Consider the following 113733-nt stretch of genomic DNA (forward strand, 5'->3'; position numbering starts at 1 on the left):
CTGCCATGCTCAAGAAAAATCTATCCTCCTCGTCCTGTTCGTTATGTCTCCTAAGGTAGGTTAGAAGCGCTCCACGCACCTCATCGGAATCCTTCTCGCGCTCAACCTGCTGCTGCGCTTGCGACACCAGGGTTTCGTGCAAGTCCTCGTTTGAAATGCTTGTCCGTCGCTTCTTCGGGGGAAGCATCCCTTCGAGCTCGTCGCTCCATGAATTGTGGCATTCGTTGGAGGGCGCTGGGACCGGGTAACGTGGCGCTTCCGAGATGGTGTCGAGGATAATGTGGTTGGATATCCCGTGGTTCACTAGCCCCTGGGTGGGAAGCCCGTGGTTAGGTAACCCATGGTTTGGTACACTGTGATTGGACAATCCACGATTGTTCATGTGAATTGAGTTAGCTGCAAGATTTAAAAAAGAAAAATCATGAGAATTCTGTGCTCAGCTCAAATCATGAATGCCAGTTTACACTGCCCAAGTATTTGCAGTATAAATAGAGTACTGAAGTGTGACGTCTTTAATTTTCCATTTTTGCATTTCAGCGTTTTTCATACCATATTTTGTTAGATCATGATGAAAAACCCCCACAACCCAAATTTGGTGGGAATCGGTCCATGGGGGCCTGAGATATGACCTTATGAATACATAATTAGCCCCACTGAAGCCAGTGTATTATTGGCCTAGTTCTAAAAGTTAGAAACCAAGCCAATAATACATTGACTTCAATGGGGGTAATATGACTTCATTTATTATTATTATTTTTTTATTTTTTTTTTTTTAGATAAGCAGTTTTCAGCAGCTTCCTTTTGCCTATGACTTCATTTCGGCTAATTATGACTTCATGGGGTCATATCTTGGAGCCCAATGGACCAATTCTCACCAAATTTGCGTAGTGGAGATATTTCATCATGTTGTACCAAAATATGCTATGAAAAATGCTGAAATACAATAAAAGTTATATATGACATCATCACTTTAGTACTCTACAGAAATATGTGCCAAATTATTCTATCAAAACTTATAATTGCCAAGAAATTGACAAAGTTAACACTGTATTCCAGGCAGCTCTCAGTCTTTTTCTATGGATTAATAAATACACTGTCCACATGTGTTAATGTTCCAGTGTAAATTATTTTCAATGTGATAATTTTTCTGCCAGGAATTCATGATTTCACAGAGTGAGATTTTGCAGGTGAACCAGGGGGCTGTTTCATAAAGCTGTTCGTAAGATAAGAACGACTTTAAGAACGACTGGTGAACCTTTCTTATGCGCGTAACCATCGCCAATGTATTTACAATTACCCACAAGAAAGGATCACCAGTCGTTCTTAAAGTCGCTCTTAACTTACGAACAGCTTTATGAAACACCCACCAGATCTAGATTTATACGGTGATAGTTAACCGGGGGGGGGGGGGGGCACTCAAATTATTTTTTGATGGCGTTGTGGCTCAAGAAACTCTGAAATAGGGGTCTAAGGAACTGAATAAAGGGTAAAGTACGGGGTCTTGGGAACTAAATATATACCGTTGGTGTGATCCAGGGTCTCCGGAACGGGATCGCGGCACTGTAGGTAGAGCGCTGTGCTGCATGCGCTCACCATGCATTGAGCGGCTACTAGTTACATGTATGTAGGGAGTTGCGAAGCCATGCGTGCATCTCTTTGCATGAGTTGCTCGCGCTTGACAATTTTAGCAAGGCTGGGGAACTGAGATGTCTCGTAACGGGGTCTTGCGAGCGGGGCTGGGTGGCTTCTGAATGGAACCTTCGCCATTCGGAGTATCTAGAAAAAAAATTAGGTCTGGAAAGGGGGTCATCAAAGCGGCACGTCCCCGTACCACCAATATATGCGATTGCCCCCCCCCCCCCCCCGTGGTAGTTAACCTTGATTTTAAACTCAAGGTTGATGATTATTCATTCATGAAACATAATATAGTGCTAAGCTATGAAATTCAATAACTTATTATTCTCAGATTCTGATGAAACTTTCAAGCCCGAATTCACAAAGGTGGTTTTGTAAACCCACGGTTTAGTCCATGGTTTATGCAGATTTCCTGTATAAATTATGCTTAATTTAGCGTGTATCGGGTGCGTGTTTAAAAAATGTCAAATGCTGATGCGTGCTTTTGTCGCAGTGCTCCAAATTGACGCCTGTTGCCGTGGTTACCACACTATTTTATTCATGAGTCCACTCATCAAAAAGTGGACTTGTGAATAAAAAAGCTTTACCATGGTAACAGGCGTCAATTTGGCGCACTGTGACAAAAGCGTGCATCAGCATTGGAATTTTTTATACACGCACCCGATACGCGCTAAATTAAGCACAATTTTATACAGGAAATCTACATAAACCATGGATTCAACCGTGGGTTTTAAAAACCACCTTTGTGAATTCGGGCCTAGGTGTTCACTCATCTATACAATTATTACTGGCCCAGAGTACTCTGACCCTTTAACTGAAAATGTTCCTATGGCATCATTGGGGTCTAGGAGCATGTGTCACTCTTTTGAAATAAAGAATGTCTCTTATTTTTTCTCCTTTTCAGAATTACGGCTCTAAATTAATGGCCCGACCCAAGGTATGAAAGTTACTCCACCAAGGCTATTACACTTAATAAAATCTTGGATTACTATTTATAAAATTATGGTACAAAAATATGAAAAGGTTTAAAAGAGAGTAAAGATAAGCACTACCTGCAATGTTATTGTTATCTGGCTTTGGCAATATAGGTTGCTCCGTCTTTACAACCTCTTCTCGTTTCATTGCATAAGGGTGTCTATTTAGCTTCTTCTTGGCCTAGAAACAGAAAAGATAGTGAAAAGAGGGAGAATATGAAGGAAAAGGAAACTTAGCACCCAGTTACTCCCCCCCCCCCATCTACCTGATGGCCTCCTGTCAACGACAAGGCTGTTTGCCGATGATTGTGTCATTTACACTTCTGGCACAAATTCTAATGACCAAAGATTGGAATGAGTTAAACATCGACACAACATTGATAACCTCATTGGACTCTTTCAAATCCAAACTCACTCAAAAACCTAGCAAGTGACCTGCTTACTTAGTGATCTCACACACATCAATAAAGTTGGCAGAGTACAGCAAGTCTGCATATGCCGACTTAACCCAAGACAAGACTCTTTTTTTTCTCTCGCAAAGACAGATTTTGTAGAGAGTTAATGGAATAAAATTCTTAGCTTATATACCAGGGTTCCCAGCTTTTCAAGAAAACAAAATTCCCTTTTCCCTTATTTTTCCCTGCTGAAGCTTTCCTGATAATCATTTCAACCCATTCCCACTTTCGCATGTTTTTTTAAGTTGTTGCAGTTCAGTATACAAACAATAATGTAAAATTAATTAGTACCACCATAACCAGTCATTCAATGGATGTTGTTTTGATTTGCAACAAAATAAACCAGAGTCTGACTACCATGCTTTTGACTTTTGGGCCGATAAAAATTCTCTGATCTTTCCCTCATTTGAGGCATTTTCCCCCTGATTTCAAGGATTTTTTCCATCAAATTCACTGATTTTTCCCTGACTGGAAAGAGTTAAATAATTTTCCTGGATTTTCCTGGGAACCCTGATGTTTGTACTGGGGCCCGTTGCAGAAAGAGTTGCAATCAATCACAACTCTAAAAATCATTCGCAACTTCATTTTCAACCAATCAACAGCGCGCATTTGGGACTTGCGATTGATTTTTTGACTTGCGTTTAAACCCAACCCTTTCTGCAACGGACCCCTGATGTACTTGAAAGAGGGGGGGGGGGGGCAGTGGGGGAAAGGCTATGCCCACCCTCACACATAGTATCAATCACACACATGTGAGAGAGGTAATAAAAAAAATATGTATCCCAGTTGTCAATTATTTCAGACAAGGGATATTTGTCTGCTTGCTAAAATCATTGCCTATTTTGTTCACTACACTGACTAAGATTCTGAAATCATGTCCACTCTGTAAATTATCCCTCCAAAGTATTGAAAAAAAGTTGATATTTCAAATTACCTTCTTCACTAATCACAGAGTCAGAAATCTTGTTCACTACATAAAATATCCCTCCATATTATTTTTTTAAAATTGATATTTCAAGTTACCTTGTGCCTTGAAGCAGGGGTAGGGAGAGCCTCAGGATCGAATCTGATGCGAAACCTTCGCGGTAATTGATCATATATTTCCTACAGTATAAGACATGCACAAAAAATAGGATAAAGATTTTAAAAAGACATGACATGATGTGGGGAAAAATATGTTTAACATCATAATTTTCCCTTTTTTATTGTCATTGTTGTATGTATTGTATATTTCACGCATTCGCGCACGCGCCCTGAACTTTTGAATAAGCTCTCATATTCAATAGCAAATTTTGTACAGGAGCCTATGGGATATTCGTTGGATTTCGGTCCTTTTTAGGGATACGCTCTGATACTGTACAAGCAATTGATGAAGACCAAAATGCGTGTTTTTACTAGATCGCTAGAACACTCTACATAGATGATAATTCCATTTATTTTGAAGATGGGGGCAACATGAAACATCTTTCAATGTACATAGACAAATGTACATAATGCTTGGCTTCATGGACTGTTATTAAGATTTATTTCCACTTGGTCTAATGCCAATTCGTCCAATTTCCAACTCGTCTAATTATCGCTTGGTCTACCATCAGTTTGTCCACTCTCCACATGGTCTAACTGCCATTTCGTCTAATAACAGGTTGGTCCAATAGCCATTTAGTTCATATACCATTTGGTCTAATTAGACTAAGTGTTATTTTGGAGAAATGAGGGAAAAATCAATGGGTATTACTTCAACTGGTTATGAGATGAAATGGCCATAGACGAACTGGTGATTAGACGAAGTGATTATTGGACCAAATGGTTGTTGGACGAAATTTTGATGGACGGAATGGTAAATGAAGGTTGACCAAGTGATGAGTGGAATGAAAGCAGATACGAACCAATAGCACCATCTCGAGTCCTCAACTTCTCATACCTGGCTTTTTTCCGGACCTGTAATGCCAGTGTGGTCTAGTAATATAGACCCATTTGAATGATAACATAACATACCTACTCGATACATTCTGTGTACCGCAATAATTATGTAACCAAGTAGCAAAACAATCACTTTTCCTCTCAAAACATTTTAGTTTCTCTATGCAAATGTAATTCTAGGTCAATTAATTCTTGGCAGATATCTGAAAACATATATACTTTAAGACTATGTATCTATAACACACAGTGAATGAGGGACCACAAACAGTTCACTCCCCCTTTAATAACTAACCTTCGAGACGGGATGATTGTGCTCAAGAATGGCCTTGGTGACCCTGAGGTAACGACCGTCAGCATCGGCTCTGAGAGTCATCATGAATGGGCATGACATTTGATTGGTGCTACACATAAACAATCATCATTATTAATATTAGAGATCATAATTTACAGTGAATTAAACGAGTGAAAATAGTGACAGAAAATTTCATTAAAAAAACATTTACTCAAAGACAGGTATTCAGTTGAAAATTTTATTTTAATTTTGTTATACGTGACTGCTGTGGAGGACTATTTAAAATTCAAGTCCACCCCAGAAGAATTCTTTCTTATTTTACACCAAATTTTGATAAAATTTTCAGTATAATGCTTGTTGGAACTTTCTCCTTTTCTTAAAATCAACTTTGTGTCGGGGAGGACTTGTCCTTTAAAGACTAGTTATCCGCCCCGCCCCCCTTGTGGCCACCTGTCTTGAAAGGTTGTGTACATGTACTGTTAAGGTGCCTCTCAGTTCTCTACACAGCCTTTAGAGACATTGCAAAACTTCTGTATGAAACCTATAGGAAATGATCTCGGTGGATAGTTGGAAAGTCTTGCATGAATAAATAGACGACTTACCTCTTGCGATTTTGAGCATCTCCACTTCTACCTCCATGGATACAGCAATACTACAGAAAACAAATAAACGTGTACAAACATTAATTTATTAACTCTATTGCACACTGCAGTCCATAAAAAGAAAGGCTGAAAAAAATTATACATTCTCCTTTTACTTTTAGTTGATTCTGCTCAAATTTAGCAATGATTTAGGTGAAATTCACCCCAAAAGAGAAATATCAGGCAATGAAAGTTCTTTCATTTTAATAGGATGTGAAAAAATACAGCGATGATAATGGAAATCTATTTTTCTTTAATTAAAAAAAAATAAAACCTCACAAATATTTGGGATTATGTGTCATTTTGGCAACTTGATAAGTCAAAAAGGCAAATGTAATTATCCATAAATATCTTACTTCTCATAACAAAACTTAATTTTAATTAAACAAATATTGATTAAAAATATGAATTGTTCCTTTTGACATGATCCAAATCAGACTTTCTCATGATATTGGACAAAAAGCATGACTTGGATTGTTAGCACTGCAACATGTAGATGCAAAAAAAAAGATATTCAAATCATTCAATTCAAATAACAACAACCAAAATATTTTCTACCAGCAACTTTCCTGAAAATAGTAACAATCTCTATGAAACAACAATTACATGTATTTTCTGCTCCAAGCTAAAGTTAAATTAGTTAAATATATCTCAGACTGAAATTAAGATGATTTGAACAGAAAATCAGACAAACAAAACATTGAAAGTTTCATCAAAATCTGACAAGGAATAACAAAGTTATAAATTCTACATTTGCATGTTTTTGGTGTTCAGTTCTACATTGTATGTGTATATTTCTTCATGAATATTCAATGAGTAAACTGATGATGTATTATCCCCACTTGTTCTTTTGTATTTTATGACATAAAATTGTGTTTATTCAAATTTTGTCCAATTAGATTGACAACTGATAATGCATTAGATATTTGTTGCTGCAACTTATTTCATTGTAAAGAAGGCCACACACAAAATGCATGAAAATATGGCATATTTATGATTTCTAGTAAAAAAAAATATAGGAAAATGGGGATGTGACATCATCAGCCAGACAGCCACCAAAATCTATGACAATGTGCATAGAATTCACAAAATATTGCTTAACTTTAAAATTCAATATTTAAGTTGTTAAAAATTTGTTATCAGATTTTGATTAAATTTTCAGCATTTTGCTTGGTGAATTTTACTCTATTTATTTAGATATAATTATTTTCAGAACAGAGCGCCCCTTTACAAATCAATGAACTTTCATGATTTATCGAAAATACATTTCATTTTTTTTACTTAAAATATTGTATTCTCTCTATATTTTATCTCTCTCTCTTTTTTACAATCCCTTTCCCACATATATTTTGCTCAAGGCACAAAGAGACAATAAAAACAAAAATGATGATGAAGATAAAAATAACAATATACAAATTTAGTAATAACAAAAACAATGCTAATAATGAATGTGATACAATAATAATAAATAGTTAATGAAATAATAATTATCATCAGTATAATTATTATCATGAATTATAAAAAATAATATAAAATTTTATGATGATACTTACTATTTATAGCAGTAGTATCATGAACAATAACCATGCATAACAATATAATGATTATTAAAGAAACCAATTACACTTGGGATCTACAGATGACAATAATTATCACCGATTTCAACAATTATGGAATTAGGGTAGGGAACGTCTATGATGATGAATGTAAAATCAATCAGCACATTAATGGATGATAAAATGACAAATAATGTACATCAAGGTCATCATGATCATCTAAATAAATTTTCAACACCATATGATATGATATGAGCCATGATTGATTAATGATGATCAACAATTAATACTAACTAACTTGTTAGTAAAATTCTTAATCTTATTGCTTACAATCAATGACTGAATGAGACACCTGAATATCATCTGCTTACAAGTCAATAAAGAGCAAAAACATGACTTTGATTCAATTCATAATTGACATGTCATTTGAAATTATTGCAATGCCCTAGTTGCATTGTATTGTGTATGTGTACATGTATGTACACATCAATGGCATTTACACCTGCTGCAGACTGCACTAGCATTGCGCTGCGGGGAAAACTTGTGTACGTGTACATTGTAGCTTGCATGTACAGTACATACATGTACACACACACACGTCACACTTACACACAGGCGACACCGCCACTGCACATAAATGTGTATGTGTACATGTTGTACGTACATGTATACATGTATGTTCTTGTTCTCAACATACATTAGAGATGGGGGCATCCATCCATCGTGCGATGCAGATAAACTCACCCGCAAGTCGCCGTAGACAAGACTCTCATTCACGACCTTGTTGGGAGCCCGACGAGTACATGTGATCTTTCTAGATTCCCTGATGTACAGCGGAGACCACGAACTTCTTACAAATCTTTTGAGCTTCTCTTCCAGGTCTTTATACGTCGTAAAACATTCCCCAATCCTGAAATTGACATCCATCTCGTTCAGATTTCGAGCTCGATCGCATTTCTAAGTTATGGAACGCTACGTGTGTATAATTGGTTTTATGAAAGGATCATAATTGTTTGAAAAATTCTGTTTCAACGATCCACGAGTATACAAATATATGTAAATAAATAAATGAATAAATATATGATAGCAAAACACACACACATACAAGAAAAGGAAATGAGAAAATATAAAGGAAAGAGAAGAAAAAAGTAACGAAGAATTTAATTAGGGATTAAAGGGGAAGTTCACCCTGAAGAAAACTTTGTAGTAAAAATAGCAGAAAAAATAGTAAAAAATATTGGTGAAGGTTTGAGGAAAATCCGTTAAAGAGTGAGAAAGTTATTAGAGTTCAAAATTTTGGATTTGTGACGTCATAAACGAGCAGCTGCCCCATGTGTTATGTAATATAAAATGTATGAATTTCAAATTTTGTATGGTTCCTTATGACTTAATTTTCTTTTCTTTTCATGATCGGGTGTGAAATGATTTGTCTATTGATATACAAAAGTTACAGTGAAAACCATTTTCAATTTTCTGAGAAAATGACATTTCATAGATTTTTTACCATTCGCTATGTAGGAATGCTGCTCGCATGTGACGTCACAAATCAAATAATTGAAATTCTAATAACTTTTTAATTATTTGATGAATTTTTCTCAAACCTTCGGCAATATTTTTTATTATTTTTTCTGATATTTTTACAATAAACTTTTTGTCAGGGTGAACTTCCCCTTTAAGCTTTGATCCTTAATTCTGGAGTGTTTCATCAACATTTTTGTCCGACAAGTTGTCAGATCTGACATCTTTCCTTGATTCTGAAGTTAGCTTAGAGGTCCTATGGGTGCGTTTATTCGACACTTTTTTACCCTAGAATCATGATTAGAATCATGATTCAAATCACGATTCTGCAGAATCACGATTGCGTTTAGTCGAAATTGGAAATAAACGTCTTTCAAATCACAAACATGAAACACGGAAAAAGGGGCGTTTGGAAAGACGTTTCTGTAGAATCACGAACGAAAAGGGTCGTATAAACGATATCGTGATTTGAATCATGATTCTATGACGTCATTGTGTCGTGCTTCTTCCGGGTTCGACTCAAAGGCGCGCGCTGTGTTTCGTGCAGGTTAATTTTCGTGTAGCAGATTGCCAGTGTACTAGTACTGGTATATGCCAATTGTCATGTGCATTTAGGAATTATCATTCTGTGTATTGTACCCCGGGGTTGTACTGTAGCGTCATTTGTATATTTCACTCAGGGTGACCAGATTTCACAAAATGAAATACGGGACAATTGACAAACGAAGATCACCAAAGAAGCCCACACAAAGTGTGGGCTTCTGAGAATCCATAGTATAATAAGACTTTTGAAAAAAATATAAAGAATTAGAAGGGAAGGTGAACGAAAGAATGAAGGAGAGAAAGAAAAGAGATGATTGGGAAGGAAAGAAAATAAAGGAAAACAGAAAAAATAACAGAAAGTTAGAATAAAAGGATGAAAGAAATAATAAAAGAGATAAAAAAGGTTTCCGTCATTCTTTGAAATGAATATAGAAAGAAAGAAAGGAAGGGAAGATTAATAAATGTCTCGCAAAATAAAGGAGACAATTAAAGGGGGAAAGGTGAGAAAAAGAAGGAGGAAAGAAAGAATGAAGGAAATAAACATGTTTCCTTCATTCTTTGAAAGAAAGAAACAAAAGAAAGAAAATAAAAATAAGGGAAAAGAATAAGAAGGGAAAAATGAAGAAAGGAATAAAGAATGGAAGGGAAGAATGAAGGGGAAGAGAACGAAAAAATAGAAAATAATGGAAGGAGAGAAAGAACGAAAAGAAACAGGAGACGAAGAGAGAAGGAAGCCAAGGTAATTATAAGGAAAGAAAGAATGAAGGAAATAAAAAAGTATATTGGATAAAGGAAAGAAAGAAAAATGAACAGAGAGAGAGAGAGAGAGAAAAGAAAATGTCGAGGAAAGAAAGATAGGAAATAAAGATAGATGGAACAAAAAAGGGCAAGCAGAAAGGATAGGGTATATATAAAATAAAGAAAAGGGAAAAGTTCAAACTTCAAGTAAACAAAAAATCTAATCATCTAATAAAAATCATAACTTTATTTGGTGTTTTTTTAAATGTATTTTTTAAATTTTAAACATAAAATGTTTTAGAAATGAATAAAATTTCAAAGTGAAACATATTGTCAAACTTAAAAATTAGATGAAACATCGCGGCATCGTGCACACCAAGACTCAAAACGAAAGCTGAAACAACTAGATCTATGAAAAGCCAATAACATTTTCCTCCGATTACATCTCCAAATCATTAAACTGAGAATCCATAGTAAAATTATAAGAATTTCCCGCCGATTTTGTGATTATTTTGGTGGAAAAACTGTTTATCATGTGAGGTGTTTGCACCATTGAGAATTTGCTTCGATCCTCCATGCCTAGCTAGTAGCCTGCCACACACAGGCAGGAGGCCAGTTCGTTTGCAATGTATTAGCAAGAAATCATCGCAGAACTTGCAAAAGTTTACAGTTATCGATTTAATTGTTGTCCCTGCTTCGTCAGCTGTTGGTTATTTAATGAAAATTCGTCACTTTTAAATGTATTAGCTACATTTTGTTCAATATTCTGAAATACGGGACAATCCCGGGAAATACGGGACGTCTGGTCACCCTGATTTCACTGTTTTCATCAATCATGTCTTCAAGTTCCAAAGGCACAAATTGGACTGACGACGAACTCAGGGCTCTGCTTGTGCTTTGGGCTCAGCCTGAAGCACAAGCATCCCTTACCGGGATTCACAGAAATATAAGACGATCTACGAGTCCCTTTCAGCGGCGCTTGCAAGGGAGGGATTTCAACGGAGATGTGGCACCGCCTGTCGAGACAAAATTAACAGAATTCGTGCCCAGTACTACGGCTACCGAACACCATTTTTGATGAACCGACAAGATTGAATACAAGTAAACAAAAAAAATACGAGGTACAATACACGGAATTCTGGAAGTAAAAGATTTATTTTTCGGAAGCCGAGTTGCACTTGCACAAACGATCGCGCGTTAGCTCCGGTGGCAGCAAAAATCTAGCAGCCGACGTGAAGTTAGAAACACGCGCGAAAATGTTGACCTATACTTCCTGGGTCAAACTGCGCACTGTGATGCGCACTGGATCGGCCCGAATTCAGGGAGAAACAGCGTTAGAAAGATGGTCGTATACACTATGAGATCCCGGCCAAAATCTCTCCATACTCTCTCGTTATTAACTCATCAATGTCACGAATGGCCTCCAATTCGACTAATTTTCTACTTGGCCAAAATCACTCGTTTTTATCTCGTCAGGGTGAAAGGGGGTAGTTGTAAAAAAGTTGGAAAAAGGATATATTTGAGATTTTTCATACATCGTTGAGCCAATGGCGAAGGTCAGAGAACTTCAATTCCTCTCAAATTTTGACAACGGTCGTAAACCATTGCTGAATCACTAGAAACCGTCTCGATTTAATGTCCCTTTTTACGAGCGGCCGAAGGGCGCTCACTCCCCAGATAGGTCATCAAATAGTCTGTATATTCATACATTGGATTGGATATGATAATGGCATCGACCAACATGGCCAGCATTTTCTATTCTGCAAGTAATATAGTTAATGAATTAACAATGAAATGAATCAATGTATCATATACTTTAATTCATTTTTCCACCAACACCATTGTTTATTGTTTTTTTATCTGACATTCCCACCAATTTGGTCTGGACAAACAACTGTACGTAGACTATGAAGTCTGGCCCCGATATAAATAGAAGGTCATTGGTCTGGGTGAAGTATAGAAATTAGCTAATCATGATTATTTCCCTATCTCATTTACATGATATCGACTAAACATGTAAAAAAATGAATAGAGTATGAAATTTCATGTTAAAACAAACTTTAAACGAAGGAAATTGATGCACGAGAAGTCGACTTTCTGCACATGGAACATAGCCTCATGTCAAGACTTTTGGTATCGGTTTATTATTTTGTTCTTTTGGTGGCAGCCCCATAATAAGGCTATTTCTGGTGCCTTCTGAGCTGTCTCCTCATTTCACAAATCATTTCGATTTCTTGTGTATCTCTCGCATGAAGAAATATTAAGCTTACCAACTAAAACTTTTAAAGCAATTTCCGCCAACATCTAAATAATTCTGGCACTATGGTGGTTGTAGCAGGGTTTTTTTTTTGCAATAAACCTCGCCTGAATTGAATTAAATCAGTGGCGTAATGACCCCCCCCCCAAAAAAAAATAAAATAATAATAATAAATGAGGGAGCTGTATAGCTTTTCGGGTATATTTATGAAAAAGATTTCAACATTTCAAAACAAATTTACGATATTGTGATAAATGTTGGCATAATACTCAAATAATAAATTTGACACTTCTCTATTTTTTCATTCTTAATCGTGATTTTAATTTCTTTTGGGGTGGGGGGTAAAGCGCCCCAAGTAGGGGGTGGGGCATCTGTGCGCCACTGAAATGATAAAGCTTTAAGTTGAGCTCCCCCACCAAACTTCGAGGAAAAGGGGCCCAACTGCATAAGGCTCTAAAATACCATAAACACGATTCCACCTATTATAATGATCATGGTACTGCATCCGTATTCATTGAAAATATTACGCAAGCTTTGTTTTCAAGAAAAAAAAATAATAAAAATGATTTTTAAATCATTAAATAATTGATTTACTTATTTATTCAATCATTTATCTATTTTCATGTACAATGAAAATGTTCAGGACAGGCCTAACGGAAGAGCTGTTTTGATTAAATGCAGAGACGCAGTCATGTGAAAATTACATTTATTTCTTGACGTTTGTTTAGAGAACCTCTATTCGTATGCTTATAGTATGCAAATATATTTCTTTCAGGAAGGATTTCCCTTAAATTAATACAATATTAGGTCTATAGGATATATATATATATATATATATATATATAGGTATATTCTCAAGCATCAATGCGCTCCGCTGGTCATGCATTCTATATTTGTACAGGTCTAGAATTCACTGTTAGAAAAAATAGAAGAAGTTCCTGCAGCAGAGTCTCGAGAACACCTGTAATCTTACCGAATTGCGTAATCTTACAGGAAATTGGTATTTGATGTATGGAATCTTACAAATTTCCTTGAATAAAACACCCTTTTCCCCCTTTTTAAACAGACCTGTTCTGTTAAATTGCAGAAAAATACTTGTTTTATGAATTTACAGAATGATTATTACGCAATTCGGTAAGATTACAGGTGTTCTCGAGACTCTGCTGCAGGAACTTCTTTTATTTTTTCTAACAGTGTTGGTATACATTAAATTGTCATCGCCATGAGAGTCATGTACAGACGCTGGCGCAAAAGCATATTGAAATTCCTCAGTTTATTTTTTCATTGGGTAACTCCCGCCAGCACTTATGGCAGTTACAGTATACGGGCGAAATTTTGAGTTATTGTATATCCTTGGTTTCGCCATGGACACATCCGTTGAGAATACACGCATGTATGTGAAAGAGGATAGAGAAAGGGAGAGATGCGTGATTGATTCAATCCATATGTTGGCATTTCATTGTAAGTTTGTGCTCCAACTCTTGGAGCTTGGAGTGTGGTAATATCTGTTAATAGCTCTATGGTAATATTGATAGAGAAAGTCATTAAACTTCTGTTTATTCTAGTGTAGATCTAAACACTTCGTTTTGTCCAATATAAAACAGATAGACAAATAATCAAAGTATAGACACACTGGCGTGAATGTAAGCGGTGGTGTCATACCCTGTCATCTTTGTGGAGGCGGATGATATTTTTTACAAAAAAAAGTCCTATCCCATACTGCAAGGCAATCAAGAGTGTATGATGAGATTACATTGATCAAATCAACCCGTTAATGACACATTACGTTTGGACAATATTTCCCATATAATTATCTTTGCAAAGTATCCAATATATATGGTGACTGCATCATTTTTGAATATAAGTTTAAAATCTGTCCTATAAATTTTTATTTTTATTTTAATCATCCTGCTATTTCCACGTATTTATATAAGCCTGTTGTGGCCTGTGGTGGATTATAATTATTTCATAAGGCATCCTAGATAATGACAACAACCAATTTGACCAGCAATAACTATTCTGAAATTAAATATGCAGTTTTTAAATTAGCAATTAAATGAAGCAAAGTGTAATAAATATAACACCAACGCCATTGTTTTTGTTTTGTTTAACTGACATTCCCTCCCGACTGGTCTGGACAAACAAGAGCGACTGAAATCTGGTCCAAATAGAAGGTCATTGGACTAGGTGAAGTACAGATGGCTAATCTATTTCCATTGCTCATTTACACGATTTCGAAAAAAAATATGCAAAAATGAATAAAATATGAAATTTTATGTTTAGATAAACTTTGAACAAGAAAATTGACAAGTAAGCTTTTCTCCACATTGAGCATAGCCTCATGCCAATACATTTGATATAGATTCATTATTTTGTTCTTTTGGTGGCAGCACCAATAAGGCTTCTCTGTATTCTATGCCTTCTCCTCGTTTATAGTATTAAGCAAACATATTCGTTTTTATTCATTTTTATCTATATTTTTAATTGCACACATTTTATCTCTCTTCTTTATCATTTACTATTGTGAATATAAATCATTTTTAATTCTCAATTCATTTTTCAATGGGTACTCCAATCTGAACAATATTTACATCTAAATGAATAGAGTATAATTCACAGAGCAAAATGCTGAAAATTTAATCAAAATTGGATTAGGAATAACGAAGTGATTGAATTTCAAGTTTTATCAATATTTTGTGAAAATAGCTATCTGCACGTTTAATATTCATTAGGTGGGCTGAAAAACAAAGATTGTTTTTTTATGGGGGATTTCAACATCAATTTAATGAATTGCATCAATAACAATATCTCGCAAGAGTTTCTCGAAACGTTTTTGACTAATTCTTTCTTACCACTAATCACTAAACCAACGAGAGTGACTAACACTTCTGCAACTATTATAGATAATATTTTTAGTAATGTAACTTTTCCTACCCCCCAAGCTGGTATAGTTCTTAGTGATATTTCTGATCACTTTTCAATTTTTGTGAAGCTGTCTAAAAATAAACTTTTTAAGAATGAATCATATAATACTTCCTATCGTAAAATAACCGATGATAACATTTCTCATTTAATTAATGATTTAGACAATACAGACTGGTCGACCATTTTTGACTCCACAGAGGTTGATGTAGCTTACGACATTTTTATTACCAAATTAACATCTTGTCTAGACACCAATGTCCCTCTTATCACCCACCGAAAGTCAAATTATAAAAAAATCCCAATACATCCGTGGATCACTAAATCTATTTTACGATCTATTAATCGTAAAAATAATCTTTATTATAAATATATTTCTAAACCTAACGAAAACTCTCGTTCTAAGTACACTTGTTATAAAAACACCCTTACCACATTATTACGTATTGCCAAAAGGGAATACTACACTTCCCAATTGAACATTTACAAAAATGATATGAAAAATACTTGGAAGATTATTAATAATGTACTGAACAAAAAGAAAAAAAGCTCTACAATCACAAAAATAAAGTCAAATAATACTATTACAGACGACGCTAATAAAATCACAGGAGAGTTTAATTCATATTTTTCAAATGTTGGCAACAACTTGGCTAAAAATATACCTCGAACTAACAAATCCTTTTCTGATTTCCTTGACGACCCTAACCCCAGTTCTATGTTTTTCAGCCCTACTAATTCTATGGAAATCATAAACATTGTTAGCAATCTACAGAATAAGAAAAGCCCGGGTATGACGGTATACCAAACTTTCTTCTAAAAAAAATCATTGCAGCCATCGCTGATCCATTGGTACATATTTTTAATATCTCTCTTACCACTGGACGGGTCCCCAATAAAATGAAAATCTCCAAAGTCATCCCACTGTTCAAAAAAGGTGATAGCCAACTCGTTTCTAACTATCGTCCAATATCCTTACTAACTTCACTATCTAAAATTCTAGAAAAACTGGTCCATACCAGAACTAGTGATTTCTTCAAATTACATAACATTTTTTCAAACTTCCAATTTGGATTTCGTAAAAATCACAGTACTAATTCCCATGCAATTTTGTCATTTATAAATAAAGTCACCACTTCCATCGATAATAGTTGTCATACTGTCGGTATCTTCCTGGACTTCTCCAAGGCCTTCGACACTATAAATCATGAAATTCTCCTCCATAAACTATGTCATTATGGAGTTAGAGGGAAGGCCTTGGAGTGGTTCAGGAGTTACCTCACTGATAGGACCCAATTTGTATCAGTAAATAATTGCAATTCGACTACTCTTCCAATTACTTGCGGTGTCCCCCAGGGTAGCCTACTAGGCCCACTTCTTTTTATTACTTACATCAATGATATTAAAAATACATCAAATTTACTTTCATTTATACTTTTTGCTGACGATTCCAATATTTTCTTTTCCCATGATGATATTAACCAACTCGTTAGAACCTTAAACTTTGAACTAACAAATGTTACAGATTGGATCAAGGCCAACAAACTTTCACTTAATCACCAGAAGACAAACTACATGCTTTTCAGTAATAAAGTCAATACTCTAACTGACAGGATTTTCTTTGATAATTTTGTTCTTAATAATGTTTCCACTACTAGATTCTTGGGTGTCCTTATTGACGACAAATTATCCTGGAAGCCTCATATCGATAGTATATGTAAAACAATTTCAAGAAACATTGGAATTATTAATAAACTTAAACATTTTCTCCCTTCCCGCACTTTGTTAACATTATATTACACACTTATTCTACCATATATTAATTATGGAATTATTGCATGGGGATGTGCAATACAAACACAAATAAATAGAATATTACTTCTCCAGAAAAAAGCTCTAAGAATAATTTTTCAAACACACTTTAGATCACATACTGATATCTTATTTTTTGAAAATAACATTCTTAAAGTAAATGACATATATCTTTTCGAACTTAGTCAATTTATGTTTAAATTAAGCAGGGACGATCTCCCCGCCATTTTCTTTAATATGTTCCGTAAAAATGCTTCCGTACACAGCTACCCAACAAGGCAACGTCTATGTTATCATCTTCCTTTAACAAGAACTTTATTTGCAAAAAACTCGTTTGTCTTCTCCGGGCCTGCCTATTGGAACTCTCTGCCTCAAGATTTCAAAGAATCCCCTAATGTAAATATTTTTAAACGCAAACTGAAAAAAATGTTAATTCTGAAATATTCGTCGCAAACAGGTCAAGCTGAATAACTAAGATAACTGATTTAATTATGCTCAACTTTTATGTATATGAGTTTATATTATATACATATAGTCATGTATATTATTTGTTTTACATTATTTTTTCTTCTTAAAACTGCAATTAGCCAAGTACCTGCTCCTGCTGCCTGCCATATTTCTTTTCTACTTAGTGTATTGCACTGCTCTGTCCCTTCTGCCCCCCCCCCCTCACCTCCCCCTCTCTTAAAATATTGTATAACGTAAATATTTCTTTACATGACCCATCAGTTACGTTTTTTCAAGTGCACAAAAATTGTATTTATTTTTAAACAAATTTATTATTACAAACCAATATTTATTTGTTGTAGTTTTATATTGAAACTAAGTTAGGGGCTTGCCGCCTGTACAAGCTTTGCTTTTTTCGGCAAGTCCCTCCGTTTTACTGTCAAATACAAATGTAATTTCAGACAAATTTATTTACTCAATTGTGTTCTTTAAATTTATGATTATTTATGTATACATATTATATTTCGTAGTATTTTCGACCTTGTTTTGTTATGTTCATTATATTATTACTATGTTCATTATACTATTGTGAAACGGAAATAAATAAATCAAATCAAATCAAATCAAATCAAATGATGTCACATCCCCATTGTCTTTTTTTAAATGTTATTACATTAAATCAATACGTGTAAATGATGTGTTTCCCTTTTAATGAAATCAGTTGAAGCAATGAATATCTGATGCACTTCATATGTTGTCAATGCATTTTTTTTCAGTTCTTGCTTGAAAAAGAATGTATAAAGCTAATTTTATATAATTAAATACAAAAGAACAAGTGGAGATATGACTTCATCTTGCTCACTGAATATTCATAAAGACATGCCTAGAACTGTTTCACCAAAATAATTCAAATCTTTAAAATGCCGAAACTATTCCTTATCCCATTCGGATCCAATGTATTGTTTGCCTGATTTTTATTTATCTCTTTAAATTATATTATTTTCAGCCCGGCTGGAGTACCCCTTTAATTGAATTGAATAAGTGGCATAATGAGCCATTTTTTGTAAGGGCTGGATATTATACTATAGTAAAGTATTTATTTTCCGTATATTAAAAAAATGCAAAACGGATGGATAGCCCATTTTCAGTTTAGTCTACATGACTATACTGTTCTTTCATGGGTCCATATATACAAAGAAAAAAGTAAACACATATGGAACATATACGGTAAATCAAACAGAATAACAAAAGTGACATGATATATGTTGTTATAAGAAAAGATCATAAAATTAAATAGTTTGGCAAGAATTGACACTAAATATTTTATAAAATTGAATGAATTAGGCTGATACCACGTTATTGAAAAGGCTTTCACAAGGAGCAAGGAATAATAAAATAGGTACAATGATTCAAAATGAATATGTAATTATTGGAAACTGTCATCATAACACACAATTCTGGTGCACGCATACAATTTTAAGAGGACAAACAATATAAGAGTGTAAAAATATTGAAAGGAATTCAGGATAAAACTACAGATTGCATTGAGACAACATCAATATAAATATATAAAAACATGTATATACACTAATTGGAATCATATGAGGGGTAAAAAATAAAAAGTGAAAAGGATCATGGCTTATTAGACAACATTTATGAAAAGTTGTCAGCGTGCAAGCAAAAATTCTGACATAAGTATTATGATAAATTTTGACATATTCAGAAAATGTATTTCACCTTTCTCTCTTTTCAATTTCTTTTTTTCTTGGTCGTGATTTTTTTAGTCAGGAGCAAGCGCCCCAAGGCCAAGTTCTCCATATGCACGCCACTGAGTTGAATAAAGTTTATGTTGACTCCCCGCCCCCCCCCCCCACCCGCCTTCATGGAAAAGGGACCAACGCTCAAAAACATCAAAATTATGAATCCTCCTGATATCATACTGCTCGCGCATATTCATTCATTCATTCATTCAATTGTATTTACTCTTATTTACAATGGCAATTTACAGGATTTATTAGGCAACAGGCCTAAAAAACGAGCTGCTTTAATTTATCAGACGCCAATCATGTGAAAATTACATTACTATGTTGACGTATGTTTCGAAAACACATATATATTGTATGTTGTTATAATATTAAAATTTACTTTTCCTTCGGGACGAATACAATTTATAGGGAAAAGGTATACTCACAAACATCCACGTGTTCTGCTGGTCATTCATGCTACTGGTGGACAATTCGTCGCCATGATATATATCACAATATTAATGTACAGAAGCCTGCGCGAAAGCATATTCCCTCAGAGTTTCCCAGTGAGATAGTTCCCGCCACCACTGACATCCACGTTACGCGCGAAAGTTATATCCGCGCATCCCGGGGTTATATCACTGGGTGAACCCAGCTGGGTTCACCGTATAAAATACACACATACATGTGTTTAGAGGATGGAGAGCCAGAGAGAGAGAAAGCATGATGGATTGTTCAATGAAAATATGAATCCATATATTGTCCACATTGTTGTAAGTTTGTGCCAGATGATCCAACCATCTTGGAGGATGGCAATATCCATATAGAGGAAAGTCATTCGTCTATAGATCTGGACGTCTTTATTTTGTCCAATATATGGTCCACGGTATGACCATAGACCAATAAATCATAATACAAATGTTCATTTCATCTACTTCAGACCTTGTAGTTTGAGCTAGGGGTTAAACCCTTGACCCATGGAGCTATTAGCCCCATTCTCAACCACTGCCAGGAGGACTGGACATGACTTGTGTCATGCAGAACATGGATATATAACTTCCACATCCAAGTAGGCAATATATGCAAGCATTGCCCGCCAGTAATAGTATTTTCATTAGAGATAATCAATACGCACCTTGTGAAGAGAAATGTACTTAAAAGAAAAAATATTAATTGATTAATGTTCAAATAATAACGCGTGAATTCATAATTTAATGCACTCAAAATGTTTTATTTTGCCTATTATTTTGCATTCTAAAAACGAAAAGTTCCTCTGCGGTCTTTCCGCTTTTGCAGTCAATCATGATATAATATTTTTTTTGTTTCTAATTCATTTTATCTCGATTTTTAAGTATACATATTTTTTTTTTATTGTGAATATCAATCATTTCAGATTCTCATTATTCATATGTTACTGTGTACATAATATTGTGCACAATTAAGTCTATGACCGCAATCATGTTTCTTATTATCATTAACGGCTCCGTATATGAACTGTATGATTTCATTAACTTTAATAATATAACTTTGATCATGAACCGAACCATCCTGACATTCACTGGCGTGGATGTTAGCGGTGTGTGTGGAAGCGAGTGACATATTCTTTTCTTCTTTTTTTTAATACTTCAAAACAGTTAAGTGTATATATATGATCAATGTCATTAATGAAACACTTATACGATAGGACAACAACATTTCCGACATATCTCTACAATTTTATTCATTTTATAGGGTAATTACATCATCTCTGCGTAGTTTTAAATATTGTTCAAACTCTGTCCTTTTCGCAATATTTTCCTTTTCATTTTAATCATCGTGATATTTCCAAGTTTTTTGTTTGAAGTTGTGGCCTGTAATGGCATAATCATTTCATAAGACATCCCTATACCCGATAACCATCGTCTAAATATCTCACCTCTAAAAAGTTAGGAAACTAGTTTTCATTTCAATTTTAGTTTTATTTTATTGTTCACATGGAAATTTGTTCTGCTCATTATATTAACATTTGTAATAATTACCTAATACTTAAATGATTCGACTTCAAAGAGCAATTTGTTTTTGTTTTTTATCCTTATTTGCCAACTGTGATGTAACAACTAATTTATATTTCGTTTTCCTATTCTTATTAGAGTTCAAGTCCACCTCAGAGCAATGTTGATTTGAATCAATAGAGAAAGATCAGACAAGCACAATGCTGAAAATGTTATCAAAATCGGATGTAAAATAAGAAAGTAATGACATTTCAAAGTTTCGCTTATTTTTAACAAAATAGTTATATGAACGAGCCAGTTACATCCAAATGAGAGAGTCGATGATGTCACTCACCCACTATTTATTTATTTTGTTTTATTGTTTCAATTATACAATATTTCACTTTTTACGAATTTGACGATTAGGACCTCCTTACCTGACGCACACAATGTTAAAATAATGGAACTCCACGTGTTCAGGTAGGAATAAAACTTCATTCACATGACAATGATGAGAAAATAAAAAATATTTCATATTTCATATAACAAAATACAAAAGAAATAGCGAGTGAGTGATGTCATCAGTTCTTTATTTGCTTACCGACCGAGATGTGCATATAGGCCTAACTGATTTGTAAAATGAAGCGAAACTTTAAAATGTCATAACTTTCTTATTACATCCGATTTTGATCAAATATTCAGTGTTATGTTTGTTGAATTTTTTCTCTTTTTATTCAAATCAAGTTTTTGTTGGGGTGGACTTGTCCTTTAAGTTTTCGTTCTTCTTGCACTTACTTTCTTCTGTAATAATATGCACATTACTTTCTAAGCAATCTTCAAGGCTCACTCACTACGCTCGCTTACATACCCCTTGAACGACGTTTTAGATACTATTCTGCCTTTAGCTGCTAAAGATCTAATTTCCATAGCAATAGCCATCTGGAAAAAAAAATCGAGAGAGGCCTTATCTGTTAACACGATATTAAATTCAGAAATGGTAGTATTATTGTTCACGGAGCCCCATATGCGTGTGATAAATACTGTAAACTACACATTACTTGAAATATGGTTTGGACAACATAATTCTGTCCTTTGATGTAGTAATAATTGAAAACTGTTTCACTCGCCTAGTTCCCACATTGATTTATATCATTTACGCCATCAAATAAATAAAGGCACAATCTATCTGGGTCGAGGGGGGGGGAGGAAACTTTCCATCTCCTGCGATCAAACGAAGTCGGGAAACTCTTTCATGAAATTTGTAGACGTGTTTCGTAAACAATAAAATCTTGCTAGAAGTCAGTGCTAACAATAATGGAACCCCGCCTTGACCCCCTGACCCATGGTCTGCACGCTTTATGGTAGGTCTAGTATTAATAGCTCTATGGTCTGAGGCATTTATACTTTCTGGCAGGAGACGATTTTTTTACATGCTATACATGCATGGAGGGAAGGAGAGGGGGTGCAAATGGAGCTTCAAAGCTTACCACTTAATATTATACATCTCTTTCGGAACATAGCCCCTTGATTGTTATACCAGTGAGAAGAAAACAAAATAAAAAGAAAGTTGCATAACATACGAGAGAGGCAAAATAATTTTTCTATTAAAAAAATACTCCCTGCTAACATAAATAATTGTTTATAGCCTAAATAATTCGTAAAAAATATTTTTAGCCAACACGCCAAATTTAGACTCTAAAATAGTATATTTTGCTTTAGAATTCAAGGATGAGACCCCCCCACTTCGGATCGTCGGGTGTGCCAAAAATGTGGCAGCCAAAAGGCATATGCAGCGTGCAACGATCTTTGGTCGATATCATGGTGCGTGTGCTTATCTGATTTATTTTTACATGAGTCATGGCAGGCATAACTTTAACATAGGGGCAATGATTTTCTTTTCTTCAGCTGATTTTGTTTTCTGTCATGTTGTCAATTACAGCTGAGATTCCGAAAAAAATATACGGTAATCAAATGTAGACCGTGAGTGTAACCCCGGGGAGTGTAACCCATCAGTATGTCAGTGATCTTATAAATTTGCAAGGAATCCTGTCCTCCTAGCGCCGAACAGTATTGGATTAAACGAAATAATTAGAAGTACAGCAATCACACCACATTGGTTTGCATAGCTTAATACAGTTAGCATTTAAAAACAATCAACAGGAACCATGATCGTAATATATAGCCTGTGTGAAACATTTTAAGCCAGAATACTATATTTCCTACGTTTTTCAGTTTCATTTTTCATCACAGCTATAAACGTTGTATCGATATTTTTTGTTGCTTCCCAAACTTTCTGTTGGCCAAGAATTATTCATTATCGTCACAGTTATTATCATTGTGTTGTTGAATAACTATCATTGTTTTCTCGTACAAGATATATTATTCCAGAGGTCTTTTTTTAATTTACTTAATCTACTGATGGGTTACTTTTCTGTACATTGTTAATCCATAGATCTGTAATTAAACTTTTATAAAGGTGCACCCCCGCACGGACCTCAACATTTCTTAACTACAAAATATGAAGACTGGATTCCCCTTAAGCCCGCGGTGCAAAACGATTAGCGATCCGAAAAGCAAATAAATTGTAATAACATTTGATGCAAATTTTATTAACATTACATCCAATAAAATCTTAGCGTTCAAAGTAGTGGTAATGAAATCGAAATTCTATCTTGTTCGAGCCTTTGTGTACGAGAACAAATTTATTTTGATAATGAAATTCATCCCTATAACCTCTAAATTATTGATTGTCCTACATAGTAAAAAAATATATACAATGCTGTTTACTATACGAACCTTACAGTAATTGTGTAAAATGATTAAACAAGGGTTAGTGTTTTACTCTTAAGCAACAAAGTTTAATTTTCAATATCTTATCTTCAATAAATTAAACAGGATTGTTTAAATGGTTAAACAAATACTGCAAGGTTCATATAGTAAACAGCGTTGCATAAAGTCTTAAAACATACCCTTGTTTACTTTTGATAAATTTTCAATTTGATAATGTTCTAATAGCGTCCCTTTTCCTTTTGCACAAGTTTTCCTACTACATGTATAAAGATTCTGGAAACACACATTTTAAATTACTAAATATCATATCGAGCCTCGAGGAAAACGAGGCTGTCGCTAAAATCAAATGATAAGCTATGTACATTAGTTTCATGTCAAAGCTTTGTGAGTGCAGTGAGTGCCATTTCGGGAAAAAAATGTGCCCTTAACCCTCCCCCTTTTCAACTTCGCTCCACCACCCCTGGAATTCTGTGAGCTCTTATTAAGCCATACGGGCCAAATATGACTTTCCTTGTCTGATGACAGTTCACCGTTGATTTCCTTCAATTTAAAGGTATACACATATGCAAAATGTTAGGAAAAATACTGTCCACACAAAAATTGATTTGAAATTTTTATCCAACTCTGGGTAGTTTTCAAACAAAGCACACATTATTGGTTTAAAACTACCCAGAATTTGATAAAGTTTTAACCAATTGTTGTGTGGACTGTATGTTGCCAAACAGTTTTGAGAGTGGGTTTTACAACACTTCTCAAACGCATGGTTTGACCGATGTAGATTACTGAAATTAAATTGTTAAATGCTGTAATTTGAATTAAATCATCTTGATCCATATCCCGTTATTGTATACCAATGCAGATTTTCTCTTGAATATGATCGACTGTATTTTGTTTAAATAATAATAATAACACATTGATATAAAGTCATTTTATATATACTATTTAATTTGTATTCAACTTTGATCCTGCCTCATTTAAACTATGGTATAACAGCATGGGGGAATTGTGCTGACTGCCTCCTGAACAGAATTTTACTTTTGCAGAAAAAGGCTATTCGTATTATTTGTCATGCTGATTTTCGTTCACACACTGACGAACTTTTCTATAAATATATTATTTTAAAGATTGGTGACTTGTATACAATCTCGGAAAACTCATGTATAGTTTAGATAAAAATGAACTTCCAAATATTTTTTATTCCATGTTTACTAAAAATGTCGATATTCATCATTATCCTACTAGGTCTGCCGGGCTCTTTCATCCACCAAGAGCTAGAACAATCCTCTTGAATAAAACATTTATTTTTACAGGTATCAAACTATGGAACTCCCTTATAGAATCATTACGTAACAAACCAACACATTTAAGTTTCGGTCGAGGGTTGAAGAAAATTTTTATCCTTCAGTATAAACCCCAGAACTCAAACATTTCTGTGTAAGCAGCTACCACCTCTTTTGTTCTTCTTCCCTTCTTATTTTCTTCCTTCTTATCTTTCTCCCTCTCCTCTCACATTTCTTTTTTCTCTCTCTCTTCCTGTCATCTTTATGTCTAGTTCTATTGCTTTTTTAATCTTTCTGTCCGTCTATGTTTTGTAGTGTGTTTTGTTATGTTTCTTTTCCTTTTTCTGCTGTCTTGTCCTGTTCTGTTTTGTTTGTGTGTGTGTGTGCCATTTTGTTTCTTTTCCTTTTTTTTGCTGTCTTGTCCTGTTCTGTTTTGTTTTTTGTTTGTGTGTGTGCCGTTTTTGTTTTTGTCTTTGTTTTGTTTTTAGTATTCGTCCTCTCTTGTCCAAGTGATTGTCTGTTCAAACACTCCTGAACTTAGGTTTTTTTATTTATACAGCAGGGGCACGATATAACATTTTTTTCTGTTAATTGTAACTTATTTAGTAAACATAAAAAGCTTTACCCCACTGGTATTCTTTTTCATTGTACAAACCTTTTTAATTTACGAATTGAATTTCATCGATCAAAGATATACTTTAACTATTTATTGCAGGGAACCCATACTAACAAGCCTTGCTTTCCAGTGGGTTCCCTTTTTTCATTTCTGTATATGATATTTTTGTGTTATGCTTTACATTGTAACTTTTGTTAAATTTGGAATGAAAAAGAATAAATGCAATCAATCAATCATTTTTCGGTGCTCTTCCCACCAATTATTACCACTGCAACTTGGCTGTTATAGAGCTGTGGGATAACTTTGTATTCTTGATATTAAACAGATCATACTGGTGGAATTTTTTTAAAAATATATCTTACCAACCACCAACAAATACAAATTTCACAAATACAAATTCAATTTAAAAGGCTTCGGTTCATAAATAACTCCATCTGTATGGTGATGTGTTGTTCTAATAGGGAATACACGACTATGTTTGTGTTCTCTTTAATCCGTTTCAATTATGCAAATTAACTTTTAATGGATGTCATGTAAATTGTATAATATCCAGTTATCTCTATAATTCATATAAACAATCTTCACTTGATTTTTCTGTAAAATGTGCAAAGAATTCTAAATCATGTCAAGCCTGGCAATTCCAGCCTGCTGCTTCTACGGCTACGCCTGACACATCCCGCCTTGAGTTCCGGGGGAATTACAGTCCGGGTCGGGCATCATTCCTGCTGGATATTTTGAAAGATTTTATGCCATACGTAATATTTATGTTTTCTCCTTGTTTTCGATAAGATCCGTATAATTGTCCCATTAACAATATAATCAAATGTCATTTCAACAGAGTTTTCGTTAAATTTGCTCCTCTGAAATTACATGCAACATGTTTGGGCCTATAAAATGAGGTCATTTTGAAAGCTGTAAAGAAAATCAACCTTTCTCCAGCTTCTTAATCAAAGCACTCGCTATTCGATAAAAAGAAATTTTACAAGGCTGATTTTTTTTATGCTGACTAATTAGACATATCAATAATTTATTTCATTATTTGCATGATTTTGTTTGCATTTGATGATTTTTAAACAAATATTTCTGTTTTGAAATTTTACGCCCTCTATGGTTGAACATTGATTCAGTATGAATATTATAGAATTATTGTAACAGTTTTCTTTCTTAAAATAGTTTAAAAGTAACATGATTTTATACCATAATACAATGATATTATAGTGCATTCCTTTCCCATCTTTTTAAGACTGGATTCAATGTATAAAAACTTCTGAAATATGGTCATTTTGTGATGTTTGAAGTCAAAAGGCCTACTTTTTTCCATTACATTATGCATGTACTGGTAAAAGGGCGAATGGGATGTTTTTCCTTGTCTGATTATACTTCACTGTTGCTTTCTTTAAATTTACAGGTTCACACATGTACTGTAGTATAAACTTCTCAAACACACCCATGCATCAAACCAAAGTTTGACAGACTTCCCAAATGAAATTGTAAAATGCTATCATTATTTTGAATAAAAGTTAATAATCTTGATCCATATCCCCGTTATGGCATCGACCAGATCTTCTTTTGAATAGGACTGTATTTTTTATAATAATAACTAAAAATACACTCTTAAACTGTTGGGTAACAAACTGTCCACACAACAATTATCTAAAAAATCAAATTCTGGGTAATTTTCAACCAGTACTGTAGTTTCACCCAAAGCACACATTATTGGTTTAAAACTACACAAAATTGAAATTTTTTTTTAACCAATTATCGTTGTGTGGACAGCATGTTGCCAAACATTTTAGGATTGTGCGAAACATTCTAAATATCATATATTGCCAACCACCAACAATGTTTGACAACTGTTCGCTATTCAGGAACACCTTTCACAAATACAAATTTAATTTAAAAGGCTTTGGTTCATTTAAAATAACTCCATCTGTATGACTGAATCTCTGATATATCGAGATCTTACATCAATACATTTATATAGTATATACATTATATAGACATCTGTTTTATTTCTTAGATAGCCCTTAGCCTACGCTTTGAGAACCACCTAAAATAAGGGTCACGGTGATGTGTTGTTCTGATAGGGAATTACACGACTATGTTTGTGTTCTCTTGAATCTGTTTCAATGAATATGCAAATTAACTTTTAATGGATGTCATGTAAATTGTATAATATCCAGTTATCTCTATAATTCATATAAACAATCTTCACTTGATTTTTCTGTAAAATGTGCAAAGAATTCTAAATCATGTCAAGCCTGGCAATTCCAGCCTGCTGCTTCTACGGCTACGCCTGACACATCCCGCCTTGAGTTCCGGGGGAATTACAGTCCGGGTCGGGCATCATTCCTGCTGGATATTTTGAAAGATTTTATGCCATACGTAATATTTATGTTTTCTCCTTGTTTTCGATAAGATCCGTATGATTGTCCCGTTTAACAATATAATCAAATGTTATTTCAACAGGGTTTTCGTTAAATTTGCTCCTCTGAAATTACATGCAACATATCCAGGCCTGTATGAAAATGAGGTTATTTGAAAGCTGTAAGAAAATTAACCTTTCTCCAGCTTCTATATCGAAGTATTCGCTATTCGATAAAAACAAATCGTGCAAGGTTGATTTGTTATTCTTATTGATTAGACAAATCAATAAATTATTTCATAATTTTGTATGATTTTATTTGCATTTACTGATTTTTAAACAAATATGTCTGTTTTGAAATTTTACACATTCTATGGTTAAACATTGATTCAGTATGAATAAAATTGAAAGTAATATGCCTTTATACCATAATGCAATGATATTATAGTGTATTCCTTTTCCATCTTTTTAAGACCGAATAAGAACTTCTGAAATATGGTCATTTTGTGATGTTTGAAGTCAAAGGCCTATACATTTTTCATTATAATTATGCATGTACTGGTAAAAGAGCGAATATGATGTTTTTCCTTGTCTAATTATACTTCACTAGTGCCTTCGTTCAATTTACAAGTTCACACATGTATATACACTTCTCAAACACGTAAAATGCATGCATTCAATCCAAAGTTTGACAGACTTCCCAAATGAAATTGTAAATTGCTATAATTTGAATAAAAGTTAATAATCTTGATCCATATCCCCATTATACAGCAGTATGAACCATATCTTCTTTTGAATAAGACTGTATTTTTTGTAATAATAACTAAAAATACGCTCGTAAAATGTTGGGTAACAAACTGTCCACACAATTGGCCAACAATAGTTTTCAACCGGTACTGTAGTTTTCACCCCAAAACTACACAATATTTAATACAGTTTTAACCAATTGTTGTGTTTCCAAACATTTTAGGAGTGTGGGAAACATTCTAGAATAACATGTCTTGCCAACCACCAACAATGTTTGCCGACTGTTTGCTATTCAGGCCCACCTTTCGCAAATTTGAATTCATTTAAAAGGCTTTCCGTTCAATTGAAATAACACCATCTGTATGACTGAATCTCTGAATTTATCGAGATCTGCACATCCATCTCCTGTCTGTTTTGAATATCACTGAAGTTTTTTAACCAAGTTATATAGAGGTTATTTCCAAGCCTCGCCTACACTCTAAATTACAGGGATTTAAAATAAGTCCACATGGACTGTAGTTAGGGACCAATCGAATTCCGGATTTAGAAGTCCAAAAATCGATTGGTCCCTAACTACAGTCCATCTGGACTTAATATTTTAAATCCCTGTAATTTAGAGTGTACATGGAAAAGTAAAAGTCCCGCATCTAGCTTGCAGCATGTATATGCCTTTCATAATCATGTTGAGCTCTTTTTTCTTCGTACTCGAGTTATATAAAGAATATCAAAACTAGAGCAGGTTAAAGTTTCAGAAAAAGTTCTAAAATTCAGAGCTTCAACGCCATTCGCGGGAAGGAGTATTTGCTCCCTTTGCACATTTTACAGACAGATCAAGTGAATATTATTTATATGAATCACTGAGATATAAACTGGATAGTATACAATTTGCATAACATCCATTAAAAGTTAATTTGCGTATTTGAAACGGATTAAAGAAAAAAATGAACACAGTCGTTCACCCAAAGCACACATTATTGGTTTAAAACTACACAAAATTGGAAAAAAAGTTTTAACCAGTTATTGTTGTGTGGACAGCATGTTGCCAAACATTTTAGGATTGTGGGAAACATTCTATATATCATATCTTGCCAACCACCAACAATGTTTGACAACTGTTTGCTATTCAGGCCCACCTTTCACAAATGTGAATTCATTTAAAAGGCTTTCGGTTCAATAATTAAAATAACTCCATCTGCATGATCTGTATATCACTGAATCTCTGAATTTATCGAGATCTTACATTTGAGAAACCCTATACGTTTGGAAGTGTGTCACGGTGATGTGTTGTTCTGATAGGGAATTACACGACTTTGATTGTTTCCTATTTTAATCCGTTTCAAATATGCAAATTAACTTTTAATGGATGTCATGCAAATTGCATAATATCCAGTTATCTCTGTAATTCATGTAGATAATCTTCACTTGATCTGTCTGTAAAATGTGCAATGGGAGCAAATACTCCTTCCCGCGAATGGCGTTGAAGCTCTGAATTTTAGAACTTTCTCTGAAACTCTAACCTTCTCTATAGTTTTGATATTTTTATATAACTCGAGTACGAAGAAAAAAAAAGAGCTCAACATAATAATGAACGGCATGATGCAAGCTAGATGCTGGACTTTTACTTTTCCATGCAGGCGAGGCATGGAAACCTCTGTAACTATAATTAAAACACTATTCAAAACAGACAGGAGATGGATGTGCAGCGATATAAAAAGTTTCATCACATATACATTTTCATGTAGCATGACACGAATTAAATGCCTCCGCCCCTGTGAGCAGATACTTTGCTCAAAAATTGCTTGCTGAAAAGCGGAAGAAATAGTATTTTGGAACTCGGGGAGTGACGGAAGTGTTAATCCGCTCCGAACAGAAGAGCCGAAATTTTGTGTATTTATGTGCAATGAAAAAAATACTTTTCATACCCTTACATCGTGTATACTTTACAATTTCTGGCAAGATAGGGGAAAACTGAGTAGAAAAAAGGTGTGGGAACTAATGGAAACCAAAATTTATATGGAGAGAGAGAAGAATATAGGTTTTATTCTTTGGACAGAAAGAAAAAAACACAAAGCCATATAGAGGACTGTGTATTAAACGTTTGTTCTATCATGTGCAAAGGGACCGTGTTCATTATTAGCTGCCATGGCATTTGAAGCTTCATATCCCAGAGCAACAAATAGACAAGGTTCTTATTCCCCGGTCTTATTCGCGTTTCACTGTTCATTTGAAATCATGATCATGTTCACAACTTTAACTATACATGGTGATCGGTCCAAACACACCCATCTTACGAGACGGTGGCACCTTAGTCTACATGCAGACCCACATCTGCACCTCAGCTGATTCAACGAGTCTGCACAGCAGACTAGGTCTACTGAGGCTGCAGAAGATGGATGAGGCTGCAGAAGATGGATGAAATGGCTCGCTTCGCTCGCCCTTTCAGGCTGGTTTGCTTCGCAAACCAGTAGCAGATCCCACCTCACGAGCCATTCAGAGTCTGCATAGCAGACTAGTGGCACCTTTGTTTTCCCTCTGAAGTACCCATAAAAAGGCTAAGGGTTAAGGTCGAGAATAGTTTACCTACATCATGGACCCTACCACGTAATAGGTCCATGATGTGACCATAGAGCAATACATTGGGAACAACTTAAAGGTCTAGTCCACCTAAAAAATAGTGTAATTTGAATCAAAGAAAAATCAGACAAGAATAATGCTGACAATTACATCAAAATCGGATGTAGAATGAGAAAGTGGGGACATTTTAAAGTTTCGTTTATTTTTCACAAAATATAGTTATAGGGCCTATGCACAATTTAGTCACATGCAAATGACAAAATCGATGATGTCCCTCACCCTCACTCACCACTTCTATTGTGTTTTATTGTTTGAAATCTACAATATTTCAATCTTTACAGATTTGACAATAGCTCTATGCTGTGACTAACAATTATTTACCATGTCATTACCGAGTCATAAAAGGTTTATTGTTTGAACATGTTTCTTAATAAGAATAAACAAATCAATCACTCATTTCATCATTTCGATAATTTTATTTCCATTTATTGAAAGACGTTCAAGTGCTAATTGATGCCTCTCCATAGCCATAAGACACAATATGAACAGGCGCGATTCTAGACGAAAGTGTTTTTTTTTTATTTGGTGAGGGGGGGGGGCGCTTAGTTGGGAAAATTTTGACGTTGGTTTACTCATTACACTGAAAATGGCCTATTGCTGCTAGCCTTATACTGACCAAGAAGCTGTACACCCCCTCCATTAAAATATTTGTAATATGCGAGGGAGCGTAGCGACCGACAGACGAAAAAAAAATCAAACTTTCAAAATGCTTGAGAACACCCTAATGGGTGTTAGGGCATTAAACAATAGGGGAGGGGGGGGGGCTGGGATTCATGGGACTGGTACGTTCAGGATTTTTTTTAAGAGCGATATTCTCATATTTTAGAGCCCTTAAATGCAAAAAAATGTATTATACAGAATAAAGCAAGATATTGGGTTTTAATGTCAATGACACCCTTTTATTACGAGGGAATGTGGTGACCAGGTAGAAACATTTTGAAGTGAAACCTTAATTGCATTTGGAGCACTTTATGAACATCCGAATACATCTGCAACATCGTTAAGTTACTTAATTGGATACTCAGCATGTATACAGGCTGCAAATGAATGCACCCCAATAATCACTGCCTTGTATACATAAGTCAACACGATCGAGTATTGTAGAAAATAGAATCAAATCATTCTACATGTTATGATGTTGCTTCTATCAGGAGGCCGCGCGATCTCGTGAGACCGCGACGTTTGTAGAACGAGCTGACAAAGGTGTGAACATATAGGTATATTACAGGCAAAAATAAGTATGTCCCACTGTTTTTTCGCATGTTCTTATAATAACAAACCATGGTTTTTCATTTGCTTTCCTCGGATGAATAAAAGTTTTGGCATTGAAGATAATAGCTCTTTATTTTCAATTAGTCTCAAGCCAATTGCCAACTCGTCTATCATAATTATGATTTACCATCAGCCTTTCCACTATCCACATGGTCTAATTGCCAATGTATCCCCTCACCATATTAACCAGTTGGTTAAAAAGCCTGTAGTATTTTCAAAATCTTATCGCTTTCCATTTCTCAAATTTGCCCATCATCTTCGAGAGGACATCACCCTTGGATACAGGTTACCTCCACTCCTTAGCAATAAACATGCCAACAAGTGGTGACTCTCAAACACCGCACACTCACCTGTGACTCATAAATTCTCTGAATTGGTACCCCTCTCTCTCTCTCTCTCTCTCTCTTTGTTTACATTCTCCATCTCATTTGGGATGAAAAGTATTCCATGTACATGTACTTTCTTTTCTGGCACACTTCTCAAGGTTTCCTACTTTCGTAAACACGTGTTTTGAGAACGTCGTCAAATTACTTTATACCCCAGGCTTTATATTATGTGGACTTCCATCATCTCACTTGGAGCAAATTTCATCCACTTCATCTCACATACCAGTTTAATCGTACTACCCTTTTTCTCCGTCATTTCACTCAGAGAAAAATCCCAAATACCGCTTGTGCTAGTCAAGTTATTTTTTGGTAATCTGTGTGATCTTGTGTATATTTTATACACGTATAAATACAAATACTGGGATCGTGCAATAATAATTGGACACATTGAAGAATAATTGTCTGTCGGATTTCTCTACACGACGCATAAAGTTGGTAAGTGGAGATTGGCTTCCATTTCCGCTTCAAGCCAATTTCCATATAGCACTTGGACTAAATAGTTATCGGCTTGGCCTTTAAAAGTCAAGGACACTTTCCCCTCAGTACACCGTTATTCAAAAGCAGAACTGAACCAAATAAATATCAAGATTGCTTTCGTGATTCCGACCATGTTCCAACCACATACATTAAAAATTGTGCCACGCCCATCCACACCCTTTCGATCGGTCACTCTGCCAGCAGCCACTGCCCTGCAAATATGGTCAGTCCAGCATTCAGTGACTACTAAGTACTGAAGCTAATGAAATATGGAGAATAATACCAACCACGTTCCGCCAAAAGAGGCAAAAACAGTGCAATGCCCTGCCAAAGGAAAACTTATCCGGCACGGTAAGTGGATCAGTTATCATATTTTATGTTTGGGTGTGCGTATGGGTGTATGTGCGCGGGTGGTATGCCTTTAAAAGAAAACTTGCAAATTAACTACAAATAACAAAGCAGGAACTAGGGACATGTACATAATGGTGTAAAAAGACATAAAATATTGGAGAAGTGGATGATTGTAACAGAGTAGTTCTCCCGGAGACGCTACACATAAATTGTTATATTCCTTTACTGGCATACCTTGGGTTGCGGCATTGAAGGGGGGGGGGGGGACCGGCAAAAATTCCAGGTATTTACTTTGACTGAACTTTTAGGGACAGTGCCATTGAACGGATATGTATCTCACTCATCAAATAATGCGAGCGTGATGCGCAATCTCAAGTTTTGATATTCAGACCTAAAAAGGGACATTACAGCAATTTTTGTAATCACGATACGTACCTGTGTAGCTAAACAAATAATGCAAGCGCGAAGCGCGACCTGACATTTTCGTGTATGACCCCAAACAGAGACATTTGAGGAATACAGTTTAGGAATCCATTAAGAATATATAGGCCTACTGTATATCTAACCATAGCCATCTTATGCGAGTGCCAAGACCAAAAAAGGAAAGAGATAAGGGTGAAGTATGATATTTTATTTTCTGAATATTATGTCAAAATCTATCACAAAATTTGATCTTTTTTGTTTGCTCGCTTTGCTCCATCGCAACTTTTTTTTAAAGATAATTTCTTTCCGATACGCCATATCTGACCCCCTCAAAAATTTTGCCTCATAAAAGGGGACGTTCACCCTGAAGAAAACTTTGTTGTAAAAATAGTAAAAAATATTGGTGAAGGTTTGAGGAAAATCCGTTAAAGAGTATAAGGAAGTTATTAGATTTCACAATTTTGGATTTGTGACGTCATAAACGAGCAGCTGCCCCATGTGTTATATAATATAAAATGTATGAATTTCAAATTTTGTATGGTTCATGATGACTTAATTTTGTTTTCTTTTCATGATCGGGTGTGAAATGATTTGTCTATTGATATACAAAAGTTACAGTGAAAACCATTTTCAATTTTCTGAGAAAATGGCATTTCATTGATTTTTTACCATTCGCTATGTAGGAATGCTGCTCGCATATGACGTCACAAATCAAATAATTGAAATTCTAATAACTTTTTAATTATTTGATGATTTTTTCTCAAACCTTCGGCAATATTTTTTATCATTTTTTCTGCTATTTTTACAATAAACTTTTTGTCAGGGTGAACTTCCCCTTTAAACCACTGCCCGTTCATACCATGATATGACTGGTAAATTTTTGCCCCCCCCCCCCCTCCACCAACGACGCCTGTTACGCCCCTGCACACAATGACCTAAATAGTTTGCAGGCACAGACCCTGATTGAAACTGATCAACAGGAGTGTCTCCACGCAAAGACTAGCAAATACAAAACTTTCGGTTTCACACAAGGCATATAGGCTGCAAGTCAGACCCTTTACTCGAGTAAGGGTTTGCACAGCAGACTATGTCTTAAAGGGCTTACACGTGATGAGATTTATCTTTACCTGGTTTTTTTTTTTGTAGAATCTGATCTAAAGTGGGCATGTTGAAGGTCGCACGCGCCCGATGATGTCGCTAATCACGGACCCTACTAGTATTTCAGGGGAATCCAACCCAAATACAAACGGTTTTGACTTTAAGAAAAAGAAAAATCAGACAAGTTGAAAGGGGAAAGTTGAATAGCGGACAAAGTGCTTCTCTAACTCCTTTACACCATTCTGTTTTATTTATTTTGCCCTTTCTACCACGACATTTTATGATCAACGCTGGATTCCCCTGTCCATATTCAGGGGGGGGGGATATAGTCCCTCCATACTTACAAATGTTGGTGTATATGTAATAAACACACTCACACAAATCACACACTCAAATGGACCCCGCCCCCACATACAAATTATTTGACCCTGGGATTTGACCTATATTCATCGTCAGTTCTACTCAAATCTCATCGCGTAATATTCGTAATATTAGTGCAACATAATGTTGAATTATTAATTTTTACCATGGATCCTATAGAACCATGATTTTACAAAAAGAAACCTCTGCAGATTATAAGTATGTTTAATTTTAGACATTCCCTAGACAGTCTCTTTTATTCAAACATCCTTTATCGATCGAATCTTGCCATATATACTCGGGTATAACCACCAAGAATTACCCTACTTAAAGGAATGGTCCGGGCTGAAAATATTTATATCTAACTAAATAAAGTGAAATTTTCAGTGCAATATGCTGAATATTTCATCAAAATCGGATAACAAATAACGAAGTTATTGAATTTTGAAGTTTATCAATATTTTGTGAAAACAGTTATATGCACATCGTCATGCATGGGGTGGCCGATGATGTCACATCCCCACTTTCCCTTTTCCTTGTGTTATTACATGAGATCATAAGTGTTTCATTTTTCCATGCATGTGTAAATGATGCATGTCTCTCATTTATGATAAAATAAGTTGCGGCAGTAAATAACTACATGTAATGAATTTAATCGGTTGTCCATCCAATTGTTTTAGTTCATGTTAGAATATTTTTGAATAAACCTGATTTCATATAATAAAATTCAAAAGAAGAAGTGGGGATATGACATCATCAGCTTACCGAATGTTATAAAGACATGCCTAGAACTGTTTCACTGGAATAATGCAAATCTTTAAAATTCAATAACTTCGTTATTGTTATCCGATTTTGATGAAATTTTCAGCATTTTGCTTTGTGAATTTTACTTTATTTTTCAAGATATAAATATCTCCAGTCTGGATCATCCCTTTAACAATTTATTTTGAGAAAAAGTGTCGCCTGCCTCCAAAGAACTCTTACAACATTTACGTAGGACCCGTTTATACTCACTACGCCCCAATGCTTCCTGTCAATAGAACTAGCTTGTAGCTTGATCGTGCCCCCTTGATTAGATGCCTCCATTATTGTTGTTTCCTTCTTCTGTTGTATCATTTTCTCTCTTTTATTGAAGCCCCACCCCATTTATCCATGGCCATCTGCTAAAAAATTTCGTCCGTTTTATATTTGCGTTCATTTTGAGTGTTATAAGCCTCTCGCTCCTTTGCTGTTGATCTCATTTTAAACGCATTCATTCAATATGTCATATATGCCTAATTTCAGAATTGTTTAGTTTATCTTATGAAAATGTCGATATGAGATTATTGTATTGAGTTTGCTTTGCTGTAACACGATGATTTGCATCTGTACGCTCATTAACTTTGTTGACTTTGTTTAAAATTGAAAATAAAACGAATAGGTGAAAACTGGGAGTAATAATTCTTTAGGGTGTTGTCTGAGCTAATGTTTCCTTTATTTTTTTATTCGCTGCGAATAATGATTGTTCAGCCACAGATGTGATGAATGCATGCAGTATGTACTTTACAAAGCAAAAATATACTTGGGTATACTTTGTATTTTTTTTTGCATCTATTTTTTCAATTTACAAGAACTGAAGAAAAATCAACTGTAACTTTTAACCCTTTTTTGCCATTACGCTTTCTACAGGGATCTGTGGAAAATAGCACAGAACAGTAATTGATTTAAAATGTGATAAAGTTATAATAACATTTACAAATTCATGAAATATTATTGAAGTCATGCTGTGATATGATACTATTCGAAGACAATTATGATGAAGATTTTTCCTAGTAAATTTCAGATATGAGAACAGCCACTATCTAACAGCACAATTTTCTTTCCTGTTCGACGGTGCCACAAAATTCTGGGCCTTTCAGATCCGTAGAAGTATAAAACAACACAAACGTGATACTGCCAAAGGATGCTGCAGAACACCGTCTATCAAAAGCTCTTTTCAATTTCAAACTTATTCTAATAATTTTTTATATCGGTTTTTATGTACAGTTCACTGCATAAGCCTGCACTTTTATTTTTAATTTCATGAAAGCCTGGGACTGAGATTAAGCGCACTAGTGGCCACGATCGAGAGGGAACGGTTACTCCCTGTAGGATCGTAAATCCCATCAGCGAAGTGATTCGCTTGGGCCATTCAGGGCCAAACGGCCATTAAATTCTAGGTGTGGCCTTCGAGAGGATCATAAAAACTAACTTTTCTCTCGAAAATTTTGAGATGAAAATCCGTTAAAAATAGTTCAAAAAGAGACACTTTTTCGGGAGAAGTGGCTCTCGTTTTATTGAGAGTAAAACGAGAGCAATTCCTGCTCGTGTTCATAGTGATAAACGCTGATTCTGTCGGATCGTGATTCATGTTGCTGTTTTGAATCATGATTCAAATCGTGATTCCAATCATGATTCTGGGTTGAGGTCGCATAAACGCAGCCTATAACTATATGGTAATTATCGGATGAAACAGGACTTGTCGGACAAAATCCCTTAATCATGAAACGATCCCCGGGGATTTCCCTCCCGGGTTCCTTCCTCACAAGAATAGTACAAATTCTCTCGTTCCCCCTCTCTCTCCCTTTGTCTTATTCTCGATCATCTATCTATCTATCTATATCTATTTATTTATCTATCTATCTATTTTATGATATTGTAATATGTTTGTTAACATTTTAACAGGGCTGTCTTGTAAAGCAGTTGTATATTGAAGAGACTGTACCCTGGGTAAATCTATCTAAGGGTATAATCCGGGCTGGGGTACCCACGAATGCTGCTGGAATGGATCGCTTTTTTTTGGAAGAAATCCCGAAACATGGGATATGGTTTTATGCTGGAAAATCCCGAAACATGGCCCCAAGTTTTTAGATACTGGCCTTAAATAAGGTTCTCCAATTTTGGGTGATTACCTTTTTTTGCTTGTCAAATTTTAACAGTCCTTAATAATGGTTACCTTTTTCGCCAAAAATGACCAGTAAGTATGGGTTTTGAACCTGATTATTCAGCCGCACACCATATAGCCGCGAGGACATGCCATACAAAACGGCGTTTAGAATGTCCTGAATCATCCGTTGAGGCTTTTTATTGTGAAAACCTTAATCCCATTTTTTGTGTGTTTCTCAGGCCGATTGAATGAGACCTCCATTTGGTGAGGTGTGAGGTGAAACTCTTTTTTCTATTCTTTTTTTTTTGGGGGGGGGGGGAGGGGGCGGGGATTTTTCAAATTTCTCAGGACCTATTTGACTTCCATTTTAAGCACGCCCTCACTAAAAAAGATCGTTCTCGTGCATTCTTTTTTTTGGGGGGGGGCGGGGACTTTTCAAATTTCTCAGGACCTATTTTGACTTCCATTATGCTCGAACTTTCCATATTTTGTTCAATTTTTCTCGAACTCATTTCTGATACCTTTTATTTTTCTGTTTTAATGAAAGCTGCTATAATTTATATTCCCAGGATGAATAGCCGGGATCCTCCCAGGGATCCTTTCCGACTCGAGGCCAATCATATATGCCTCAGCTGCTGATCTTCGCCTCAATTATCCCTGATTTTCACCCCCGCTAAAAAATACACATCTACACGTACACGTACACTGTAATAGAAAAACAGGCGAAACACAAAGCTTGCCATACTACTACAGTCAATTGTTCATCAACAACAAGTGCGTGTTAACGTTGGGTCATGTTGGGGCCAAATGAGATATACCTCTAGATTCTTTTACTTGTTGTGATTTCCCGGTGTGTGGTGAGGTGAGTTTCATTTTAAGAATCTGATTGATTAAAAGTGAGTTATCATGATAAAATAACTTGAGTCGTGGTCGTGGCCGTGACGAATGATTTTCTTGGTGTCGTTGCAGCAAAATGTGCATGCTTATTTGCTGTTGCATTTGCAACTGCTTGGCCGTTGTGTGTTCATGGTAGCTAAAAGCCGGGAAAACATTGCTATGTATAAAACATTCATAAAATACGCGGGAAGCTCTGTCAGCATCTACACTGTCCCACCTGTGGATATCCATGTCAGCTCTACTCACCTCCTATTACTAGGTCTAGGCTAGCTAAGCATCTACCAGCAGTGACACGACATACACTGGGCCTTTTTGCAAAATCAGCAGGAGGCAGTATACTATTACTGCGACCTTCTTCTCTCTATCCCGAACTGATGGTATTGTATATAGACTCTGTGTAATAAATGTGTTTGTTACATCAGTCCTGTCGCAGTGCATGCATGTGTCAGTGAGTCAGCTATTTTGTATTCTGTACTGGTACTACCTGTCTGTCTCTCAGTGTCAATGTTTTGACTCTGTAAATTGTACCTATTTTAAGTTAGACAGCATTTCTACTGTGCGGTTGCTGAACCCTACCTGTAACCTTGTGTGAATTCAGACTAGAGCCACTTGATACAGCACATTATAGCTGCTTATTTTTCGCTCTAAAAATCAGAGCAAAATCTGTATCCTTACTTTGCTCCATCCTCAACTTATTCAACTTCAAATCTGACGGGAACTGGCTCTTTGCTGTCTCAACCAAAGCCAAGTAGACTGCCACATATAACTTGTCAGCAGTTGGCCCTGCACAATTCTTTTCATCTACACTCTGGTATCTTCATTCGCTTAGTACTACGACGTAACAGCTCAAATACCCAAGCCGTGGGTAATACCTTCTAGTTTTTTTTATGTGTACAGCATACTACTACTGGTTCCGGGACAGCCCGACCACCGGACAGCCCGACCCTGGACAGCCCGACCCGCTGCCCTGGACAACTCGTCCCGGTCGAGTTGTCCAGGGTTGGCTCTGAATCGGACAACTCGACCACTTGAATTCTTCTTCAAAATTTCATTAAATAAAATTTCAAACTTTACTTCAAAAGTATTTTCCCGCATAATCCATGCTTCTTCAATATATTCTCGACAGAAAAATTGACATTTCAGTGCATTTTGAGCTATTTTGAAAGAAAATATAGCGAGTTCCCTTGCAACGAGAAAAATCCGATACCGCCGGCGAGCTGTGTTCATTTAACTTACAACTTGCAAATTTGAGTTGATTTTTCCGTCACTTTACATATTTTAATGGTGAGTGTGTGCTATTTTGTATTTTCATATTCCATTTTCACATTTCCTGTACTTATTTAAAGTTATTGCATTTCACAAAACTGATACTTAATGCAAACTTTTTGAGATAGTTCACCTGGAAAGGACACCGATACGGTGCTTCGCCGGCCGGCCAGCTGGGCGACCGGCTGTGCTGTGATTGTGACTGAGTGAGGCAGTCAGCTCAACTAGCTAGCTATGCGAGGTCAACTGTCTTATTTTAGTTAATTTCCCGTATCTTGACATATTGCTCATTTTCCAGTGGCGAGAGTGTGCTATTTTTGTATTTTTATGCTTCTTCCACTTATTAAAAAGGTTTTTTTTTTAATGTCACTAACTAAAAGGAAATAGATTTGAAAATGTCTCAGTAGCCGGCACATGTACATGTAACTAGTTATGAAGTTAACAATTTTTGTAGGAAAGTGTCATTGTTTATTTTTGTTCTTAAATAACTGTCAATTTTTTTATTGTTTTCGAAGTTTTGAAGGGCAGGGGGGGGGGTAAACAACTGACAATAGATTGGGTATTTAAAATTATCAAAATTGAATAGTTTATTGAAAAATGAAATGTATTCTGCCGAAATTGAAAAACTTAACTTTTTATCAAAATCAAAAAACTTGCTTTTTGTTATCGATTACTGTCGCAGCTTTTTTAAATGCAACTTCCATTGGTAACAGTGGGTCTTCTGGAGGATACAAGCACTTGGGCTGTACCAGGGATGAGAAGAGGTTTCATACTCGACTTGTAAGCGATGGCCTTTCCATTTCTTTCACGAGCAGAAATATTACCGAGTTCCAATGACTTGGGCATCAGAGCGACAGTCCACTGATCGATGAGGTAAATACAGCTTTATAGAATATAGATACAATAAATCAATTTTTGCACACTTCATGCAGGCATATCAAAGTGAAATTTATTTTTTTTTTGTATTTTCAAATTCTTTAAAAGAAAGAATGGACAATTGAATATAAATGAATTTACTATTTTTCTTTATACATTAATTGTTTGAATTGAACAAAGAAATTACTTATAGGTTTCGTAGAAGTTGTAACATTTCAAATTAATTTTTGGGTATGGTAATGCGAAATTTATGTGGATCCTTTATGTTATGTAAATCTTCCAGAAGATAACAGGTATGGTTCTAGTGTGTTTAGCAAATTAACTTAACTTTGATATATTAAACTTGTATTTGCTTCTAAATTGTTCAAGACAAGGTGACGATTGAAAATGGTCAAATTTCTTTTATTATCAAGAGGTGCAGACTGCAGATCTTCAAATATTTGAAATTACAATAATTTTGTCAATAATTCATTTCATACTTCATTTCATCTTTTCAGCTGTTTGACTTAGTTGAGACAACATGGATTGCAAACCGTACTTAGCTTGTTTTTATTTATAAAACAAAATTGTAAGGAAGTGCTGAAAGGACAAGTCCACTCTAACAAAAAGTTGATTTGAATAAAAAGAGAGAAATCCAACAAGCATAACACTGAAAATTTCATCAAAGTCGGATGTAAAATTAGAAAGTCTTGACATTTTAAAGTTTCGCTTAATTTCACAAAACAGTTATCTGCAAATCCTGGCTGGTATGCAAATGAGGAGACTATGACGTTATCCACTCACTATTTCTTTTGTATTTTATTGTATGAAATATTCTGATTTTCTCCTCATTGTCAAGTGATACAACGATTAATTCCTCCCTGAACATGTGGAATTATCATTGTTTAATGCTAATATGGTTCAGTCAAATTAGTCCTTATTGTCAAATCAGATCTATTTAAAAAAAATGAAATATTTATTATTCAAACAATAAAAAAAGGAGAAATAGTGAGTGATGGGCATCATCGACTTACTCACCTATTTGTGCATATCACTGTTTTACGAAAAATAAGCGAAAATTTAAAATGTCATAACTTTCTTATTTTAAATCCGATTTTGATGAAATTTGTAGCACTATACTAGTTTGATTTTCTCTATGTATTCAAGTTAGCAATTTTCTGGGGTGGACTTAATTAACCTTGAAAGAGCCCTCTACATATGTTAGGGTTAAGTTAGTTGTCATGGTAATCAAATATATATGCAATAAATTTTGAAATGTATATTCTTAAACCAAAAGGGGCAATTAATTATTACATGTTAATGTGTATGGTTACTATTGTAGTTTTAAGATTGTCTATATTGTTACATTCACACCCAAAGCAGAGGATATTGTTCTCAATCAGAGTTACAAATCAACAAATATAGTATGGGCACACATGAATATGTGAATATGCACAAATAGTATACAAATATAGCAGGCTTTAAGTTTAAGGAAGTATAGCAGGAATTATTTGTCTGAAGTTGGACTGGCAATTGCTTTTTATACTAAGAGGCAAAAGTATGACTGGGCACACATGAATTTGTGAATATATAAATAGTAAACAAATATACCAGGAATGGTGCACTATTTGATTTTCTTTATGTATGTTTTTTTTTTCAACAGCATAACAAGACCATGTTTTGTTATGCTATAGGGGAAGGCGGGGTAAGTTGAGCATAGGGGCAAGTTGAGCCACCAGCCCCAGGCCAATAATGAATGAGTCAGACACTGTGGTGGTGTCATGTATTGATGACCCATAGCATAACCCCTAACCCCACCACAATGTTTTCAACTTTGAAACAAAAAGTAGTTTTTTAGAGGGAAAAATATGAATTTCAGCCAAAAAATTAAAAAAGAGTGTGAAATAAATAAGTGCTTTATAAACACACATGTTAGTCCAGGTATAGATCTTCATTCTTGTCATAGTCTTTTATATGATGGATGCATAATAAATGTGTGGATACAAAATTATCGCACTTACTAGTTCGGACTGGGGTAAGTTGAGCCGAACAGCATGGGGCAAGTTGAGCCATGGTAATTCCTATGGTAATGTATCTTAAAAAACCATAAAAATTGATTGAAATGCCGGCTGAAAGGAGCAAATTTACATGACTGCTCTTTTCCTTTTAAAGGATGTTAGTATTTATAGAGAATTAGCAAGTGAAAAGACTAAACAAAAAATTGACATGCTGGTTCTCCCCTCATACACTTTGTACATAGTTTTTGTGGCTCAACTTACCCCAGAAGATGGCTCAAACTTACCCCATATATGGGGCAAGTTGAGCCATTTGACATTGTTTTTTTAAAAGGTCACGATGACTTTCAGTGTGGGGATAGAAAGTTATATATAGGTGGAAAATATTTCAGAAGAATTAAATTTAAAGGCAATGTACTTATTTCGACAAGATTATTAATCATATCAATTCTAACATGCAAAAAGCAAAAACTATCACAACTTACCCGCCTTCCCCTACTGTTTGTAAGATATAACAGAAAATTATGTGTTACTTAGTAATTTTAGTTGTGATCAAGTTTATCACATTGTTACATAGAAAATAAAGAGTCTACTAAAAAGTATTGTGAATATTGGGTTCTATTACTCCCATGTATTTTTTTCTGCTGAACATTTCACTGTTAAGTGCTGTGGTGATCAGGTGGACATTTTGGGAGAGATGAAGTTGAAATTGGAGGGATGGAGACGGTGAAGTGAAAAGGATGGTAATGAAAAGTGGGTTGGAGATGAGAAGAAGGATGGAGATGATGAGAGGAGGGATGGCGATGAGAGGGATAGAGATGATGAAAGGAGGCATGGAGATGAAAGGAAGGATGGAGATGAGAGGAAAAGATGATGAGAGGAGGGATTGAAATTATGAGGGAAAGGATGGAGGGGAGGACGATGAGAGATGAAGCTGAGAGGAGCAGAGATGAGGAGGCGATGGAGATGAGGGGATGTAGAGGAGGAATGGAACATCATCACCAGTTCACCACCAACATCATCGCCACCACGATCGTCACAATCATTGCCATCATCACCACCATCATCATCATCACCACCAAATCACTATGCTATTATCATCGCCATCATTATCATCACCATTATCTTAATTATCATCATCATCACCACAATCGTTATCGCTATATTCATCGCCATCATTATCACCACTTATCATCATCACCATAATCACTATCGCTATCATCATCACCATCTTCATATTATCATTCAACATCATCACCAACATCATCGTCTCTATCATCGCCACCATCAATATCACAATTATTGCCATCACCACCATCATCATCACACCAACATCATTATCATCCATCATCATCATAATCATCGCCATCACCACTATCATCGCCATCATTATTATCACCATAATCTTCATCACATCACCACCATCATCACAACATCATCCATTATTGTCATCGTATCACCAGTATAATCGCCATCATAATCATCATCATCATGATCACCAATATCATCATCACCACCATTGTCACCGTCATCACCAATGTTCATCATCACCATCGCCACCAACATCCTTTTCATCATCTCAGGAATATGATTGAGAACCTCTTGGAAATGATGCAATCCATTGACTCGATCTCATCAGTGCATGGAGTAGCTGGGTTTATTCAGCTTTGGGTGCACTGGGGGCCTTGAACTTTTGTAGGGGGCACCAAGATAAATATGTTGTGGGGATAGTCCTGCAGACCAAAGTTTAAGAAAATCATAATTTCATTCTCAAAAACACGATTAGGTTATCTCAAAAGGCCTAAAGTTGGACCGTCACTCTCTTCTCTCGCTTTTTCTGTTTTTTTTTTCTTTTTCCTTTCTCCCCCATTCCACTGTTTCATTCGCTCTGTCTTTCCACTTTTTCTCTTCTTCTTTCCCTCCCTTTTGCTCTTCTTCAGGTGTTTTTTTTTGGGGGGGGATTAAAGCCCCCCCCCCCCCAAAAAAAATCGCTCAAGCCCTACCAAGTTTTTTCGACCACAAAGAAAAATAATCGCTATATATATGTGGGCCATATTATGTATTAATGTACTATTTCATTCATGTCATCAATTTGCTCTCGAATCAACTAAGTTTTTACTATTCAAATTCTTCAAAGATTTTATCCCCGGTCACCACATTCCCTCATAACAATTTTAAGGGTGTCATTGATATTAAAACCTTATCCGCTGCCATGTTCTATCCATGTAGGAGTGCAAAATTGATGTTTGAACTAAGGGGGGGGGGGATTGATACTTGAACTAGGGGTGCCAAAATGATTACCAAGAAATTGACTGATAAGGCCGATGATGATTTATTAAATAATTTATTGAAAAAAATGAATGTTTGATCAAGCATCTTGCACATTGAGTGATTTATTGATAAATTTTTGACAGAAGGATTGATGGGTAAAACTTGATGCCCCAATTTTCGGAACTTATCATTAAAGGTCAAGTCCACCTCAGAAAGTTTTGATTAGAATCAATAGAGAAAAATCAGACAAGCACAATGCTGAAACTTCATTAAAATCGGATGTAGAATAAGAAAGTTATGACATTTCAAAGTTTCGCTTATTTTTAACAAAATAGTTATATGAACGAGCCAGTTACATCCAAATGAGAGAGTCGATGATGTCACCCACTCACTTCTTTTGTTTTTTATCGTTTGAATTATACAATATTTCCGTTTTTACAAATTTAATGATTAGGACCTCCTTGCCTGAAGCACAAATGTTAAAATAATGGAAGTTAAAATAATGGAATTCCACGTGTTCAAGGAGGAATGAAACTTCATTTCACATGAAATGTCGAGAAAATCAAAATATTCATATTTCATATAATAAAATACAAAAGAAATAAGTGAGTGAGTGATGTCATCAGTTCCCTCATTTGCATACCGAACAAGATATGCATATAACTGTTTTGTGAAATGAAGCGAAACTTTAAAATGTCATAACTTTCTTATTTTACATCCGATTTTGATGAAATTTTCAGTGTTATGCTTGTTGATTTTTTCTCTTTTTATTCAAGTCAAGTTTTTGTTGGGGTGGACTTGTCCTTTAAATTCCGAAAATTCTGCTCTGGACTTCATACGTACATGTAAGAGCAATCAGAAGGGGAGGGCGGGTGAGAGCGAGTTTTTTTTTTTTTTTTGGGGGGGCTAAATGTTCTGTTGAACCTTATTCCATCACTTTTCCCACTTCCAAGTTCCATCTCACCCTCTATTCTCCCGACTCCCATGAACACATTGCTGAGATCCACATAATAAAGTTTAAATGCTGCCCCCCAAAATGCAATGTGTGTTGAACTTCACTCATGCATTAAAGTTCAATTTATTAATTTATGAAATTTGCTTTAACAACCAAAACTGGCCACGATTGATCATTAATTTATCACAACACCCTTAACTTTGCAGGTTCTAACGGATTTGCCTATCAAAAACTGACTGAAATTGGAAGGCTATTTCCTGCCCAGCCTAATTTTCATACCCTTATGTTTAAGTGGGAAGTGCTCGCTCAACACATTTTGGTGTCATTTGAAAGTTGGCTTTATTATATATGTAGGTCCCCCCCCCCAAAGTGATATATTTTTTATTCGGCAGCCATGTCAAAAGTTGATAGATTTTGGGGAGCTACCATCAAGTAGATAAAACTAGTATTGTACCCAGGTCAGTCAGGGTCGTATCTAGGGGGCACATTCAGGGGGCGCAAATAAAGAAAGGAAAAAATAATGTAAAGGAATAAAAGTGCAGAAAAGGGATACCACTGAACTGAAGGAAATTAATACCCCGTCTTTTGTTATTCCCATGGTAGTGCCGTTTCCAACACATTTAAAAATGAATCTTGCATATCTTTATCCAAAGATGAATATTCGTGCCACTTTTTGATTAAAGGGGGGTGGTCCAGGCTGAAAGTATTTATAGCTTAATATATAGAGTAGAATTCACTGCACTGAGCAAAATGCCGTCAATTTCATCAAAATCGGACAACAGATAGCAAAGTTATTGAATTTTAAAGTTTAGTAATATTTTGTAAAAAATAGTCATCATGAATATTCATTAGGTGGGCTGATGATGTCACATCTCCACTTGTTCTTTGTATTTTATTATATGAAATTAGGTTTATTCAAAATTAAAAAAATGAGTTTGTGTAATAAAAATGTCAAAAATTTTACTCATTCACAATTAAAAAAAAATAACTTTGGCATGATGGGCCACATCTTACCCCTCAAAATCTTTCACTCATTGCGCCAATGATAATGATGAAGTTTGTGGTGATGATAATGTCATAATGACGATGACGGTAATGATATTGATGATGATGAAGTTGGTGGAGGCAATAATGTTTGTGATGATGATCCCCCTGCCCTTTATATCTTTCTTCTCCCGTTATCAACACGCCTCCTGACATCTCCACCCCCATTATCTCCATTCCCGTCTTCTCCAACCATTTTCGCATCTCCATCCCCATTTCATTTCAATCTCTCCTCTCATCTCCACCCCTTACTCCTGTCAACCCTTCCACATCATCTCCATTCACCTCATCATCTCTACTCGATCCTCTCACCATCTCCACCACTCCTCTCCATCCTCATCTCTAAACCTTATCTCAATCCCTCCCCGCATCATCCCCATCCATCCTTGCATCATCCCCATCCCTCCTCTCATCTCCATCCACTCATCATCCACACCCCTCTCAACTCCATCACTCCCCATCATGGCCATCCCTCCTTTCACCATCTTCACCCCCCCCCCCCCCCATCTTCATCTCTCCAATCATCTCCATCTGATTACCATGTGACACAACATTTGCTCCTGCGACAATTGCCCCAGGCTAGCCCCTTTCACAATTGGTTGCGTGACTACTTACGACCCTTCACCGTTGCAATTCTGTGCAACATATATTGTGACCAAGTGATCGCAAACAATCGCACGAGCAATTGTGAAAGCCCCTTAAGATAGAGGTTCAGGGAACTTCAGGGTTGCAATATGGTTTTAAGTTAGGTTTAGACCTTACTGGTTGAAGCTGTTCATAAGATTATGGTGTGGAATTTGCCAGAGCAAATGTCATGGAACCCGTCAACACAGCTCTCAATAAAAGGTAAATATTTAGCGAGAAAAGGGATACAAAATAGTGCAAGAACCAAATATTCAAAATACTTTTTTGGATTTAAGTGGGTTTTATTAAGTAACATTAAGGTAAACTTGATCAGATCTAAAATTACATAGTAACACATATTGAACTTCAGTGTATATAAAACATATTATATCCCACACAAAATAAATACTGGTTCATAATTTCAAATAGGATTACATTACCACAATTATGATAATACTATTATGATAATAAATATGACACAATTCCAACTGGGAACAATATTCTCTGCTTTTGGTGTTTATGTAAAGCTAAAAATAAGGACAATCTTAAAATTACATTAGTGCCAATATAAATTAACATTTATCCAACAATTGCACTTTCAGGAATATACAACCTGTTATACATTACTATATTTGGTTTCCATGGCAATTACATGATCCCTAACTTAGCTGGAGGGATTTTCAACCCTTCCTCATCTTTTATTTTGTCACACAAAAACTGGCCATACAGAGCTTGCAATTCAGGTGGTCTCAAAGAGCTGGAAAGATAGAAATAAAATAAAGTAATTTCAACTATTTGAAGCTCTGCACCTCTTTTGCTACTGAAACAAATCAAATCATTTCAACCTTCAGTTTAGAAGCAAATACTTTTAAATATATTAAAGTTAAATTAATTGCAACTAATTCAATATCATAAAGGGAAAGTTCACTCTGAAAAAAAGTTGGTCGTAAAAATAGCAGAAAAGTAATACCAAAAAAATATTGGTGAATGTATGAGGAAAATTTTCAAAACGTTATTTGAATTTTAAGTTTTAGATTTGTGGCGTCATAAATGAGCAGCTGCCCCATATGTTTTGTAATATAAAATTCATGAATTCAATTTTTTCAATGGTTCCTGATGACTTATTTTTGTTTTCTTTTCATGTTTGGGTGTGAAATGTTTTGTCTTTGAATATATACAAAAGGAATAGTAAAACCAGTTTCAATTTTCTTAGAAAATTACAATTTCTTGACTTTTTACCATTTATTATGCAGAAATGCTGCTCGCACATGACAACAAATCCAATAATTGAAATTCTAATAACTTTTCAATTCTTTGATGGATTTTCCTCAAACCTTTGTCAATATTTTTAATGATTTTTTCTGCTGTTTTTACAATTAACTTTTTGTCAGGGTGAACTTCCCCTTCAAGCTCACTTGAACAATACTTGGTATCATCTATATGTGTATGACATAAATGTTCCTCATGAATTAAGCATAACCCCTACATACCCAAAATTAATTTAGAATGTTAACCTTAACATGTAGTAGTTACATTTTTAAGAAGCAATTTTGAATTTTTATGAATACAATGCATATATATAAAAAAAAAGTTAAATTTTTGTTCAATTTAAACAATGTATAAAAGAAATAATAAGTAAATGTTCAATTCAATTGTTCTTTCTTTCATTTAAAGAATTTGAAAATACCAAGAAATAAAAATTGAAATTTGATATGCCTGCATGAAGTGCACAAATTTGATATTATCTAAGAAGCTGTACTTACCTCATCGATCAAGGGACTGCTGCTCTGATGCCCAAGTCATTGGAACTCGGTATCATTTCTGCTCGTGAAAGAAATGGAAAGGCCATCGCTTGTCGAGTATGAAACCTAGGCTCTTCTCATCCCGGGTGTAGGTGGTTGGGACCAGCCCAAGTGCTTGTATCCTCCAGAAGACCCGTTGTTTCCAGTGGAATTTGCATTTAAAAAAGCTGTGACAGATACTGACAGGTAAAAAAATAAGAGACATGTTTTTCGATAAGGAAAAGCAAGTTTTAAAATTTAGATTTTGATAAAAACAAGTTTTTCAATTTCGGTACGTTTTTTTCAATAAACTATTCCATATCGTAAACTTCATAACTTACAAATGTATTTCCTTAATTGGTTTAGATGTTGGTTGGAAGCACCACCCCCCCCCCCCCCGCGGCCTGAAGGGCGTGAAGGCTGGTTACTTTAATTGGGAAGCGCATTCTCAGACCACGCAGTCACTGTCCTACTGATAATCAGCTTAGTGATATTAAAAAAACTTTTTAATAAGTAGAAGTGTGAAAATACAAAAATAGCACACTCTCGCCATTGGAAAATGGGAAATATGTCAAGAGACGGAAAATTAACTAAAATAAGTTGCATGACTTCGCTCTAGTTGAGCCGACTGCCTCAGCTCACTCAGTCACAATCACAGCACAGCCGGTCGACCAGCCGGCCGGCGAGGCGAAGCACCGCATCGGTGTCCTTTCCAGGTGAACTATCTCAAAAAGTTTGCATTAATTATCAGTTTTGTGAAATGCAATAACTTTAAATAAGTACAGAAAATGTGAAAATGGAATATGAAAATACAAAATAGCACACACTCACCATCAAAATATGTAAAGTGACGGAAAAATCAACTCAAATTTGCAAGTTGTAAGTTGGATGAACACAGCTCGCCGGCGGTATCGGATTTTTCTCGTTGCAAGGGAACTCGCTATATTTTCTTTCAAAATAGCTCAAAATGCACTGAAATGTCAATTTTTCTGTCGAGAATATATTGAAGAAGCATGGATTATGCGGGAAAATACTTTTGAAGTAAAGTTTGAAATTTTATTTAATGAAATTTTGAAGAAGAATTCAAGTGGTCGAGTTGTCCGATTCAGAGCCAACCCTGGACAACTCGACCGGGTCGAGTTGTCCAGGGCAGCGGGTCGGGCTGTCCAGGGTCGGGCTGTCTGGTGGTCGGGCTGTCCGGACCCCCTACTACTCACACGTACTTGCTCCTGTCATATGTGTGTCTGTAACACTAACAGTGTAAAGCCGTACTGCATGCAAAGTGTCTCTGTCTGTGCCTATACCAGGCTCTCCATCCTGCCTTGCATGTTTCACCCTCCTTCCCCTGCTACATACCTGTATATGAGTACTCCCTCATCCTCACCTTACATTCTTGTAAGTTAGTTCATCCGCACTGTTTGTATTTATTTACTCCTCCATCTGTATGATTTATCTCCCTCCATCCTACATGATCCCTGCATGTTTGTATTATATTCATCCTACATGTACCATGCATGCTTAATCAGTGGCACTGTTTGAATATTATTTCTTCCTTCATCCTACACTGTGCATGCTACAGTATCTGTACTTTAAAGCGTGCAACCCTTGTATCTCCGTAATCTGTCTTCAATTGCTGTACTGCAAACTACTCATCAAACCAGCTTTCAATCGTGGGGCTCAAATTAAATTTAATTAGCAAAATTCTAACTCGCTGTATGTACATTGTATTATGGCACAGCTACATGCTCCATCCTCTGCTCAAAAGATCTCATCTGTAAAAAGCAGTTTTCAGGTCAGTGATATTATAACACTAGGGAATGGAGAAAAGCAAATAGTATCCCGCTTACCGCTAAGGATTTTCCACTCCTTCAAAGATGTTACCATGGACCTGATTAAATCTCGTAGCTCTCTTCTACTGAAAGAAACCATTCCAACTTGGTCTGTAAAGGGGGATCACTTGGTTGTCACCTTCTTTAATAAACTGAAATCAGGGAAAGCAGGTAAGCAGAAACGCCTTGCAATCCACCTGTTCAGCTCTTCCGGTGAAATTCACTACATTGGAAAACACCTCTCACTCCTTGCTACTAATATTCTACCTGCCATCAACTGTACGCTCAGACAGGAACACCCCAACTACTTTCTTTCCAATGAGCTAAGCGACCTCTTTGATGCAGTAATCGGAATTTCTGCTACACGATCAACAACTGCCCCCAAATCATCTGGAGAATCATGCCTATGTACTCCAGAGGACGTGTCTGCTACCTGCCCAGTTTGCAGCAAACACTCATGCATGGACACTATCCAATGCTCTTCATGCAACAACTGGATTCACTTTGCGTGTACTGCTATCTCCCAACAGGAGCTTGATTGTTATATAGATAATGATAAACAATTTCTGTGTAATCAGTGCACTCTCTCCCAGGACGACAATCCTCATGCACCTTCTCTCGATGATTCCTCCTTCCTCACCTGTACACAAAGCAGTACGATTCCTGTATCCCAGAGAGAAGAGGCTAACACACTTGATGATAGTACATGTATCTGTATCTGCCCTGTCTGTGCTACGTCTGCCTTATCCGATAGTCTGGAATGCCAGGTATGTGGTCTGTGGTATCATGAAAAGTGTCTACCTTCATCACTTGGCTCCTTGTTAGCATCAAGCAATGCTCCTCTACAATGCCCTTCCTGCAAGGAATTGAACAAAGGGCTGAGTGATTCCTCGCCATCCCACAATACTGCCGTTGACCTGACTACTCCATCTACTGGAAATGAACCCTCCTCAGGTCTGAACATGGACATGGAACCACCTGTAACAAACCACCCTTCAGACCTCCACGACCAGCATACACAGCAATCCGGACAACCCAACATCCCACATCCTCATGAAGATCCTCCCAAATCTGCACAGCCCTTAGCCTGCCCAAAGTGCCCCAAACTTGAAAAGCAGGTAAAGTCGCTGAAAGAAAAACTAGATTTGAAAACCAGGACATGTGAGGTGTCACTTGCTGAACATGAAAAAATTGTCTGCAAACTCCAAGATGCCCAAAGATATATCTCAAGACTCGAAGCACAACGATGCAGTGATAAATCAGCCCTAGATGAGAAACAAAAGAAGATTGCAGAAATGAAGGCAGATGACATCCTAAAAGAGCAAGAGCTTACAAACTTGTTGTCATCTAACGACCGCCTTATTGCTATCTGCCTGAACAATGGGATAATCATAGATAATCCGCACCCATCACCAGTCCAAAACAACAACAGCAGAGTCTCAGAAAAATCCTACTCTACAGATGCTTCTCACGCAAATAAAGGCCAACCAAAAAAGGGAAATTACCAACTCCCCCAGATGGCAAATCGATTTGAGGTACTCCAGGACCTAGCAGCCTCCCCTCGCATGCACTCGGCATATCAAGGCAAGAGACGCACCCCCAGTACTCACAAACCTAACTCTAGACCAAAGAGAGAGAGAGCCCAAATTCCAGAGATAGCCAGTCTCAATCTACCAGGCCTAAGGATAATAGCTTCCATGCCACAAACTCTGTGGAACCTCATCCAAGAAGAGACAAAAGTAGCCCTCCAAAAAAGATTAGTGATACTCGCCCTCGCCCTTCTAAGCAGCCTGGTCCGCAGCAATATTCAGCTGACCCAGCATCGCTGATCTCCTCCCCGAACAGTGCAAAGAACCCGACATCTCAGATGTACAGCCCAGGTCCACCTCCCCTCGATAAGCGTTACCCGAGGGAAACCAATCCTGCCAGGTTGAGAAATAGCTTCCTTTACTCTCGCCCTACTGATGACCCAACATCTGGTACCCCCAGAATATCTAGCCACCATAGTATGACTAATCCAGGCTATCACCAGTCAATCAGCTCTCCTCCAAGAGTTCAACGTCATTACCAACCTTCGATGTCTACGGGCTGTTCTGACCCTACCCTCTCAGGTGTACCTGAGAAGGCACACTCTCAGCAGCCAGCTCCGGTTTTTCGGCCGGGCAGAGCCTCAGCCCTAATGCACAGAACCCTTCTAGAAGCGGCTTACTACTCTCTAGGCACAGCTCTCCACTTTCTTGCTATCCCAAATGCACTTCAAGAACAGCCAGTCTCCCAGGCCCTCCTCACCTTCCATCAACAAGCCATCAGTTGCACCCAATCCAGCCTCAAGCTCCTTGCCAACGCAACTCCAGTCTCGCAACCCTCAGAATAGGGACTTTCAACTCAAGGGGGGTACACAGCAACAAAAACAGCCTTACATCTAAGGGCCTTCCCGAGGGCAAGACAGGATCCTGTGATCGCAGGAGAAATCAAGAGTCTCCACGAGCAAGTGATAGAGTGCACTCAGACAAGCATGAAATTACTGTGCCACACTCAAGTTCACTGCAACTAAATCACACAGCCCCTTCAAACAGACTGGACCAGGGGCCCACCTTTCACACCAGAAATGATTGCACTCCTCCCAGTCTTTTAAACCTGTACTCCCATTCAAAGAGAACAAACAGCAGCAGAACTCTCTCCCTCGGTACAATGAACGTAAGGGGGTTTAACACCATCGTTGTGTTCGTCAAAAAACAACTTCTCCACCTTGATATCCTGGCCATCCAAGAACATTGGCTCCTCGACCAAAACTGCGCTAAGTTGAACAGTGTATCTAATGAGCATCTTGTTTTGCAAAAGCCTGCTGAGAGAATCAATGGTCCACTTGATCTCCGCACCCAACGTGGGAAAGGTGGTCTAGCCATTTTTATCAGGAAATCTCTGGTCATGGACTGCTGGGAAATCAAGTGCCCGTCGCCTAGATTACTTGCTGCTCACCTCAAGGTTAAGGAATCCGCAGAAACCTTCACCATTGTGAGTTGCTACTTACCATGTGGAGTGTCCAACGCAGACCAAAATGATTACCACTCCTGCCTCTCTCACCTCTCATACCTTCTTGAGAGTACTAAGAACACTTCAGTCATCATTGTGGGAGACATCAACGTGGATGTAATTCACCCTAACACCAAGAAGACGCTGACTATCCTCCAGGAATTCCTGTCTCGAGAGAACCTCTGTTGTCTCACCTCTAGTCATTTTAGTCAAGACACCTACACTTTTCAATCCGACGATGGGAGACACAAGTCGTGCATTGATACTATCCTTGCCCCTTCCAGAGATAAACATCTTTTTAGCAACGTCTCAACCGCGAAAGATGATCCAACTAATACCTCTGACCATCTTCTGATCACTGCATTCCGCTCGTATGGAGTCAGCCACTCTGATGGTTGCACTTCACACTCCTATACTCCCTCTTCGATCCAACGTCTTAAAGTTAAATGGCAGGACGTGGACCAGGCTACTATCGAAGAACTGTACACAACCCCATTGGAGAAGATATCTTCGAATCTCTTCTGCAGTATTAGTAACATAGATCATATCCCTCTCCCAGAGGCTGAGAATCTACTGTCTTCACTTTCTGGTTTCATGGTCTCGTACTCTGCGAATCTACCACACACTTTCCCAAATGGGAAGAAGAAAGGGAAGGCAGAATGGAATGCTGAGGTTAGCCAGGCCTATAAGCTGGCTAAGGAGTCCCGGAAGACCTGGCTTTTGACTGAAACCACCAACAAGGTTCAAGCCAATGTTGACCACATCAATGCAAAGAAGTCCTTCAGAAAGCGTCTTAGACAATCCAGGGCGCAGTTGAGGAACAAGCTTCTCTCTGAAATTGAATCTGCCTCTGCGTCAAATAACAAGCTATTTTATCGCCTTGTCAAAATGAACCGGAGTTCGGACTCTTTGCACTGTGAAGTTGACCATCTCTCCTATGGTGACCACGTTTACAAGGGTGATGAAATGCTTCTCGGTTGGCAACATTATTTCACTGCCCTTTCCTCTGGTGGTTCGAATGCCTCCCACATAAACTCCGCTCAAGATCATTCGCCGGTAGTCTCCTTACCCAAGATGACTCCTCTGCTCCTGAGATAGGGCATAGCATTCAACTCACATCACAAGACCTGGATGAGGCTATCAAGCACCTGAAGTTGGGCAAGGCTGCTGGGGAGGACAATGTCTCCCCTGAACATCTGAAACATCTGGGTGACACAGCTCGCCGTCTTCTTCTTGCCCTGTTCAACACCTTCCTACATCAGGCCTACTGCCCAAAAATCTTTAAGCAAGGCCTTATTCTCCCTCTTCACAAGGGCAAAGGGAAGGATCCACATGACCCAAGGAATTACAGAGGCATTACTCTCACATCCGTCCTTTGCAAACTTCTAGAACACTGCCTTAAACCACACATGATCCGTCAGCTCTACATCAGTGACACCCCCGATGAACTCCAGTTTGGCTTCAGAAAGGGATTTTCATGTGCTCTCACATCTATGTCACTTGAGTTGATCATCGAACTAAACACTGTGCAAAAACTCCCAACATATCTTGCTCTCTTAGATGCTGAGAAGGCCTTCGATACCGTGTGGCATAGGGGGCTCTTTGAGAAGCTAAAGTCCTCTCATCTAGACACCAGTATTCAGGACATGTTGGAATCTATGTACCATGGGATTGAAAGCAAGGTCTTCTGGAAGGGTGCAGCCAGTAACCCAATCCCCATCACCCAAGGCGTACGTCAAGGGGGGGTTCTGTCTCCCCTACTCTACACAGCGTTTGTTGATGGACTGATCAAGGAGCTGCGAGACAAGAACCTCGGCAGCTCAATAGACGGCCGGTTCTCTGGCGTTGTTGTTCTTGCTGATGACGTCGCACTGATAGCCAACTCCCCAGATGAGCTTCAGCTGATGCTTGATGCCACATTCAGCTATGCGGAGTTCTGGCAATACAAAATCAATCCTTCCAAAAGTGCAGTGATTGTCTTCAACAATGCTAAGCATCCCACAAAATCTTCCTGGACAGTCAACGGAAGTACTGTTGATGCAAAAACCAGTCATCCTCACCTTGGAATTCCAAAATCCGGTTCTCGGTCTGATCCTACTGACGGCATCATCGGAACTGGCCTTCGTGCATTCTATTCCCTGTCTGGCTCTGGTGCATATACTGGCGGTCTCTCCCCCTTGCTGATTGCACACCTTTGGCGAACTTTCTGCATTCCTAGGATGTTGCATGGCGCTCCTATTATTAAACTCACTAAATCCATGCTACAGAAACTCGACAAAGCCCAATTGCATCTATTTAAGAGGGTTCTTGGAGTCCCAATAACAGCGGCGGACGAGATTGTATATCTTCTCACCAACCTCTTGCCTCTCTCCATCCAGATAGATCTCGATAGATTGCTCCTTTTCGGCCAACTCTCCAATCTGGACCACAACCGCTTCGAATACCGGACATTTCTGGCAGCTCTCGGAGCATGGACTCCAACTATCCAAGTCATCCAGGATACGTTGAGAAAGTATGACCTCCCTGATCTTCACAGTACTATCTTGAAACCACTTCCTTACTCCACCTTTAAGAAATTGATTAAGTACAAGATCTACACTGCCGTCAATGATCTCGTTGCCCAGGGCATCCGTGTGAAGTCAACTCTCAAGTTCTGGATTGATCACATACCACCCTCAGTTAATCTCCTTTATCCGAAGTCCTCACATTCTCCTGTAATCCGTTTCGCACTCATTGTGAGAGCCCAGCTACTCTCATCCACATATCTCACTCACTGTCGCCTCCACACATTGGGAAAGTCCTCCACTCGTACCTGCCCCCTTTGCGACTCATATGATGAGACAGTTGAACATTTTGTTGGATCTCGCTCCGCTCTTGACCACCTCCGCCAAGACTTCATACTCAGAGTAAAGGAGTGTCTCACTGACTTCCCACTTTATCTAGATGTGTATACTGCTGATGACCCACACCAATTCACCTGTGCTACCTTATTAACCCATCAACCTGGTCTCCCATCCGAAGTCAATAACTGTCTGCTCCTTAAATCTCTCTTTTTTCTACATAAAATGCATGGCTACCGTTCCAACCTGTTGCTGAACCTGTGATTTACCTGACTGGGAATTGTTCTATTTGAATCTTAGAATCTCCAGAACAGTGGAGGGATCACCTAAGAGAGAGAGGTGGTTGATGGTGCCGCGGTGCAGTGATTGTGAGTTCAGCATGTTCAGTGAGCTGAGGCGATAATTCTGTTCCCGCTCCTCCTGGCCTGCACTTGAGCAGTGCATGTGCCTGAAGATGAAATCGCCACGTGTGTGGTGGCCCGCCTTGTGCCCAGGTTGTGAATGTGGTGCATGGTCTGTTAATTTTATCACCCTTCGTCTTCATTTTGAATACGGTACCGTACTTTCCTATATTATAATCTAGATCTCTACCCACTCCTGCTCCTTCTATTTTCATATTCTTTCTTTATCAAATCAGCACCTCCTGGTTTTGTTCTTTTCATCCTTTCTTTTCTCCTCTCATGCCTTTGTCTCCTCTCACTTTTTCCTCTTCCTCAATTCCTGTCATGCCAGTTCACCAGTATGAAATATTTCTACCTCATTCCCTCCTTTTCTCCTTCCCCTCTTATCCTCTTCAGACTTCACCCTCTCTTCCCCTTACTACTAGCTCTTCTTCTTCCACTTCATCTTCTTTTTCTTCCCCTTCTCCCTCTTCCTCCTCTTTTTCTTCTTCTTTCATCATTTTCTTCCTCCTCCCCCTCTTTCTCCACCTTCTCCCCTTGGTCCTCTCCTTCCATTTCTTCCACTCTTTGTCAGTAGAGGCACACGGCCAATATTGGAGACTGTCTCCAATGTGGGAGATTATCTCCAATATCAGAGACTTTTGTGAAGAATTTGGGTATCCAATTTCAGAGACAGTCTCCAGTTTTGGAGACCAATTTCCTTTGTTTACATTTGCGGCAAAAGGATTACCTTGGCGGCAAATAAAAATGTGATAAGCAGATTCCTCATGAAAAATTACCCCTTTTCACCGTCTACTTTTGTTTTGATAAGGATTTTTGTTGTCAATCACACACAAAACAAATGGGCTTCTGACCTCAGTGAGACAAAATTTTGGGTGGAAAAAAATCATGCTTTTGTTGGTGTTGTTTCTTTTGTCCTTTTGCAAAGCAAGTCTCCAATGTGGGAGATTGTCTCCCCTATTGGAGAGAGTCTCCCATATTGGCCGTGCGCCTCTACTCTAGCCGACACCGATTTTGTCAGTTCATGTTCTATTTTATTTTTTGGTCTACCTCCTGCTCCCTTCCTCCCCTCCCTCCTCCTTCTTTATCTTCTTCTTTTCCACCCTTGATTGTCCTGTCATTTTTCTTCTTCCATCTGCAGATGCTCCTTTCCTTGATCCTCCAACTAGATATCCTCTTATTCTACTTTTGCTTCCTCAAAGCTATTGCTTCCAATTTTTTTCATCATTATTCCTCTCCATTTCACTTTTTTCCTCCCTTCCACTTGTTTTCTGCTTCTCTTTCTCCATCTCCTAATACTTTCCATTCCTTTCCTGCTTCTCTTCCGTGGTTTCTTCTTTCTTTTCTCTTTCCTTCTTCCTTTTCCTCAAAATCTGTGTCCTTTATTTGTTTTCGTTTTCTTCTGATACTTCATTTACAGATTTTCCTGCTCATTCTCCTTCCTTTTCTAGCAAGAACTATTAAGGAGAACGTAGAGCTCTTCATTAAAGAGAACGTAGCTTCATTAAGGAGACCAGGGGCGGAATTCTGAAAACGTTCTTATCTTAATTTTGTTCTTATCTACGTCACGTTCTCAAATTGGCATTCTGAAAACGTTCTTATCTTTTTCTTATCTTTGTTCTTATCTTGCTTTCCATGCAATGCTGAGCGCGTAAATTTATGATTCGCGCATATGATACAAAAAGCGCGCTAAAAGATAAGAACAAAATGAAGATAAGTGGTATTCTGAAAACGTTATCTTTTTTCTTTCTTATCTCTGTACGATATTTATGATATTGTAACAGGTCAGAAAATATATGTACAAGAGAGAGATATTTTCTATGTGTATTTTGATGTTTTCTATGTGTATCTGTATGTAAAACTGATCTGTTGAGAAGGTCCCTGAATGCATTGAAGCATCTGTATTGTCCCTGGAAGCATTGTATTGAATTCATCCCTTTCAATCTAAATACTTCTGAGGAGATCCCTTCAATGAAGTCCTCCTTGACCTTGGGTCAGCTTCCTTGATAGCTTGCTTGACACATGACCAAATGAGATGGAAAGAGACTGACCACCCTCTTGCTTTGGGGAGGTCAAGATTTGAGTTACACTTTTTGATCTATTTGAAGGTGGTTTGATTTGTCCTCACACTGTCAAAAAGCTGTATATGGGGTGAGTTTCTCATATGTTAATGATTGTTTTAAACATTTTTTGTGATGCATTTTTTTTGTGAGATTTATAAATAGAAAGTACTTGATTGCTGTGATATGTATATGCTATGAATGTAGCAAGAGGAATTTATAAGTGAATCCTCTCTGTTTTATGAATTGGATGAATAGGTATTTGGAATTATTTGATGGCATTTATGTACTATTTTGGTATATTGAATATGAATTGCACCTGTCGGGATTTATTTTTCTGATATTGTACTGTAAACAGAATGATTGTGAGTAAAATACACATAAGTATAAAATAATTTGTTTCATTGGTACAATTCAAGACTTTATCAAAGATGTTATGAATTAGGGCTGGGACTAAAACCCGGGTACCCGGGTCCCGCCCGGAAGCCTCGGGTACCCGGTAGAAAAATCAATACCCGATACCCGAAAATTGCTCACCAGTATAACGTACATTTGATTTGTATTGCGTAGTGTAAGACATGATTGTAAACTCATCACAAAAGTACACAAGTCTCATTTTGAATCTCACCAATTACCCTCGAAATATCTACTAGTTTTTCAAGTGATGATGTGACTGAGATCGTTCAATCGTCGCCATGTTTCTTTTGCAGCGCAGTGACGTCATCCAGCCACTGCGACGCAAGCCAATTTATGAATGAAAATATAGTAAGCATGCGCATTGCAAGCCTCAGCCCCACGCAGTATTCCGTCAAACAAGTCTGCAATACTCTTTCACCTCGTACCAAAATCGACCTAGAATTCCACTTTCCTTTATTTCATATGAATTATGAAAGGTATTCTCAGAGGATCTATTTTCTCACCGCTAGCGCACAGGTAAGCAAATTTTTATTACTTCTTGCTTTTCCGTCAAAATCTTACGAAGTAGCGTCGATGTTGCATCGTGTTTGTGAGTTTGTAGAATCTATCGCTACGTGAACAAAGTCAATTGATTTCCGGGTTTTGGAGCATACGAGGCACCAGCCAATCACGTTCTTGATACCATTTTCAGTTCATCATAAACCGAAAATGGTAACACGATCTGATTGGCTGGCGCATTTGACACTCCGAAACCCGGAAATCAATTGACTTTTTTCACGTAGCGATAGATTCTACAAACTCACGAACACGATGTAATATCGACGCTACTTCGTACGATTTTGACGGAAAAGCAAGAAGTAATAAAAATTTGCTTACCTGTGCGCTATCGGTGAGAAAATAGATCCTCTGAGAATACCTTTCATAATTCATATAAAATATAGAAAAGTGGAATTCTAGGTCGATTTTGGTACGAGGTGACAGAGTATTGCAGACTTGTTTCGATGGAATACTGCGTGGCACACGGGAGGCTTGCAATGCGCATGCTTACTATATTTTCATTCATAAATTGGCTTGCATCGCATTGGCTTGATGACGTCACCAATGGGGTTTTTCCACCAGTCATATTTCGAGCGACATGATTTTCGGGTACCCGCCCGAAAATTGCCACGGGTACCCGAAGAGAAAAAACCCGAAAGTCCCAGGCCTATTATGAATATTTGTATTTACAGTGGTCGAACCCTCGATTCGTTGACGATGCTATTGCTATGTAGGTGACTTTCAATCTGCACGTAGATTTGTCCTCCTTGAGAACTCAAGAGGGGTGAGTTAATGTTATATGATTAAAAAGACAATTTATAACAAAATATATAGTATTAATATTTTGTGGTAATTGATCGTGATAATTTTCTTGTTTATGTAATGTATAAAATCAGATACTCTCTCTCGTTTCAGTTCCTCCGCTGTTCGGAGATCGGTATCAAAACATGATACTGTGCATCATGTTTTGTATTATTGGACAATGTATGTTGAAGGATTATTAGGAATATAAGATGTTTCTAATTACGTTAATGCTATACAGTATTTCAATTGAACATGGTAAAAACTAGGTGACTAATGTAATGTATCATGCCAGTTTAGTTGAAGAATAATCATAACATTTAATTGGTTGACACCTTAGTAATCTTAAACACATTGAGGTTTGAATGGTTTAAGAATGCAATGACTCATTATTGTTTGTGCTGGTGATGTAAAAAAATGATATATATGTACTCATCATTTCTTTCTTGTTTTTTTTCTTTCAAGGGTTGATCTACCCTCAAAATAAATACCACATACACAACTTTTAAATGACTGTGTCATGCGTCATTTATACCTGCCGTCACAATAATATTTAAGATAGCTCGAGGGTTATCACATCTTATGAGGTCTGCCTTCTTTCTTGCTAAAAATCAATGGCCATTGGGAGTAACAAGTATTCTTCCCCCCTTTCTCTCATTCACCCTTTATTTTGCCTGTGTTCTGTCTTTCTTTATTTTATTTATTTATTTTCGCTTTTCTTCCTTTCTTTCTGTTTGTCTTTTTTTTCCTTTCTTTCATGCTTCATTTTGTTTTATTCTTTTGAATCTTTTAACTTCTTCCTTATTTTTCTTTTGCATTATTTTATCTATGCTTTCTTTTGCTTTTTTTTAAATTGAATTTATTTCCGTTAAAACAAATAACAATAGGGGAAGGCGGGGTAAGTTGTGACAGTTTTTGCTTTTTGCATGTTAGAATTTATATGATTAATAATCTTGTCGAAATAGGTACCTTGCCCTGAAATTTAATTCTTCTGAAATATTTTCCACCTACATATAGTTTTCTATCCCAACACTGAAAGTCATCGTGACCTTTGAAAAAAACGATGTCAAATGGCTCAACTTGCCCCATATATGGGGTAAGTTTGAGCCACCTTCTGGGGTAAGTTGAGCCACAAAAACTATGTACAAAATGAATGAGGGGAGAACCAGCATGTCAATCTTTTGTTTAAAGTCTTTTCACTTGCTAATTTTCTATAAATACTAACATCCTTTAAAAGGAAAAGAGCAGTCATGTAAATTTGCTCCTTTCAGCCAGCATTTCAATCGATTTTTATGGTTTGTTTGTTTTTTAAGATACATTACCATAGGAATTACCATGGCTCAACTTGCCCCATGCTGTTTGGCTCAACTTACCCCAGTCCGAACTTAGTGCAATAATTTTGTATCCACACATTCATTATGCATCCATCATATAAAAGACTATGACAAGAATGAAGATCCATACCTGGACTAATAATGTTGTTATCATGTCTTTATTATATTTAAAGACGTGTGTGTTTATAAAGCACTTATCTATTTCACACTCTTTTTTACTTTTTTGGCTGAAATTCATATTTTTCCCTCTAAAAAACTACTTTTTGTTTCAAAGTTGAAAACAATGTGGTGGGGTTAGGGGTTATGCTATGGGTCATCAATACATGACACCACACAATGTCTGACTCATTATTGGCCTGGGGCTGGTGGCTCAACTTGCCCCTATGCTCAACTTACCCCGCCTTCCCCTACATATAAAATGATACATGTGAATTAATAAATGAAAAACGGGAGGATGGGCCTACTCAGCAGCATCAATTATGTTGCTGCTGCCTGCTGATCTACTGAGGGGTCATTCCTTTTTTATTTTCCCTTTTCGATTTTTTCCTTTTTTCTTTACTAAGTTTTTGTTTTTTTCTTTCCCCATTTCTCTCTTTCTGTTTTTCTTTTCCCTTTTATCCTTCACTTTATTTATTTTTTGTAATCTTTTTATTTCTTCATTCTTTTTCTATCTTTCATTCATTCTTTCCTCTATATTTATTTTATTTATTCATTTTATATGATCTTTTTTCTTTCTTTCCTCCTTCCCTTAATTTTCTATTTTTTCCCCTCATTCTTTTTATTTCTGTTTTCTTTGATAATTTTTTCATTTTATTTTTGGGGTTCTTTTTCTTTCTTTTTTTCGCTCGTTCATTTGCTCTTTCATTCTTATTTCTGCTTTATGACACTAAATTTGCACCTTCTTTCGGCCTACTTCTAATTTATTTTTTTGCTCATTCTCATTTTTTGTTGTTCTTTATTTACTCTTCTATTAATTTCTAAAAATCTTTTTCTTTATTCTTTCCATTTTTCTTTCTTCGTTTTTTTCATTCATTCTTCATTTTCTTCCCATTTATTTTCCCCTTCTGTTTCTTTCCTTTGAATTTCATCCTTTCTTTTTATCTTTATTTCGTTTTCAATTTTGCTTCAACTTTCGTTTCATCTTTTATCTTCTCTCTCTTATCTCTTTCTTTCTCTCCCTCTCTTTATTTCCTTGTTTCATTGTCCCCTTTTCTCTCTTCCTTCACTTTTACATATATTTTTTTCCTTCCTTTTTTTTACTTTCTTTCATACGTTTGTTTTTTGTCTCACCTGCATAGCAGAGTGAGACTATAGGCGCCGCTTTTCCGACGGCGGCGGCGTCAACATCAAATCTTAACCTGAGGTTAAGTTTTTGAAATGACATAACTTAGAAAGTATATGGACCTAGTTCATGAAACTTGGTCATAAGGTTAATCAAGTATTACTGAACATCCTATTAGAGTTTCATGTCACATGACCAAGGTCAAAGGTCATTTAGGGTCAATGAACTTAGGCCATGTTGGGGAATCAACATCAAAATCTTAACCTGAGGTTAAGTTTTTGAAATGTCATCATAACTTAGAAAATATATGGACCTAGTTCATTAAACTTGGACATAAGGTTAATCAAGTATCACCAAACATCCTGCATGAATTTCACGTCACATGACCAAGGTCAAAGGTCATTTAGGGTCAATGAACTTTGGCCGATTTGGGGGTATCTGTTGAATTCCCATTATAACTTTCAAAAGTTTATGGATCTGATTCATGAAATTTGGACATAATAGTAATCAAGCATCACTGAACATTTTGTGCAAGTTTCAGGTTTCATGATTAAGGTCAAAGGTCATTTAGGGTCAATGAACTTTGGCCGAATCGGGGGTGTCTGGTGAATTACCATCATAACTTTGAAAGTTTATTGGTCTAGTTCATTAAACTTGAACATTAGTGTAATCATGTATCACTGAAAAAAAAAATCCTGTGTGCATTTTAGGTCACATGACCAGGGTCAAAGGTCAATGAACTTTGGCCATAATTTGGGTATCTGTTGAATTACAATCATAACTTTAAAAGTTTATGGATCTGATTCATGAAACTTGGACATAAGAGTAATCAAGTATCACTGAACATCCTGTGCAAGTTTCAGGTCACATGATCAAGGTCAAAGGTCATGTGAGATCAATGAACTTTGGCCGCATTGGGGGTATTTGTTGAATTACCATCCTATCTCTGTAAGTGTATTGGTCTAATTCATAAAACGTGGAAATAAGAGTAACCAAGTATCACTGAACATCTTGGGCGAGTTATAGTAGTTTTCAAAGTCAGCACTGCTGCTATGTTGAATCGCGTGATGCAGGTGAGACGGCAAGAGGCATTCCACTTGTCTAACTTTTTTTGTTCTTTATTCCTTCATTTTATCCTTTTTAATCTTTTTAATTTGGCCTTTTTGTTTTTTTTTCCTTAAGTTTCTTTCATTTTTCTTCTTTATTTTTCCTTCAATTTTTTATTCCTCTTTTTATCATTGATTATCATTCTATTTATTCCTCCTTTTTCTCTCTTGTATTCTTTCCTTTTTTTATTTCTTTTTATTTTTTAAATTTTCTTTTAAGTTCTTTTTGCTTGCTTTCTTTCATTTACCTTTTTTTCTTTCATTGTTTTCTGCTTTGATCCTTTTATTTTTTAAATTTCTGCTTCATTCTGACCCTTTTCTGTCTTCTTACCTACTTTTTTCCTGTTTTATTCTCATTCGTAAAATTCTGCTTTCTTTACCTTTTTTCTTTATTTTGTGCACGTGTCTCGAAATAATCAGTCATTGCATATAAAATGACTATTCGAGCAATGCGCCAGAAACCGTGTACGCGCAGCGCCCATGATATTCTCTTTACAAATTAGGAACGCTTTTGTTTAAACTAGGCTGGATTAAACTGCCAATATAAAGTGCATTGTGATTGGTAATATCTTAAAAATGGGCGTGTTGAAGATAAGAAGGAGGCAGTCCTTACAGAGATAAGAACGCGTTAAGAAGATTTTCAGAATACCGATTTGCAATGATTTTAGTGTCTTATCTCATTGAGATAAGAACAAAGATAAGAACGTTTTCAGAATACCACCCCAGGGCTTCAATTTATTTAAGAGCAGTCCTTTTGTTTGACATCAGCATCTCTTTCACAGGCCTTGGATATATATCTTTGTGTCCTTTTTAATTTTTTCCATTTATGCTGTAATATGGAAATGTGTTGTATGAAAAATGGTCTTGCACTTAATAGAATATTATATCCAGTCATAAGGTCAATAATCATTCAAAAATACTTAAAGTTATGAGGGAATCCAATTTTGGTAAATGAAATGGTGTGTGAAACGATGAAAAAAAAAGAAAACAGAATGCAGCAAGCTTGAAAGCAATCCTGCAAAAAATACAGCTCTATCATGTATAGCTTGTTGATTGGTTTGATTCATATTTGTGGTTAATATTGATCAATAAATGTTTAGAGGAAAAATGAAAAAAAATATGCACAGCTGTTTGAATTGAAACTGTCTAAAAAACAGAAATTTGATAGATTGTGATAATTTGCCCGTTTGTCATGGTCAAGTACATATAACTGAAAATTATGATTTTCTCCCCAAAATCTGTCACTTTAGGCATTAGCCTAATAATATAACATAGACAGATAACAGTAACAATCAATTTGTTTTCCCTCTGTTGTGGATCAGGCAGACTTGTTGTCATGGTCATAGGTGTGCAATAGCAATTACTTCATTTTCCCTGTTCCTCTCCATCCTCTATCATGGCATTATTTTCATTTTGGTAATTTTTAAAATTGAAATGATATCAAACTTGAATTAACATGTTTATCACATTTCGTTTGTAGCTCAGCCTCCAAATCAACTGTGATCAGAGCTAATGACAATGGATCCTGTACGAGAAAGAAACTGGCTGATCCCAACAGCTCTTCTCTGCAGCTACGGATTCTTGAAGGAAGTACGTCCCTCGGAACCCTTCCTGACCCCTTACCTTCGTGGAGACAAGAACCTCACTGAGCAGCAAGTGGACAATGAAGTGTACCCGGTCTGGACGTACACCTACATGGTCGCCCTGGTCTTCGTGTTTGTCCTCACTGACCTACTCCGCTACAAACCGGTCATCGTCTTTGAAGGCTTAGCCTACATCGGAACCTGGTCACTTCTTCTCTGGGCATATGGAGTGACGATGATGAAACTTATGCAGTTCATGTATGCTTTCGCGACATCAACAGAAGTGGCATACCTCGCGTACATCTTTGCAGCTGTATCATCAGACCATTACCAGCAGGTGTCCAGTTACACGCGATCCGCTCTCCTTGCGGGAAGGTTTGTGGCGGCTGTCATCGGACAACTATTGATTTCTTTTAAAGTTACTACATACAGGGGCCTCAATTACGTTAGTCTCGCTTTTGTCTCTTTGGGTTTTGTTATTAGTCTGTTCTTACCATCGGTTCATAAGAGTACTTATTTTCACAGAGACTTGCCAAAAGTTGCAAACTGTCCTACAGAAGGTCACGTTCCCGGTGAAAACCCGACACAAAGTTCCAGTGCACATGTAGATGAATCATGTCATGGAGTTGATGTTCAATCAAAAGCACATTCACGATCAGTGAAAGAGAGAACTGTTTCTTGCTATTCATCTACCAAGCGGTTTTGCCAGTACTTGTGGACAGACTTCAAGAACTGCTACAGCAATAGACAGCTCTTGGAATGGTCGCTTTGGTAATTTGACTACATTTTGCATTTTACTCTTGGAAGTATGAAAGAAGGGGGGATAGGATCAGCAGTTTATCCTTGTAGTATTTTACTCTTCCATCTCCAAAAAGGTTTTTTTTTCTTCAAATTTTGTGAATTTTGATCAATACAAAATCATATGAATTTCTTAGAACATTCATGTTAACTGCAGGCTACTCTGTCCGATTTTAGTACCCCGGTACCTTAATGTAGAATCCTTGGAACAATAAAATATCTGTTCAGTTTGAAGAAAAAAAAAAAAATATTTATACAAGATGAATAACACATGGATTTTGTAATCTGATCTACAGGGAATAATTTTCCTGGTATCGCATGACAATTTGCTCCGCATTTTACTGTTCAGAATTAAGTTTAGAGCTTTTAGAACTCCTAATGACAAAAATCAAATTTGGTTTACAGGCAAAATTATTCCCTGACAAAATATTCTGTATAATTTTTGTCTTGCAAACTGATCTGACTCTGGCAATTACATGTAAAGATGGTTCACTGATATTGACTTAATGTATTTTCCAATTTGTAACACTCACAGGTGGGCTTTTGCAACCTGTGGTAATCTTCAAATTGGCAACTACATCCAGAATCTGTGGGACATTATTTTTACAAAGTCTGGTAATCACAGCTCTGAAAATGTCTACAATGGAGCAGTGGAGGCATTGTCAACTCTCCTCGGTATGAAAACTTTATTTTCATTATTTGATTTCTACTTAATAAAAACACACAACATAACGTTTAAAGGACAAATCCACCACAACAAAAGGTTGATTTGAAGACAAAGAGAAGAATTCAACAAGCATAACACTGAAAATTTCATAAAAATCGGCTGTAAAATAAGAATTTATGACATTTCAAAGTTTGGCTAAATTTCATAAAACAGTTGTATGCACATCCTGGTCAGTATGCAAATGAGGGGACCGATGACATCACCCAGTCACAATTTCGTTTTTATTTTATTATATAAAATATGAAGTATTTGAATTTTCTCCTCTCTGTCATGCGGAAAATTTTTCATTCCTCCCTGATCATGTGGAATTCTATTGTTTTAACATTTTGTGGTTCAAACAAGATGGTCATAACTTTCAAATCTGTAAAAAATGAAATATTGTATAATTCAAACAATAAAAAACAAAAGAAATATTGAGTAAGGGACATCAACATTCTTAAACTGAGATGAATGTAGAACTGTTTTGTGAAAAAATAAGCGACACTTTAAAATGTCATAACTTTCTTATTTTCCATCTGATTTTGATGAAATTTTCAGCATTATTCTTGTTTGAATTTTTTCTATTTATGAAAATCAACTTTTTTCTGGGATGGACTTGACCTTTAAAAGAGTACAATACTACCCTTGAATAAAGAAAGCTTGTACATATATGAAAACCGAAAAATCTCAGAATAAGATCTGTGAATGTGTAAGAATAATTGTGCAAACAATAAAGAGAGTTATGAGGATTTGAATGTCGAAATCAGTAAATGCTATAGAGATCTTCCAATTGGCAATGTGACCAAGATTATGATGTCATACTTGTACAACTCTCCCCTTTGCACACTGGAGATATACCCCAAAACTTCTACCTTTGCTCATTCTAGTGATAGTAGAAACCGTATGTCCACTGTCCACAATATATTTCATGAAAACTACATGTATATAAAATGTCCTATTAAAAAACCTACTCTAATCTGTAGAAAAACTTTATAAAAGTAAAAGTTGAAGTGAAATGGGGGAGGTGTGAAATCACGCATAAATACAAGTTTTCTGTGTATATGTTGCATAGAAGCACACATACTAAATACCCTTTTTCATGATATTGCTTCTCACTATGCATCACAGCTATCCATAATATCTTATAAATGTACATTAATTATATAGCAGGAATTTTTTACAGGACTGTACAGAATTTATGAAAAGTATTTGTGACTGACCAAAACTGATATTTCAATTTGAAAAGTAATACAATTCCCCTTATTTTAGTTTTATAAATCCCTGCAATCAGGAGATTGTGTGTTGGAATCCCACGTTGGACTACATGTAGCATCCCACATTTATAGCTGTGTGTCAATCCACACTTTGCCACTCTCCACCCAGGTTCCTAAAATGGATACCCGGTAGGATGTGAAGGTCTTTGTAGCTTGTCCAGCACTGTGTGCACCTCATTAACAATTGGCTGGAATATTCCCCAGGGAGTGGACGATGTGCATACAATATGTGTTGTGTTTGGTGTGCGGGAATGACTGAATCTGGAGAGTGGCAAATGTACATGTAGGTTATATCGCATTACAACCCGGTGGGTGTTTCATGAAAGTTGTCAGCACTAACGAAACTGTCAGTACTGACAATTTTAGTGAAATCCTTGGTTTTTGTCTCACCTGCGAAGCAAAGTGAGACTATAGGCGCCGCTTGTCCGACGGCGGCGGTGGCGGCGTCAACATCAAATCTTAACCTGAGGTTAAGTTTTTGAAATGACGTCATAACTTAGAAAGTATATGGACCTAGTTAATAAAACTTGGCCATAAGGTTAATCAAGTATTACTGAACATCCTATTAGAGTTTCATGTCACATGACTAAGGTCAAAGGTCATTTAGGGTCAATGAACTTAGACCATGTTGGAGGATTCAACATCGAAATCTTAACCTGAGGTTAAGTTTTTGAAATGTCATCATAACTTAGAAAATATATGGACCTAGTTCATGAAACTTGGACATAAGGTTAATCAAGTATCACTGAACATCCTGCATGAGTTTCACGTCACATGACCAAGGTCAAAGGTCATTTAGGGTCAATGAACTTTGGACGAATTGGGGATATCTGTTGAATTCCCATCATAACTTTGAAAGTTTATGGATCTGATTCATGAAACTTGGACATAATAGTAATCAAGCATCACTGAACATTTTGTGCAAGTTTCAGGTCACATGATCAAGGTCAAAGGTCATTTAGGGTCAATGAACTTTGGCCGAATTGGGGATATCTGTTGAATTCCCATCATAACTTTGAAAGTTTATGGATCTGATTCATGAAACTTGGACATAATAGTAATCAAGCATCACTGAACATTTTGTGCAAGTTTCAGGTCTCATGATTAAGGTCAAAGGTCATTTAGGGTCAATGAACTTTGGCCGAATCGGGGATATCTGTTGAATTACCATCATAACTTTGAAAGTTTATTGGTCTAGTTCGTTAAACTAGGACATTAGAGTAATCAAGTATCACTGAACATCCTGTGCGTGTTTCAGGTCACATGTCCAAGGTCAAAGGTCAATGAACTTTAGCCGAATTGGGTGTATCTGTTGAATTACCATCATAACTTTGAAAGTTTATGGATCTGATTCATGAAACTTGTACATAAGAGTAATCAAGTATCACTGAACATCCTGTTCGAGTTTCAGGTCACATGATCAAGGTCAAAGGTCATGTAAGGTCAATGAACTTTGGCCATGTTGGGGTTTTTTGTTGAATAACCATCATATCTCTGTAAGTTTATTGGTCTAGTTCATAAAAAGAGGACATAAGAGTAACCATGTATCACTGAACATCTTGTGCGAGTCAGAGTAGTATGCAAAGTCAGCACTGCTGCTATATTGAACCGCGTGATGCAGGTGAGACGGCCAGAGGCATTCCACTTGTTATTGGCTACGAGGCCCTGGCCTCTGACTGTTACTATGGTTACTGTTGGAGAAAGACAACCTGTCTGTGCTAACAACTTTCATGATTCGGTCCCCTGGTGACAGGTTGCCCAAAAGGGCATAGACAGTGTAAATGTATATATGTGTATGTCCTCAGCATCTTATAAGTAACCAGATTGAAATTATATTAATTATTCTCATAGGTGCTCTGTCGGCATTCCTGATTATGTTTCCAAAGGTGAACTGGGACCGTTACGGAGAGCTACTTCTCGGGGTCGTTTCCATCGTGGATGCCATATTACTCTTAATAATGGGGTTGACCTCTAACATCTGGCTCTGCTATTCATTCTATATCATCTTCAGGTCTTCGTACCAGCTTGTCATCACAATAGCAACGTAAGTTCTGGAGCCTCTGTAATAGTAATCCAGGCTCGACATTAACAGTGGGGAAGTGCCACCAGAAACTTACCTCGGGCAACTTTTATTGAAAAATGTCAAGTTTTTGTGGCCCTATGTTGGCAACGAAAAGTTTTTGTCTCACCTGCGAAGCAAAGTGAGACTATAGGCGCCGCTTTTCCGACGGCGGCGGCGGCGTCAACATCAAATCTTAACCTGAGGTTAAGTTTTTGAAATGACATCATAACTTAGAAAGTATATGGACCTAGTTAATAAAACTTGGCCATAAGGTTAATCAAGTATTACTGAACATCCTATTAGAGTTTCATGTCACGTGACCAAGGTCAAAGGTCATTTAGGGTCAATGAACTTAGACCATGTTGGAGGAATCAACATCAAAATCTTAACCTGAGGTTAAGTTTTTGAAATGTCATCATAACTTAGAAAATATATGAACCTAGTTCATGAAACTTGGACATAAGGTTAATCAAGTATCACTGAACATCCTGCATGAGTTTCACGTCACATGACCAAGGTCAAAGGTCATTTAGGGTCAATGAACTTTGGCCGAATTGGGGATATCTGTTGAATTCCCATCATAACTTTGAAAGTTTATGGATCTGATTCATGAAACTTGGACATAATAGTAATTAAGCATCACTGAAAATTTTGTGCAAGTTTCAGGTCTCATGATTAAGGTCAAAGGTCATTTAGGGTCAATGAACTTTGGCCGAATCGGAGTATCTGTTGAATTACCATCATAACTTTGAAAGTTTATTGGTCTAGTTCATTAAACTTGGACATTAGAGTAATCAAGTATCACTGAACATCCTGTGCGCATTTCAGGTCACATTACCAAGGTCAAAGGTCAATGAACTTTGGCCGAATTGGGTGTATCTGTTGAATTACCATCATAACTTTGAAAGTTTATGGATCTGATTCATGAAATTTGTACATAAGAGTAATCAAGTATCACTGAACATCCTGTTCGAGTTTCAGGTCACATGATCAAGGTCAAAGGTCATGTAAGGTCAATGAACTTTGGCAATGTTGGGGTTTTTGTCTCACCTGCGAAGCAAAGTGAGACTATAGGCGCCGCTTTTCCGACGGCGGCGGCGGCGTCAACATCAAATCTTAACCTGAGGTTAAAGTTTTGAAATGACGTCATAACTTAGAAAGTATATGGACCTGGTTAATAAAACTTGGCCATAAGGTTAATCAAGTATTACTGAACATCCTATTAGAGTTTCATGTCACATGACCAAGGTCAAAGGTCATTTAGGGTCAATAAACTTAGACCATGTTGGAGGAATCAACATCGAAATCTTAACCCGAGGTTAAGTTTTTGAAATGTCATCATAACTTAGAAAATATATGGACCTAGTTCATGAAACTTGGACATAAGGTTAATCAAGTATCACTGAACATCCTGCATGAGTTTTATGTCACATGACCAAGGTCAAAGGTCATTTAGGGTCAATGAACTTTGGCCGAATTGGGGATATCTGTTGATTTCCCCTCATAACTTTGAAAGTTTATGGATCTGATTCATGAAACTTGGACATAATAGTAATCAAGCATCACTGAAAATTTTGTGCAAGTTTCAGGTCTCATGATTAAGGTCAAAGGTCATTTAGGGTCAATGAACTTTGGCCATGTTGGGTTTTTTTGTTGAATAACCATCATATCTCTATAAGTTTATTGGTCTAGTTCATAAAAAGTGGACATAAGAGTAACCATGTATCACTGAACATCTTGTGCGAGTTAGAGTAGTATTCAAAGTCAGCACTGCTGCTATATTGAACCGCGTGATGCAGGTGAGACGGCCAGAGGCATTCCACTTGTTTGTTAAATAACCATCATATCTCTGTAAGTTTGTTGGTCTAGTTCATAAAAAGTGGACATAAGAGTAACCATGTATCACTGAACATATTGTGCGAGTTAGAGTAGTATTCAAAGTCAGCACTGCTGCTATATTGAACCGTGTGATGCAGGTGAGACGGCCAGAGGCATTGGCAACCAAAAGTTGTTTTAAGGTGTGCATTTCACAATTTTGCTTGCATTTCGGCATCTTTCTGCGACACTGATTGATAGCCTGTTTGCACTTTTTTCTTTGATCTTCTCACAGACATACATTAGTTACAGTAGCAAATTACAATTCTCTTTGACACTACGTTGTTCATAAGCCATGAGCTTCACCATCACTTTGCAGCAGAGCTAGTCAGCATCTCTTCTCACGTTGTGAGGGGTTTTGCATCATGCAAACAATGTCTGGAATATCGCTCTCCCACTCGACCAATGGTACTACAAAGTTACCTTGAACATAATAGATATCACATGACCATTCCAAATTTTCTTTTGACAAAATAATTCAATGGACACTTCAAATTCATTTGTGAAGTACAGTTAATAGGAAAATTTCACTGATGTTTATGCTGTCATCTTTACTTTTGTCATGGAGAGCAGTTGTGCAATATCAATGTCTGGATCACATGGAGAAAGACTTCATGATTTCAATTTTCTCATTGATAGCGCATTGCTTCCATGATAAAAGCTTAGATGGGTTAACTCTCAACAAACTTTCCCTCTGTTCTTGAAACAAAGTAGGTCTAGCATTTTGCTAAGGGAATGGTCAATTTACAGACTAATAATCAGTCTGATTTCTTACCTCATATTTGCAATTGAGTATAATCCTTTTTGTTGCATGGCCTGGATGAATCGTTTTTATATATATTTTTCATTTTAGATTCCAGATTGCAAAGCATCTGAGCTTAGAACGCTATGCATTGGTGTTTGGATGGAATACGTTTGTAGCTCTTGTTCTTGAGACCATTCTGACTCTTATTGTGGTGGACTATAGGACTCTCAATCTACCTGCTGATACACAGGTAATAGTGGTAGTGTATGATGATGAAGATGCTGCTGCTGATGATGATGATAATCATAATTATACTATCATTGTTCATTATCATCAGCATCATTGTCATAATCGTTAGAAATGTCATTAACTTCATCATCATCATCACATATTTATGACGATCATCATTATCATCATCATCATCGTCATCATCACATAATCATGATCATTATCGTCATCAATATCATTGTCATCACTGTCATCATTTTCAATGTCATAATTATGGTCATTATCATAGTCATCATTAATCATTATCATAGTCATCATTAGTCATTATGATTACTTTTATGTGGGTGTGAATAGACCCTCTTGCTTTTGAGAAGTAGCTTTTGAAACATTTAACTTAATTTGAATTTTCAGATTGACTTATGATTTGTTACATGTTTTGTAGAACTTTTGAATCCAATGATATGTCAAAGCAACTTAATATTTTTTAGTTCTTAGGATTCTTGGCTTTTTAGTTGAATTTGATTTGTAGGGTTCATCATGTATAAAGTGCTTATTCACCCCAGAGTGCATGCCTATCTGTGCTAATTGAAGGACCTATTTTTATCAACTTTACAGTTCCTGGTATACGGTGGCTACTTCTATCTCCTCGGCACGGCTTTCTGCATCAAGGCAGTCTACCAGGCGGGGCAGCGGGGATGCCGGCAGACGCTCTCGTGTTGCCATGGTGACAATGGGGCGTGTCTGGAGCTCCATACCCGAGTACCCATCCAGGACGGAGATGGAGACGCCGGAGGGAGAAGGAGAGAGGATGAGGAGGAGCAGGAGGAAGGAGCCAGAGAGATTGATGAGGTGCAAGGAAGAGATACAGTCCAGTTGGTCCGGTAAAGGAGGAGGTAAATTGTGCATATCTTGACCTGCAGAGCCAATATGAGCCAAGATTGTAAGCTGCCATGCTTTTTTTCTGCATTTATATATTTTTTATACAGTAAATTAATATTGATATATTTTGCAGCAGTGTTGTATTGTGTGTGATCAGTGGAGTTCTGGGACCCTTCTTACAAAGAGTCACGATTGATCCAATCAATTGTAACTCTATGGAAATCCATCAGGGAATTCGCACAATCTCATTAAAACATAGAGAATCTCTCTGAATCCTCAAGAGAATGATAAATGTATGAATGTGCATCATGTCTAGAAAATATTTTAAACAAATTTGCATTTTTAGATTTTGACGTTGCTGGCCGTCCATAGTTGTGATTGATCGGATCGATTGTAACTCTTTGTACGACGGGGCCCAGTAATTCATGTAGGCCTTGTACGCGTAAAGGGACCACCCATTTACAGAAAGCGATGGATCAAGAGAAGGAATAGACAGTGATGGTTTCTCAAATTCCAACTCTTGCTCCCAAAATTGGTGCAATTTAGGGTGCAATTATTATTTTGATTTGTGTGAAGTGAATCAATTTGTGCCAAAGCCAAGTTAATAATATCCATGTTGCAATCACATACATGTAGAGATGTTATAATCATAATGTAATGCACTATCCAAGAACTGTTTGTTATTGTTTATATTATTTTCCCAAATGTTATTGGTTCAGGGAATTAGTGCAACTGGGAGCTTCTATTTGATGCTCTTTTCTATGATTAAGCCTTTATCTGTGTTGCAATCAAATTTTCAAAGAAATTGAAATAGCATTTGATATGAATATTGCAACCTGTAAAATCTTAATGATCAAAGTTCTGAATAGTGGTATGAATGCTAAAATTCAAGCCCATGTCAAGCCTTCCTGTAGGAGTGAAAGCAAATTATGTTAAACTTCATGTAAAATAATTTTTACTTGGAACATTCATATTGAATGCAAAAATGTGTTATATTCAAAAGTTGTGTCATTCTGAAATAATGCAACAATAGCCGACTCCATTTAGGGTGTACATTTACATGTATGAGGAAAAAAACTCAAGGAGCTACATAATACACTGTGAATCTCTTGCCATCGACATGTATTAAGACATTTAAAAATATTATTGGTATTTGCACTTTTTCTTCAGTCAGAAATTGATTGTGAATTTTTCGTAGAAAATAGTATGGTGCTACTATATTTGAACTTTATAGAAAACATGGAATCAAACATACTAACATAAAATTTTGTTTCTTTGAAAATATTGTGGAATTGCTGTTGTAGAGAGGAACAGGGAATTGATCATTATATAGAAATAATAATACCGGTAATAGCCATTATTTATATAGCGGTTTTCTCATAATGTCTCACCTGCGAAGCAAAGTGAGACTATAGGCGCCGCTTTTCCGACGGCGACGGCGGCGGCGGCGGCGTCAACATCAAATCTTAACCTGAGGTTAAGTTTTTGAAATGACATCATAACTTAGAAAGTATATGGACCTAGTTCATGAAACTTGGCCATAAGGTTAATCAAGTATTACTGAACATCCTATTAGAGTTTCATGTCACATGACCAAGGTCAAAGGTCATTTAGGGTCAATGAACTTAGACCATGTTGGAGGAATCAACATCGAAATCTTAACCTGAGGTTAAGTTTTTGAAATGTCATCATAACTTAGAAAATATATGGACCTAGTTCATGAAACTTGGACATAAGGTTAATCAAGTATCAATGAACATCCTGCATGAGTTTCACGTCACATGACCAAGGTCAAAGGTCATTTAGGGTCAATGAACTTTGGACGAATTGGGGATATCTGTTGAATTCCCATCATAACTTTGAAAGTTTATGGATCTGATTCATGAAACTTGGACATAATAGTAATCAAGCATCACTGAACATTTTGTGCAAGTTTCAGGTCACATGATCAAGGTCAAAGGTCATTTAGGGTCAATGAACTTTGGCCGAATTGGGGATATCTGTTGAATTCCCATCATAACTTTGAAAGTTTATGGATCTGATTCATGAAACTTGGACATAATAGTAATCAAGCATCACTGAACATTTTGTGCAAGTTTCAGGTCTCATGATTAAGGTCAAAGGTCATTTAGGGTCAATGAACTTTGGCCGAATCGGGGGTATCTGTTGAATTACCATCATAACTTTGAAAGTTTATTGGTCTAGTTCGTTAAACTTGGACATTAGAGTAACCAAGTATCACTGAACATCCTGTGCATGTTTCATGTCACATGTCCAAGGTCAAAGGTCAATGAACTTTAGCCGAATTGGGTGTATCTGTTGAATTACCATCATAACTTGAAAGTTTATGGATCTGATTCATGAAACTTGTACATAAGAGTAATCAAGTATCACTGAACATCCTGTTCCAGTTTCAGGTCACATGATCAAGGTCAAAGGTCATGTAAGGTCAATGAACTTTGGCCATGTTGGGGTTTTTTTGTTGAATAACCATCATATCTCTGTAAGTTTATTGGTCTAGTTCATAAAAAGAGGACATAAGAGTAACCATGTATCACTGAACATCTTGTGCGAGTTAGAGTAGTATGCAAAGTCAGCACTGCTACTATATTGAACCGCGTGATGCAGGTGAGACGGCCAGAGGCATTCCACTTTTCTCATAATGGCCCAAAGCTTTTACAGCATATTATTATCCTGGTCATCGGTCTTTGCATGCACAAATTCAATGTATGCACCTTCTCCACTCCTTGGGAAGCATTCCAACTTACAGTTCCAAGACTCAATTGCTAGGCATTATACATCTACATCCTACCGGGTACCCATTTAGCACCTGGGTCGAGAGTGGCGCTAGATTCCGGTGGGATTCAAACACACGACCCTATGTTTTCAAGGCGAGAGTTAGAACCACTACACCATGGCTCTTCCACAATATCAAGAGCGATCATAAAAGTAGCATCTAGTCACTGTACATTAAATGCTTTTAAGAACATTTTCTCTTGTTATGACGTGCACTGTTTACATCAAATATAAAGAACATTCCATCGTGGTAGGGGTTTGAACTGATAGCTCAGCAGTTGTATTCTACACTGTTTGGCAATTATTTGTGCCATCAACTTTGAACCAAACTTTGTTGATCTCAAATACCACTTTCTGACTCAATCTCATTTTCAAGGCCTTGTTGGCAAAATTTAATGTCCACTAAGACGCCTGCTCTTGGGTACATGGTTGACTATAAAGCACATGCATTTGCGGAAATGTCTCTACATCAAAGGCTAAGGGAACACAGTTTTCTTACTTGAAAGGAATGTATTGTAGGTTGCAAAATCTTTTGAAATACACTGTGGTGTAATCAAAGTGGGCTTGTACACTTTTATCTTATGTAATTTATTTGTAATACAACAGAAAGTCTCTTAAATTTGATGTCACTCACAATTTTGCACTATTTACACTACACATATACCTACCTTTCAACTGAACTTAAATATCATTCTGTGGAACTTGAAGCACCTTCCTTCTGATGGAGTGCTTTGTACGTGGCTGTCTTTGCATGTCCTAAATTTACATCAGTTCTACAAACAAAACTTTCACCACTTGTAGATACAGCGAGGCATGGAAAGCTGGTTTTATGATCTTTGGTGAACTTCACAATCGCTTCGCAGTTTTCTTTCTCATATTGACAAATGATTGATGTGCCAGAAACCAATGATAAACGGGCGACAAATGCGTTATCAAACGCAGTCCAAGTAGGTATGATGAAACAAAATGGCGACTTGACGACAAACACAATAACACATGTTCCATGAACGACGGCCAAGTCACTTTTTTGTAGTGCGGTTCATCAAACCTTACTACATGTATTACATATTATGCACTGCTGAACGCTAAACTGCAGATTGCTTATTGTACGATTCAGATGAATTTGGTATCAAATTAATCAGAATCAAACTCTTCAGTTGAAAATGATAAAGAATTTCCAGGGTGGGATTCCCCTTTAACAAATAAAATCCAATCATTCATTTTCATAACATTGTTTACAAATTTAATGAATTGCTGCAAATTATCACATTTCTCAATACATGTCCGAAATGATATCTTGGCAATATTATCTTTTTATGAACAAACATACCTCTTTGCAACTAGCTTGAGCTGATCGCTCTTCTCTCGATGATGTGGAAGGACTAGGTCCCGATGAAAATGAAAATACCGATGGAACAGCGTCTTCTTTTAGAAGAACCCACGGTTTGGTCCCCATCAATTTAGCACGAAGATCGACTTCGTAGTCGGACTCCACAAAATGATCACTACATATCTGGTCATTTGGAGTCCATTTGTAGTTTTTTTGAAGAAATTTCTCAACTTTCACGGCTGCCGCCCATTTTTTGAAAGCCTCCTGTCTAGTTTTGGGATTCGGAAATCGATGGAAAGATTTCCCTCCACTCTTTTTTCCAGTTCTGTTGTTGCATCCGTAGGCCTGGCAAAACACCATGTTTCTCAGTAAATTGCGCTGCTAGAAATGGCGACTTGCATTAGCAGCAGACAAAATTGAAAGACCTACTTCGAGGGATGAGTAATCTTTCATTAAGTCCAGTTTCGCGTAACCGATTTGGAAGAAATTTGGTATCAAATTCATCAGAATCAAACTCTTCAGGTGAAAATGATAAAGAAATGGTTGGATTCCCCTATCACAAATAAAATCCAGTCAGTTATTTTTACTACATATTTGACAAATTTAATAAATTAGTACAAATTATTTCCTTAATACGTATCCGAGATGATATCTTGGTAACGTTATCTTTTGTTTGAAGATATGAAATCAAATGGGCGTTCGACTGGTCACAAGTTTGAAGGCAAAGATGTAAAGTGTCTGGCACTGCTTTGTGGACGGGAATACTGTGAAACAGAGGTGTGTTGATGCAGCCACATTTTTGGAAGAATCTGTTTTGTTTTTTTCTTTAAACATATTACTGTAGATTCAATTATTTGTGCATCATTATTTTCTTGTGTACAAGACCATGTTTTAGATGTATCAAACCTGTCAGAACTGCTGCAGTGACACCATATGCAACAGTATTTGGCTAAAAATAAGCCTATATCAATAATTTGATTAAGGGATTTGAGATTTCCACCAAGACATAAATTATCAACTGATATTCCTTCACCATCAAGTTTGATGAATTCTCTATTTTCAAATTCCTTTATGTCATTGATAGATCTTTCTAGAGGAGAAAGGTTTCAGGACATTTTACAATAGCCAGTAAATAATTACCATGTTCAGACATGCTTTGAACTTCATCAGGTAAAGAGTGCCACATTGGCAAGACTTTGCTGACAAGTTATTCACGTTCCATCACCAGAAAATTTTACACAAATTTCCCAATTCTTAACAAGGTCAGGCTCTTGTTTCACTTTACAAACTGTCATGTCATATACCGCAAGATACTCTCCATTATATTCCTTAATATCTACTGACAAGTTCAGATCCTTTCGTCTTTTACTTACTTGACAAGCTCTTGGTAAGTGATGGTTTTTCTCGGCAAGAGCCAAGCCTTGAAATAAGCGGGCGCTGAGCGCAAATTCGCGCTCATAAGCCATGCAACTGCGCCCATAAAGCCCCAAAATCATCAAAATTTTGACGACCGGGCGCAAATATTTTCCAGGTAATTGCGCCCGCCGTGAGTGAGCAGTGAAGCCATATCATACATGTAATTTAAATATCTGAAAAGCCGACTGAAATCAAGTAACTTTCAATTTACGATAAGCACAGTTTTAAATTGCCAAGTGCGTGTTTTTTTCAGTATCATAAAAAGTGAGCTACGTCCGTCTTTTTTTCTGTAATACATGCACGCGCGTGCTTCCAGTAGCGGTAACAGTTTTTCCCTACTTCACCATGTGCAATTTCTAATGCACAAATTTCCTTCGGGATTTCACAATTCTGTGATATAGTAATTCGAATTGCACAGGAGATAAATCCCCATTCACGTTACATACGATGTGAGAGTCTTATCCTCACAATCGCCGACTTTGCTCGTCAAAACGGAGCATTAATGAAAATCACTTAGCTTAAAGTTGTGAATTATAGCTTTTTAATTTCTTTCTTGGTGAGGGGTAAATATCTGACAATAAATCATCAAACAAGGCTCCATCTAAAAAAAATGAATAGGAGGACGCCGTGCACTTGAGTGTGGTACTTGTATGCTGTTAGTTAGCCAGTTTGAGCTAATGTTCTCTGCGAATTTTAATATAGTGTCACACCGTACCTATGATAATGTAGTCATTGAATCTCTTTTAAGCCACCGATTCTATTTGAATATTTTAACTATTTACATTTAATATATAATGCCCTCTCTCAAAGTATACTGAAGTCTTTACTACAAAATTATAAATGTATATAAGAAGTTCTACTTTACCTGTCTGTGCCTTGGTCTTGCGAGTATACTCGCCTTAAACGCCTCTGGGCTGGGTAGAATGATACCTGTATCTTCATCGATCTGTCAAACATCGGTGGATAGGATGGAAACAAAATTAATTGATAGTTTGATATTTTGTAAACAGTGACTCTAGGATTGATAGAAATTGTGGTAAAGCTTTAGAGGTCATGTCAGGGCTGCCAACCTTTGAGAAGAGTTTGGAGTGAGACATTGCGAGGGAGCGAAGCGACCAAGCCCGAGGGCGCTCCGCGCCTGAGGGGGATGGTGTGGAAGGGGGGTGTCCCCCCTTCCACGGTAGGGAGCTTTTACAATTTTGCAATTTAAATGGTGCAATCTGGCACATACTTTAAACTCTGATTCCATAAATACATAAGGCGGGATTCAAATAGGTTAATTGATTATTTTTAATGAAGTTCACTTACCTTGAAAAAAATCCACATTTTTAAGTGCATTATTCCATATCAACTCTCTTTATAATAGCAGTGAAACCTCAACCTGTGATTATCTGCTGCTCCCAAAGACGATACTAGAACAAGTGGTCATTATGATGGCTGTCCATACTGGGTGTCAATTAGCAAAGCCATTTCCCTACCTCTCATCCAGTTAAATTAATCTAATGGGCTTTGTTGTAACTGGAGGTTGCTCTCTGCGACGCCATCAGCCTGTGATTATCTGCTACTCCCCAAGACGATACTAGAACAAGTGGTCATTATGATGGCTGTCCATACTGGGTGTCAATTAGCAAAGCCATTTCCCTACCTCTCATCCAGTTAAATTAATCTAATGGGCTTTGTTGTAACTGGAGGTTGCTCTCCGCGACGCCATCAGTACCTCTGCTGGTGGCTCAAACTTGAAACAGGGCTCCGATGCTGCCATCTTGATCGTCATGATGGAGCTGAGCATTCCATCTAAGTGGAGGGAATTCCTGGTGTCTGTCTTGTTTAGACCGATGGAAGAAAAAACCCGCTCAGCATCAGCATTGCTGTGGGGAAGACAGAGCATCAGCATTGCTGTTGGGAAGACAGAGCACCAGCTGAGCCACCTTAGTGAGCCTCAAAAACTTTGGCCGTCCAGTTACCTCGTTCTTCAGCGAAGACAGGTGGACCCACAGCTTGTCAGTTTGAAGAAATTCACCTTCTGCATCTTTGATCTGCTACTCCCCAAGACGATACTAGAACAAGTGGTCATTATGATGGCTGTCCATACTGGGTGTCAATTAGCAAAGCCATTTCCCTACCTCTCATCCAGTTAAATTAATCTAATGGGCTTTGTTGTAACTGGAGGTTGCTCTCCGCGACGCCATCAGTACCTCTGCTGGTGGCTCAAACTTGAAACAGGGCTCCGATGCTGCCATCTTGATCGTCATGATGGAGCTGAGCGTTCCATCTAAGTGGAGGGAATTCCTGGTGTCTGTCTTGTTTAGACCGATGGAAGAAAAAACCCGCTCAGCATCAGCATTGCTGTGGGGAAGACAGAGCACCAGCTGAGCCACCTTAGTGAGCCTCAAAAACTTTGGCCGTCCAGTTACCTCGTTCTTCAGCGAAGACAGGTGGACCCACAGCTTGTCAGTTTGAAGAAATTCACCTTCTGCATCTTTGATCTCCTTCCACTGTCTGGAAGACACCTCATGATCATCCATCATCTGATAGTCTGTAAACTCTTCCTGCATCTTGTCCTGATCTTGTGGACTATCAAAGGGCAGTAGGTGCTTGTACCTAAAATAAAAAAGAAATTAAAAAAAAAACACTGAAACCAAAATACACCTCTTTATTATTCCCTATTAGCATTATAATAAGAGATAAATGTGCACATTCTGAAAATTTATTTGATTTATTTTGCAACGACATCTCAGATCTGAACTAGCAATATCATCTCAAGATTCAAATCAAAGACTGATCTGATTCAAAATTAAAGGTTAAGACAGGCATCTCTGCATTTTGATATGACAATATTGACATACCTGTCTACAAAGAAGAGCACATCATCAATTGATGCTTCCATCTTCTGGTGCCAGTCAACGAAGGTAGCATGTTGCAGGACCGGCTCATCAAGGGGGAGACGTGAGAGGGCGTACGAAACTGCCTCACAGAAGAAGCCCCTAACACCAGCAAAGAACTTTTTTACCTGTGTTTGACTGATGTCTCCACCTTCCAGCAGCCGGTTCAATGTTGCGCGAGTGGTGAAGCCAATAGTTAGCTTGCTATCTGCATTGACAATAAGTAAGCAATGAACTTATATTTAGCCCTATTTCCAATTGAATAATTCCATGCATATTATCCAAAAAATTTTGTGTTAAAATAATCATCTAATTTCAAGATATCTCATTTAGAATTGCAACGGTCCTTCATTGTGATGAAATAACAGTCATGTTGAGTATAGAAGGTAAGCCATATATGTGTATGTTTGTAACTGTACATCATGACAGAAAACAAGGGTACATACCAGGTAGCTGGTTCTCCTGTGATTGGTACTGGATGTCTGACACCCTGACGTCCTTGATTTTCTCAGGTTTAATGAACTTGCTCATAAGCTTCCGGATGTACAGATGCATCTGTGGATTATAATAGAAAATTGATCTCAATATATATAATAAAAACAATAATAATCATAATAATAAAGTACTTCTGGAGACCATTATATTAATGATCTCCATTTTTTTAATGTATTCATTGGAAGAAATATAAACAAACTGAGGTTTAAATTTATTGTTTATTTTCAGATAAACTGCAGCCTACACACCTGTTTGTGCAAAAGATGTACAGAGGAGCTTTGCCGTTGGAGCAGAAGGTTGAAATTAGTAAACGCTGGCAAGGTTGCCTGGTAGAACATCAGGTGAAGCTCCGTCATTGGGTCAGAGAACAGTTGTTGTAGCCGCTTGAAGCGAGCCTGGCTATCATCTGCCAAAAGAGATAGCAAATAGGGTTATGGTTGTATGAAATCACTTTATAGAAGAAAAATAAACAATACATGTAGCATTAAAATTATGTGGATTGTTATTATTTACATTTTACCATAAAAATATGCACATACAAAGTAAAAGATATAAAATAGAGGAAGATAGGTCAGAGTGGTATGTGGGTCACGATGAACAAAAAGGGAAGTTCTTCCCTGTTGCCCGCAGGCATGTGAACCCTCAATTGAAAGAAAGTGTTAAATGTTAATACATGTACATGTACATATTTCATCTGTACCAATATATAGAAGAAAACTGTTTGATGGTCGATAAATTTAATGTACTCACTGTTCGATTTAAAGTAGCTTGCCAGTGAAGTGTAGAGTTTCAAGGTCCGATCAACTGCCTTTTCAAGACTCAGCCATCTTGTTTGAACATAGTTTATGACCTCCAAGTACTGGGTGTCACAAAACTGGCAAAATTCTGATGAAGAAAATAGGAGATTCAAAATTACTGGGATTTAGGATTCATGATGTTTTGATATTTACCTTGCTCTTATATTAACAAATTGTTTCAAGAATGTGTATTATATTGACATTGTTTTTTTCTTGTTTGTATCTTTGAATTTATTTTAATTAATTGTGAAAAATAAAATGAACTGAACTAAAATATAGTTCTGGAGAATTTTAGCACTGGCATACCCTCAAGTCCAGCCTTCCTCTTCATGCTTCCCTTGAACCAATAGGCTAGATCTACTGCCATATCTTCCACTTCAAAGTTTGTCACCTGCAAAATAGCAATAAGTAGAAATCAATTCATATAATGACTCGTGTGTGTTTAATCTTAATCATTTTAACATGATACATTCATGTCATTGTAATTAAATCTAAAGTTGTTTAATTTTTTGGCAAATGTTTATTACTGTAACTTATAAAAGAGCAAACAGAATTGAATTGAAATATTGTGTTGTGGATATAATTCAGATGATACGTTTACACATGTCACACTCATTGTATTTTCATATCAAGTAAAAAAAAAATTAAAAAAAAGAAAAGAATAATAATTACCTTTGCATAGGCATTTCCAGCCGCGTGTGCGTTGTTATGGACCATGTGAGCTGGACAGCCATGGACGTAAACATCGGGGTTAACGTGCAGCACTCTGGATTTAATGGAATTCCTTACTCCCATGTTGACACTCGCATTGTCAAGAGACAGGGCAATACAATTATGCCAAGGAATCTCCTCCGATGAGAACACCTCGTCCATCTTACTGAAGATAGTTTGTGCTGTCGCCGCAGCTGAGCCACTTGTTGTGCACATGTCCAGAAATCGGTACACTACTCCTTGATTAATGTCAAAAAGTTTGACAGTCATAGGGTTCATCTTTTCCAAGCCTGAGATAAGACAAAAGAAAAGTTTTTTTTTAGTTGTATGAGTTTTAGGATTGAATAATAATCTACTATACTCGTAAATTTTCTTTTGAGTAGGGATGTCAGGGGATTTTCTTTCAGGAGATATATCTAATTGAATCGTATTTTAAAAACAATCACATATTTGGTCCTTGAAAGTACATCAAAAGATGTGTTTTTAATGTGAGAATGATAATTGTCAACGTTTGTTGTTTTGTTGTTTCTTGTTTTTTTTTATTAAATGAAGGCTTTCATTTTGATTTTATGGTGTTTTATATCACTTCAAATCTTAAATTTATATATTGTGTAAGGTTACCAGTGTCATTTGAACCATCTGTCGACAGGGAGAACGGCTGCTCTCGTAGCTGCTTTACCAGCTGATGATGGAAGTATGGAGCAAGTGCGCCGTTAACAATGCATGTAGTCTTAGTCCGTGCCGACCGGTACCCTGCGGCCGTGGGGGAGTCTGGAAAACACTCTTTCATAAGTGGGCTCAGGTGATCCGAGAAGGCCAGCGGTATGTTGTGCTCCACTATTGACATGGCCATTTTGACTTCTGCTCTGCGGATCTGGAAAGAGATATATAAATAACTAAATAAATAAATAAATACATATATTTGTAATTGTTACACACTATCAGTGCAATTAAACAAAAATTCTTCTTTGCATATCATTTTGGGAAATTGCAATCAACAACTTATCACCTATCACAATAAACCATTTTTATTTCATTTATATTTCTGCATATTTATTTTGTAAGGCATCAAACCATTTAAAACCAATTGAGTGTGGAAAAATTTGTGCTCTCTATTCCATTTTGATTGTGTCATTGCGCTATAATGTTCCCCCTCCCCAAACTGACAAGACTCAAAATTCTTCAGGATTATTAGGATTAATTTATTGCCACGAGTAATAATTGATGCCAGAATGAAATGGTGAATAAAAATACCATCAATCATATATTACTTGATACTTGCCTTGGTCTCCGCACTTGACATTTCCCTGCTACACATATGCGTGAAAAGACTTTGGTTAGTTTTTCGTAGGGTCTCCCTCTCTTTGTGACCCTTACTTTTTATGTGGCGCTTTACATCACTGATCCCTTGATGCCGACAGGAACACTCCTGCATACAGACACTGCATCTAAAGTAACCTACTGTGGCCCCCATCGTTATAAATGGCCACAATTTTGACCACTCCTGTTTGAACGATGAGTGGTACATGGCTGCACCTTTCTGTTTCTGTTTCGACCCGGTCACCTTTGCCTTCTTGACCGCCTGGGCATTGGTATCATCATCACCAGAACTGCTGTCTATGTCCATCTGCATCTTCTCACGTACTCGTGACATAAAATGACCTAAGTGAAACAAAGTATTCCAGGTATCAGGTATTGTTTTGCCTTTCTTTAATGTGTTACTTGCTCGCCCCCACCCTAACTAAAATCTCCCCTCCAGCCCCCACGTAGGCCTACTATGTTAAAGTCTAAGCCAACCTTGATTTAATAAATCAACAAGTTTTTAATGCTGAAGCACCAAGGGAAGGCTATGCTGACCCCTGTTTCTAACTCATATAAAAAAAGAAAACTAAAATTAAGGGTCCAGTTTGAGGGCACTTCAAACAAATAAATAAGACCAGTGATGTAATGCCCCCCCACCAAAAAAAAAGGGAGACATAATATTTGGCCCCCTCAAAATCGTTGGCTCATTACGCCACTGTGACTAAGATGTACTAAAGCGGGGGGGGGGGGGCGTGTTCCCCCCTAAATTTGTGGGGGCACGCTTCCGCCCCCTAGAATTAGGCAAAATAGGCAACAATCAGGAGTGATAACCTTTTTTTTGGCTTGTTTATTTTTTCTCTGTGCCCCCCCCCCCCAAAAAAAATCAGGTGGACTACCCCCCCTAAATTTCAGATGGACCACCCCCTAAAATTTTGTTTGATAACCTTTTTTTTTTGCGGCATCCCTCCCTAAATTTCAAGACCCTCTAAACATTTTGTTAGATGACACATATATGGAATAATCGGTACAATGACCTTTTAATTGTTTCCTGCACCCCCCCCCCCTAAATTTTGTTGCTTCCGCTGCCACTACTATTCATCATCTGGTCATTATTTTGTCAATTATTCACTAGAATTGAGTTTAAGATACCAATTTACGAAAATATAGGTTCTTGAATTATACAGAATACACCCAACATGCACTAGTCACACAGACTAAATAAAAATTAAAATACTTTAACATCTAACGCAGATCGTCAGCCACACCGTCGATCTAAGTTAGGTCGGCGCTCGTGTAGTGGTACAGAGACAGTCAGTGTCACCCTCATTCACACTCGTTTTAGAGAAAAATTTAATCAAAATTTCGTTCTCAATAGAATACACACAACATAGTTCATAGCACTATATCAATTTATACAAGCATCCTTCCAAAGTCATTCTTACTATCATAATAATGGCATATAAAGCCTGATAAAAACATATTTTCAAGACAAGACAAGAGACAACTTACCTACTGGCTGAAGTAGAAGTACCGGTATACTGAGTTGCGCCGGCGCGGCATCCCAGCGCCGTGCCGGTGCCGGCCGGGCCGGCGGGCTATCGCATGGCATGGCTGCTGGCATTGCATTGACACTCGATCGCTCGTTGTGGCTCGTGCGCAGAAACCCCCGCTTCGTAAAATTTCGACGCCACCCGCACTCACACGCGGAATACAGTAAGCCAATCGCAACTCAATATCTTGTCTTTGCGCGGCAAACCGAAACCAATTTGCATTGATGGTATATTAGCTTTGCGCTTGTGTGGTTAAAAACTTTCGCCTGGCCGGGTTATAATGTTATTGAATATCCGATATAGGCTAATAAACTTTTTTTCTCTCTATTTTCGGGGTTCAGCGTGAGAATTTCTATGATCAGCGTGAGAGTGTGAGAATCGGGTGAAATGCGTGAGACTCACGCAGATTGCGTGAGAGTTGGCAGCCCTGTCATGTCCACCCCAGAAAAAAGTTGATTGTTATAAATCTACAGAAAAATAAAACAATCATAAGGTTCAAAGTTCGGTTGCTGTTGCTCCAAAACTTGCTTTAGCATGTCATGAGTTGATCCCCATCAGGTTTCTACATCCTATATCAGCTTGTGCTCGGGAACATTCAGGTTTTTCTGATGTGATGCTAAACAATATTTAGCTTTCTCCGAGTGATAAACAAATTCTCTTTTGGTGGCTGAAGCAGTTCGGCTAATTATTCTGCAATGGAGACTTCCCGGTCTGACAGATCAAGCATCTTCCTCTTGTTTCGATTAATAGATGAGATTTCGGTTGCTGTTGCTCCAAAACTTGCTTTAGCATGTCATGAGTTGATCCCCATCAGGTTTCTACATCCTGTATCAGCTTGTGCTCGGGAACATTCAGGTTTTTTTATGTGATGCTAAACAATATTTAGCTTTCTCCGAGTGATGAACAAATTCTCCTTTAGTGGCTGAAGCAGTTCGGCTAATTATTCTGCAATGGAGACTTCCCGGGTCTGACAGATCAAGCATCTTCCTCTTGTTTCGATTAATAGATTGAATATTGGTTGCTGTTGCTCCAAAACTTGCTTTAGCATGTCATGAGTTGATCCCCATCAGGTTTCTACATCCTATATCAGCTTGTGCTCGGGAACATTCAGGGTTTTTTTATGTGATGCTAAACAATATTTAGCTTTCTCCGAGCGATGAACAAATTCTTCTTTAGTGGCTGAAGCAGTTCGGCTAATTATACTGCAATGGAGACTTCCCGGTCTGACAGATCAAACATCTTCCTCTTGTTTCAATTAATAGATTGAATATTGGTTGCTGTTGCTCCAAAACTCGCTTTAGCATGTCATGAGTTGATCCCCATCTGGTTTCTACGTCCTGTATCAGCTTGTGCTCTGGAACATTCGGCACTGACTTTGTTTTCAAAAGCCCCGCTCTGCAAAAATAGCTCTCAAAACTTCAGAAATATGTTCATTGTCATTTGGTGGGGGAGTTCTTTGTTTAAAGAGTAAAACTACCCATCTTCCAATCATCAATGAAGTGAATCGTGACGCTGATGTATTGATTAGAAGCACGGCTCGTCCACATATCCATTGATATGGTAACTGAAGTTGCTCGTTTGAGGCAGGGTAGGAAAGTTTGCTCTCTGACAATGTCATACATTCCGGGAATGACGGGTGTCAAGAAAGTTTTGCTTGATGGTATACTGTAGCATGGATCAAAAACTTAAATCATATTCCGAAAGCCTTTCTCTTCCACAATATAAATTGGCCTCATTTCCGTTACGATGAATTTAGCAATGGAACCGCTTGTATAAGGGGTCGCTGATTGGAAATGTGTCTGTGATTAGAACAGAAATAAAAAGAAATGTCTCAGAAAATATTTTTAACAAGAGTTCCATTCAACTTAAGAAACTTATACTTGCTGATCAATAATACCCGTTTGTAAATATATACATGTATTTTATATAAATATATTGATGATTTCAAACGTTTTATTTCTGGGGGTTACTTTGAAAATGCAACCTCTTTTAATGATCGCAAGTATAGGACAGTTTTTTTATCAAAATAAAAAAATGCTTTGAACTTACCATCAAAGAAGGTTGTGTTGGGTTTCGGTCAGCCGGCTTCACTTGACTTGGTAATGGATTGTTGTTTTGCTGTCGTTGATCGATCTTGAACTTGACTTGACTTTTTGGCGTAGAGAGATAGATCTGCAACTTGCAGTAAGCCAGCCCTTTTTGGATGGATGGGATGTTCAAACTGACTTAAGTTCTTCAAAAGTGTCCTTCTGAATTGGCTCTTCAACTGTCGCGAGACTGATTGTAGTGGCTTTTTTAATGCTAATAGCCAATTGTGAGTAGAAAAAGGTTATGGCAGAAGAACAACTTGTTATAAATTCTTCTGGAATGTCTACACATCTGACGCATGTCTCCATTCATCCTTTCATTTGTCCCTTAGAAATATTAGTTCTCAGATAATCAGTTTAGTGAATAATGCATGTCTTAGTCAAATAGACATGTCAAAAACCAGATTGATATTCGTAAATTATATTATGTTTTATAAAATATTTTTCGTCTGTGAATGATGCCAGATAAGATGACCTTTAGCCCCTTACCAGCAACACCTTTTCCTAAAGTCCATGTCTTTGTTGTGCAGACAATTGGGGTCATCCTTGGTGTTGTTTGTATGAACATGTACAACAACGGTACCTCCTTGAACGATGTCGGCATACTCGTTAGATAGACACGTCTTCGTACCTTGCACCGGGAACGGAACGACATCTTACCTTCCTTGATTTGCTTGCCAGGCAACGACTATCAATTTTTTTCAACACAGAATCTCCCACCATTAGCGCGTCGTGTGATTTCTTTTGTCTCTGGCATTGGTTGACCCGTCTCCACTTACTGACGGAATCCAAGGATTCTGTGCCGTCCATCACCACTTCGCTCTTTCTTCAAGAATCTCAAAATGGTTGCGAGTTGGAACGTTTTGAACTGCATTCACAGTTGGAAGTAGAAATGTTGACGAAGATTGTGTGATGCTCGATTCTTCTTCGGCTGTGTCTTATTGGATTTCATTTATTGACATACATGTACATGTACTTTCAAACTGACTTTACTCTTATGGCACTTTTTATTGACCGAATCTCTGAGTTCCTTCTGTTCCCTCCTGGACAAAGTCCAAAGAACTGGTTTTCTGATTTTTTTTTTTAGGGTGAACCTCCCCTTTAACAAAATAGAATGGTGAAGTATGTTACATAACTGAAAGTTTAGTGCCATCAATGGAGAGTCCCCATCCATATCAAAACTGACAAAGGAATTTGAGAATGAGACAGCATACCTCTTCTCGTCTCTGCCCCATAGTCAAGAAGGACAATGTCCTTGTAGAAATAATCAAAAAATGATAATATAGAAATAATCAAATAAATAACAGAATTTAACCCTAAATTCCTCTGTAACTGCAATGACATACATTTGCAATGACATACATTTGCAATGACATACATTTGCAATGACATACATTTGCAATAATAACATTTCATATAACACATAATATGAACAGTCTTATGATTAATACACAGTTATAATTACACAATTATAAACTCATTATCACATACAATAAATACAGTCATATCTTGACACCATACCTCTTCTTCTGTCACACGAAGAGGAGCTGTCGCCCTTATCTAGAGGTCATCTTGACCGCAAAGGGAACGGATGGCCATTCCATCCCACATCTGCCCTCTTCTCACAGTTGGCACTACTACTCGATGGTGAATGACTTTCACAAATTCAAATCTAGATACAAAATAAATAATCAGACGATGAACACAAGTTTAAATGCATATATGATCCGTAATTCATACAGAAGAGAGACATTGGAGAGAGAAGTCATATGTAAAATTGTAAATATTACCCACAGTCATAGTTGGTGTGCAAGATTTGCAACAAACCGATCGCCCGACCCGTAAGCTGATTCCACATGATGTATGTCCTCTTCAAACTTTGTCGGCCGTATAATAACAATTTTCTTCCTGTTTAAGGTCTCACATTTCCTTATGTACAGCAGTCAGAATCCAAGAACAAAACTATTTACGCATAACATACCTAGGTTTGTTTAGAGCCATTAATTGGCTCTCAAATGCTGTTTCAATGAGGCCTCTAACTCAGGCTCTGTCAAATGCCTGTTCAGTTGAACTAAACAACAGGCCCTCCTCCCATTGTTCAGCGCCTGTAACTTGCTTGGGCTCGTCTCTGCCCCATAGTCAAGAAGGACAATGTCCTTGTAGAAATAATCAAATAATAATATAGAAATAATCAAATACATAACAGAATTTAAGCTTAAATTCCTCTGTAACTGCAATGACATACATTTGCAATGACATACATTTGCAATAATAACATTTCATATACCACATAATATGAACAGTCTTATAATTAATACACAGTTATAATTACACAATTATAAACTCATTATCACATGATACATACAATAAATACAGTCATATCTTGACACCATACCTCTTCTTCCTCCACAGGAAGAGGAGCTGTCGCCCTTATATAGAGGTCACCTTGACCGCAAAGTGAACGGATGGCCATTCCATCCCACATCTGCCCTCTTCTCACTGTTGGCACTACCACTCGATGGTGAATGACTTTCACAAATTCAAATCTAGATACAAAATAAATAATCAGACGATGAACTCAAGTTTAAATGCATATATGATCCGTAATTCATACAGAAGAGAGACATTGGAGAGAGAAGTCATATGTTCCCAACCTAGCCTAAAATTGTAAATTCCTTTTTCAGAAAATATATACCCCTACTATCACAGGGTGTATAAATGATCTCCGAGCTTCGATCATTGGGGAATAAAAAGCTAAATTGCAAACCAAAATTTTAACGATTCTATCGTTCATAAACTGAAGTTCAGTGAAGAATCTACAATTTGAGTAGAGCCTAGAGGCATGAAAAATAATTTCCTCGTTGAAAAATGTTTTTCTCCTTTTTGCAGGAGTTTTCTACAAGGACATTGTCCTTCTGGACTATGGGGCAGAGACGAGCCCAAGCAAGTTACAGGCGCTGAACAATGGGAGGAGGGCCTGTTGTTTAGTTCAACTGAACAGGCATTTGACAGAGCCTGAGTTAGAGGGCATCATTGAAACAGCATTTGAGAGCCAGTTAATGGCTCTAAACAAACCTAGGTATGTTATGCGTAAATGGTTTCGTTCTTGGATTCTGACTGCTGTACATAAGGAAATGTGAGACCTTAAACAGGAAGAAAATTGTTATTATACGGCCAACAAAGTTTGAAGAGGGCATACATGTGGAATCAGCTTACGGGTCGGGCGGTCAGTTTGTTGCAAATCTTGCACACCAACTATGATTGTGGGTACTATTTACAATTTTACATATGACTTCTCTCTCCAATGTCTCTCTTCTGTATGAATTACGGATCATATATGCATTTAAACTTGAGTTCATCATCTGATTATTTATTTTGTATCTAGATTTGAATTTGTGAAAGTCATTCACCATCGAGTAGTAGTGCCAACTGTGAGAAGAGGGCAGATGTGGAATGGAATGGCCATCCGTTCCCTTTGCGGTCAAGGTGACCTCTATATAAGGGCGACAGCTCCTCTTCCTGTGGCAGAAGAAGAGGTATGGTGTCAAGATATGACTGTATTTATTGTATGTATCATGTGATAATGAGTTTATAATTGTGTAATTATAACTGTGTATTAATTATAAGACTGTTCATATTATGTGTTATATGAAATGTTATTATTGCAAATGTATGTCATTGCAGTTACAGAGGAATTTAGGGTTAAATTCTGTTATGTATTTGATTATTTCTATATTATCATTATTTGATTATTTCTACAAGGACATTGTCCTTCTTGACTATGGGGCAGAGACGAGCCCAAGCAAGTTACAGGCGCTGAACAATGGGAGGAGGGCCTGTTGCTTAGTTCAACTAAACAGGCATTTGACAGAGCCTGAGTTGGAGGACATCATCGAGACAGCATTTGAGAGCCAGTTAATGGCTCTAAACAAACCTAGGTATGTTATGCGTAAATGGTTTTGTTCTTGGATTCTGACTGCTGTACATAAGGAAATGTGAGACCTTAAACAGGAAGAAAATTGTTATTATACGGCCAACAAAGTTTGAAGAGGGCATACATGTGGAATCAGCTTACGGGTCGGGCGGTCAGTTTGTTGCAAATCTTGCACACCAACTATGACTGTGGCCTCGCCAGAAAAAAATTCACCCATGTCGGGTACTTGTGCTGCCACTCCCGGGGGGTGGGTGCGGGAGGGGGGTTCACCCCTCCCGTGCGGAGCGCGGAAGCGACGGCCTTTTCATCAAATAGAGACGCCAAGGAAGCCCCATTGTGGCGTATTTTTAAGCCCACACAAATGCACATAAATGCTAGGCCTGGGAGTAAACATCGATTGATCGAATGGTTCGATTGGCATGCCGCCAATCACCAATCGATTAGCAAAATTTACACAAATCGAATGTTCGGCAGATCCCGATTATGACATTGGGAGAACTCGAATACCCAAGTAATAATAACAAAATGACAAGAAAACAATGATGACACTTCATACAGGTTTAAAAATTATGTTACCGAGATAATTTTTCAAAAATAATCAATGATTGTATTACATTCACAGTTACACACCAACATGAAAGCGCTCCGAATTTTTTTTAATCCCACCAAACCTTGCCCTCGATACACAAAATGAGTTCATTGTCTGCGTGCACAAAACAATAAGAAAACACACAACCAAGCTCACTTGAGCTGATTGGACCTTCGGATAGCCAATGAAACTTTTGGGGAAACAAAGAAGAAGGCAGTGGTTCCCTTATTAGGAGAGGTCATGACTTCAGAAATAAATTGACCCCTCCCCCATCTTTGTGTGTGTGAGGGAGAGAGAAAGATAAGGGTGGGAGCCGGAGAATTCCTTTCATGTTTCAAAACAATAATGCAACCTTTTTCTATCCCCCTCACACAATGAAAACTACATTCCAACATGCGCCCGTCTTCACCGGTACTTTCTCGACTAGTCTCCAAAAATAGACCCAGTTATACATGTAGGTTCAAATGATAAAAAAATCGTAATTTTAAAAGGTATTTCAAATTAAATATTTTGCAAAATATTTTTTTGAAATACATGTGTAGAATCGTGGGCATTGCCACAAGTGGGTGCGGGGACATGGTGTGGGCAAGGGATGAAATTGTTCAAGAAATGCTCCACCTGGGGTCAGTCTCAAAGAATAGTTCATGAATGACTTGTTTACATCTTTGGACTGGCTGATCTGGGCTGATTCATTCATATGCAGGGGTGTGGCACTTGGAGGGATGCATGCATAATACCAGAGTACCAGCATGGATTTAGGGAGGATTTTCATTGGAACAATAAACTGAAAATTTTAATCTCCTTTCATGTAGTTTCTTTTGATATAAATATCATGGAGAAGGGGAAAAAGGTCCTACTTTCATTTATTCTAAACATGTGACTTTGATGGAGATTTCACCATAAAGTAGGTCAACTAATATTGTGACTTAAAAGACCTGATTCCCGACTAACGATCGAATCATTCGATTATTTTTTCAGGAAATAATTGAATGGTAAAAATAACAATCGTCCCAGTCCTAACATCCATGCACCATAGCGGTCACGCACAATTGTCAAACTCCTTTGCTATTCGTTCATTGTGTGCAAAGAGGGCGGGATAAGATGACAAACACAGTACAACTCCTTTGCTATTCGTTCATTGTGTGTATAGAGGGCGGGATAAATGACAAACACGGTACAAGTATTGTATATACAATGCATTTATTCCAAGTTCCACTCCCATCATATCAGTAAGCGCAGCTACCGGTAGGTCATGGAGCATAGCCGGTGTGATGTGCGGGGCAGACGGGGGAATAGGCAACGGAACGACCGTACCGTGCCGTCATATGCCCGCAATAGCAGCCGCGAGCTAGCTGGGCGCCTTGCCACTTTCCTAGCCGTAGTAGGCCTGTAAGTGGTCTTAAGTTGGTGGGACTTCGGCGCAACCCGATAAATGAAGTTGATATCACTAAGATGAGTTCATGGAGTGTATTATTTTTTTCTGAATATTTCCATTTAATTTTTCCACGCATGTCGCCACGCATGTCGCTGAAATTTTACGCATGGTTCCACTTGGTCTCCATTTCCGCACGCATGGTGCAAACACCATGCGTACAGTCATATCTTGACGCCATACCTCTTCTTCTGCCACAGGAAGAGGAGCTGTCGCCCTTATATAGAGGTCACCTTGACCGCAAAGGGAACGGATGGCCATTCCATTCCACATCTGCCCTCTTCTCACAGTTGGCACTACTACTCGATGGTGAATTACTTTCACAAATTCAAATCTAGATACAAAATAAATAATCAGATGATGAACTCAAGTTTAAATGCATATATGATCCGTAATTCATACAGAAGAGAGACATTGGAGAGAGAAGTCATATGTAAAATTGTAAATAGTACCCACAATCATAGTTGGTGTGCAAGATTTGCAACAAACTGACCGCCCGACCCGTAAGCTGATTCCACATGTATGCCCTCTTCAAACTTTGTTGGCCGTATAATAACAATTTTCTTCCTGTTTAAGGTCTCACATTTCCTTATGTACAGCAGTCAGAATCCAAGAACGAAACCATTTACGCATAACATACCTAGGTTTGTTTAGAGCCATTAACTGGCTCTCAAATGCTGTTTCAATGATGCCCTCTAACTCAGGCTCTGTCAAATGCCTGTTCAGTTGAACTAAACAACAGGCCCTCCTCCCATTGTTCAGCGCCTGTAACTTGCTTGGGCTCGTCTCTGCCCCATAGTCCAGAAGGACAATGTCCTTGTAGAAAACTCCTGCAAAAAGGAGAAAAACATTTTTCAACGAGGAAATTATTTTTCATGCCTCTAGGCTCTACTCAAATTGTAGATTCTTCACTGAACTTCAGTTTATGAACGATAGAATCGTTAAAATTTTGGTTTGCAATTTAGCTTTTTATTCCCCAATGATCGAAGCTCGGAGATCATTTATACACCCTATGATAGCTTGGGGTATATATTTTCTGAAAAAGGAATTTGCAAATAAGCATCAAGAAGTAGCTTTATATTTAAGTGTTTTATTGCCATTTATGTTCTAAATCTCAATTTATGATCGCAATAATTTTGATGGTCCTCCTTTGATTAATAATCATATTTCTGTACACTACATTGAGAGTCACATTTATGGTCGGTAATCGCCGAAAATGGTGTAAAGCGTCCAAGACAATATTTTGGGGTGCATGTTTGGATGCTCATAATTTCCAAATTCAACTAGCTTAGAACCCAATATTAATTATGCATATTTGAAGACTATGACTTGCTCAACAGACCTACAAAAAATTGGCCCTACAATGTGCGTTGATTTCTTGTAGGGCGCCCTCAAATTTGAATTTTTTCTAAAAGTTTCCAAGTTCAAGGTCCCGAATCACCCCTCGTCCCATCAAGGTGCGACCCCAATTTCTGTATACAGATAGACATTTACCTATATTTTTATGTGATATTAAAAAAATTTTGTGACCAAAATGTTTAATAGCTGGTTTACGCATTCAAAAATGGTCTTAAACACCCCAAAATCGATGTAAAACGACATGTACATTTCAAATTGGGACATCTGTTATCTTCATTTCCTCCACCATTTGTTGGATGGTGTCGTAGTGCATGCCCGTTTTTGCTTCAGTGAAGTGTGTTCTCTTATGTATCGTTGCTACAGAAGGGAAGATCAGGAATCTAATGTCTTTAATAAGATTGGAGGCTGATGGGAACTTAGAAAGAACTGCATTCACCCATCACAGTACTGCGGGATGCTATCTTGTTTGCTTTTTGTTCTTCAACTTTAGGGACTTCATCTGTTCTCTCCATAAAAGTGCCTGTGGAGAATTTTCGGGTAGGAGCTTCTGTATTTCTCCTTTCGATTCCTCCACAACTCTATGAAGTTTTGTAGCTCTATCATTGGGTACAGCTATGCATTCAGCCTTGAATATCTTCTGAATCCATTCTTGTAAGTTCCTGTTATATTCTGTTTTAGCACTTATACAATTGACAGGCTGGAAACCACAGCATACTGCCTCAACATCTGTTGGCATGGGGCGGCAGTGGTTGCATCTGCACCACAGTAACAGGGTCCATGTGTTGTGCCTGTTCTGGTGCAGGCTCTGGTTGTGGTGGCGCCCTCAGCAGGTCAAACAGCATTCCGCTGTTTCGTTCAGCTACATTCAGTAAAAGTGTACGTACTTCATCAAGGCTGAAGCCAAGGATGAGCTCCTAGATAATAAAACAAGAGAAAATTGATTTAAACAAGTTTCCTGACTTATTTCTTCCGTCAAACATTATGAGTGGGATAGGTTGTGTGGAATGGCAGGGGTCTAAAAGTGGTATCTCACATTGCAAAGTATGGCAGATATATCAGAGATGTGTCTTGGGGACGAACAAAAAAACATTATAGCTGTAAACATGTTTGATTGTCCCTCAACTCATGAGACGTCACATGGGAGATGTCTCTGTGATTATTGCCAAATTCATCTAAAACTCATTAAATTCCCAAACCTGTCTTGCAGCCAGTGAGATGCCATGATTAGATGAGGACTCTGCACAATGGAGTATGTTTCTCTGCATTGAAATCAATTTATAAAGCAACGTCTGCATGGAAGAATAGCAGCGGTCCTACTGTTTAAATATGTTGTGTATACGAATATGTCCTGGCCTCCATTAGCACTAAAATCATGTCTGTATACCTAAACAAAACCTTAAAATACGACTTTGTCAAATTTCTTTATTTTATCCGTAATATTTTTTTATTTATTTCGTATTTTTTTGACACAAAATATAGGACCTATTAATATCAAACTACTGCCAAAATCAGATTACGACAGAATAACGAACATTTATCAAGACCGTGTTTATGTCAGTATCCCTAACATGTCCATACGCAGTGGAAGGGGGGCTCCTGCCCCCCTAAATTTGAGGTGGGGGATGACCCCCCCTCACATTTATGTTGATTTTCTTCCTACGTCCCCCTAAATTTCTGGGATATGGAGCAATAATCTTTAAATTTTTTCCTGCGTCTCTCTAAGTTTTCATGTTTGGCTATTTTGTTTGTTTGGGGGGATTGGGGCAGGTAGGTGTACACTTGCCCTTCACTTGACAGCTGTGCTCCCCCCCCCCCCCTGTCGCGAAACGTCTGATCAACCCGGTTTAGATGCATGGACTCAGCTCTGCTCCATGTGTTGCTCCATTCTACTATATTTCACATGTTCCATAATAGTACTAGTAGATTGTATTCAGAGCGCAAGCACATGGCCGGCTGGCTAGCATCGGCGCATTGAGCATTGTTGATAATGCGCATGCGCCATGACGTATTCATCAATATGCAAGAGATTGTAATGAATATGCATGATTCGAAAGCTTCTAATATCAATTTAGTTTTGAACTTGAGAGGGTGTTTATTAAGAAATGACGGTTCACCGATAAATAATAATAGGTGTTCTAATATCAATTTAGTTTTGAACTTGAGAGGGTGTTTATTAAGAAATGATGATTCACCGATATTAATAATAGGTGTTCTAATATCAATTTATTTTTGAACTTGAGAGGGTGTTTATAAAGAAATGACGGTTCACCGATAAATAATAATAGGGCCGGGTGTTCTAATATCAATTTATTTTTTAACTTGAGAGGGTGTTTATTAAGAAATGACGGTTCACCGATAAATAATAATATACGTTTCACCCCTCAATATCATGAAATAGAAAAGTTATGCAAGTTTCAAGTGATAAAATATAGGTATTTGATTAATGTAATAATTGTAAAATTTATTCACTGCCCTTGTCTGAGATCAACCAATCATACACTATACCTTTAAACAGCACAGATTTTCCTCAAACTCCATATTGCAGATCTGCTCCTCCATGATATGTATGTCAAGACAACCGGGCATGTTAGCTCAATGGTAGAACAATTTGAACTTTGAAAATTGAACTTTCTGCCTTCTTGCCATGCACTCAGCATTTAGAATGGAGAAGGGTAATAATAACATTCTGTTAGATGCAAGGCCCACTGGTAGAACAGTTGTTGTTTTCAAAGGCAGCACTGCTGCTATATCGAATAGACCAGTTTGTAGTTACTTCATGGACAATTCTGGTCAAATGACCTTTCATTTCTTTCATTATGATAGGCAGATTTCAAAGCAAGATATTATGTAAGCTTGCCTTACATAGCAGGATGAAGAAAATGAATCGACCAGGTGACTTTGTAATCTTTCAGTTTAAAACATCTGATAAGTTCATGAAACACTCCCCTTAATACACATGGCAGTATGGCAAGAGATTCACTTTGTCCAAGAGCTCCTTGAAGTTCCCCCTCCCTTTAAGATTTACTGTTAGATCTGAGCTAATGTTAAAGCTTGCTGTTGCTCATTCACAGATATGCATTCTTGCAACTAAGTATTGAAATACAATGTAAAATAAGAAAAATATTTCAAGATTTTGTGTATTATTCACAAAAGGGTCATAAGGGAAAGTCAGCGATGTCCCTCACTCACCATTTATTCTGTATTTTATTGTTTGAATTACATAATATTCCAAGTTTTGCAGAATTGACAATGAAGAGACGCCATGAACGGTAATAATAGTAATAGTGGGTGAAATCACTGGTTCGCTCATTTGCAAACCGACCAGGATGTGCAGAGTAGAAATGCCTTGTGAAAATAAATTTTAAAAAATTCAATGTGTCATAACTTTGTCATTTTACATCCGAGTTGGAAGAAATTTTGTGTTCTGCTTGTTTTATTTTCTGTCTTAATCGAAAAAAAACTTTGGGGGTGAACTTGCCCTTCATTTAAGGGTAAGTCCACCCCAAGCAAAAGTTTAAGTTAAAGTATTTGACCAATGGTACATTGTGTGTATTAATGAGTACACTGAATTTTAAATATTTTTATCATTTGAACATTATAAACAAACGCTGTCACAGTATATTAAATACCTTTGAAAAGTGTACATGAGTTGTATATGCTGAGTTACACTTAATGCTCTTAAAGTCAAGATAATTTGGAAAATCATGAAATAGTTAATGTTGCAAAGTGTAAGCTTTGCTCTGAATGTGCAAGTGGGGGAGAAGACCAGTATTACCATTTAAAATCAATGTATGATAATCTTTAAAAATGACTTATAGTTATTATACATAATGAATCTGAACTCCATGAAAGGAATATTTATTTTTGTATGAAAGATATGGTCCATGTGCAGAATTTTTATTCTGCATTTATGTTGAGTTGTTAATTTATGATTGTACGATTTGCTTGAGAGGCTTTTGCCATCACATGTGGTTTTCACATTGGGTCGGGCAATTATGTATTCCCAACCAATTGACAAAAACGGCCCCGTAAATCCCTGACACATCGGGTCTAGTTTATCAGACTATTTGATAATTTTGCTATAATTCTAACAAAACATCAGGTAAACTTGACCCGACGTTTCGGGAATTTAGGGTGCCCTTTTTTGGACCTGACGTTTTGGATACTGAGGGGCCCTTTTCCCTCGAATGGCCAGGTTTCACGATTGCTTGACCCAACACAGTATCCCAGTGTTGACACAAGCCTCTTGAAAACAGTACTACATGTAATTTGGAAAATAATGATTGGAAAACAATGACAAAGATAATTTAATATGCAAAGCATACACGCAATCTATTATCATTTTAGTCCAACTTTAAGTTAACATATATATAGAACACCTACATGTATAATAATGTCATCACGTACGCTGCATTGCAAGTGAATATTTTGTGTAAATTAATGCACTTGATTTTTATGAGCTATTAGGGAAAATTGAAATATTTTTATATCACATATGACATATTTAGTTCATTGTTTGAGTTACACTGTAAGTGAATGTGAAATTTAATAACAGTCAGATCTATATATTGTTATCCATGGAGTATGTCAAAGCGCTGAAATAAAATCTAACAAGTGTTGTATAATGTTTATGTATTGCCATTTTGATCAATAAATGAATTATGAATGAAAGTAATCAAATTTCAGTTGTTGCATATGTACTTGTATTACACCATGTTTAATACACAATATACAGTTGTCTTTGCTCAAGTTGGATTTCTATATGGAAATGAAATATTTCATTTCATTGCGAAATATTTTATCTACTTGTTGACCTTTTATATGTTGAATTTTCACCCAAGTGGAAGAGAGTGGTGATGGGATATATATATGGGGGTAGAATAGTGATGGGAGAGTACGACAAAATGTTATGCTCCTGCGACATTTGCTCTGGTCGCAATATCTCTTGAGAGCATAGGGTTAGATCGTAATAGTTTTGGGTTCAGAATAATGTTAAGATTAGGATTAGGGTTTATTTAGTTTTGGAGGTTAGATTTTACGTTTGGTTCAACCTGAGGATTTACCATCGGAGCAAATGTCGTGTAACCGATGTGAGACATCGGGGTGAGAATGGGGTCTAACGGAATGGTAAAGAGAGAGTGTGGGGGTAGGGCATTTATAGAATGTAATCCAGGAGGGGGGGGGGCAGTTACAAATATTGCTATGCACACATGCGTGACCAAAAACATGTTTAAAGGGTTGTTTTTTCAGTTTTAGACGCAGGCTGTGCGTGCACTCGTTAAAGGGGAAGTTCACCCTGAGAAAAAGTTTATTGTAAAAATAGCAGAAAAAATAATAAAAAATATTGCCGAAGGTTTGAGATAAATTCATCAAATAATTAAAAAGTTATTAGAATTTCAATTATTTGATTTGTGACGTCATATGCGAGCAGCATTCCTACATAGCGAATGGTAAAATATCGATGAGATGTAATTTTTTCAGAAAATTGAGAATGGTTTTCACTGTACCTTTTGTATATCAATAGACAAATCATTTCACACCCGATCATGAATAGAAAACAAAATTAAGTTATCAGGAACCATAAAAAATTTGAAATTCATGCATTTTATATTACATAACACATGGGGCAGCTGCTCGTTTATGACGTCACAAATCCAAATCTTTGAACTCTAATAACTTTCTTACTCTTTAACGGATTTTCCTCAAACCTTCACCAATTTTTTTTACTATTTTTTCTGCTATTTTTACAACAAAGTTTTCTTCAGGGTGAACTTCCCCTTTAAGGGTATCAAGAGAAAGGGTGGTTTTGAAAGACTGGTAAATCGCGGGCTCAAACGTTTTTAGGGTATTTTTTTTCCAAAGCTTTTTTAAAGACTCGACAAACATGTTTAGGGTATGTTTTTCCCCTGGGGTCATATTCTGGCAACACCTTGTTTAGGGGCCAAAATGTGTGAATAAAGCCCGTGAAAATTTGTCTAGGGGGGGATTTTGCACAGAGAGAAAAAACTTGCTTAGAGGGTGTTTGAAATAATTTGGTCACACATGTGTACAACAATACATTAACTGGTCCCCAGGGAATGTAATGAGGGGAAGAAGTGGGTGTATACTACATGGGGGGGGGGTATGAAGAAAGATTGAGTACCGAAGTGTGACGTCATCGATTTTCACTTTTTGCATTTTCAAGCGTTTTGATTCCATATTTTAGTAGAGCATGGTGAAAAGCACCCACTACCAAAATTTGGTGGGAATCGGTCGATGGGGGCCTGAGATATGAGCTCATGAATACATAATTAGCCCCATTGAAGCCAGTGTATTATTGGCCTGGTTCTAAAATTTAGTAACCAGCATAGGCGGCGGAAGCGGGGGGACGTGTCCCCCCCCCTAAATTTTAGGTTGGAGGGACGGTCCCCCCCTAAATTTTGTTTTGATAACCTTTTTTTTTTTTTTTTTTTTGCTTGTCAATTTTTTTTCCTGCGTCCCCCCCTAAATTCACGTGGACCCCCTTGACACGTGTGTTGTCCCCCCCTAAAATTTAGGTTGATGACCTTTTTTTTTTTTTTTTTTTTTTTGCTTCTCAAAAATTTTTGGGGCGCTTGTCCTATTTTTTACATGTGTCCATCCCAAAATTTCAGGTGGACACCCCCTAAATTTATTGGCTTCCGCCGCCAATGGTAACCAGGGGCTGTTTCATAAAGCTGTTTGTAAGTTAAGAGCAACTTTAAGAATGACTGGTGATCCTTTCTTGTGGTAAATGATGTTCACCATTATAATGTTGATTATTCACAGGTCGTTCCTAAAGTCGCTCTTAACTTAGGAACAGCTGTATGAAACACCCACATGACCAATAATACATTGACTTCAGTGGGGCTAATTATTCATGAGCTCGTATCTAAGGCCCCCATGGACCGATTCCCACCAAATTTTGGTTGTGAGGCTTTTCACCATGCTCTACCAAAATATATCAAAAACGCTGAAATGCAAAAATAGTTTTTTTGACGTCATCACTTTGGTACTCTGTATAGGGGAACGGTATGTAGCGGGAAAGAGAGATGGGGCAAAGGAATATAACGGGTAGAGTGGCCAGAATCTAACGAGAGAGGAGTGTCGTACAGGGGATGAAGAGAGCATGCTGAGGGATAGAAAGAAAATGAGAGGAGACAAATGGGAGTGAAATAGGCAATAATTGGGGGTAAATTGCCAATTCCTCCACTTAGCTCATGGTCTACCTTCATTTAATCTAATGACTTGCGTCCATCAACATTGTCTACAAACTTATGGTCCGAACATTTCGTCTCATAACCAGTTGGTCTAATACGCATTTTCTTTTCATTCAGTTCGCTCAATTAACACTAAGTCCAAGAAGACTAAAATGGTAGTGGACAAAATGGCCATTGGACCATCTGGTTATTGGAGGAAATAGTGAATGGACGAAATGGCAACTAGACCTTGTGGATAGTGGACGAACTGATGATAGACAAAATGATAGTAGACGAGTTGGTAATTGGACGAATTGGCATTAGACCAATTGAAAATATACCATAATAGGGTTGAGAATGAGATCATAAAAAAGAGGTAATAACTCAAAATGATAGTCAAATATGCTTCAACTGAAAAATAACTATTGAGTATATTTAGCTGTTTTTAATATTGTTCATTTCAAGGTGTGGTATATATGATTCACAATAAATGCATAAAGAATTAAAAATTTTACATTAAAGGAGAATGGAATCCTTGGGGGCAAGTAAAAACAGAAATATCAAAGAATAATGTCAACAAAAATTTGGGTAAAATTGGACGAGCAATGTATGTCGAGATCATTAATGCTCTGGAGATCCTCCCATTAGCAATGCAAACAAGATACAATTTTCCCCTTTGGACACTGAAATATATAACCCAAATCCTCTTTGTTCATTATAATGATATAACAAACAATTCATCCATCACTGATTGATTGACTCGTTGGTTGATCAATTGATTGATTGGTCAGTAGATTGATTGATTGGTTGATTGATTGGTTAGTTGATTGATTGGCTGATTGATTGATTCATTCATTGATTGGTTGGTAAATTGGTTGACTGATTGATTGACTGATTGGTTGGTTCATTGTTTGGTTGATTGATAGATTGATTGATTGGTTGGTTTGGTTGATTAATGAGTTTACTGATTGGTTGATTGATTGGTCGGCTGATTGGTTGATTGATTGGTTGGTTGATTGATTGGTCAGTAGATTGATTGATTGGTTGATTGATTGGTCGACTGATTGATTAGTTGGTTGATTAGTTGTTTGATTGGTTGGTTGATTGATTGGTTGATTGGTAGATTGATGGATTGGTTGGTAAATTGGTTGACTGATTGGTTGGTAGATAGATTGGTTGGTTGATTGGTTGCTTGGTTGATTGATTGGTGGGTTAATTGGTTGGTACATTGGATTGGTTGATTGATTGACTGGTTGGTTTGGTTGATTAATTGGTTTAATGTTTGATTGATTGATTTACTGATTGAAGTCATATATGTGTCAGAATAATAATCTGTTACCTTACATGAGAGAATTTGTTTTCTTGATATTATGTACACAATCCATGGGTGGAATTAGAAAGTGAATGGAGTAAATATAAATGTTGAATACTTCACCAGGAAAAAAATTCCTGCTCTTTCCAAACAGAGAAGAAGGTTCTTTAATATGCAAATGGGCTGGCTCCCCCTGAAACAGGATAAACGCTGAATTGGCACATCTTTAAGGGATTGCAATTCTGTGAGGAGAGCAGGGCCAACTAAAGCTCTTAATTAAAGGAGACACGCCAGAAGCATTCTGGATTGTTGAAGAACTGCGAGGCAAAAGAAAGGAGCCATACACCACACACCACACAGGGTCTCCAAGGTTGGACATTGATGGGTCCTACTGATAGTGCCAAAGACTGCAGAATGTTGGCATTCAGGACAAGTTTTGATTCTGAAGAAGACAACTGTCCGCATGGACAGGCGAGACGTTTCTGGAAAATAGAGTCTGCAGGATCGTTATTAGAAACTTATGTTGGGGACTGAGTCTACTGATCACAAGAAGGCGAAACAAACGATGGAAAATTCCATAGAGTTGTTGGCAACTATCACCTCGACCTGCCATGGAATCATGACCAACCCAATCTTCCAGCCAACTGTCATCTAGCAGAGGTGAGATTGTGTTATCTAAAAGAGAAACTTAAAAAGGATGAATTGCAGTTCCAAATGTACAAAGACATGATGCAAGACTATTTAGATAAGGGGCATACCAGAGAAGTTCCTGCTGCAGGAATCAAATCAATACATGAACCAAAGAAGATGGGTGTAGTATATGACTGCGCTGTGAAATATTATGGCATCTTGCTCAACAGTCAACTATTACAGGGCCTGGACTTCAGCAATAGCCTTGTTGGCGTGTTGACCAGGTTCCATCATTAGAAAATTGCCCTTGTAGCTGACATAGAAGGGATGTTCAATCAGGTCAAAGTTACACCACAGGACTGTGATGCACTCAGGTTTCTATGGCGGCAAGAATGGGGACCTGCAAAGAGACCAAAAGAATACCAGATGTTATATGGTGTGACAAGTTACGCAGGGAATGCTCTACGCAAAACAGCCGAGGATAGCCAGTTAAACAAACATGATGAAGCTTTCAAAACAGTCACTGAAAACTCTTTATGTCGACGATTGTCTAAAGGCTATTGAGGCCCAAGAGGAAGCAGTAACACTTTTCCATAAACTGCGCTGCCTCCTTCAGAGAGGCGGATTTAGGCTACCAAAGTGGATAAGCAATGATCCTGGTGTATTGAAGACTATTCCAGAGTCTGAAAGAGCCAAGTCAGTTCTCGACCTTGGGCTAGATGACCTTCCAACTGAGCGGACGCTGAGAATTCTACGGAACGTCAAGACAGATATGTTTGAGTTTAAGGTGGCAGTCAAAGAGAAGCCCGTGACTCAGAGAGGAATATTATGGTGACAAATTCTCTGTACGATCCATTAGGATTCACCTCACCATTCGTTCTAACAGCAAATATACTGCTGCTAGACACCTGTGCTCAAGGTCTTTGATGGGACAAGACAGTTGGAAGGGCTGAGGAAGTACTATGATAATGGAGACAGTGGTTGGAAGAGTTACCTCAACTTTCTGACATCTCCATCAACAGATGTTTGAAACCAGACTGATAAAAATATCAGGACCTATGAACTCCCATGTCTTCTGTGATGCCTCTCAACGAGGGTGCGCAGTGATGACTTATCTGCGGAAAATAGACAAAGCTGGCAATATTCATTGCAACCTTGAAGGTTATGATGATCCAAAGGCTAGAACTCTTGGCAGCAGGACTAGCATGTTTGATAAGTGAGACAGTGAGAACTTAGGCTGCTTGCCACGCCAACTACATTCTGGACAGATTCCACCTCAGTCCTCCGGTATTTGAGGAAGGAGGGCAGGAGTCCCAGTCACGCAGTTGAGTCGTTGGGTCAAAGGGCCAGAATTCCTATTAAATGAAAGAGACACATGGCCAGTGAATCTAACAGGGGCACATTGAAGAACTCAAGGTTGATCAAGAGGTAAAGAAATCACAAGTGTATGTGATGATGTACAGCAGGAGTTTGAATGAGCTTATGAAAAGATTCTCTACCTGGACTCGCTTCAAGAGAGCAGTAGCTTGCATTTTGAGATTCAAGAAGTCCATAAAGTCAAAGGTGCGTGGTCATATATCATCCAAGCAAGATGACCATCATTGTTACACTGCTATAACATGGAATCCAGGAGGAAAAGCGCAAAAGGGGTAGACCGAAAACAACATGGAGAACTGTAGAGAGAAATACCTATGGATGGAAGAGTTGGAATGAGGCCAGGGGTTGTGCTAGAGACCGCCAATAATGGAAAGAAAGAGTGGAGGCCTTATGTGCCACAGGGCAAGAATGAGTATTGTAGTACAATTATAAATGGACTGTCTCTACTGTTCAAGTTCTTTGGATGTGAGCATTTTCAATTTTCTGTCCTAATGTGGCCAACGCAGCCACATTAAGGGCAAAAGATTAGTATTGTGAAACTTTTATTACATTTCCTATTAAAAATAACACCTGATCTTGCGATAGTCACGATAAAAGAACAATTAAGTAAAATATTTAATAAAGTAACGAGAAAGTTGTGCAAGTCACATATTTACTCAATCATTTATTCATTTATTTATCTTATTATTTATTTATTTATTCGTTTCTGCATGTCATGACAATATACAGTGTGACCATCACAAAAGTAAATATCTTTGTGGCACTGCCATCGGCAGGATCTACAGAGCATTAGTGATCTTAATATTCAAATGGTCATTACTTGTTTTCTTCTTTCAATCTTTTGCAAACTTTCCTTGATCTGTCTGTTATTTTTATCTTTTATATGAATTCAAATACCTTCAAGGGTTTCATTCTCCTTTACTAATTGATTAAAAAACAGCCACAATAATGAATTACAGTGATAAATTAATATGCATTACTATATACATATAATTATTCTTACAAATAAAACTCCAGCCAATATATTTCAAAATATGCATCAACTTGTCACTTAAAATTTATGACAAGAAATAGCACCCTGTTCCTTTAACCATATTTCAGACACATAAACATCTATAGACAAATAATTTAACAAATATGAGTAAAAATGTTACAATTTCACAAAATCATAAGAAAATGATTACATCCATACACCTTCCATAATAGATTGATTCCAATAAATTGAACAATTTGAAAAGTAGAAAAATATATAATTCACCATGAAACCATGATTATTAGCATCGCACCAATATTATTTCATTCCATTCATAGGGTTTAAGGGATATCATTGAAACAGAAAATAAATATGTAAGACGGGGCCCGCTCTCCACTTCTTCCCATAATTCTGAAGTACAGCTTTTGTGAGCTGCCCTAACTCTGTTTCAAACTCAAGAAACAAGATTTTAACATCCAGCCAACGATGTCAGAGTCACGCAACATAATTTTTCTATCAAACAAGTTGAAGAAAAGATCTTAGCTTTATAATATAACTCATCCTACAAACAGATGTGAGCAACCAAATCAATCTCAAATATGAAAAGCCATCAATGTTGAAATTCCTCAATATAAAGGTTTACGCACCCCCTCCTTTACCACCAAAAGGAGCACACCTATATGTCACAACAAAGACACATGTATGAGTGTTTGTCATGTGTATATGCTGGGGTTAAGGGCCACAAGCCCCCTAAACTTTTGAACTAGCCATCATAAAAGGCGAAAAGAGTCACCGTCAAAAGTTTCTTCAGAGACATTAAAATCTCTGAAAAAATAGGTTGACTTTGCCAGTGTTCACACTGATTATGTAGAGAACACTCAGACATAGATTATGGTGTTGGTGGCTTTCCATAGATGGGATTGTTTGATTGATTGCATGCCTGCCTGACTGATTGTTTGATTGACTGACTGATTAATTGTTTGATTGATTGATTGGTTGATTGATTGATAAAATCAATTACAGGTCTTTGTGAGATTGGGCCAAGGTATTTATATGATTCAATATGATACATGTAATAATGTAGAACTCGGCTTTATGGACATTAAAAAACATTTCTGGTAATACTGCACTCTGTCATAAAGGTGAAAAAGGAATGTGTTATAAATACATATGAATAAGCTGCTGTGAATGGTATAACAAGATTCAAAGAGGTACTCCAGGCTAAAATAATATGATTTGAGATTTCAGAATCAAATAAAAATAATTAAGAAATGACATCTAAACTTTCGAAAACAGCCGTTTTAACCATTTTTTGTACCAGCTACATGTTAGTTTGAATAAAAATAAATATACAGCTGTTTTCGACTAGCCATGCGGCCGCCGAAAGGGGAAATGTGACTAAGGTATGATTTACAAGAATGAACCATGGAAATATTCACCGTCTTCCTCGTGTAAGTTTGGTATGTTTACATGTATTGAGATGTAATAAGCTAGAATGCAAGAAACTGATCCACGATGTGCTGCACTCAACCCAGGTGAGGTAAATGGGTACCGGTAGGAAGTAATTCCTTAAGAAGCTGTGTACGCTATGAACGCCTAGCTTAGCCGGGTAATATAGGAGCGCCTTGAGCACCTAACAAGGTGGAAATGTGAGCAATATAAATATCCTATATTATTAATAATTTTCAGCCTGGAGTACCCTCCATTGTACAGTGGAATGTTTAATTTAATTTCATTTATTTGCACAAAATTAAAATATATACAAGGCAATATACAAATACATTTTTGAAATAGTGGTGGACCAAATGAAAGCTCATCAGGCTTGTTTGGATGGCCCAAAATAACATTCATAAGCAAACATAGTACGTAATACATAATACATAAAACATAATCATAAAAATACATCCATATGGCATAAGACAGGACAGGAAAGAAGGAGGAAAGAAACAGAGAGACTATGATTATTTGTTTAAGAACCAGTTTGTAAAGAAATAATACTATGGATTGAAAGAATATTCATTTTGTAATATAGAGGGGAAGAAGGATGTAAATGATGAGAATGAGTTATAACTCTTACTGCCCTTTTCTGTAAAAATGATGTATAATTTCAGCATAAAAATAAATTGAGGATAATGCAATCTGTAGGGATCATGATCAACTATTATATACTGTGCTATTAAAATCCAAATTTAATAACATAAGAAATATGAAAATATGAAAATATGCAAATGATAGCAGACCTGTTAACCCTTGGGAATGAATAACTGTATATTTCTGTAATCTCTAAACATGTATTTACACATAAACTTTTTTAAATTAAACGCATACTGCTTTTCAGATAAAAATTAAAACAAATTAAATCAAATTAATGAATATCATATATTGTATCTGAAAACACACAAGCATCAGTTATAAGTTTCCTATAGGATGCCAGATAAAAATGATGTAGATCATTTAAATTTGAAAAAAAGTATAAAAGTAGCTAAAAATTATATGCCCAAATTTTAATTGAAAATTCTTCCTTTATATAGGTACAGTGCAGTTTGACAGATCTGCTAAATAGGATTTGGAAACTTGCGGTAACCAGAGTTACAAAATCATTGGACTCGGAAGACTATGCTGCGGCTTGTAAAAAAGTCATGGCATGGCATCGCTCAATGAAAATGCTTCGCACAATTTATGTACAAACTCAAAAGGGATGTGAAGAAATAGTAATAATAATAATTGGCCTTTACATGTATATAGCGCTTTTATCAATCTACGACTGTTCAAAGCACTTCACAATTATTATTACCCGGTCACTGGATTCATAGCATTTCAAGCAGCCTTGTTAAACCAGCCACAATGACGGTTGTTTCCTACTGGTACCTAATTAACACCTGGGTGAGAGGGGCAATTTGTGGATTGACACCTTGCCAAAGGGCGCTAGGCCATGGTG

General features: G+C 37.2%; 3 protein-coding genes and 1 long non-coding RNA gene across 8 annotated transcripts in view; 1 reads left to right on the forward strand and 3 right to left on the reverse strand.

The window, feature by feature from the left end:
* LOC121429641 overlaps positions 1-8446 on the reverse strand; it is a 10244-nt gene extending 1798 nt beyond the window's left edge. Inside the window, exons 1-6 of the mRNA XM_041626782.1 lie at positions 8218-8446; positions 5879-5928; positions 5277-5385; positions 4088-4168; positions 2688-2790; positions 1-396 (exon numbers count right to left, since the gene is read on the reverse strand). The exon at positions 1-396 is cut by the window's left edge and continues 1798 nt beyond it. Of these exons, the coding sequence (XP_041482716.1) occupies positions 1-396; positions 2688-2790; positions 4088-4168; positions 5277-5385; positions 5879-5928; positions 8218-8400 (922 nt within the window). The 5' untranslated portion in view covers positions 8401-8446. The remainder of the gene's footprint in view (positions 397-2687; positions 2791-4087; positions 4169-5276; positions 5386-5878; positions 5929-8217) is intronic.
* A 31503-nt stretch (positions 8447-39949) lies between these two features.
* LOC121429724 (thiamine transporter 2-like) lies at positions 39950-85860 on the forward strand. 4 transcript variants are annotated; one of them, XM_041626921.1, is made up of 7 exons: positions 39950-39991; positions 67958-68831; positions 69394-69533; positions 72690-72882; positions 75629-75770; positions 76364-76641; positions 85775-85860. In XM_041626921.1, the coding sequence occupies exons 2-6, from the start codon at positions 67990-67992 to the stop codon at positions 76631-76633; spliced, it is 1587 nt and encodes a 528-aa protein (XP_041482855.1). In that variant the 5' UTR covers positions 39950-39991; positions 67958-67989; the 3' UTR covers positions 76634-76641; positions 85775-85860. The 4 variants fall into 4 exon arrangements, with proteins under 4 accessions (XP_041482855.1, XP_041482852.1, XP_041482853.1 ...); XM_041626919.1 differs by lacking the exons at positions 39950-39991; positions 85775-85860 and adding exons at positions 60822-61091; positions 62647-62738 and having other exon boundaries at positions 76364-78006; XM_041626918.1 differs by lacking the exon at positions 85775-85860 and having other exon boundaries at positions 76364-78006.
* LOC121429726 lies at positions 49177-52035 on the reverse strand. The gene is made up of 3 exons (XR_005971961.1): positions 51669-52035; positions 50820-51037; positions 49177-49813 (listed from the first exon to the last, which is right to left on the reverse strand). It is a non-coding gene; the product is annotated as an uncharacterized LOC121429726 (long non-coding RNA).
* Positions 79292-100646, reverse strand: LOC121429723. Of its 2 annotated transcripts, XM_041626917.1 has the most exons (10): positions 98132-100646; positions 87676-93514; positions 87016-87344; positions 86650-86734; positions 86297-86431; positions 85795-85952; positions 85498-85606; positions 85016-85259; positions 84497-84770; positions 79292-84018 (listed from the first exon to the last, which is right to left on the reverse strand). In XM_041626917.1, exons 2-10 carry the CDS (start codon positions 87905-87907, stop codon positions 83836-83838), a joined length of 1749 nt encoding a protein of 582 aa, XP_041482851.1. In that variant the 5' UTR covers positions 87908-93514; positions 98132-100646; the 3' UTR covers positions 79292-83835. The 2 variants fall into 2 exon arrangements, with proteins under 2 accessions (XP_041482851.1, XP_041482850.1); XM_041626916.1 differs by lacking the exons at positions 79292-84018; positions 98132-100646 and having other exon boundaries at positions 84119-84770; positions 87676-89241.
* Positions 100647-113733: the final 13087 nt, after the last annotated feature.

Source organism: Lytechinus variegatus, chromosome 16 (genome assembly GCF_018143015.1).
Source record: "Lytechinus variegatus isolate NC3 chromosome 16, Lvar_3.0, whole genome shotgun sequence".
Lineage (NCBI taxonomy): Eukaryota > Metazoa > Echinodermata > Echinoidea > Temnopleuroida > Toxopneustidae > Lytechinus > Lytechinus variegatus.

Coding starts and splice junctions, on each gene's coding strand:
- LOC121429724 (XM_041626921.1), top strand. CDS start 67,990: ATGACAATGGATCCTGTACGAGAAAGAAACTGGCTGATCCCAACAGCT. Junction 68,832..69,393: donor CTCTTGGAATGGTCGCTTTG/GTAATTTGACTA, acceptor TAACACTCACAG/GTGGGCTTTTGCAACCTGTG. Junction 75,771..76,363: donor ATCTACCTGCTGATACACAG/GTAATAGTGGTA, acceptor TCAACTTTACAG/TTCCTGGTATACGGTGGCTA.
- LOC121429723 (XM_041626917.1), bottom strand. CDS start 87,907: ATGGCCATGTCAATAGTGGAGCACAACATACCGCTGGCCTTCTCGGAT. Junction 86,735..87,015: donor CTGGAAATGCCTATGCAAAG/GTAATTATTATT, acceptor GCTATTTTGCAG/GTGACAAACTTTGAAGTGGA. Junction 85,260..85,497: donor ACAGGAGAACCAGCTACCTG/GTATGTACCCTT, acceptor TTGTCAATGCAG/ATAGCAAGCTAACTATTGGC.